Genomic DNA, 139,052 nt, shown 5'->3' on the forward strand with positions numbered 1-139,052 from the left:
CCTGTTTCCCTTCAACCTGGACAGCAGAATGTGTTGTGATTTTTTTTTTTTTTTTTTGCCAGTCTGAATAGGTGAGAAATGGTACCTATCTCAGCATTATTTTCAGTTGCCTTTCTTTAATTGTGTCCTTGAGCATTTTTTCCCCATATGTTTGAGGACCATTTTTATATCTTTTCTGGTAAACTCATGCCTTTACTCTTATTTTATTACTGGGTTTTTTGGTTTTGTTTTCAGTTTTTAAGAGTTACTTATATATTAGGGATATCTGCCCTTTGTGGTATTATGTTGAGGCTATTTTCTTTCAGTTTGTCAGTTATCTGTGGACTTTATGTGTCATGCAAAGTTTTAAAATTTTCATGTGTGTGTATTAGTTGTTTAGTCATGTCTGACTCTTTGTGACCCCATAGGCTGTAGCCCGCCAGGCTCTTCTGTCCATGGAATTCTCCAGGCAAGACTACTGGAGTGGGTAGCCATTCCCTTCTCCAGGGAATTTTCCCAACCCAGAGCTTGAACTCAGGTCTCCTGCACTGCAGGCATATTCTTTACTGTCTGAGCCACCAGGGATAAATTTTCACATGGTCAAATTTATTGGTCTTTTCTTTACATCCTCTGGGTTTTGAGTCATAGTTAGAAAGCCTTACCCAATATCAGAGTTAAAGAGGAAGTCCCCCATGTTTTCTTCTGGTCTTTGTGTTGTTTTAGCTTTTACACTTAGAGCCCTACTTCATGTCGTTTATTCTTTTGCTGGGTGTGACATATGGATTTAATTTTATCTTTTTCCAAATGGCTATCCAATTGTCCCCAGTACCATTTATAACAAAGTCCATTTTTAGAATGTATCAAAGATGGCATCTCAAATCACTGGAGTAAAGATGTATTTGTGACTGTTTCTAAATTTCTGGTCTATTGCAATTTGTCTATTCATGTACCAGTGGCACCCATTTCTAATGACAGAAGCTTTCAGTTTTTTAATCTCTGCTAAAGCTATTTCCTCCTCATAGTTTTTCTTTTCCAGTGTTTTCCTACCTGTTCTTTCAAGTTTATCTTTCCAGATGGACTTTTCAACTCATATATCTTCATAAAACAGCTTGCTGGTATTTTTATTTGGATTGTATTGAATTTTCAAATTAAGTTAGGGAGAACTGACATCTTTGTAATGTTGACTTATCCTCTCCAAGAATAGGAGATGTCTTTCCATTTGTTCTTAGCGTCTTTCAAGAAGGTTTTAAATTTTTCCTCATGTATTTTTATGCATTTCTCGTTAAATTTGTTCCTAAGCGTTTAATATTTAATTGTGAAAAGGCTTTTCTCCACCTTTCTGACCTCTGTTTATTGTTTGTATATATAGCATATTCAAAAACAGAGACATTACTTTGCCGACTAAGGTCCGTCTAGTCAAGGCTATGGTTTTTCCTGTGGTCACGTATGGGTGTGAGACTTGGACTGTAAAGAAGGCTGAGTGCCGAAGAATTGATCCTTTTGAACTGTGGTGTTGGAGAAGACTCTTGAGAGTCCCTTGGACTGCAAGGAGATCCAACCAGTCTATTCTGAAGGAGATCAGCCCTGGGATTTCTTTGGAAGGAATGATGCTAAAGCTGAAACTCCAGTACTTTGGCCACCTCATGTGAAGAGTTGACTCATTGGAAAAGACTTTGATGCTGGGAGGGATTGGGGACAGGAGGAGAAGGGTACGACAGAGGATGAGATGGCTGGATGGCATCACTGAGTCGATGGATGTGAATCTGAGTGAAGTCCGGGAGTTGGTGATGGACAGGGAGGCCTGGCGTGCTGTGATTCATGGGGTCACAAAGAGTCGGACACGACTGAGCAACTGAACTGAACTGAACTGAACTGATAAAGGCCATTGAGTTTTGTATTTTAATTTTGTATCCTGCTATTTCGGTGAACTCTCTTACTATTTGAATTAGTTTTATCATTGGTTCTCTGGGTTTGTTTGTTTGTTTGTTTCCAGGTATAACATTATGTGATCTGCAAATAGATATATATATATTTTTTCTTCTTTACTCGGTCTCAGGGCTTAAACTGATTTATTTGTCTAGTTGTATTGGCTAATATCTCTGGCCCAATGTAGAATAGTGGTGTAGACAGTCTCTTTTTGCCCTGTTCCTGATCTTCCAGTGTTTCTTGGTTAAATAAGATGTTGGCTTTAGGGCTACCTTTTACCATGTTGAGAACATATCCCTCACTTCCAATTTCTCCGAGAGATTTTATTATGAATTGGTGTTGAATTTTGTTAAAGACTGTCTTGGCATCTATAGAAAAATATCATTGGACGTCCCTGGTGGCCCAGTGGTTAAGACTGCATGCTTCCACTGCAGGGGGCATGGATTTGATCCCTGGTTGGAGAGTTAAGATCCCACATGCCATAGGGCAACTAAGCCTGCACGCCACAACTACAGAGCACGCCCCCTCCCCCCAAAGTCATTATTTTCCCCTTAGGTTCATTAGTATGGTGCGTGCTTGTTATGGGTTGAATTGTGTCCACCCCCCAAAGAAGTTGAAGTCTAACTCCTAGTGCCTCATAATGAAATTTGAAAATAAGGTCTTTTCAGAGGGGTCATTAGGTAGACCCTAATCCAACATGACTGGTGTCCTTATAAATGGGAACTTTGGACATGAGATAGATACACAGGGAGAACACATATGAACACAAAGGTGTAGATCACGGTGTTGTTATAAGCCAAGGAATGTCAAAGATTGCCAGCAAACCACCTGAAGCTAAGGAGAAAGGCGCAAGGCAGATTCTCCCTCACAACCCTCAGAAGGACCCAGCCCTGATGACACACTGCTCTTGGACTTCTAGCCTCCAGATCTGTGAGACAATAAATTTCTGTGTTTAAGCTGCCCAGTTTGTGGTGGTTTGTTACGGCAGTCCTAGCAAACATATGCTATTAATGTATTTCCTAATGTTAAACCAACTTCATATTCCTGGAAACAAAACAATCCCACTTGGTTTTGGTTGGCTCCTAATAATATCCAGGATACTAACAAAATGTAAGTAGTGTTTCAGAGTAGCATGGAATTGAGAGCAAGTCAGAGTTCACGTCTGTCCTTCATATCCCTGTTTTCCATGGTGTCTGCTCTCCCCGCGAGTTCAACATGGCTCTCCCATTTCCTGAGCTCTCAGGAAAATACTGTTAGTTCTGTGTGTCCTGAAAAGTTCTGTGTGTCCAGCTCCACTCCTCTCCCTTGAGATCTCATCTCCTTGGCTAGCTGGGCGTGGGGGAACTGGTTAATGAGGTTATCTGAGTACTCCACCCTAAGACACCAAGCTCTGTATTGAGCCATTCCCCTTGCCAGCAGGTTTCCTTTGAAAGTAAAAACGTTAGTTGTTCAGTCGTCTCTGACTCTTTGCAACCCAGTGGGTGGTAGCCCACCAGGCTCCTCTGTCCATGGAATTCTCCAGGCAAGAATACTTGAGTGGCTAGCCATTCCCTTCTCCAAGGGATCTTCCTGACCCGGGGATTGAACCTGGATCTCCCACATTGCAGGCAGATTCTTTACCATCTGAGCCACCAGGGAAGCGCATGGGATCTTTAAAAGAAATTCCTGTTTATAAGAATTTCACTTGGGGGACTTCCCTGGTGGTCCAGTGGCTAAAATTTCACCCTCCCAATGCAGGTGGCTGGGGTTCAACCCCTGGTCAGGGACTAGATCCCTCACACCGCAACTAAAAAACCACACTTGCTGCAATGAAGGTCGAAGATCCAGCATGCCGCAGATAAGACCCGGCACAGCTAAATAAATATTACCATGAAAGAAAAATTTCACTTGGGAAACTCTGTTACATACAGGAGTAGTGAAGATAGGGGTCTGCTGTCCTGCAGTACAAAAGCTTCTCTCCAGGGCTCTGGTGGGGAGGAGGCTATGAAGTCCTGCAGAACTAGGAGGAGGGAACGAGCTCAGCTCTTGGTGACAGACACTCTCTCAAGAGAAGTGGAAAGGGCTGCCTTGTGAGGGAGTGAGGTGCCCATTTACAGGAGGATGTAGCAGAGGTAGAGCAGTCAGTCAAAGAGCCATCAGAGGTGAAGAGGAGGGCAGAGAGAGGAGGAGGGGAAGGGCACAAGAGTGGAGTCAGACAGGGTATATAGGATCCCAGGTCTGCCATTTCCTAATTGTGTGACTGGGGCATCTCCCTGAGGCTCAGTTCTGTCATCTGTAAAATGGGGCTAATGAGAGCTCCTGCCAAGGGTGGTTGTGAGAATTAAATGGGAAAAGCACCTACACTGCAGGCCCCGTGATGGCACCACTTGGTGAATCAGTTTATAACAACCAACCAGCAGAGGCCTGGAGCCAGAGCATCATCAGAGCCCATCATCATCCTCCCACTTTTTTGGGGAGACCAGGCTCTTCCTGGCTTGTCTGGAAACCTCTCTCCCAACCCCCAACAAGAGCAAGGCCAATGCCTCTCCCACTCCACCAGACTGGGTGCCCTGGACAGGTCACTGTCTCTCTCTAGGTCTCTTTCCTCATCTGCTAGAGAAGGTGGGAGCTGCCAGAGATGGGCTCTGGGGTGGGTCCTTCCAGTTCTAACATCCTAGGATGGCTGGGCTTCTGAGTAGCCATGTGTACACGTCTCTGCTCCTGGGGACCTAGTGTCTTCACAAAACGAGGGGTTTGGGCTAGATGAAAATAGTATCAGCTAAGCCCGGCTGAACACTAACTCTCAGCGAGGGCCCACTCTAGGAGCTTTATGTGACTCAGTCCATTTAATCTCTACAACAACCCCGTGAGGTGGTGCTACTATCATCATTTTATAGGTGAGGTGACTGGGGCACAGAGAGTGTGGGTCACTTGCCCAAGATCACACAGCTAACATGAACCCAGGCGGTGAGTCCAGAACACATTCTTGCAACCACCACGAAACTTTGTATTTCAGAGTGTTGTGGCTCTAACACTCTGAAATACATAAGGGAGGGCTAAGCATCCTGCGAACTCTACCCTTGTGAGGGCTGAAGCAGCCACATTTTCTCAGCCAGGACCCCAGCTTCACTTATGAACATGTGGGAGTTGCCCAGCCGAGAGTCAGTGCTGCTCAACACCCTACATGAGGGGCCCACCGCTTACCTATACCTGATCATCACTCACTTCTGCTAGAAGCCCATTTTATAGACAGAAAAATGAGGTTCTGAAAGGATGGTGGACTTGTTTGGATCACACAGCCAGTAACTGGCAGTGTGAGGACCCGAGCCCAGAGCTCCCTGGCTTCACCAAGCAGTACTGTCTTTCCTAGAACAAGCCTCAGCCTCACCTGCCTGCAGACTCCACCACTAACCCCAGAGAGGCAGCATGAGTTTAGGCCCCTGGAAGAGACACAAGTGGTCAGGTGGGGATGCTGAAGATGGGGGTAGGGCTTTGTGGTGGAGACATGGCATTAGGGCCAAGCCTGATACCAAGATGTGCCATGTACAGAGGCAAGGAAGCGCCTTTCAGACTGTGCAGGTCCCCATTAGACAAGGTCTGAGTGTAGGGAAGCTGGGAGCCCTTGAGAAGAGCACTGGGAACCCTTGGGAGGGGCACTGAGGACCTGGGGAGGCTGCATCCCAGGGCAGGGGCAGCGGAGTGGGATCTGCCTGGGACAGTCAGGCAAGGGCATAATCCTGGAACACTGTTCTGTAGCAGTGGGTCATGGCTACATATTTGCAAGGCTCTGTAAAGGAATGGAGCTACACCTGGGAGTGGGGGGATGTCTGGGAGGCCTGGGACAGAGGCTACGAAGAGGCTGGGTTAGTCAGAGTGACTTAGAGGTAGATGACATTACCCAAGACTGGGAACACTGGGCTTCCCAGGTGGTGCTAGTGGTAAAGAACCCACCTGCCAATGCAGGTAGATGTGAGAGATGCAGGTCTTATCCCTGGGTCGGGGAGATCCCCTGGAGAAGGACATGGCAACCCATTCCAGTATTCTTGCCTGGAGACTCCCAAGGACAGAGGAGCCTGGTGGGCTACAGTCCATAGAGTCGCATAGAGTCCTATACTACTGAAACGACTTAGTGTGCAGGGGAACACAGGAGGGAGAGACGGTGGGTCTGAACTTCTCCATCTTCGAGGTGGGCTGACCTAGGCCTCCGATGAGCATAATAAACACGTCTGTCCTGCCATCCCAGAGCGCCTACTGTGTGCCAGGACTGGTCACTCACAAACCTTCTCTATCTTATTTGAGAAATATGTCCCTCCTTCTGTCCTCCCATCATTGCACAAGTAAATAAATACTCGATATGGGTCTGGAAGTTTCCAGCTTTCCCCATTTGACAAGGGCCCTCTTTGTACCCCCAGGGGTCTGGGTCTGGCTCCTCCATCCCGAATTTTGGGGATGGATATGGACATGAAAAGGGGCTTTCCTGATGGCTCCCACCGGGAAAAAAATCTGCCTGCAATGCAGGAGACCCAGGTTGGTTACCTGGGTCTGGAAGATCCCCTGGAGGAGGAAATGGCAACCAACTCCAGCAGTCTTGCCTGGAGAAAAACGTGGACAGAGGAGCCTGGCCGGCTACAGTCCATGAGGTAGAAAGAGGTGGGACACGACTGAGTGACTAACACACACACAAACACGGACATGGAGATGGGGAAGAGATGGGTGCTCGCCTCTTTGTGTCCTTCTTTTCCCAGCCCCCTGCTTCAGTACCAGCCTCGGCTCCCTGGGGGACTCCTGGAGATGTAGGGAGGAAGGGACGGGAGAACACGGGCCCGATAGAGCGGTCAGGGGCCGGGCTGAGCCGCGCGGGCCCCCAAATCCTCTCCTACTTTGCAGCGGGAACTCTGCAGCCACCTCACGCCCGGGTCGCCTCGGTGCTCAGCAGCAGTTCGCATGCGCATCAATCCTGTCCCTCCAGCGTCGCTGGAAGCCACGCCCCCGTCCCCAGCTGGGCGGAGGCCGCGGGGCGGGGCGGGCCGCCCGGGGAGTCCTAGGCTCGAGCCCCCGCCCCAGGCCAGCCTCAGCCGGCGGGCCCAAGCCGGAGGCCACTAAGTCGGGGGAGGTCCAGCCTCTGTTCCGGTGCCGGCGCCGAGCACTGCATCCCCGAATCGCTGGACCCGCGGCGGCGCGGCAGGTAGACGCTGCGCAGAGGGAGGCGTGTGCGAGCGCGCGGGTGTTCATGTGTGTTTGGGAGTGTGTGTGTGCGGGTGCATTGCGGGGCAGCGCGAGCCCTGTGAGCACGAATCGGTGGGTGTGGGGGTGCACACCCCGCCGCCGGGGAGGAAAGAGGTGAGCGCTGGCTTTGAGGCGCCGGAGCTCTCCCCACCCCCACCCGCGGCGAGGGGCGTCTTCCCACGGCACCTGGGTGTTCCGGAGCTGTTTTCCTAGTTCATACCGGCTAGGGGGTTAGTTCCCGGGGCTTGAGTGGCTGTTCCCCTCCTCTTTCTCAGAATTCCCCTTTCCTGCGCCTTCCCAGACCTCCACTCTTTCAATTCGACCACCCCTCCGGGGTGCCTCCCCATCCCCCGTCCCTGGAGGCTTGGGAAAAGGGGCAAGGCCAAAGCCGGTTCCCTTCCTGACCCTCTTGTCAGGTTGAATAGGGGCCTTTTCCCTGGGCTGCAGGGCTTGGGTGTATGTGTGAGGGGCCGGGGAGGCAGGCAGAACTGGGGGAGAATGGGTCTTGCGCTTCTCGGGTCATGCCTCCCTCCTTCAGGGTTGGGAGTCGGAGGAGACCCACCAGGGTTCCAGAGGTGAAGCAGGATGGATGATTAACAGGTGCCAAGTTCTCTCCAGGCTTCATTTCCTGTGGTGGGAGTCAACCCAGACCCCACAGGGTTGAGGAGAGTGGGGCTCAGAGGGTGGAGGATACTCTTGCTCTCAGGACTGCTAAACCAGAATTTTGTACCTGAGTTGGCCTGGCTCTCAAATCAGAATCCTTTCCCTGCACCCGCAGCTAGAGAGAAGTGCCAGGGCAATTATTTTTAGGATTCTGGGGAGGGAGAAATCTGGGCAGACTTCCTGGAAGAGGGAATATGAGAGTGGGGCTCAGCCTTACCCATACTTGTGTGAGGACTCCTGAGGGAACTATTGTTCTGCTGCAAGGATTGAGACCCTCCTACCCAGGGTCTTTGGGCCTGGCCTTTGCTGCGGTCTGGAGTCCCTGGGTGGGGGTGGGGAGGCTTGGCTGCTTTCCCTGCTGAGGGCGGGGCATGGTGGACCCAGCTGTTGCTGCTTCAGGCCAGAGCTGGAAGCCAGGACATCGAGGTGCTTAGGCGGGGTCATTACCCTGAGGAACCTCTCTTCTGACTGATGAGGCGGATGGGTCAAACCCGGAAGCCCCTGCACAGAGTTACACCCAGTGCTGGGAGCCAGCCCCTGCCCAGGAGCTGGGCAAGGTTTTACTGTGAAGGATACATCAGTGCTGGGTGCTGAAGGATGAAAAGTTCACCAAGCAGAAAAGAAAGGGCAGGGCACTGCAGGCCTGGGGATAGATGAGTGAAGGCCTGGAAGCATGCAGCTGCGTGTGGTCCAAGGGTAGGGGCAAGAATGACAGCGAAGCGTGGCGTGCTGCAGTGGATGGGGTCCCAAAGAGTCGGACATGAGTTAGGGACTGAGTAATGACAAAAAAGGGCATTAGATCATCAGATGTGTGGCTCTGTGGTGGGTGAGTTGCTCTGGAGGCCAGTGAGCAGAGGGCCAGAGCAAGGATAAGCCCCCTTCTCTTTCCCCTTGCCTCTCCCCTTCCCAGCTCCCCACCTAGGCTTGGCTTGGCACCCAGGGAGGGGATCTGATAGGGCTTCCCATGGGAGAGGGGTGGAGCATGGGGAAGGGTGTCTGGGGAAGCCCTTTCTGAGTTGGGGCCACCACTAGGGTGGAGCAGGTTTGGAGAAGTTGATGAGGTGTGAGAGGCCTGTGGGTTTTGAGGGGTGTTGGGGGGTGACGTCCAGAACACTGATCCCAGACCAGTGCTGTCTCTGGCTGCTTCTGCCCTTGACTTCCCTGCAGGCTCCTGGGACAGCCCCGAAGCCCTGGTCCCTGAATGGGAGGCCTTCTTGGAGCCCCCAGTGGGTACTGCAAAACCTGCCTCCATGACCTCTCCTACCTGCAGGGTCTGACACTGTGTCAATATTCCTCGGGGTCAAGACTGGCTCTGCACATGACTTTGAGGCAGGGAACTTCCCCTGTGAGTCTGTTTTTTCATGAGTGAAATGGGGCTAAATGCTGCCTAAACAGGGATTCAGGGGTTGATGAAGTTAATTTGTATCACTGAAAGTGCATTACAAAGTACATGGTGTTTAGTCGTCATTATAACTAATAATAACTAACCGCATCACTTAGTCCTTTCTTCCCTGGGGCAGGAACAGCCCAGAGGAAGGAGAGGCCGACTCTGGGAGAAGGGTGAAAGGAAAGAGGAAGCCCCTCTTGGCTTCTGTGTTTGGAAACTGTGGCCCTCTCACCCCACTCCCGTGGGTGGGCTCGCTCTCCGGGGCCAGGCAGGTGGGAGATCTGTCTGCTGCTGTTCTTCTTGTCTCACCCCGGCCTTCCTCTGCCCTCCCGTGTACTCTAGTGTTCTGAGTGCCTTTAAAAACCCCTCCACTCCACTCCTCTAGCCCCTCCAGAGACCTCTTCTGCCCCTTCATACCTTCCCTTTCTACTCAAAACATTCCTTGACTGGCAATAGCCTCCCCGATACCCCCCGGGCCTTATCTTCAGGGGCCCCCACTCTGCAGCATCTCCTCCTCCCTGGGTTGATGGTGATGCCCTGGGATTGCCTCACTTGCTTTGGCCTCAGCCCTTGCTTTTCCCTGCTCGCTAACGGCAAAATGGGCCAAGTCCCTTTGGGGTTCTAATCCAGGATGTTTGAGGAAGCCAGCCTTCAGGCTTGGATGTAGGAAATTGCGCAATGTGAGCGTTTGCTTGCCTGTAATGGCTTGAGTTCCTGCTCCCTGTTCTAATTGCTCAGGGATGTGTTTCCAGGGGCTCTGGCTTTCCCGAGGCTGTGGGTGTGAGAGAGGGTGCCACTGGCTGAGGCATGGTGGCCTGTGGGTGTGGACTGTGGTTTTTTGCCACAGTGGTAGCTGTGGTCAGCTCTGGGACAAGGGGGCTGGTGGCCAGAGCAGACCAAGCCCATCCATTGGTACCCAGCTGGCCAGCACTGTCAGGGTGTGCCCCGATGACCTCAGGACCTTGCAGCCCAGGGGACAAAAGGCAGACCGTCTGCTGGCCTGATCAGCCAGCCCCAGCCTCAGAGCCCACTGCTGGGTACTTCTGCCAACAGGGTGAAGTGGTGGCAATCAACTGGTTTGTTACTAATAATAGTAACTAAGACACTGAAGTTTGGGGTGAATTTATTTTCAGTGGGAGCAGTTCAAGGAGCAACAGCTTCATCCTCACTCAGTTCCTCCAGCAGGAGAGAGGTATGAGGCTGCATACCTACAGGAGCTGTATTCATCGTATTCATTGCCTGTAACTGCTGTGATAAATTAACACAAGTTTAGTGGCTTAAATGGAGTAGGAAATGGCAACCCACTCCAGTGGGTTGCCTGGAAAACCCCATGGACAGAGGAGCCTGGTGGCTGACAGTCCATGGGGTCGCAAGGAGTTGGACATGACTGAGACACACACACATACACACAGTGGCTTAAAACAACACAGATTTATTCTCTTACTGTTTTGGAGGTGAAAGGTCTGAAAAGTCTTAGGGGCTAAAGTCAAGGTGTCAGGCTAGTTCCTTCTGGAGGCCCCAGGGCCACCTCTGTTCCTTGTGGCTGTCCGTGTTCCTCTTGACCCCGTCACCACATCTCTCTACTTCCCTAGTCCCATTGGCTTTTCCTCTTTTGGAGTCAAATCTCCTTCTGCCCTCTTCTTAAGGACACCTGTGATTACATTTAGGATCTCCCCAGATAATCCAGGGTAATCTCTCCATCTCAAGTTCTTTAATCACATCTGCAAAATCTTTTCTGCCATAGAAGGTAACATTTGCAGGTTCCAGGGATTATGGAGTCGGTATTTGGTCGTTCATCCTGCCACAGGAGCCATCTGCAGTGTCTTTGCAGGTCCCCTTCTCAGAGATCCCCCTCCTGGGCACCCACAGCCACTGGGCTCCCCCTGGGGGTCACCCTCAGCATCTGTCACCCCCTCAGCCTAGAGGCTTCGGCTGGCAGAGCCTGGGCTGCAGCCCCTCTGGGGCAGTGTGCTGGTGTGTCCCCAGGGGTTGCCCCAGTGACCAGGCCCCATCCCGGGATCCTTAACATATCAGCAGGTTAAGCCTTCCAGCATGATTGCTTGTGTGCTGAGTCGCTGCACTCGTGTCTGACTCTGTGCGACCCTATGGACTGTAGTCCCCCAAGCTCCTTGGTCCATGGGATTCTCCAGGCAGGAGCACTGGAGTGGGTTGCCATGCCCTCCTCCAGGGAATCTTCCTGACCCAGGGATCAAGCCCGTGTCTCTTAAGTCTCCTGCATCGGCAGACAGGTTCTTTACCGCTGGCATCCCCTGGGAAGCCCCTTCCAGGGTGGAGTGTATCTCAGACATTCATTCGCTAACCCTAGTGTTGTGAGGGTCACTTGACCCCCATCATCACCAGGAGGGCCAGTCTGGGAGCTCATTTTGCGGATGAGTGCGGCTGGGGCTAAGTCCTGCTTATAGGAGAGAGGTGTGAGGGGACCCGGAGCCGGAGCAGGTTGGGCCGGGGAGCAGGAGATTGTGTGTTACAGATGAACGAGAGCCCTGAGGCACAAGGAAGGGGACCGTTGTGCCCCTCTTGGGCTTCTGTCTCCCCATCTGAGGATGAGCATGCGGACGGGACATTCTGAGGCTCTGATTATCCCTTTGGGCACAGGGAGGAGGAGGCGCTGGCATTGGGTTCAAGGCTGCCTTGGGCGAGAATGTGAGATGGGGCAGAGCAGAACGTGGAGCCCAGAGGTGCCGGCAACAGGTTCCTCGCCCCGGAAGGAGATGAGTTTGTCATCTGGGAGGTGGGGAGCCTCCTGGTGCCTCCAAGGAAGGACTCGCAGCCAGCCTCCCAGAGAGTGCCTGGCTGTGTGCTATGGCCCTGCCCAGTGGTGGGTCTCCGTTTGGTCTCTCCAGCCAAGGCCGTGCTCTGGGGGCCGTTTCTGAAGCCCGGTCTCCCTGCCTGCCTCCTGGCCTCCTTTCCGTCCAGCCGTCTTGTAAATTGCTTCCTGGCGCCCTCCCTGGTCTTTCAGGGCCCCCACGACCCTGCTGTGGCAGTGTGGCCTGCAAGCCCCTTCTTTCTTCTTTCCCTCACGCCCTGTCCTCCAGCCTTGCCTAAAGGTTTGTCTCCTCCCAGAAGGTTCCATCTTCCTCCACACCTTCCACTTCTGTCTGGAAAGATTGCAGCCCACCCTTGGAACTCCTGCTTTGCTGCTCCCTCCTTCCTGAGGCTTTCTAGCCCCATCTGAATGAACCACTGTCCTCTTAGAGAGCTCTCTCCCCCTGGTGCTGGGGTCACTGTCCGCCACCAGGCTGACTTCCCAGACTGAGCCTTGTCTGACTCCTCCCTGCCGCCTTGGCTAGAGCAGAGCAGATGTGTGAAGGGTGAATGGGGCCAAGCAGATGTGTGAAGGGTGAATGGGGGCACGCAGCTGACTGGGACTCCCTGGGGCTGATGAGTGGGTCACTGTCTTTGCTTGAGGGAGGAGGTGCTGGGCCAGGCAAAGCAGAGCTCTGGTGTGAGACGGGCCCCTGACTGTCCTGAATGCATTTCTTCTGTCTTGGAGCCCTTGGAGCTCATCTGTGTGATGAGAAGAGTAGAGCTCATTTCTGAGGGTGTGAAAGAGCTTGACTTAGGAATTGAGCCTCAGTTTCCCAGTCTGAGAAATGGGCACCATCCCCACCAGGTTTCCAGCTTTGAGCTTTGGAGGCAGGTGGTGCCAGGGGCTGAGACTGCCTATGCAGGAAGCAGGAAAAGAGACTGCTCTGGTTACAGACAACATAGCTCATTGGAGAAAAGCAAGAAGCATCCCCTCTCCCCCATTCAACAGTGAGAGCCTGCAGGCCAGCGAGGGCAGGGCTGGCCTGAGGTCACACAGTGCTGGAGAGCTGAGGCAGCTTCAGTGACCTGATCAAGCCTCATTATTGTCAGGTTGCTACCCTCGTGTGGAATGAGCAGCACCTGTGACCTACAGCCCCAGGGGTCTCCCGACCCCACCTCCTCTCTCCAGTAGAAGAGAGAAGGAAGGGCAGCAGCACAGGTGCTCAGCTGCCCCCAGCCCCCCTCCCCAGCATCTTCTCACCAGGATGTGGTGGTGACCTGGGTTTCAGACCCAGTGACTTTCAGCACCCAAACCAGCGGCTTGCCCTGCCAGAGGCTAAACCTTGGCCCACCTGCTGCCCGGGAAGGTTTCCAGCTCGTCCTGGCCCTGCCCACGCCCGGCAGATCCGGCTGGATCTAACCTACTTGCCGAGGCTTCCCAGCCCCGTCTGCACAACACCCGGGTCTCGGTGGGACTGCCCAGGGTCAGAGGCCCAGGGGCTCAGCCAGAGCCACACAGCGAGCCGGCCCCGAGGCTGACTTTCCCTCCAGACGTGCTGCAGAAGCCGCCAGTGCCCCAGGACCACTTCCCCCAGGACCAGCGCGAGAGGCTCTGCGCCCCCAGCATGCCTGGCCCTGCCCTCCAGGCCCTCTCATCCCTTAGCACAGGGCATTTGGTTCCTTTATGTATTAGAAAGATCACTGCTGTTGGGTGGAGACTGGATTAGACAGAGACACGATAAGGGGAGGGCAGTGGAGAAGAAAGACAGGATTTCCCAGCCCCAGTGCCGCCTGCTCAGCTAGCCTTGGCTGGAGTGACTCATGGAACCTGGCCCCCCCACCTCCGGCTCTGCGGCCGAGCCGGCTCACCCTCCTCCTGGGCTCTCCCCGCTGCCCTGCCATTGTTCCTCGGCCCGTGGTGAAGGGAGGGAGGCGATCCTGGAGGCCAAGTTCAATCACAGTAGGACGGAGGGATGTTGTTGATGGTGGCTTGTGGGGCAGAAAGGAAACAGGAGTGGCTGTCGGATAAATGGGCGTGAACAGTTGATAAAACCCAATCCATGCGAAGAGCCAGGCAGTCACCAGGCTCTGGGGCTCCTGGCCCCCTCCCTGGCCTCTGGCCTTCCCCACCCTGGCTCCCAAGAGTCTCTCCCTGGCTCGCATTACTGCTTCAGCACCTGATGCTCGCTATCTCCCCTCCACGGCCCCTTGGCTTTCCCAGTGAAGGCTCATGTCCTGCAGAGCCGGTCCTGCTAGTTTTCCCCACTCTGAGGATCTGCTTCCGCACCCCCCCAACCCCGCCCCCGCCCCCCTCCCCTCTTCTGGCTGTTACCTGGGGCTCTTCTGCCCTCCCTCTACCTGGAGTGCATCCTGCCCCTCTCCCCTGCCCATCCCTGCCTAGCCTTCCAGCCCAGAGACACCACTATCCTTCCCTCCCCTATTGCATGACTTCTGGGTACCCTGACCACAGTGTTTCCTGCTTAGTCTTGGTCTACGTCTGTCCCCTGTGCCCCTCCTCCTGGGGACTGGAGTATCTGGGGGATCTGATCCCCTCCTGTGAGCTCAGGAGGATAAAGCGTCTGCCTGCAGTGCAGGAGACCCAGGTTCGATCCCTGGGTTGGGAAGATCCCCTGGAGAAGGAAATGGCAACCCACTCCAGTACTCTTGCCTGGAAAATCCCATGGACAGAGGAGCCTGGCAGGCTACAGTCCACAGGGTTGCAAAGAGTTGGACACGACTGAGCAACTTCACTTTACTTGTGAGCTCAGGACCAGCCCAGCAGGATGCCAGTGAAGATGAGAACATTCATTGACTGTTCTCAGAATTGTAAGATGCAGCTCTTTGGCCCTTCCCTGGTCATATGGCAAAGGGGCCGGGGCTCTGTGTCCTGGAGGGGGATGTGGTGGGAGGTTGAGGAAGGGTGGGTGTGCTTAGCCTGTTGGGCATCCTTGGCTCCTTCAGCTGGCCCTGGATCACTCCTGTTCTGCTGAGCCACGCTGCAGCATGGGCACCCACAGAGGGGTGTGGGGATGGGGGCCCAGAGGAGGGACCCCCCCCCATCCCAGCGAGCCCTCTTGCAGTCTCCCTTTCGCTCCCACAACTGGCTGGTGCCCAAGGACGAGTGGGTCTGCCTCCCACCCAGCTCTGGAACGTGTCTGCTCTCATTCACACATGAGCACACAAGCTCTCTGACCTGCTTTCTGGTTTTTCTGCCCCGGTCTCGTTCTTCCCCAGTGCCTTCTCCGTGTGGCAGCAGGTGGATCTCAAGTCCCTCCCCTGCTCAGCACCCTTCCCAGCTCTCCATCAGCTCTGGATGAAGCCCGATCCCCTTCTAGGACCTCTGGCTGGGATCCTGGGCAGCCTCGCCTGTGGTCTCCTCCCACACCCCCACTGCCGCTCTGCCTCAGCTTAGTGCCTGCCCTCGGGGGCCCAGAGCAGCTCCTGAGCATGGTGCCTGGCTGGCTGGTGCTCCCTTCTCAGAAAGGGAGCTTTGGAGTTGTGTGTCCAGTGGGGTGTGGGGCTGCCACCTCCACCTTCTGGGTCCTCTCTTAGGGTTGAGCACTGCAAGGGTCAAAGCCACAAGTGACCTGTGAGACGGAGAAGAAGGCTCACAGGAGGTCACATCCTGTGCATGAAAAGGCCAGAGGCCAGGACTCTGACCCAGCCTGGGCTCTTTCCCTTCTCCATACCCCCTGGGTCATCTTGGGTGCCAGGCAGGACCCTACACAAATGTAATGTCCAGTCTGTCAGGCTGGGCTGCGAGGGACCCAGAATTGGTGAGATCTGGGTCACTAGATTCAGTGAGCCCTTCTTCCCAGGGTATTGCACTGACTTTTTCTGTTTATGATTTTTATTAAATCACAACTGATCTACAGAATGATGCATAAGTCATAGACATACAGCTCTGTGACTCTTCCACGTGGCCACCACCCAGATCAAGGAGCAGTGTTACTGGAATCCCAGAAGCCCCCTCTTGCCCCTTCCAGTCACTACCCCTAAAGGCAGCCGCCATCCTGCCTTATACTCACCATAGGTGACTTAGGGCTACTTTCCAATTTTCCATCAGTGGAATCACAGCATTGCTTAATAATTTGCCCATTTTCACTGTGTGTTATATATTCCATTAAGCACCACGTTCATCCTTTCTTCTGGTGATAGGCATTTGAGTTTCTAATTTTCAGCTATAAGAAATACTTCTGCGCTAAACATTCTTGTATTTCTTTTTTGTTGTTGTTGGTGAGTATGTGCATGTGTTTCTGTTCAGTGTATACTTATGAGTAGAATTACTGAGTGATTAAGTATGCATTTGTTCAGCCTTAATTAATATGGTCAAACGGTTTTGCAAAGTGGTTTTACCAGTTGATACTCTGACCAGCAATGTGGAAGAGCTGGACTTGGGAGAGAAGTGTATGTGTGTGTATATGTCCCTTCCTGCAGCCGTTCTGGTCAGGGTATAATGGTATCTCACTGTGCTTTTTAATTTGTATTTCCTTGATGATTAGTGAAGTTGAGCACTTTCCTTTTTGTCTATTCACCGTGTGGATATGCTTTTTCTAATGTTTTCTTCAAAAAGCTTTGTTGTTTCACCTTTCAGTCAGATTTGCAGTCTGTGTAAAATTGCTTTTGTGTATGGTGTGAGGTTGGGGTCACAATGAAGCTTTACCCACAAGGATAGCTAGTCTACTGAGCACCATGAGTTGAAAAGATCATCCTTTCACTAAGGCCCTGTAATGTCACCTTTTGTCAAAATAATAGGAACTTTCTAGTCTGTTCCCTTGGTCTGTTTGTCTACCCTGTGCCAGCCTGTGTCAGTTGCTAGAGCTTTTGAAAGGTCTTGTTAACCGTGACTGTGGGTCCTCCAGCTTGTTCTTCTCCAAATGGCCTTGGCCCTCCGAGTGCTGGCTCTGTTATCCCACCTCTCAGAGGAAGCCCCACGGCCCAGAGAGGTAGTGTGACTTTCCCCTGCCACACAGCTCTGGAATGCAGTCTCCAGGCGTGGTGTAATTCTTCTGAGGTTCCCACCTACACCAACGGGAACTTAGATTTCTTGAAATCAATTTCCTTCTTCCTTGATACTCTTTAAAGGAAACTGTGTGTTTACTGTGAATGGAAAGTCAGTATTATTCTCCATAAATACAAGGTAACTGGAAGGATCTTAAAAAATAAAACAACAGAAAAATCCATTCAGTTCCAGCCTGGTGCTGTTGCTCTGAGCCTGGGCCTGGCTCCTCTTTTGTTAAGTAAATGAGCAAGGGCTGTGAGGGAATCAAGATTCCCTGGACCAAACTGAGTTCTCCTTGCAGGGAATGACTTTCTTACTGACAGTTATTGCCACATGGGTTTCCCTGGTGGCTCAGATGGTGAAGAATGTGCCTGCAATGCAGGAGACTGGGTTCGATCCCTGGGTTGGGAAGATTCCCCTGGAGGAGGGAATGGCAACCCACTCCAGGGAATACTTGCCTGGAGAATCCCCATGGATAGAGGAGCCTGGCGGGCTGCAGTCCATGGGGTCTCAAAGAGTCAGACACAGTTGAGTGACTAAGCACAGCACAAAGCATTTTAGAGCGCCCCCTAAAATGATCCCAGTGCTAAGCCAGAGCGTGCTTGGGGAAAGGCTGGAGGCTTGGGGTCCAGCTGATGGGCTGTAGGTTTTGTACATGCTTCTTGATGTCCTCATCTAAAAAATGAGACTAAAACTCTCTCCTGTTTCCCCCCTGGCTGCAGTGGCTGAGTTGTCCAGGGAAGGCTCAGTGGTATCGGGTCCCCGCCCCCAGGTGGCTCTGTGTGGTCTGCTGCAAGATGAGCCCTTACTCTGCCCATGTACCGCTGGCCTGTCCCCACCACCTCCAGCAGGCCCAGGGACAGCAGATCTGGCCAGCCCTCCCGGAAGGTAGTACACACTGTTTCCAAGGTGAAGCTAGACAGAGCTCCTGTAGGGCAGATGCCACCCCAAAAACTGGAACCAGGAAGGACTGATAGTAGCAGCTCAGAGGGGTTAGCAGCTTGCCCAAGGATACACAGAGCTAAGTTGTGCAGCTGGGATTCAAACTCAGGAGCGGCTGTCAGATAAATGACCTACTGGAAGACTGTGTTCTCTGAGCTCCCTGCCAGGTGGTCCCGTGCCCTTGTTCTGACCCAGGTCAGCGCCCCTGGTCTCCGTCCACAGGACTCCACTGTGCCAGGCTGCATCTGAGTTGCCTGGTACTTCTCTGCCTCTGAGACTTCGCTTGAGCAGTTCCCTCTGCCTGGAGTGGCCTTTCTCTCCCGAAGCACAGCTGACTTCTGGGCCCAGGTCTTGTGAAGGCCTCTTTGTGTCCCTCTTGCTGGAACCTCTGAAATGACGCATATTCTGTTCTGCCTGTGTCTGTGGGCTGCACTAGACCATGACATTCCGTGGGGACAGGAACCCTGAACTGTTGTGACCTTCCTGTCTGGGGAGGCACATTGTAGAAGAGCCACAGACAGCCGTGCTGACACCCCTGGGGGCACAGCACACAATGGACAGAAAGCGATGTTCCTGTTTCATGTGGCCCTGTCTCATTTGATCCTCCCAGAGGCCTTGTGCGTTATCTCTTCCTCCCAGACAAGGGCCATGAAGACCAGAGAGGCGACATGGCTTGTCCAGCTTTCACAGCTTAGGGGGACCAGCCGAGAGCACCAGGGCTTTAGCCATATCTTCCCCGGACAGTCAGGAGCAGGAGGGGAGAGAGAGAGAGAGAGAGATAGAGGCCCCATCTAGTGAACCTTGGCCTTCAGGAGACCTAGAGCTGGTGCGGCTCTGATGTGGCAAGCTGATCTCCCTTGGGAGTCCTGGCCCCTCTTTGAACCCGTTTTTCCATCTGCGAAGGAATTCGTCCTACATCACCTGTGTTGGTGCATTCAGCCCAAATTCACTGAACCTGCTCCCTAAGGTTGGACGTTAGGGACACAGAGAGGAGCTGGACGTGGGCTGTGTCCTGGAGGGCTGCAGGCTGGGAGGCAGATAAGTCATGTGCAGATGGGGTAGGCAGCAGGTGCTGTCGGGGGTCCCAGGACTGTGGAGGTGGAAGGAGTGACAGTGTCAGCCATGTGGGAGGCACTTGGGCCAAGTCTTGACAGGCAACCAGGAGCTCTCCAGGTGTGCCCGTGTGGATGGGACAGGGTGTCCAACGGCCCTGAGTGGTCTGCGAGGAGCTTGCGGGAGCTCAGGCTCCAGGTGGAGAACTGGGAGGGGCAGGGCTCTGGGAGGTGGGCAGGGGCAGAGGGAAGAGGGCAGGCTAGCGGGCAGCTAGGAGGCTCAGGCTGTCCGGGTAGTGCCTCCAACACAGTGTAATAGTGCAGAAGACAGGACGTGCCCCCGGCTCAGACCCAGAGAGCAGAGGCTGGGGTTTGGAAGCTCGTTTTCCTTGTGGTTGGTTTATCTGTGCCATCAGTGGTTACGCCTGGAACTACAGGGAGGAAGCAAAGCTCAGAGGCTTGGGGTGTTGACCCAGTGGATGGAGTCGGAGGTGACCTTGGGGCAGGTGAAGGGTGCAGGAGGGCAGTCAGCCGGAAGTGTGGCCTGTGCGGAGGCCAGGGCTAGAGAGGCTGGCCTAAGGAGGCCAGGGTCAGCCTGGCGGGCAGGGGTGAGGCTGGAGAGATGGCTGAACTGGGTCAGACCCTCTGCCAGCCAGGCCTGGCCCCTGATCTTCTGGCCCTGGGCCCGGCCGAGCTTTCCCCCTCTCGGCCTGCACCTCCCTTCTATCCTCAGGAACAAACCTTCCCAGCGTGTTGGCCGCTGCGAGGCCTGGAGGGCGGCCAGAACCCTCACTCTCCACTGCCTGGCTGTGTGACCTTGGCCAGCTCGCTCCTCCTCCCTGGGTTCCCTGGGCTCTGAACACTGGAATTGCTGGAGCTGATTTCTGGGCTCCTCCTGCTTTCAGCTTCTTTGATCTAATTCTTGCAGCTTAAATTGCTTCCTGAGCAGGTCCTACCGGAAACTGGGATGCTAATGGCGCTCCTGGTGGCTGTGTGCCAAAGCCCAGGGGCTGGCTCTCCAGGCTCACGTCTCTTTCCTGCAGGCCTCTGACGCTGGGAGGGTGGGTGAGAAGGGGCAGGGTAGAAGGATGGCCAGAGAGGGTGAGAGGTTGGCCTGAGGTCACACAGCAGTGGGACAAGCAGGCCAAGTATGATGTATGGGCAGAAGATGAAGTGGCTGCGGGTCCAGAGCAGAGGACGAGCCAGCCCTCGACCCTCGGGAGGCAGGGACCGTCAGCCCTCCTCTCCCTGCCCACCAGTGTTCCGCCCTCACTGCCCAGTCTCACCTCCTTCCTTTCCTGTCTCTCCTCTCCATTGAATCCCCTCATCTTTCCCTTCCCGCGGGCCTGGCTAGGCCAGAGTGTGTGTGGGGTGAGCCCTGCCCGGCCCGGCACTCACGCCCTTTCTCCTGCACTTTGGGGTCACCAGGCCAAGGTGGAGGCTCCAAAGTCAGAGGATATGGGTTCAAGTCCAGACCCTGCTGTGGAACTTGAGCATGTCGCCTCCCTGCACTGAGCCTCAGTTCTCTTTTCTGAAAGATGGCAACAGTGAAAGGCCTATCCAGCAGATCTTAAACGTAGACCTCTAGCCAGGTGCTTTGCACAGGGCAGGTGCCAGAGACATGAGGGTCTTTCCTGAGAATGAGAGGGGGCTTGTCTCCTTCTTCCTCTTCTCTCTGGCCTGCTGATCAGTCTCCTCAGCCTTTGGTGAATTATACTGGCATCTTCCAGTTACTGAGGCAATATTGTTCCTAATATGGAGGTGAGAAAATGGGGAAGCAGAGAGGCTGAGTGACTTGTTCAAGGCCTCACAGTGGGCGAAGGGTACAGCTGGGACTGACACCCACATCAGTCGTGCTCTCGAACTCATGCCCTAGAAGCCAGCCTGCCTTGCCTCGGTTTCCCTCAGCTATGCTGGGAAGTCGGGGCCTGTGTCTTTGGGGAGTGGGGCTTATGGTGCTGCCCTGAGCAGGCTGCATGGTAAGTAGGTTCCGGGGGCCGTGGAGCTGCCAGATGGGGTCTGAGCTACGTGGGTGGAGATGGGGTTGTCCGTCTAGGCGCCTGGCTGTCTCAGCATCTGTCAGGGCACTTGCTGCTGCTCCCTCCCCTCCCGGAGCCCTTTCCTGGCCACGTCAGTCCAGTCTGTGTCTCCTGCGTTGGGTCAGCACACGGCTGCAAGGTTAGGGTGCTGGACTGCGGGCGCTGAAGGGAGGATCCTCGTGGTGCAGTGCCCTCTGCGTTGGGGCTGCACGTGGACTCAAGCCCAGACTCTGCTGTGGGATTTGGCCCTCATAAGAAATGGACCCTCTGGTCCTCATCTAGGGGGGCCTAGGTGAAGGGTCTAAGCTGAACACAGGGATATCAGGGTCATTAGCCAGAGGAGGTGAGCATGGTATAGCCCTGGGCTTGGTGTAGCCTTTAGGGAACCCCCTGAGGGGGGCTTCCATGGTGGCTCAGACAGTAAAGAATCCGCCTGCAATGCAGGAGACCCAAGTCCAATCCCTGGGTCGGGAAGATCCCCTGGAGGGAGGCCATGGCAACCCACTCCAGTATTCTTGTCTGGAGAATTCCATGGACAGAGGAGACTGGCAGACTACAGTCCATGGTGTTGCAAAGAGTCAGACACGACTGACTTCACACTTTCTTTGAGGGGGAGGGGAGGTCAGAGAGGGAGGATGGGTCAGGACCAGTGCTAGACACCCTTGAATTCCAGGAAAGGAGACTAACTGTTCAGATGTGTGAGATGCTACAGGGTCTGGTAGGCTGTGTGGGAGAATCTGGCTTTGGAATTGGAAGGTCACAAGGTGAGATTGAGGGTCGTCAGGGGAGGTAAGGTCACCAGGATTAAGGAGAGCGCTCCCTGCGGGACTGGAAACCTTGATTCCCGAAGTGCGGTTAAGAAGGCAGAGAGCCCTGGAGGGAGGAGGCTAGTGACTGATTGACGGCTGGCGGGGTCTCCAGGGCCGAGGGTTTTCCACACAGGACAGAGATGATCTCGTGACTCTGGGGGCTTCCCTGTGGCTCAGACGTGTTAAGTAGTTAGAATAGGGAAGAGGAGTCCAGAATAGTGGTGGCTAAAAGAGAAAAGCCCGCGAAAATAGAACAAAGAACAAAGGACGGTCGGACCTCAGGTAGAACAACACTTCTGGCTAACCCAATTTACATAGGGCAGGCCCGGGGGCGGGGGAAAAACAAATAAAAAGAGGAGCCAGAGGGCTGGGACTCTTCTCTTCCATCTTTGGGTCGATGTGCCCTCACGCCTCCAGGATGGATTTTCCTGTTATTATCTAAATAAAATAGAGCTGTAACATGGAGCTGTAACACTGATTTGTCTAAGAGATATAACACGGTCCGTTCGAGACCCGAGAGCTATGACACGGCCTGTCCAAGACCCGAGAGCTGTGACACGCCTAGGGCTTTAATGTCCGTCACCCCAGATCTTTGTAGTGAAGAGACAGAACCGAGGGGTATACACTCGCCCGACAGACGTAAAGAATCTGCCTGTCAATACAGGAGACCCGTGTTCGATCCCTGGGTCAGGAAGACCTCCTAGAGAAGGAAATGGTAACCTACTCCAGTATTCTTGCCTGGAGAATTGCATGGACAGAGGACCCTGGCAGGCTACAGTTCATGGGGTTGCAGAGTCAGACACAACTGAGCGACTAACAACACTTCCTGAGGGTGTGACACCAGCCAGGGGGCTGCTGGATCACCGCTCGGCTGACTCTGCGGGGGATCTAGAAAGGCTGGTGGAACAAAGAAAGGGAGGACATGGGTGCGTCCAGGCAGCCCTGATCTCCATTGTGTTTGCACTGTTGCCCTGTGGGCCTGGCGTCACCGCTGAGCATCTCAAATAAGGAAATTCAGGCTCTGAGCCTCAACTGTGGCTCGTCCGATGCGGATGAAGATGCCCACTTTCCAGGGTGGTGGGGAGGGAGTACTCGGGAACCGCCTCCTTCAGGGTCCTGTGGGCCTCAAGTTCTCAGGAAGTGATGATCTGATCTTCTGTCCTTCCAGGTGCCCGGAAGCTGCCCTCTGCTGCCTCGTCTCAGCCCTGCCTCCCGGGGCAGCATTCGCCATGTTCTCCTGCGTGAAGCCCTACGAGGACCAGAATTACTCGGCCCTGAAACGGGCCTGTCTGCGTAGGAAGGTGCTCTTTGAGGACCCCAACTTCCCCGCCACTGACGACTCGCTCTACTATAAGGGCAGCCCAGGGCCCACCGTTAGGTGGAAGCGGCCCAAGGTCAGTGTCTGGTCGGTTGGAGCTGAGACAGGCAGGCCTAGACCCACCTAGTCTGCAAGGGACAGTGGATGGCTGGGAGGGGTCACTCCGAGGCCCCAGGTGACAGAGCAAGTGGAGGGGCTGACGCAGGGCCTTCCTGCTGTCAGATTGCATCTGGATAGGGAGCCAGGAGTTGTTCCATTGCTCAGTCATGTCCAACTCTTTGCAACCCCATGGACTGCAGCATGCCAGGCTGCCCTGTCCTTCACTATCTCCTGGTTTGCTCAAACTCATGTCCATTGAGTCAGTGATGCCATCCAACCATCTCATCCTCTGTTGCCCTCCTCTCCTCCTGCCTTCAATTTTTCCCAGCATTAGGATCTTTTCCAGTGAGTTGACTCTTTGTATCAGGTAGCCAAAGTATTAGAGCTTCAGCTTCAGCATTAGTCCTTCTAATGAATATTCAGGGTTGATTTCCTTTAGTATTGATTGGTTTGATCTCCTTGCTGTCCAAAGGATTCTCAAGAGTCTTCTCTAGCACTACAGTTCGAAAGCATTGATTCTTTGGTGCTCAGCCTTCTTTATGGTCTGACTCTCACATCCAGGCACGACTACTGGAAAAACCATAGCTTTGACTATAAGGATTTTTGTCAGTAAAGTGATGGCTCTGCTTTTTAGTATGCTACCTAGGTTTGTCACAGCTTTCCTTCCAAGGAGCAAGTGTCTTTTAATTTAAGGGATCCAGAAGAATGGCCCTCAATTCTGTAGCCACCACTGCCCAGCCAGGACCTCACCCCCTCCCTGGAACTCCGCTTCCTTATGAGGGAGGTGGGGCCCTCTGTTCTGCCACCCAGGGTTGTTTTGGGGATAAAAATGAGGTGATGTGAATGTGACGTTTTCCTAGTACAATTAGAGTGACATTCAAGTAGAAGAAATTTACTTCGCTGATTATTGTCAGTGATTTTTGTAGTGATTTTGAAATAGTTACTTGCTGTACATGGAAAGCATTTTATTATGATGATTAATTAGTAATAATAGTAGTAGTAAAAAATAAAAGTACTGCATAGACTTGTTGTGAACATTTAAAGAGATGATGCATGAAAGTCTGGCACGGGGCCTGGCACCCATAAGACAGCTGTCATCATTACTGTTGGAATCTGTGAATTATGGAGCATCTGGCTGGCGGCTCCCTCTGTCTTGGCCTGGGTCGCTGAGACTGGAATGTGTTGAACAGAAGTGTCTGGCCTCATGGCATGATCTCATCCTCTTTAACCATGATTCCTGAGTGTGAGAGTGGGTGTCCCAGGGGCCTGGGTGGCGACCGAGCAGCTGCTGAAGGCCACTGCCTCAGGTCCCGTCCCTGTGCTGCACCACAAGCACCCTCCCTTCAGCTCTCGCAGCCGTGCTGGTGACACAGAATTGTTCACACCAGAGGGGCTCAGTGCCGGAGACAGTGATGGACCTGGGTGCCTGGAGCCAGGGAGACCCCCCTGTCCAGTACTCAGAGGTACTCACAGGAGGCATCACAGAGCTGAAGGGTGAGAGGGTATGGTGTGAGAAAGACCTGAGCTTGAAGTCCTCAGGCTTATTTGGGAGTAAGGGGAGAGGAGGTCTGGGGCCCTGGGCTTGATGGAGCTGAGCCAGGCCAGCTGTGCTCTGAGGCAGCGGGAATCACAGGCCAGATTCTCAACAGCGTTTTCACGGCAGATTTGCACTTTACGAAGTTCCCTCCAGCCCCCTGGACGTTTGGGGAAAGTGAAATTTAGTTTTTAATGTTCCTCTCATAGGCTAGGCTCTCAAGTCTCTTCCAAGGCAGAAAATCCTGTATTCTTGGACTAGGATACTTACGAGGTAGGGAAGCTGAGTCCAAGAAGGGTGGGCACCTGCTTCGATCACTCAGGGAGCTGGGAGCAGAGCCAGCCGGGGACCCAGCAGTCCTGCTTCCCCTGGCCCACCTGCCCAGTTCCAGAGAGAGCCTCCCTAGTGCCCCAGGGACTTCCACACCATGAGCTGCACTGCCTTGAAGTTCTCTGAGCTCCCAGCCGCCTCCTGGCTGGCCTGGGACTCCTGTCCTTGGCGCACCCCCAACCCCCATGCCTCCTCCCTCCTCTTTGTTTGGTGGGTGGGAAGGAGGCTGGCCTCACAAGGCCTTTGTGAGGCTTTCGGTGGAGGGGAGACACTGGAGCCCTCTGCCCTCCTCTGACATCACTCCCTCGCGGCCCGCCTGCTGGCCCTCTCCTGCCCTCTGGCCATCACCCAGGCATTTTAGATCCCGTGGCTCTGGAAGGAAGCTGCTGAGGCACGGCCAGGCTGGTTGGGCTTGATTCAGTAAGAAGAGGAAACGCCAGGCTGCCTGGGCTCAGCAGCCTCTTGCTGTGTGACCCTGGAGGAGTCACTTGCCTTCTCTGGGCTCTCTGCCTGCCAGTTCAGGAGTCCTGCCTTGCACACTCTCCTGCACTGCCCTCCTCACCGGGCGTGGTGCCCGGTCCTCCACAGACATGCAAAGAGGAGGAACAGAGCTGCCCTGCCTGTCGAGGGCTGGATGTGGAGGCGGGTGACAGGCAGCGTGTGGCGGTTGGTATTGAGAAGGAGGTGACAGAGTGGGGGCCAGGGGCAGTTGTTGGGGGGTCAGTTCTGGTTTGGAAGGCAGCTCAGGGCCAGGCACTGCTGAGTGGTGTGCAATGAGGGGGTGAGACGGTGTGGACCCGGGTGTGAGGGATGGGCGTGTGTACGCAGCCCTGCTCCACACACAGGACGAAGGACATGGGGTTGGTGCAGCCAGAAGCCGTGCCCTTGTCCCGGGTGGGTGTGGTGGGGCCAGCCCGGTGGGGTGACCATTAACTCGCAGCTGTTTGGCCCTGGGCCAGTGAGATGGAACTTTGGCCCAAAGACGCCACATTTCTGTGCAGTTCCACTTCCTGGGTCCTGTGACCTGACTGTTTACAAATAGAGCAAAAACCCAACTTTCTGGAAGGCTCGGGGGAAGCCGTTTTCACTCCCGTCACACTGCCAGCTCCTTCTCTTGATGTGAGTCTGGTATCCTTAGTCTGGTATTGTGGCCTTTCTGCTCTTGGGGGATCTCCTTAGTCAGCCGCCCTGCCTGCCAGCCTCCCTCTTCTTTCCCCCAAAATGGAATGAGGAAGCTGGCCGTGGAGCCAGATGGCCTCAGGCCTACCCTCCAGGAGGTGTGACCTTGAACGAGTCACTTTCCTCCCGGGCCCTCAGCTTCCTGCTCTGTGAATGGGGAGGAGTTCTTCCTTCCCCTGGTGTCTGGAGGTTGAGAGTCTTGAGGTACTTGTGCTATTAGACACACCAGAGGCAGATGACAGACTTCCTGCCCTCGACCACTGCTCCAGCGAGCCTGGTGCTGGGGACCCAGAGTCGGTCCTGCTCGGAAGCCCCACCTCTTGTGGGCTCCCTGGTCCGCTTCAGTTCCACCCAAGGCACCTGCCTCAGCCCACACCTCCTCCTCCTCCCAGCTCCAGTGTTTCTTGGTTCTTTACCATTCAATAAACATTTGCTGGGCACCTCCCTCAGGGACCTAAGCGGGGAGATAAGAGGAGATAAGAGACTGGAGGAGAAGGCCTGTGACTCGGGGAATCCCAAGGGGATGGGTAGATGGAGGGGGGCTTCCTCTTTTCTCAGGCCCAAGGCCTTAGTACGGCCGCTTCTCCTCCCTGTGGGGTAGACCCTGCCATGTCCCCTTGAGCTCTGTCTTCCCCAGTTTCTGGGGATAAGAGATAAGGACCCTAATCTCAGGTCCTTTGGAATCAAGAAAGGGACAACTCCGGGTCCCACAAACAGACGTCAGTTTTGGAACCTCCCAGATTCTCGCATGGTGGCCTGGTGGTCTCCAGCCCTGTGTCTGGGGCTCAGACTCACACCAGCACCTGGAGGAGACCCTGCTCCCCGGCTGTGCTGAGCAGTAGGCTCCTTTATGACGTGAGATGAGCAGTTTGTGCTGAGTCCAGCCACCGGGGCCTCTGCCCTGCCTGGGAACGACCCCTCCTGGGTGCTTGTGGAGTGGCCTTTGAAGAGGGGATTGCTGGGGAGGCAGGTCTGTGGCAGAGGCAACAGGGCACAAGCTGTAACCTCTGCCCTGCTTTCCATCCCAGGCAGAAGTCCCACTTTCTTCCTGGGCCTCAGTTTCCCCAGTTGCCTAGTTGATTCCGGTTATGATCTTAGATTCCGAAAGGGAGGTGACCGGGGTGAAGGTGGATGGATGAGGAGAAGGGGTGAGGGCAGAGGGGCTGAAGGTGCCCCGGACCTGCTGACTAGCTGCCCCGCTCTTTCTACACCAGGCCTGGAAACCTGAAGTTCAGGTTCAGGGAGGAGGTGGTTGTGGGCTGTGACCTGTGGCCTGTGGAGGTGGTCTAATAGGCTGGGAGGGACCGAGAGGTGAGAGGTGGCCACAGGAGCAGGGGGCCGGGCCTCAGAGAGAGGTCCATTGACCACAGAGGAGCGGTCATCCCAGCCCTAGGGGTGGCCTGGCCCAGAACCTGCCAAGCCGTCTCCTGACACTGGCGGTGGGCAGAGCCAGACCTGGACCCTGCCCTGGAGCTCGCAGGCTGGTGGGGAGACTCCCAAGGTGAACCTCAGTGTGGGCAGCGATGGGAGGGAGCACAGGTGGCTGATGTTGTCAGAAGCGGCATCTGTCTCCAGGCTGTGGCTAGATCCTGTCTTGGGGGAATTAGGAGTTTCCATTCCTTTCCCCTCTGGAGCCTCCCTGCCCTCAGTCCCCTCCATGCTTGCTCTGCCGGCGTCACCACCTCCAGGCAGTCTCCTCTGATCTCTCCCCGTGTTCCTGCTGTCACTGCTGGGCTCATGTGGAGGGTTACCCTCAGACTTCTCCTCCAGGGCCCTGCTTGTGGGCTGGGGATATTCTGACTGGCTCTGTGCTCTGTCCCTACCTGATGGCCCAGGACAGGTCGGAGGACAGACGTGGGTCTTGAGAAGTCAGGCCTCATAATTACAAGGGTGAGAGTCTGCGCTGCCCCTGACCCCTTGGGCTTATTGCCATATAGCAAGGCCCCCACGCTGGGCTGAGGACAGGTGCAGGGGGATGGGGAAGGGACAGTGGCTTTGTCACTCACAAGCCCTGGTCCAGATGGAGGCTCCGGAGCTAACTGTCTGGACTGGAGTCCCAGTTCACCTCTTCCTCCATGGCCTTTCACAAATGACTTAATCTCTCTGTGCCTTGGTTTCCTCATCTGTAAATTGGAGATACCTATCTCACAGGATTGTTCTGCACAGCTAGGCACACAACCGGTGCCCAGTCATTGCAGGCTGTTTCTGATTGTTCCGTTCAGGGTGTCCCACGGTGGCCCCGGGTGCCTCCAACCTCTAGTAGTTTCTCTGTCTTAAGCTGGCAGACCCATGCCTCTCCTGGTAACAGGAACATACCCTAGACCATCTCCTCCTCTCTGCTCCCTCCCTGACTGGAGGGTTTGCCCCCAGTCTGCGCTCCTTCACAGGGCAGGGCTGAGACTGGAGCCAGGACTCCTGACCCCCCAAGCTCAGTTTCTCCCAGGGGCCAGAGCCCTGTTCTGGGGCAGGAGGGCCAGGCAGGGATGGCTGGACCTGCCCACAGGCTGCCTTGGCGGTGCGGCTTAGTGAGGAGAGCTCTGTCCCAAGGGCTGGGCTCTGTCTCATCGGTCCATTTGCCCTGTGACCCTGCACGTCACCACCCGCTGCCTGACCTTGGCATCCTCGTCTGTGGAATGGGTGGTCCAGTCTCTGGGCAGGGCCCAGCAGGGGGAGGGGTGCCTTGGAGATCACTTCCTGGGATGCCAGGCAGCAGCTGTCTCTTCCCATGGTGGGGGTATGACTGGGTCCTCCAGGTTATGAAGCCTCCCTCCACACTTGTCCTGCTGACCCCAGGGAGGCAGATGCTGAGTCATGGCTTCCTCTGGCTAGGCTCAGCAAGCCGGGCTGGGCCTGGGAGATAAGATAAGGAGGGCTTCTGGAGAGCTCACTGTGTTTCCAGCCTCAGTGGGTTTCCATGACCTGGGGCAGTGTTACTCAGATCTGTTGCACCCCCCAGTCCACGGTCTGTACTCTGGGGGAGCTGCCTTGCAGCTTGGCCCTGGGTCACCCTGAAATCCCACCTGGAGTGCTCATGCTCTCAGTCCGGCCCTGCCAAACTCTTGATTTTCCCAGGCAGAGGTGGCAACAGGAGTCCTGAACACCTTAGTAGAGCTGATAGCTCTTTGCCCCGTGTTCCCCCGCCTCAGCCCACTCCAGTATTCTTGCCTGGAGAATTTCAAGGACAGAGGTGCATGGTGGGCTACAGTCCATGGGGTCACAGAGTTGGACACGACTGAGTGACTAACACTTTCACTTTCCGCCTGCCTCTGTGACCTGTGGAGTCCTTAAAAAGCCCTGCAAGCATAATAGTCTGCCTCCTTTGCACAGGGCAGGAAATGGAGGCTCAGAGAGGTTGAGCCACTGGCCCAAAGTTGCACAGCAGGAATTTGAAGTCTGTCTTCCTGACTCTGCTACCCTCTGCTGGCTGTTTGCGGTAGGACCTCAGTAGCTCTGTGGACACTGAACTGGTTTAGGAGCAGCCGCTGAAGTGGAAGCAGGCTTGTGCTGTGTGGCTGTAACATGTTGTCCAACCTCTCTGGGCCTCAGTTTCCTCATCTGTAAAATGAGCACAGTGCCCACCTCTCAGGACCATGCATGGTGAGGATAGATCATGGTGCCAGCAGGAAGGAAGGCATGCCCCAGTGTTTACCTCCCCGCTGCCTATTGTCACACCTCCCCTCCCCGCCTTGGAGAGTGAGCTGTAGAGTGAAGAAGCTGATGGGTGAGGAGGAGGGGTTTGGGGAGGCACTCTGGGGGTATCTGCTTAGTTCTGCTTGGCATCTGCTTGCTGTGTGCCCTTGAAAGTCACTGCCTCTCTCTGAATCTCCATTCCTTATCCATAAAATGGAATAGCAAGGCCACATTTATAGGAGATATCTAGAAGAGTCAAATTCATAGAGTCAGAAAGTACATTGGTAGATGCCCCAGGGGCCAGGTGGGGTGTTGGGGAGGGGGGGTGGGGAGTTAAGTGTTTAATGAGGCTAGAGTGAAAAATCTGGGAGATGGATGATAGTGAAAGTTGCCCAGCAGTGTGAATGTACTTAATGCCTCTGAACCATACAGTTAAATACTGTTAAAATGCTGTGTTTTATATTATGTGACTTTTATCACAATAAAAAAAAGAAAACATAAAAGAGAAATAAAATGAAAACAAAACCAGGGCTGCACTGCTTGGATGGGGTGAAGGTCAGATGAGACAGTCCGAGGATGCGCCCAGATGGGCTCTGGCACGGTCGTCTGTCTGCCCGCTTCTCCCCGCCCTTTGCACTCACCATGTGTCATTTTGGTATGTTTCTGCCCCATACCTTGCCCCACCTGGTGATCGGGGCCCCTGAAAGCTGGCAGGGATGGGCCCGCAGGGCCACTGGTGCTGGCGGATGATGGACACTGAGTCCTCGCTGGTCAGGGAAGACCACAGGGGGCAGGAGGAAGGTGGTGGCCCTGGTCCAGCCCCCCGAAGTCCTTCCACAGCATTTGCTCATCATCCAGACTCTGGCAGAGGAACAGAGCCAGAGGAAGCTGGGTTTGGAGAGACTTGACACAGGGCCCCAGTTGTCCAGGGCAGGCGGATCTCCCATGCAGACAGTGAGGTCTCCTCTCGGCTTCCCCGCAGGACATCTGCGAGGACCCTCGCCTCTTTGTGGACGGCATCAGCTCCCACGACCTGCACCAGGGCCAGGTGGGCAACTGCTGGTTTGTGGCAGCCTGCTCATCCCTCGCTTCCCGCGAGTCACTGTGGCAAAAGGTGAGGCCTGGGTAGGGTGGGGGTGCTGGGGAGACTTAATCAGCCTGGCGCCCTCACCACCAGATGGGGGAGGTGGGGCCTGAATGAGTAGCTGAGGCTTGATGACAGCTTGGGCGGGGGTGGGGTGATGCCGGGGCTCCCCAGTATTGGCTGAACCTCAGAATTGCCTTCCCCTCCCCTGCCACTCGGGTGGGTGCTGGGAATCTATAGCTCCCAATTCTGACACATCCCCTTGTGACTCGTGGGGGGCCCACGGTGTCACCTGTGAAATGTGGGAGCTGCCTGGATCGGGCCGTGTGGAGCCACCACTACCTGGGGCTCAGGAGACCCCTGTCAGGATCCGCTCTGTACCTTGGCCAGTCCTTGTCCTTCTCGGGGCCTCACTCTTCTCACTTGTTCAGCGGGAGTGATGCAGACCATCCCGTGTTGTGTTTCATGGTTCCAAGCAGCCAGTGTTCTGAACCAGGATGATCGGGTTTTCTGGGGCAAAGAATGGGCTCGAGGTCCCAACACTTCGCCCTCTTGTGGATGCATCTGGTGGTGCAGCTCTTAAATCCAACAGAGTTCCCTCCTGGGGAGGTGGGGAGGCTGGGAAGCTGGAGTTGTGATTGCTAAACAATCATTGACAGGGACTGCCTCCTGGGTTCCCACCCCAGCAAATACAAGTCATTGCCCCTTTCTCATTCCTATCCTTCCTGCTTTTTCTGTAGAGCAGGGCTTAAGAGCACCGGGCACCTGAGTCTTCTGGGCTCAGGGGGGAGTCCCAGCCTCGCCATTTCTTAGCTTTATAATTAGCCTCAGATTACTCATCCAAAAAGCCGAGGTATCAGAGTAGCTCCCTCTCGGGCAGCTGTGAGGGTAGACGGAGGCACTGCCCTTAGAGGGCCTTGCACAGTGCGGTGCTGGGGGAGTGGCGCCTGCGGGAGCCAGTGCTGTGATAATTCAGTCCCATCCTGGGTGCGAGCAGGGTGCAAGGAGCCGGTGTTGGTTCTTGTCGCAAACGTCCCTCAGCCTCTAGAGGGCGCCGTGCCCTCGCCCCAGGCTGGGACTGTCGTAGATGACCTGTTACGTGTTCTGAACAGGGGTGTGACCTCTCACAGCCACCCTGAGCGGGCATGCCTGGGACCTGGCCCCAGTGGTCCTGTGGGATACGGGGAGCTTTTTGCCCTAGGGCCCTCGGCAGAGGCCACTGCTGAACCCGTTGACGTGGGCGGTCAAGGGGCATCTGAGCTGGGAGGGCCTCCGAGAGCCTCATGGCCCAGAGAGGGTGGGGGCCCGGTGCTGTTCTCCAGGGGGAGAGTTGCCCTCCCCCTCCAGGCTCCAGCCCCCTGCTCTGAACCCAGAGCAAGGTGTGCAGCCTCCAAGCCAGGGAGGGCTCAGTCTGGGGCTGGTGGTGGCACTTGGGAGCCTGTGGGGCTGGCCCCATGCCTCCCCTCTGCCCTGTAGTTGCCTGTTTATCTTTGATCTCCCCTCTTGAGGTGAGCTCCCCAGGGGCAGAGCTGGTCTAACTTATATCTTCTCTCTGAGCCCAGCAGGAGCCTGGCATGGAGAGAGCTCAAGAAAGTTTTGAGAACCCAGTCCTTCCCCAAACTGTTGGACCTCATGACTGGCAAGCAGCCCCACAGCGGGCCTTGCTGTCTCAGGCTTCCTGGGGGCTTTCAGTGGGGCCAGAGCCTGGCCCTTTGTGTCCTTCCTGGGGAATGGGGCGTCTGGTTATTTGTAGAGAGAAGCCCCAGCTCGCTATGGGCCTGCCCTGGGCCTGGCCGCTGGTGAAGCTCCCCACCTAGGAAGTGGAAAAGGGGGCCCTGGACCTGCAGACAAGAGGCCTGTCACTGATGCTCTGTGACCGCGGCAGGCCTGTGTTTAGCTCTGGGCTGCAGGTTCTTCCTGCAGGGTGTTTTAGGGCACCCACCTGACTGGTCTGGAGGCTTCGGGGGTGGAATCTCCAGGAGCTTGGGTCCCCGGGAGGTTGGGGCAGGGCGGGCTGCGCCGGACTAATTGCGCTCTGCCTTCTGGTGCTGCTGTGGTGAGAGCCCCTGGGCCCTGGCAGGAGGCACGAGGCCCCAGGGAGCTCATTACTGTTTGCCTCCCGCCCTGTCCCTGCTGACTGGGCCCTGTCTGTTGCCACCCTACACTTGCTGGGCCTGTTGCCCTGCAGGGCCTCCCCTGACCCACCCTGTTTTCTTCATGGAATGGGGCGGGGTGCACCCTTGCTCCCCCTCCTGCCTCACACTCTGGGGGTGCTGAGCCTCAGACACGGGCACATCACGCCCTTGACACACATGCCCCCTTCTCCAGGGAGCCACCCCTTTACCTCGAGTATTGGACAGAGCCTGGGGCCAGCAGGCACAGGAGTTGAACCGGCCAAACCTGGGTGTGCTTCTGGTTGGGTTTCTTGCGAGTTGTGTGACCTGGGGCAGGTCACATTGCTGTGCATGACCTCTGTGTAAAGCTGACCTTTCCAGCCCCCAGGGTGGTGGCGGGCTTAAAGGAACTCATGGGCTGGGAGTGGGGGTAAGTCCATGGCATTTAGTGGCAACCTGTGTGCATTAAATGCCCACCCCATCCGGTGGCCCTCCTCTGGGTTCCCACCTGTTTCTCTGTTCTGCTGGACACTTCTTGACAACAGTACCCCCACCCCATGGGATCCTCAGTGGGGGTATTATTGCCTCCACAACATGACTGTGTGTTCCCGAGGGCAGGGCAGTGGACTTCAGGTGATCAGGTTTTGTGGACCAGAAGTCAGGATGTGAGAGTGGGGTGGGGCATTTGCCATTAGCCTGGCCTGGCCCACGCCAGGTGAGTTCACCTCCTCAGGAGCCTGGCTTGGGCACGGGGGCAGGTTTGATCCCTGCGCTGAGCCATAGGGTGCCTGGGAGGAGTCAGGTGCCCCCCCGGCTGGAGTTAGAGCAGGAGGAGAAACTCAGTGGGGTGCCTGGGTGTCTGAGAGTGAGTGGTGGGAGCTGGGCATCCTGGGCCAGGGCCTGGGGGATGCGCCTGGTGGCAGGCCGAGCAGTCTTTTGTGCTGTGCAATGGCACCCCGCTCCAGTACTCTTGCCTGGAAAATCCCACGGATGGAGGAGCCTGGTGGGCTGCAGTCCATGGGATCGCTAAGGGTCAGACACGACTGAGTGACTTCACTTTCACTTTTCACTTTCATGCATTGGAGAAGGAAATGGCAACCCACTCCAGTGTTCTTGCCTGGAGAATCCCAGGGACAGGGGAGCCTGGTGGGCTGCCGTCTGTGGGGTCGCACGGAGTCAGACACGACTGAAGCGACTTAGCAGCAGGTCACTTCAGTTGTGTCCGACTCTGTGCGAACCCATGGACTGTAGCCCGACAGGCTCATCTGTCCATGGGATTCTCCAGGCACGCATACTGGAGTGGGTTGCCATGCCCTCTTCCAGGGTGTCTTCCTAACCCAGAGATGGAACCTGCGTCTCTTACGGCTCCTGCATCAGCAGGCGGGTTCTTTACCACTAGTGCCACCTGGGAAGCCCGAGCAGTCTTTTGGTTCCATTTAAAAATGTTTCCCCTCCCACACCTGCACTGCTATCTGAGCAATCCCTGCCCTTTAGAATATGGCAGTTCATTCACCACGTGGAAATTGAGCTCCAGCTCTGCCTGTGCCATTGTGGATACCAGGGACAGGTAACAGTTTGCCAGCAAATTTGGAAAATTCAGCAGTGACCACAGGACTGGAAGAAGTCAATTTTCACTCCAGTCCCAAAGAAGGGCAATGCCAAAGAATGTTCAAACTACCGCAGAGTTGCATGCATTTCACATGCTAGCAAAGTAATGCTCAAAATTCTCCAAGCTAGGCCTCAACAGTATGTGGACTGAGAACTTCCAGATGTTCAGGCTGGATTTATAAAAGGGAGAGGAACCAGAGATCAAATTACTAACATCCATTGGATCATAGAAAAAGCAAGAGAATTCCAGAAAAACATCTGTTTATGCTTCATTGACTATGCTAAAGCTTTTGACTGTGTGGATCACAACAAACTGTGGAAACTTCTTCAAGAGATGGGAGTACCAGACCACCTTACCTGACTCCTGAGAAATCTGTATGCAGGTCAAAAAGCAACAGTTGGAACCAGACATGGAACAATGGACTGGTTCAAAATTGGGAAAAGAATACGGCAAAGCTGTATATTGTCACCCTGCTTATTTAACATCTATGCAGAGTACATCATGAGAAATGCCAGGCTGGATGAAGCACAAGCTGGAATCAAGATTGCTGAGACAAATATCAAGAATCTTAGATATGCAGATGACACTACCGTTATGGCAGAAAGTGAAGAACTAAAGAGCCTCTTGATAAAAGTGAAAGAGGAGTGAAAAAGCTGATTTAAAAACTCAGCGTTCAAAAATGAAGATCTAGTCTCATCACTTCATGGCAAACAGATGGGGAAACAATGGAAACAGTGAGAGATTTTATTTTCTTGGGCTCCAAAATCACTGCAAATTGTGACTGCAAATTTCATGACTGCAGCCATGAAATTAAAAGACACTTGCTCCTTGGAAGAAAAGCTATGACCAACCTAGACAGCATATTAAAAAGCAGAGACATTGCTTTGCCAACAAAGATCCATCTAGTCAAAGCTATGGTTTCTCCAGTAGTCATGTGAGAGTTGGACCATAAAAAAGGCTAAGCGCTGAAGAATTGATGCTTTTGAACTGTGGTGTTGGAGAAGACTGTTGAGAGTCCTTTGGACTTAAAGAGAGTCAATCCTAAAGGAAATCAATCCTGAATATTCATTGGAGGGACTGATGCTGAGGCTGAAGGTCCAATACTTTGGCCACCAGATGCGAAGAGCCGACTCACTGGAAAAGACCCTGATGCTGGGAAAGATTGAAGGCAGGAGGAGAAGGGGACGACAGAGGGTGAGATGGTTGGATGGCATCACTGACTCAATGGACATGAGTTTGAGCAAGTTTCGGGAGATGGTGAGGGACAAGCAGGTCTGGCATGCTGCAGTCCATGGGGTTGCAAAGAGTTGGACATGACTGAGTGACTAAACAACAAAATGCTTGTGGTCCACTAGGGGCCTCCCCGGTGGCTCAGTGGTGAAGAATCTGCCTGTGATTCAGGAGACCTAGGCCCAATCCCTGGGTCGGGAAGGTCCCCTGGAAGAGGGCATGGCAACCCAGTCCAGTATTCTTGCTTGGAGAATCCCACGGACAGAGGAGCCTGGCGGACTTACAGTCTGTGGTGTCGCAGTGAGTCCGACACCACTAAAGCGACTGAACACACACATGGTCCACTAGACCCTTGACTGTTCTCAGTTATCACACTTGGCCTGTGCTTCTTTCCTCTCTGTGTGTGGGAGATGTCATGGCAGCTTTCCTTCTCCGTCACTTCACCCCCAACTACACTCACATACTCCATTTCTTCCGTTTGCCCACATATAATAGCTGAGCTCCTGGTTCCCCCTCAGGTACTGAGTATATAAACATTTCTCAGATTCTTCCACGGCCTTAAGTCTCCTGGGGTAGGCTCCATATAGGTGTAATAAGTGGTGGGATTTTAGTAGAGGAGATTCCTGGGCATGCGGCTGCCATGCGGTACAGGGCTGAGGCAGGGCCAGCAGGCAGGAATCATCTGGGTTAGTGATTCTCCCATCCAAGTACTAACCAGGCCCGACTCTGCTTAGCTTCTGAGATCAGATGAGCTTGGGTGCATTCAGGGTGGTATGGCTGTAGACTGGGTCAGTGATTCTCAGAACACAGTTCCTGGACTAGCAGCATCAGCGTCACCTGGGGTGAAATGCATATTCTCAGGCCTCATGAGAGAGAGATTACATCTGAAACTCTGGGGTGGGGCCCAGCAAACTGTGTTTTAAGTCCTGCAGGTGACTGTGATGTTCCCTAGACTTTGAGGACATGCATCTAGGTGAGAGACGGTGCCTGGGCTGGGGAGGAGAGCTTTCAGGGTAACCGACAGGCCTTGGCAGTGGGTATGGAGGGGTAAAGGTGAGGCCGTGTTGAGGAGGGCTCCGAGATTTGGCTTAGTGAAGTGAAAAGTGTGAAAGTGTTAGTCACTCAGTCGTGTCTACTCTTTGTGATCCCACGGGCTGTAGCCCCTCAGGCTCCTCCGTCCATGGAATTCTAAAGGCAAGGATACTGGAATGGGTTGTCAAATCTCAAATTGGTGCGCCCCTCTGGTACATGTCGCCCCCCCCCCCCGCCAACTCCTACCAGGGGTTCTTCAGCCTCTCCCCACCGTGAGCACTCGTCCCCCACCTCTGGTCCTCTTACTGCCTGTAAGCAATGCTCCCTCTTCACAACAAGTCAGCTCCCGGCCCATCCGTGGTAGCCGGGGCGGTTGCCACAGCAATTGACATCAGCAGTTGGTCCCCACGGAGCCTGCCGCTGTCCTGCCTGCCTGCAGCGCCTCCGTTACCACTTCTGCGACGAGCAGAGGAGATGGCATTGGGGATCCCGCCCTCCTAGGCACCCCGTTTTGAAGACTGGGTGGGGCAGGGAAGAGCCAGTGGTAAAGGGGGCGGGGCAAGGGGAGGGTCAGTAGGGAGGCAGGGCCCCTCTTCGGTGGCCTCTTGCCTCCGTGGTGAGCCCCAAGTCCACTCGGCTCCCAGACGGCGGAGGTGGCAGCAGCAGCAGTAGCAGCAGCAGTAAGTGGGCCATGGCGGAGGACGAGCCGAAGCCTTTGCAGCTCAGCATGCCCTTAGTCCTGGACCGGGACCTGACCAAGCAGATGCGGCTGCGCATGGAGAGCCTGAAGCAGCGCGGGCAGAAGCGCCAGGATGGCGAGAAGCTGCTGCGGCCAGCCGAGTCCGTGTACCGCGTTGACTTCATTCAGCAGCACAGGCTGCAGTTTGAGCGCTGGGAGGTCGTGCTGGACCAGCCGGGCAAGGTCATCATCACGGGTACCTCCCAGAACTGGACGCCCGACCTCACCAACCTCATGACGCGGCAGCTGCTCGACCCCGCGGCTATCTTCTGGCGCAAGGAGGACTCGGAGGCCATGGACTGGAATGAGGCCGACGCCCTGGAGTTCGGGGAGCGCCTGTCCGACCTGGCCAAGATCCGCAGGGTCATGTACTTCCTCATCACCTTCAGCGAGGGCCTCGAGCCCGCCAACCTCAAGGCTTCCGTGGTCTTTAACCAGCTCTGATGACAGCTGCTGGTTGCCACCCCCTCCCCTTGCCCACTTGCCTGCCCCTCCCCCACCCCAGGTGTGTTTGGAGACATTATCTTCTAGCTGCTGGTCTGTACTTGGCTTGGCCGGACCTGAGCCTGCGTCCTTCCTCCTCTCCTTTCCCTGGTGCTGACGCTCCCCGCTCACAGGAGGAAGATGCAAACTCTTTGTAGTCTAGAAGCTGAGCTGGCTGCCACTGCTTCTGCCCTAGACCGTGGTGTTCTGGTCGGAGCCAGTGTGGGAAGATGAGAGGCCATGGGAGATTCGCTTCTCTCTGCTCCATCTCTGGGAGAGACTGAGAGAGAGACCAAGATACAGACAGCAACAGGCAGAGAGACTCATCTAAAGAACCAGCCATCCGGCTTCCTCCAGAGACAGGGAGGCAGAGACGACAGAGCAGCCTCCTTGGAGAGTCTGGCAAACAGACATTTGCTGCCCTCTTGGCCACAAAGCCTTTCCCTGGAGTCCGTGTCCGGAGCTGAACACCCAGCCCGAGAGCCCAGGAAGGTGCTTCTCTGAGTACCTTGTGTGGTCTCATGACACCTTACTCTTAACACATCTGGCCAGGGTGCTGTTGGGGCTGATTTGGGCATGGGGAGTGACTGGCATGCTGGGGGCTGTGCAGACCAACTCTTGTTCTGAGAACGACTTCAGGAGGGGAGAAGTGAAGGGGAAGTCTGTCTATCCATACGTATACATGTATATCAAGAGGGATCATGCTGCATTCATTTGGATGTATTCTGTACCTGCCCTGTGAACAAGTATAATCACCCAGCTGGTTGCCTGGGGGCCTTTAGCAGGAGCTTGATGAGGGTGACCCTGGGGATGAGGTGCTTCTGAGCTGGGAGACTTGGAGGTTCATGCAGTGAAGTGGGGAGCAGTATAGTAAGCAGATAGCCCTCTGCCTGGGGGAGGCAGGGAAGCTGGCTAGAAGGGACCCGGAGTCCTAGAGCTGGAGGCAGTAGCATCTCTGGGGCCTGCTGGGATGTCAGGCTCTTCCTGGGTCACTGTTGGGAGACGGTGAGTGTGTCGTCCCGGAGCTGCATCTTTGGTGGAGTCGAAGGGTGGGGATGGACATGGCCTGGGAGAGCAGTTGTGACAGCTGACAGTCAGAAATGGGCTGGGGGTGGCAGTGTGGTGTGACGGTGAAACACTGGCAGCAGAGGTTGCTGGGGGCAACCCACTCACCAGAGAGGGAAACTGAGGCACAGTTGCCAGCAGATTCAGTTCCAGCCCTCAGGCCTCACTCCCCTTCACACTACACAGGCCCAGAGTTCTGGCATCAGCCAAGGGAGCCTCAGGAACTGCCTCCAGGCCGGCCCCCCCTCACTTTTTTTTTGGTCAGGGATGTGCCTGGGATAGTTTGCTTGAGAAGCAGAGCTGTCGAGGGGTTGGAGGGCCCTGGGAACAGAGGCAGCGAGAGATGGAGAGTGAGAGCCAACCCCAGTGATCGGCGCTGCTGGAAGGGCTGGCCCCCCTTCAGAGGCAGGTAAATGGAAGCAGCTGGAGTAGGATTCTTCACTGGGAGGTTTGACTGTGATGTGAGCAGTGGTCCGTCCCAACTCAAAGCTCAGGGGTCTATTCCGGGACATGCTAGGATTCCTGCTTGCTCTCTGCTAACTCCGAGACAGCCTGGAGGCCAGACCCCGGCAGATGGCCCAGCCCTTCTGTCTTTGCTTGACCTCTGCCTGCAGCTCTGGGGACCCTCTTGGTGCCGCCTGCTTGTACCCCCACCCCTTACCACGTCTGCCCCCTTCAGGCATGAGTCCTCTGCCGTGGCCACTATGCGTCCCCAATAAAGCCTGTGTGCCCCGCCTCGTGGTGTGCATTCTCTTGTCAGGAGCCACCCTCTCCCTGGGTCCTCTCCACACCTGCCCTCTCCTCCCACCGCCGCTTTCAGGGATGAGTCCCCGAGCAGGCAGGTGACTGGCCCAAGATCACATGTCAGGATGGAGTTTGAAACCAGGTGCCCTGACACCCAGCCAGGAACCAACACCCCTGACCGTTTTTTCTCCAGTGGTTCCCAGACCAGCCTCCATGTGAGGTCTCAGGGAGGCAGAGGGTGCCGAGAGGGGATGGGGGCAACTCACCAAGTCAGGCTCCACCTTGAGTCTCCCTCCCTTGAAGGGTGGCTGGGCAGGGGGCAGACGGGACAGGAGAGTGGCTCAGGGGTAGGTAGGGTCAGGCCTGTGCCCAGGTTTCATCTGGCCTCGGTCACTAATTTGCTGCCTCTCCCCCAGCCTCAGACTTGCTACAGGAAACAGCCTGCTTCCGTGAAGCCCTTGTATTCCTGCCCCGCTGACCGGATAAGGCCCATGTCACCGTGTTGCTTTAGTGCCCCAACTGAGCCCGAGTCTCACTCTGAGTGTTTGGATGGTGACAACAGAAGCCCAGGGAGGAAGCTGCCTGCCCAAAGTCACAGCGGACGTGGGAGGCGGGGAGGGTGTATATGCGAACCAAGCTCTGGATCTGTGGACCTTTGACCCCATGACCCTGGCCCCGTGGAATTGGCAGGGGCGATGCCCCCATCTCACCGGAGGGCTCAGGCCCCGGGTGAGGCTAGTTTCTCTCCAGAGACAAGGTCAGGCCTCGCTTCAGAGGCCACTCTTCGGGTTTTGCTTCAGAACAACCCCCAGTGAGGTCTCGCAGCCCCGTCTTCCCTCACCCCTGCCCAGAGCAGCCGCTGGCTGCCCTAATTCTCTTCCCCAAGCCCAAGGTCCGTCCACTCCTGAAGATGCTTCTGGGAGGTGTGTGTGTGTAGGGGAACCGAGAGAGGAAACCAACCGTCCCGCTCGCCAAGGGCAGCAGTAAAGGCCTGGGTCTGTTCCTGAGACTGGGCTGGGAGGAAGGCAGGGACTGTGAAGTGAGGACGCGCTTTCCGTGGGACCCGTGAGAAAGCCCCAGCAGACCTGCCCTTTCCCGAGCTCGTGCCTCCCGCTGAGCCAGGGTGAGGTGGTGTGAAGGGCTCTGCCTGGCCCGGCCACCAGCCACCACCTCTGCGACCCCAGGAGGCCTTTTTGAGTCTGTTTTCTCATCTGCCGTTCTGTGGCAGCTTATAATGGTACCTTCCGTGTAGGGTCGTCGTGAAGAAGAAATGAGTTAGTGAAGTGCTGAGCTTCCTGAGTGGCACACGGGCTTCCTCTCTGGGTCTGCTCGTTGTAAATACTTTCTCAGTCACTGTAGACACGGGGTCCTCACTTTTCACAGTGATTCTGAGAGGAGAGTGAGAGGAACATTTACTGAGGAAGAGCGCATGGTGCAGAGAGGTGACGTGCATTGCCTGAGGCAGCACAGTAGCCAGTGCTTCTGGCGGAAGCACAGTGAGGTGGCGGCTTGGGCAGGGTGGTCTTGGTGGAGGGGAGTCTCTTCACATCACCGGGCTCAGAAGGGCCCAGTGGAGGGGACCTCCCACCCTCACAGTCTAGCCTGGGAGCCCTGCGGGAGGGGCTGCCCCCGGCTCTCTCAGTATCTGGCTGGGCAGTCTTGTGAACAGGGATCCCCAGCGCCCCCTGCTGGTGTGTCCACGCCCTGCTATCTGGGTGCTGAGCCACAGGGCTCTCCTCCCAAGGGGGTAGGGGTGGGGGTTACCCATCTTCCTGGCCTCTTCTTGTCATGGCATCTGAAACTCAGGAGTTTGAGAGTCTTGAAATCAGAAGCTGAGAATTGAGAAACTTCAAATGCTCAGAAGAACTAGGGACTCTTTCGTTTTGAAGAGTCGAAGAGGCCTGTGGCTCACCTCACCCAAGTTGGGTAATGAATGCAGGAAAGAAACCCCACTGCAGTCCTGTGACCCACAGCCCCACCGTGGCTGGGGTCTCAGGCAGAGATCGGTGGGATGCTCCCTCTCTGCCACTTGAGCAGATGCACACATGCACGCACACACACTTGCACAGAAGCACACTGATGCACATACTGACTTTCACATACACATGCGTGCTTCTGTGTACACACACATGGGCATTCACTCACTGGCCCAGAGTCCAGCAGGATTTGAACCCAGCCACTTGGGTCTGGGTGGGAGTCCCTCAGGAAAAGCCCCAGTAAGGAAAGGGGTAGGAGTCCAGGTGCCAGGGCACCAAGGGGCACTGGGGCACACCCATCAGTGAGGCTTTGAAGTTTCTGGGTGATTCTGCAGTGGGTGGCTGAATGGGTGTGCATGCAGTCGCTCCAGTAGTTTCTGACTCTTTGCAATCCTATGGACTGTAGCCCCGCTAGGCTCCTCCATCCACGGGATTCTCCAGACAAAAGTCCTGGAGTGGGTTGCCGTGCCCTCCTCCAGGGGATCTTTCCGACCCAGGGGTCGAACCCATGTCTCTTATGTCTCTTGGATTGGCAGGAGGATTATTTACCACTAGGGCCACCTATGTGTGAGGTTGCTTGCAATCCCACTGAGCTCTTGCCTCACTGCCTCATCAGCCCAAGGAGGTAGCTCAGCCCTGGCAGGCCTTGTTTTTCCCATCTGCCCAGTGGGCTGTTGTCAAGGTTTTCCTTTCTCCTCTTGGGAGGGAGGTTGACCAGGTCACCCCAAGGTTGCACACATCATGTACCCCACACACCAGCAGGGATGACCTCTCATGTGTGCACAGCCCTCCACAGTTGATGCATCTTAGTGCTCACAAATAGTCTTGGAAGGAGGGTAGGTAGATGTGGACTCCTTGGGAGATACAGAGTTAGACAGAACTAAAAGAGTGTTCCAGGGAAGAGAAAGTCAGGGGCTTGTAAAGGCAAAAGCCGTAAGATTGTTAAAGGAAGTATTTGTTCTCAAGGGCTAGACTGTCACGAGTTGTTTTAGGGTAAAAGATCCAATAAGTATCTTGAGTTTCTGGAACACTGGGCAGACGTTCTGGATGGCTGCGTTAAAACAAGAAGTGGTCAAAGTTCAGATTCCATATGGGCAGAGGCAGGCATAAGTCACACTTGCTCAGTGGCCTCCCAGCCCCATTTTAGAGAGCGTTCTTAGGAAAAGCAACTCCATTTTCATTTTTCCTTCATACCACTAGCGTGTACAAACTCCCCAGCTGGCCAAGGCCTCTCTGCGGCCAGCACTCACGGATTTTCCTCCTGGGAAGACAGCCAGCTGTGGAGTTGGGCCTAGCCATGTGGGAAGGAGCTTGGAGGAGGGGCTGCCTGAGGCTGCCCAAGGGGAAGGTGGGGTCAGTCAGGAGGCCCCTGGCAGCTGCTGGTCAGCTGCCCCCTGAGGGACAGGGTCTGGGATGTGGCCAGTAGAGGGAGCCACCTGTTCCAAGCTGAGGTGTCCTGAATCTACACCCTGGAATCTACATGCCAGGGTATAGATTCCTGTGGGGCCTGAGGGAGGCAGTGTTCAGGGGTGAAGCTGAGAGCTGCCTGCTGGGCTTTGAATGCTGGGCCAGGGACCTGGTGTCCATGGCGATGAGCTTTTCAGCTGTAGACACTCTAGAGCAGGGAGACAGCCTAGTGAGCCCTTGGGTCCATCGCCCCGTCTCAGCAGTTGCTAACTCATGGTTGATCTTTGCTTCCTCTGCAGCCCTCTCCCCTAGCGTATTGGTAGCTCAGTTGTGTCTGATTCTTTGTGACCCCGTGGCTCCTCTGACCATGGAATTCTCCAGGCAAGAATACTGGAGTGGGTTGCCATTCCCTGCTCCACGAAATCTTCCCAACCCAGATTAAACCCTGGTCTCTTGCATTGCAGGCGGATTCTTTACCGTCTGAGCCACCACGACCCTCTCTCCTGAGGCAGCATATCATTTCCTCTGTAAATATTTCTGGATGCATCTCTGAAAGATAATGACTTGTTCGAAACAAAGCAAAAACCCGTAATCATAATACTGTAACATAGCTGAAATAATTTTACAGTAATTCCTTACCACCATCAAATATCCGGCAAATATTCTGATTTCCAATTTGTGTCATAAATGGTTGCATGGATGTTTTACAGTTTGAATCAAATCCAAATAAAGGTCCATTACTTCAGTCTGGTGGTTCTCCTTCATCTTTTCATGTTTTTTCCCTTGCAATTTATTTGCTAAAGAAATCTCACTTATCCTGTGGGGCTTCCAACCATCTAGATTTTGCAGGCTTTGTTTTCAGGGTGTTGACTAATGTTTGTGCTCTGCACTTCCTGTGAGGTGGGACTTACCTCAGGGGACATGATAAGGTTCAGGCACAATGTTTTTGGCACAACTGCTTTATGAGTGAAGTTCTCTCAGGAGGTACATCATCTCTGGTTGTCTTTCTCTTCTGTGACATGGAAGCCATCCACATTCCTAAGTGGAGGTTAGAAGCCATGATTGCCTAAATCCATCATTTGTCAGTGGTTGCAAGAGAGTAGGAGGGTGATATTCTTAATTTCTTCCTCTTTTCTTAGCTGGGATTCATCACCAGATAAAGGCCTCCCTTCATCTTTATAACACTGTTGGTTAATGGTGGTTACTTTATAACACTGTTTGTATAGAAAAGTCAGGATTTTGTTTTCCCCTTCACTTTCCAGTTTCAAAAAAACCAGTTGATTCCTTGCCACCCTCCACTAGTGACTAATTATTTGTTTGTGTTAGTATCATCATGATCTCATGAATTTGAACATATTGGATGTGTTTTCACTCATCACAGTCATTGTCCTTATGGCTGCTCAGCTTGGCCCGTCTGTGGCTAGTAGGAGCTTCTTCAGATTGGTCCTGAATATTTTGATTGCCTCCTTGATTTTTTTGCATGACCAGATGTGATCAAGAACAGCAGTCCCCAATCTTTTTGGCACCAGGATCTGTTTCATGGAAGACCATTGTTCCATGGATGGGGTGGAGGGGAGATGGTTACAGGGTGATACAGGTTCATTACAGCAGGGTTCTCACTCCTGTGAGAATCTAATGCCGCCCCTGATCTGACAGGAGGCGGAGCTCAGGTGGTAATGCAAGCGGTGGGTGCTGCCGTGCTTAATCACTGAGTCGTGTCTGACTTTGCGACCCCATGGACTGCAGCCCACCAGCCTGCTCTGTCCATGGAAATTTTCTTCCAAGCAAGAATACTGGAGTAGGTTGCCATTTCATCCTCCAGGGATCTTCCCCACTCAGGGATCGAACCCGCATCTCCTGCATTGCAGGTGGATTCTTTACTGCTGAGCCATCAGGGAGGCCTTCATGAGTGGCTTGTCAATACAGATGGACACGTCTCTCGCTGGCCTGCCACTCCTGATGTGTGGCCCGGTTCTCAGTAGGCCACGGCACTGGTCCATGGTCAGGGAGTCAGAAACCCCTGGTCTAGTGGGTGTTTAGTTTGTGTGCCTGTGGCAGCTCACCTTCCTCTCACTTGGTACCCTGGCTGGCAGAGGGAGGGGCTGAGGGGTGAGAAGACTGGCCTGGGGGTCAAGGGCTGTGATGTGGGGAGGAAATTGAAGCCCACTGGGATCCCTGACATCACAGGCCCTGGAGCCTCATTAGCTGCCTCTTGAGTCACAGAGAGTTCAGAGTCAAGCCCTGGGTTTGCCTAATGATCCTCTTGTAGCCCCAGTGGTACCTCTCAGCTCCTGTGAGGGCTCCTCTTCCTACCTCCCCCAACCCCATCCCATGCAGTCCAGAGCTTTCAGAGTGGGGAGGAGTGGAGGAGGGTGCAGTGGCCAGGCCAGTGTTCCCAGCTTATGGCTCCCCATTGCTCTGGGCCCCTGCATGGACCTCATTTATGATACACTTTTCTGTCCTGAAATCAAGTGTGGGGAAGCGTGCCAGGGATCAGGACAGAGGCCAGCCTGGGAGTTTTCATTGAGAAGGGACGCAGAAGTGACTGCAAAGGGACCAGCTTGTCTCGAGTCCCTGCTGGGTTCTAGATGCTGTGTCAGGCTCCGGAGCCCTGAGTGTGAATCCTGCCTGTGTCTGTGGGTGGCCTCTGCCTGCGACTTCCTGCCCCACCTCCTCAGAAGACTGCCCCAGTGTTCTGGGCACTGTGGCCCTTGGCAGGGCTCCATTGCTGGCTGGGGCACCTCTCACTGTGCTTAGCATTTTCATTTTCTTGGTCTCGAGTGTCCCACTAGGGAGTGTTTCTCTTTGCCAACATCCCTGTTGATGGTAAGAGGCCTGTAAACAAAAGCATCCTTAACGAGGGTGGCGGTTGGGAATAGATTTTGGCCTCCATCTCTGTGTTCAGGCTGGTCTGTGTCTTGGGGTTTACAGCCTCCTGGTACATCTTGAGTTTCTCAGCCCCGATGCCTGCGTTCCCGCCCCCATACCTGGGAGTGATTTTCTTCTAGAAGGAACTTCTTATTGTCTTGATGGGGTTTGGCTCTTCTGCGTCCTGTGTCCAGAAGGGCCAGCAGATCCCTTGACTCGGCAGGGTGAGGTTTTTCCCTGCCTTCCACTTCCTGCTGCCCCAGGTTGCCTCTGTCTGCGTCTGCTTAGGAGGGGTCAGCTCTCAGGACAGCTGCTCAGAAGCTGCTGCTGGCCCTCCAGGGTTGGCCCCACCTCTATCTTTTCTCCATGGCCCACCATGTACTCCGTCTCAGCCTCAGCACTTGCCTGCATGCCTGCCTTTCCTTCCAGACTGGGGGCCTGCCAAGGGCAGGGACCATGTCTGAATCACCTGGGTCCTTGGTGCCAGCATGCCTCTGGGTGCAGAGTGGTGCACGCTGATACAGAGCTCAGTATTTGGAAACAGACAGACCTGGGTTGAATCCTGGCTTCAAACCCAGGTCTGCCTGCCTCCAAAGAATGTGTGTATTTTCTAGTTATGTGACCCCAGACAAGTTGCTTCCCCTCTCTGAGCCTTGATTTTCTCATCTGTAAAGTAAGGATGGTTATAATAGTAATCTGTTCATGGGGTGGTTGTGTGAATTAAACTGAGATACTCCATGGTGGTCAGAGACTTGGTAAACTCCATGGATTATTTATGGAGTTCTAAGATGCTACATAAATAATATTATTAAGAGTCCCAGTGAGCGCCTTTGGACTTAGACATTCAGTTACCGCGTTTATTGGGCTTCCCTTGTGGCTCAGCTGGTAAAGAATCTGCCTGCAGTGCACGAGACCTGGGTTCGGTCCCTGAGTTGGGAAGATGCCCTGGAGAAGGGAAAGGCTACCCACTCCAGTATTCTGGCCTGGAGAATTCCATGGCCTGTATAGTCCATGCGGTCGCAAAGAGTCGGACACGACTGAGCGACTTTCACTTCACCACGTTTATTAAGGACCCTCTCTGGGCCAGGTGCTGGGTGGATAGCAGTGACCAAGATTGACGTGTCTCTGCCTGACTAAGATAGGTGACATTCCAGTGACAGTATCAGCGCCAAACACAACATCGCACACTTGTGTAATTATAACTGGGGAAAGTGTCTCCGAGGAGAAGTGCCAGGGGCCATGAGATGGATAGACAGGTGTGCTGGCCTAGTCTGAAGAGTCAAGGAGGGCTTCCTGGAGGAGGAGGGTAGGCCCTAAAGGACCAGCGAGAGTCAGCTGGAGGAAGAGCAGGTGCAGAGTTTCTAAGCAAAGCCTGGAGCAGGGCACAGCGGGTGGGGACTGGGGTGGATGAGGGCAGAGAAATGAGCCTGGGGAGGTGGGGTAGGGACAGAGCACATGAAGGGTTTGGACCTTATTTTCCAGGGAAGTGACCTGATCAGACAGCTCTCTCTGCTGCTGTGCGGTGCAGGGGTGGGTGTGGCTACTGATGCTGTTACCCTGCCCTGGAGTGAGGATATGGAGGACTGGGTCAGGGCGGTGCCAAGGGATGGAGAGCAGGAGATGGATTTTCAAAGAATGTGGGTGCTCAGGTTGGATGGAGAAAGGGAAAGAGGGGAGGCCAGTGTGACTGCCGGCTTCTGGCTTGGGCAGGACGCGAGGAGGGTGTTTCTGGTGGTACCACTGACCAGGCAGGACTGAGATGAATGTGCTGTATTTCTGAGGGGAGGATGCAGATGGGAGGGAGGGGGAAGCTCATAGAATCTTAGTATGACAGGGCCTCAGGGAGCCTCCAGCCCCTGCAAGGGTAGGGACACAGAAGCCTGGAGATAAGAAGGACTCACATTGGTTCATGGCAGCCACGGGGAGTGAACCCAGTATTCCTTTCCATTTGATTCCCACTTCTTCAGGAAGCTGGCTGTGACCCTCACTGTGTCCCCATCATGCCTCTCTCCTGATCCAGGTCATCCCAGACTGGAAGGAGCAGGAGTGGGACCCCGAGAAGCCCAATGCCTACGCGGGCATCTTCCACTTCCACTTCTGGCGCTTCGGGGAGTGGGTGGATGTGGTCATCGACGACCGGCTGCCCACGGTCAACAACCAGCTCATCTACTGCCACTCCAGCTCCCGCAATGAGTTCTGGTGTGCCCTGGTGGAGAAGGCCTATGCCAAGTAGGTGCCAGTTGGGGTGGGTGAGCGGCCAGGCTGGGGTGGCGCTGTTCTTGGGCTCTGGGGGTCTTCATCTCGCTGCAGCCACACACAGAGGTGAGGGGCAGGTGCAGACACAGCAAGTTCAGAGCCCGGGACCCAGAGCACAGCCAGCTGAACCTTCGCCAGGTGCTGGGGAGGCCTGGAATGAAGGGCCCCTGGGCACCTCGTGTTAGGTCCTTATATAGTTACTTGCTTCTGCCTGGGAAGATGGAGGCCCAGGCAGGTATCCTGCAGGTAGTGGGGGGCAGAGCCAGCAGCTCCATTTCGGTCGATGGTTCTTTTCCAAAGATCCGAGTTGCCAAGCCCTCCTTGGAGGCCTTGTTGGGGCTGTGCTGTCTCCAAGCCAGGCTGGTCGAGGAGGTTGGGCCAAACCCCTGCTCCCTGGGCCTCCCCTTCCTCCACCCATCGGCCTGTCTGCCAGACTGTCCAGCCATTCGAGCTTTGCTGACCCCTCCTTCTGCTCTGTGCCAGGCCCTGTGTTGCCAGCATGGGCTTGAGCAAAGGTTTGCTGAGCTGTGGTGCAGGCCCCAGGTGCAGGCCTGGGGCAGGATGGGCAGCAGGGTCAGAGACCAGTTGCTGGCTCTGGAAGGAACCTCTCCCTGGTTCCTCCTTCCAGACGCATTTGTCCCTCTCCTGGGACAGTGTGTGTGTGTGTAAATGTAAAGGGAAAAAACAAAAACTCCATCATCAGAAACAAACCCATTAAGGAAGCTTCCATTTTTAATCTTAAGAAAGCAAACCCGCCCCCTGGTGGTCACTTGGTCACCAGGTTCTTAGGTGCAAGCTCCTCTTCTCCCATTCTGGGAGACCCACTCAGTGACTCGGTAGGCTTGCTCTTTTTTTTTTTTTTTAAAAATAAAAGTTTTATTATTTTTAAAAAAGATTTTATTATTTTAAAAAATTGTCCAAAATAGAATATTTATCATTTTGACCATGTATAAATGTACAGTTCAGTGGTGTCAGTTAGTCACAATGCTTTCTACCCATCATCACTGTCTGTAGCCAGGATAGATGGTGATGGTTTTTCACCATCCTCAACATAAGCTCTGTTACCCACTAAACAATAACTCCCTTTTTATCCCTTCTCCCAACCATGGGAACCTCCATTCTGCTTTTTTTTCTCAATGAATTTTCCTATTCCAGGTAGCTCATATAAGTGGAATACTTGTCCTCCTGTGTCTGTCTTATTTCAATTAGCATAATGTCTTCTGGGTCCATCTGTGTTGTAGCATATATCTAAATTCTGTTCCTCTTTATGGCTGAGCAGTATTCTGTTGTATGTGTGTGCTACGTTTTGTTTATCTGTTTGCCTGTTGATAGACACTTGGGTTGTCTCCACATGCTTAGTATTATGAATAGTGTTGCTATGAACACTGGTGTGCAAATATCTGTTCAAGTGTTTGCTTTCAGGTCTATGTAATATATATTGGGTTGGCCAAAAAGCTCATTTGGGTTTTTTCCGTAAGATGTTATGGAAAAACCTGAATGATCTTTTTGGCCAATCCAGTATCTAGACATGAATTCCTGAATCATATTGTAGTTCTGTGTTTACATTAAAAAAAATTTTTTGCAGAGTATTTTAATTTATTTGTTCATTAATTTTTGTTGTGCCATGCAGCATGCAGGCTCTTAGTTCCCTGACCAGGGGTTGAACCCATGCCCCCCGCATTGGGAGCATGGAGTCTTACCCACTGGACCACCAGGAAAGTCCTTGTGTTTACACTTTTGAGTAACCACCAACTTGTTTTCCACAGAGGGCTGCACAATTTATGCTTGCTTGTTTTCTTTTTAAAGTTTGTTTACTTTTTAAATTATAAAATGAATATGTATCTGTTACAGCAAATCCAGAAAATATAGAAAGCCATGCAGAGGATAATAAAACTCTCCCATATTCCTACATGGTTTCCTAGGCTGCTGCCCTCCCCTTCCCAGTTCTGGGCCATCTGGATTAATAAATGAGGCAGCTCCTCTGCTCGGGACAGCATGACATTGTCCCCTCAAGGCCCGCCCACTCTGCATTTCTCCATTTCCTCCCTTTGCTCTCCCCACACCCTCCTCCACCACTGGCAGCTCTTCTAACATCTTTGATGCCTCTTTGGTTTGTTGGTTACTTTGCAAAACCTATGCTGGTGTTCTGTGGGTATATGAAAGGACCTTTTGTTATATATCCCACTTTGCTTCTCATATTCACATTCAGTATTTTGCCTTTAAGACCTTGACCCTAAAGGAGCCACAGCTGTGTCTCTAGCATCTGACATGTTGCCCATGTGGTATTGTGCTCAGTTGCTCAGTCATGTCCAAATCTTTGCAACCCCATGGACAGTAGCTCGCCAGGCTCCTCTGTCCATTCTCCAGGCAAAGATACCAGAGTGAGTTGCCATTTCCTACTCCAGGAGATCTTCTTGACTCCAGGGATAGAACTTGCATCTTGTACGTCTCCTGCATTGGCAGACAGATTCTTTCCACTGCGCCACCTGGAGTAGATGCTTAATCTTTTTGAAATGAATTATTGTATATGTTTTAGACATAATTGGAATCCGACTGTATTGCTTTTTCGAATGTTACAAGAAAGCACTAGCATTTCCCTGCAGTAAGAAGTCCTTTAGCGTTTTGCTCAATGGCTGCTTAATGTTCCACAGTTGAGATGCAGTATTAGCTTTTAAAATCAATTCCCTGTTGTTAGACATTTAGATGATTTCCAGTTTTACATTGTTATTAATAACGTTAGTCATCCAGAAATATGTCAAAAGACATATGAACTTTTAACAATTTTGAAAAGAATTGCTGGATTTCTAGACAGCTAGTTTTTGAAGATGAGGCTGTGAAGGCAAAGGGGAATTTGAGTGACAAAATGGTGTGGTTCATGGGATGGATTTTGGTCTCGGGAGCCAGAGACCTGAGTTTTAGTATTGGCTCTGTTGTGTGACCTGCTGTGTGACCTTAGTGGTTCTCTTGACCTCTCTGAGTCTCAGAAATCTCCCCTATAAGGCTGGGAAATGTGAGCTAGGAGTTCTTTCCACATTGCTTTCAGGCTGGCAGGCTGTTACCAGGCCCTGGATGGAGGCAACACGGCGGATGCGTTGGTGGACTTCACAGGTGGGGTTTCTGAGCCCATTGACTTGACTGAGGGTGACTTTGCCAATGACGAGGCCAAGAGGAATCAGCTCTTTGAGCGTGTGCTGAAAGTGCACAGCCGGGGAGGCCTCATCAGCGCCTCCATCAAGGTGAGCACACAGAAACAAGCCCCAGAGGATACCCCCACAACCCTTCATCGACCTGATTGGGGTGGGGGGTGACTATGGCTTCCCAGGCAGAGCCCCTACCCAGGCTGGCTCATAAATCAGACCCTCGGCCTCATGGGAGGAGGGGAGCAGTTAGAGGGTGCAGTCCCTCCCCAGGGCTGGACAGCACAAGCCTCAGGCCCCCTCCCCTAAGGCCTTGTCCACACTGTTCAACCAGCACCCCCATTCTGGCCCTCTCATATTGGAGTGATGGGTGTCTGTACATTCGAGAGTCCCTCAGCCAAGCTTTGAAACAATCAAGCCATGAGGTGGCTGGAAGAGGAGAGGGAGCCCTTTCTGCCTGCTGGCACAGGCCTGGGAGCTGCAAGAGGATCGTCTTATTTCACTGACTGCTCGTATTTTGGGTGGGAAAGCGGGGACTCAAGCAGAATTTGAACCCATGTTTGGCTGACCAAGTGGTGTATTGATAAAACGACTATCTGGAAAATTAAAAAGCCTTGATTGGCTGACTTCTGTGGTGTAAATACTCCCACCATGGTTGATGTCGAGCTAATGTTTTAACAGCCAGGTTGCAGAATTGCGTCAGTGCTAGTGGACTCCAGCACAGCTGTGGGCTGACCCCGCTGCAGGTCCCAGGCTTTGTAAAGGGTTGTGAATGCCAGGTCAGTCCCTAACCGCAGAGGAAGGAGGTCGTCGGGGCTGCCATTCCCGCCCTGTCCTGTAGGGGGCGGTGTGCCCCTGCTCCCGCTGGAGCCCGGCTGGCCCCGCCTCTGAGCTCCTGTGTCCCCCAGGCAGTGACAGCGGCAGACATGGAGGCCCGGCTGGCGTGTGGCCTGGTGAAGGGCCACGCGTACGCCATCACGGACGTGCGCAAGGTGCGCCTGGGCCACGGCCTGCTGGCCTTCTTCAAGTCGGAGAAGCTGGACATGATCCGCCTGCGCAACCCCTGGGGCGAGCGGGAGTGGAACGGGCCCTGGAGTGACACGTGAGGCCCGGGGCGGGGAGTGGGTGGGGCGGTGGGAGGGGACGCCCAGGGCAGGCCCCAGGGGGGTGGGCCGAGGGCCGGGGGCTCGGGCAAGGCCAGGGTGGGCTTCCTGGAGGAGGCGGCACCAGGGCTGGGGCCTTGAAAGGTTTGTGGGGAAGATGACATTAGGAGAAGACTGTCTTTGGAGCGGGGCGGGGGGCTGGATTCAGTGTGGGTGGAGGTCTGGAGGTGGGGAGGAGCTGATTCCTTAGGGGATGTAGAGACCCCTCTGGTGCAAGAGTGAGGAAGGCAGGAAGGGAGGCCACCGGGGGCGGGAATGGGAGTGACTGCCCTGTGCTTGGCTCATGGCCCTGGTGAGGCCAGGAGAGGAGTGGAGCCCAGACCCCACTGAAGGAGCTCCCTTCATTGAGAGTCAGCTCCTCCTTCTCCCTGAGCCTGAAGCTTGGTTCCCAGACCCCCCAGATCCTGGCAGCCCACAGTTACCTGCAAGAGTGGGCAGAGAAGGCTTCTTGGAGAGGGACTGGGCATGGCCCTGTGCCCCCGACCATCCACACTGATGGAGGCCTGTTGCTGAGCCATCCCTTATGCCTCCTGTCCCTTGCCAGGGTGGCTCTGCTGGGGTTCCTCCTCTGATCCTCTCCCCTCTTGCCTCCCTGTGCTCACATCCCAGCTCAGAGGAGTGGCAGAAGGTGAGCAAGAGTGAGCGGGAGAAGTTGGGTGTGACCGTGCAGGATGACGGCGAGTTCTGGTGAGTGTGCCCTTGCCCAGGGTAGGTGTCCAGGGTTGAGAGGGGACCCTCCTGTGTGCCAGGCAGGGAGCACTGGACAGGATGGCAGGAGTCAGGGTTCTAGCCAGTGCCTCATGGTCAACTTGTCTTGTGACCTGGGACAAGTCACGGCATCTCTGTGGGCCTGTTTCTGCCTCTGTGAAGTGAATTGGCAGAATGGACCATTTTGTCCCCATAGTTCCCCACTTCCCACCTCCAGGGGACCCTGGGCTGCTCTGGTACCCAGGCGGAGCCCTCGGCAAGTAGACCAGGGTACTAGACCAGGTACTAGTGGGCAACTGACCAGAGGACGTAGGGCACATGGCTGCCTGATGCCGAGAGCAGGTAGGAAGAGGAGAGGCCTCACAGAGGGGCTAAGACTCAGGGTGCAAAGGAGCCTTGTGGAGACCCAGCCCAGAGGCAAGAGAGCATGCTTGGGTTTGGGGAGAGTGAGTTCAGGAAGGCAAGGCAGGTGGGCTGGGAAGATCGTAACAGCCTGGCTTAGAGAGCATATTCATGATTCCTGCGTTCATTCACCGTTGCATTCTTTCATTCTACGCTTAGCCCTGGCTGTTTGCTAGGCTCAGTGTCTGTCTTCAGCAGGACACTTTATTTGGAGACTGAGCCACTTCCTGGAGGGGTACAGAGTACCCTGTGTGTGGGAGATGCTGTGAGGGCTCCAGGCAGACCCAGAGGTAGATGGCAGTGATCCTGGCACCCTAGAGAGGTCCCCTCTTGCAGGTGTCAGGAGAGCTGCTGCAGGAGGCCCCCCTAGGTCCTCTGGTCTGGGCTCCTGTGGACGAGATCCGCTTCGTCCAGTCTGGCTCAGGGGCCAGTTGAGTTAAAACAGCAGTAGAAAACCCTCATCAGGAAGGGGAAGAATTTCTCGTAAGGCCTTTCTTATATATCTTCACCCTTGATGCATATATGTGCATATTCTCATGTGTGTGCACACTTGAAGGGGGGTGGGCCCTTCCCCTCCTCCCACCCAGGCTCCTGGAGGGCTGGCAGCATCCTGGTCACTGCGGCTCACCTGGTAAGGCTTCGTACCACTAGCTGTGGACTATAATGGGTGGAAATGTGCTTTAGAAACTGTGGAGGGCTGTACCTGTCAGTCATTCGTATTAGCAATGATTGTAACAGCCCGCCTTTGCCAACTCCTTTCTGCCAGAAGTGGTACTACATGTTTTTATTGCATAGCTTAATTCCTGTGCAAACTCCGTGAAGTAGGCAGCTGCTGTTAGATTGATGCCCATTTTACAAAGCAGGAGACTGAGGCCACAGGAGACGTGAAGGGTCCCTGTGAAGCTACGTCTGCGCTTGCTGTGTGGGCCATGGTCCAGAGGGTGTGGGGCGAGTGGGTAGCTGGCGGGGAGGGGGCCCGGCCGGCTCAGCCCCTTGCCACACCCAGGATGACCTTTGAGGACTTGTGCCGCTACTTCACGGATATCATCAAGTGCCGTCTGATCAACACATCTTACCTGAGCATCCACAAGACGTGGGAGGAGGCCCGGCTGCGTGGCGCCTGGACGCGGCACGAGGACCCACTGCAGAACCGAAGCGGGGGCTGCATCAACCACAAGGACACCTTCTTCCAGAACCCGCAGGTGGGCCTCCCTGGGGACCCCTGCCCACCGCCCCTCGAGCAGCTGTGGGGCCCCCGCCAAAGTCCTGCTATGGCCTCCTGTGTGAACCTGGATACATCCCTGTTCCTCCGTGGATCTCAGCACATCTGTTTGTACAGTGGGGTTGGATGGGCATGTCTGGGTGGTCCTGTCACCCCCAACCTCATGATCTGACCTGCATATGGTCAAGACGAGGAAACAGGCCCGGAGGACTAATGAGTGTCCTGACAAGAGCTATAGGGACATTTTATTTAGAGGCTGAGCTCAGGCTCAGATCCCTTGTTTCCACACACAGTGCTGCTCCTTCCGGGGGAACTCAGCCAGGCTGACTCCCCACAGGGACCCTCCTCTGCAGCCTCCCTGTTCATGACCCTGGAACCCACCTAGTCCTCACTCCTGGTGTGCCTTCATTGAGTACCAACTGCTCAGTGAAGTCTTAAAGTCTTGAAGCTGAGCATCCATCATTTCCCCAAGTCCTCCCACCCCACATGCAGGGTTGGGCATTGTCAGCCCATCTCACAGATGAGGGACTGAGGCTCAGAGAGGTGATGTGAGTTGCCCAAGCACACACAGCTTCTGGAGCCAGCTAGCCCATCTTCTTCGGTAAGGTCTCACTACATGTCCTTCTTTCTCTGCCCCACCCACAGTACATCTTTGATGTCAAAAAGCCAGAAGATGAAGTGCTGATTTGCATCCAGCAGCGGCCAAAACAGTCCACCCGCCGGGATGGCAAGGGTGAAAATCTGGCCATTGGCTTTGACATCTACAAGGTGAGGCCAGCTGCACCCCTGCTCTGGGCGAGTAGAGTCTGAGCTACCTGGGCCTGGGGGAGAACTTTTTGGAACACTTTGGCCTCTGACCTCACCGTGTCACCCTGGACACGTTGGCTGATGCCCTGGGTATGCTGTGACACGGGTCCTGTCTCGGTCCCCACAGATGCCCAGCCTGCCTTGCATTGGCCCCATGGGAACTTGCAGCCTGACTTCTTCCTGCCCCAGAACCACAGGCTGTCTGGACAGGAAAGGGGAGGATTGCTGGCATTTGGGGCTAGGCTCTGGGAGGCCCCACGCTGCTCCCTCCCTCAGGGCTCTGGTCCCCCTGAGTCGGAGGCCTTGCTGGGCACTGGGAGGAGGCATCCTGGGCAGAGCCAGGTGGGGTTCCCACCAGCCGCTCCCTGGCCTGGGCCTCGAGACCTTCCACATGTTGTGATGCCCCGTGTGTGATGACACTCAGCATAGACGGACAGTGTGGGCCTGCCAGACACCAAGAACCCAGTGAAACTACGTGTACCTGCTAAATCCATGGCCTGAGTTGAGGCCCTGGCCTTTGGTATGCTGGGTCGTATTATGACAGTTTGTTCATATCAGTGTGTTGGGACACTCCCTGTGTGCTAATATTGTGACTTTGATGTGGTGATGTGCTGATGTGACTGTAGCTTATGTGACTGTAGCTTATGATGCTTAGTCCAGGAATGAAATGGTCTAGCATATCCTATATAGAAGCTGGTGATGTCATTTCTGGACACATGCTGTGACCTAGACAGACAGTGCTACTTGGTTCTGTTATGATGCCAGAAACCCCACGGACATTGTCACCAGGGGGATTCCCATTGCCACTGCCTCCCACCCCAAGAGCTTCATGAGATATAATTCACAGACCCCGTGATTCACTCATTTAAAGCGTATTCACAGAGTTGTGCGGCCATCACCACAATCAACCTGCAAAAGAAACTTCATGTCCTTTAGTCGACATTGCCCAGTGTTATCCACCTGGCCCCCCCACCGGCCCCCCAGCCCTAGGCAGAGGCTGGTCTACTCCTGACTGTAGATTTGCCTATTCTGGTCATCGAGGGGGGCAGAGATGAGAGATGCAGGGTGGGATGAGAGGGGGTGCTCTTTGAGACCCAGTGCTTCTGCCCCCGGCAGGTGGAGGAGAACCGCCAGTACCGTATGCACAGCCTGCAGCACCGGGCCGCCAGCTCCATCTACATCAACTCCCGCAGCGTCTTCCTGCGCACGGAGCAGCCCGAGGGCCGCTACGTCATCATCCCCACCACCTTCGAGCCAGGCCACACTGGCGAGTTCCTGCTCCGAGTCTTCACTGACGTGCCCTCCAACTGCCGGTGTGTGGGGGCCGGCCGGGGGCCAGGGTTGGCCGGGCCCAGGGCCACTCCAGGCTGACCCACCATATGCAGCCCAGACATGTTCAGTGTTGTCCCAAGGCGTGAAGCCTGGGCCTCCAGCCTCCCTGGGCTGACATCAGCACCCATCCCTTTTGGCTTTCTCTCCTCCCTATCCCGGCCTCTCTCATCCGCCTGAAGAAACAGCTGCTCACGTGTGCACAGCTCTTCACAGTTTACAAAGAAGCTTTCACTCATGTTGTTTGCTCTTCCTGAACCCTGGGTGGGAGGTCTGACCCCTCCATTTTACAGATCAGAATGGAGGATTGAGGTTGGGGGTGGGCTTCTAAGGTCATGTGGCTAGTGAAAGAGTCCTGCTAGGTAGACCCTGAAACCACCCCCAAGCTTGCCTCGGTGCATCCCTGTGCGTCCCCGCACTGCCCTCCCACCTAGTAGGCAGCCCAGAGTCCCACATCCCAGGCTGGGGAGGCAGCTTGTGGAATCAGTGGACCTCGGTCCGGCCAGTCTGTGCTGTGTGGGCAAGCCCTTTTCCCCAGTGAGCCTAAGTAAGTAAGTGTTAGTCACTCAGTTATGTCTGACTCTTTGAGACCCTATGGACTGTAGCCTGCCAGGCTTCTCTGTCCATGGGATTTTTCCAGGCAAGAATATTATTAGAGTGTGTGTAGTCATTCCTTTCTCCAGGAGATCTTCCCAGTCTAGGGGTCGAATCCCAATCTCTTGTATTTGCAGCCAGATTATTTACCATCTGATTCACCAGGGAAGCCCAGTGAGCCTGATGCTTCCTAGTGTGTAAAATGGGCCTAATAGTTACCTAGCTCTCAGGGCTTTGTGAGGATTAGAAACAATACCTGCTCCATCCCAGCAGAGTGCTTGGCACTCCGTAACGCGTAGCACACTGCTTTTCCCTGGGGGAGGAGGGGAAACCCTGGGGTCAGGATGCAGCCGCAGGAAGCTGACGGGGGTTTGTTTGCCCGAGTCCAGCATTGCGTGGACTCAGCACTGCTCCTGCCCCTGCCTCGCCCTCTCGAATCCCTTGACTTTCCACCTTCCTGGTTCCTCTCCATCACCTCCCACTTCTTCTCCTCTGCTCCGCACCAGGGAGCTGCGCCTGGACGAGCCTCCCCGCACCTGCTGGAGCTCCCTGTGCGGCTATCCCCAGCAGGTGACCCAGGTACACGTCTTGGGGGCCGCAGGTCTCAAAGACTCCCCGACAGGTGAGCTTGCAGAAAGCCCCCAGCCCTCGTTCCCCAGCCACAGGCAGCCTCCATAGCTCTCCTGCTCTTACTGAATGAGAAAGCTTTCCTGACATCCACTTTGGGCCCAGCCTTGGGATGAAGCTGGGCACATTGAGCAGAGCAGGCTCTGCCACCTGCCCGCGGGCAGTCTCCAGTGTGTGGGGCAGTCAGATGTAGGATCAGGCAGCTGGGAGGGAGGGTTCAGGGAAGGCTTCCTAGAGGTAGTGGCCTTTCTACAGGTCATGGAGATGTTAAGGTATGAAACCTAGTGCTCTGGGAAGGGGGAACAGCCTTGGTAAAGGTATGGAGGCCAGAGATAACCAGTGTACCCCTTCTTATCTCTGGAAGTTAGGGAGTTGGCCAGGCTCTGGTCTCCCTTCTCCTGAAAACATGAGCCTAGGCTTCTGATTCCAGGGTCTGTCTCATCTGGGCCCTGCCCCAGCCCCTACCTTCACCCCATTGCCCACTTCCTCTTACAGGGGCTAACTCTTACGTGATCATCAAGTGTGAGGGGGACAAAGTCCGCTCGGCCGTGCAGAAGGGCACCTCGACACCCGAGTATGATGTGAAAGGCGTCTTCTACCGCAAGAAGCCCAGCCAGCCCATCACTGTGCAGGTGAGCCGTCCTGTCTGGCGTCCTTCCTGGGCTCCTGGCCTCATGTTTCCCCACTCAGAATGGCTGAGCTCAGTGTGGCAGGGACCACAGGGACCCAAGAATGCTGGGTTCTTGTTCCCGCTCTGTGCCTGACCTGGTGTGGCCTTGAGAATTCTCCTGCCTGTCCTTCCTGGAGCCCCGGAGTCCCCTCCGTGGGCTGGGTGAATGGGGTGGATAAGCTGGAGTGATTGTGGGACACAGCAGGGTCAGTCTCCCAGCCACAGTGGTCATCTCTGCCCACCTTGCCCCAAAGCCTTCGGAGTTGTTCCTTAAATTCCCCAGGTGGCAGATGGAGGGGGTGGCTGTTGCCTGAGAGCAGAGGATCAGAAAGCCGGGGTCCTGGGGCTTCCTAGTGGTCCAGTGGTAAAGAATATGCTTGCCAAAGCAGGAGACAGGTTCAATCTCTGGTCCAGGAAGATCCCACATGCTGCAGAGCAACTAAGCCTGTGTGCTGCAACTGCTGAGCCTGTGCTCTAGAGCCTGGGGGCTGAGACTTGCTGAAACCTGAGCACCCTAGAGCCTGTGTTCCTCAACAAGAGAAGGCACTGCAAAGAGAAGCCTGCACGGCATGACTAGAGAGTATTCCCCATTCGCTGCAGCTAGAGAAAATCCTGTGCAGCAATGAAGACCCAGCACAACCAAAAATAAGTAAATGACAAAATTAAAAAATAAAAAAGAAAGCCAGGGTTCTGGATGTGTGCTTCCTTACCCTCTCAGGCCAAGGTGGCCATGATTCTGAGCTCATTGACAGGAAGCCCTGTCCCCAAGACCCAGGCCAGCATCTCTCTGGGTGAGAAACCATCTGTACACAAATGCCTGGGGACCCTGGGGAAGCTACTGCACTGGGTCCCACTGGATTTAATCACAGACCCATAGATGTTGGGGTTGAAAGGACCCATAGGGGCCACTGATCCAACCCTCATACTAAAGATGGGGAAACCAGAGCAGGGGATGTATCGTTTGTCCAAGGTCACCCAAGGTCAACAGCAGAGCTAATAGTGACAGACTTTATACATGGAAGGGAGCTTTGACGGATGGGAGGAAGCCAGAGGCTCCGGAAGGGGTGCAGCCTTGCCCAGGGTCCCTGGTGAGGCAGAGGCGGTGCAGGGCTCCTTCTCCTTGGCCCATCTTGCACTGCAGGAAGGAGACTCAAGGCTCTGCCGCTGTTGCTGCGCCCGCACAGACCCATACTCCTCTCCTCAGCGATGACTCTGCATCATCCTCTGTCTCTTTCCAGATCTGGAACCACCGAGTCTTGAAAGACGAGTTCCTGGGCCAGGTGCACCTGAAAGCCAACGCGGACGACCTCCAGGCCGTGCACACCCTCCACCTCCGGGATCGCAGCAGCCGGCAGCCCAGCGACCTGCCGGGCACCGTTGCTGTGCGCGTGCTCAGCAGTGCCTCCCTCACGGCCGTCTGATACCTGCCCACCTACCTGCCCCTGCAGCTCTCATCACCTTCTGCATGTCCCCAACCTGGCCAGGGACTAGCCCGGGAGCAGGACACCGGGGTCCTTTTCCCACCTTTGCACTGACCTGCTGTGTGACCTTGGGAGGTCTCTGCCCCGCTCTGGGCCTCAGTGTCCCAAGGACCCCAAAGCATTCCCTTCTCATGGAGGAGTCTTCTTGCCTGAGATTTAAAATAGCGCCCCCTACCCCAACTGCCACCACGGCTAAGGGACTCTGTCCATTGAAAACCTTTTCCCAAGGCCCTGCTGTCCACCAACGGAGTGCCAAGATGTCACTTGTTTACACACGAACTGCCACATCCCCACAGGCCCACCCTTGTCCCACGTGTCCCCAGGGCCTGCCCCTGTGTCCCAGACTTGCTGTCTCTGTCACCTTCTAGCCACCGTGAAAGGCTGCTTGGCTCTTGGGTTCCTGCTTAGGCTGGAATTGGAGAAGTGTGCAGGTGACATCTGTCCGTTCTCCAGTCCTACCCATGCACCTGCCTGTCGTTCATTTATTCAAAGGGGATTTGCCAAATGAGTAAACAGTGTCTGTGAGACCCCAGATGGAGCCAGGCCCTCCCCATAACCCCGCGAGACCTGGCGGCCGTCCTGGGCCTCTCCTCTGCTCTCAGGTCCTCTCAGAGGCAGATGCCCAGAGGGGCTGCCATCGCCTTCTCCTAGGTTCCGTTTCCTTCCCAGCCTCTGGCTTAGGGTCCCTGGTGAGGCGGTGGTGGTGGTGTCGAGGAAGGGCGTCCTGTCCCTGCTGCCCTGATGTGGGAAGGAGTGTGTCTGGTGTAGTGGGCCAGCAGGTGGAGGGAGGCGTGGGGACTCCATGGGGGGCACACGCTCCCAGGGCACACTCTGCTGCAAGACCTGGGCTTTTCCTCGGGGCAGAGGCTCTGGGGTGGTGGTCTCCATCCTGCAGGGCTCAGGTCACCCAACACGCTTGGCAGGAGATGGTAAATCCACTTCCTGACCAGAGGCACCTCCACCAACATTCCCCCCAAAAACGCGGCTGAGGAGCCATAACTCTCTTGCTGCCCGGACCAAAATGCTCCTTTTAGTCCTCAATGTTTTATATTCTTTCCGTTTTAACTCTCAATTTTAACCAGGGGTTTTTAAAGGAAAACTGAAAGCCTGAACCCTTTTTTCTTCTTAAACCCCACTTCCTGTGATCCTCTGATTTTATTTTGATCTGCTTAGGGAGGGACGTGAGCGAGGTCATACCTTCTCAGAGGAGGTCTGGAGGTGGATGAAGAAGACAGGGGTTTGTACTGGGATGTTTTGCCAATCGGCATCAGCTGTGTTCTTAGAGTGTTAGGGCTGTGGCCAGTTTTGGGTCTTTTCTGTGTCCTTCTTGGGCTCCAGACCAGGTGATGTAAATGAAAAATTCCAGTTGATTCAAGATGGGGAGTTCCTGTGGCCTTGCTGGGAATTCCTTCAGGGAAACCTGACTTTTTGGCTCCAGATCTGGCTCTTCGGTGCAGTGTCCTGGCTGGATCTGTTGGATCCTTGACTTTGCCTCCTTACTCCGGCCCACTCTGCCCCTGTGTCCTGGTCCTGGGACAGGAGAGGGGCCAGGAACTGAAGGACAGGGAGAACAAAAGGATTCCTTTTCCTGAACCTGAGCCTAGGGTGAGGACTTTGTGTGTGACCAGGAGCAAGTTGCTTAAACCTCCTGTGCCTCAATTTTCCCCTTCTGCAAAGTGGGGCCAATAATTCTCATTTGTCAGCACTCTTCCTAACAAGTGCTGAATAAGGGCAAAACAGTACCCTTTCTCTGTGTATCTCTGTATGCGTATGCACTATACACGGTCATGTAATCACCACTTCTCAATGTCCATTGGAAAGGAAGATTCGAGAGTCGGGTAGAGAGGCGAGGGCCAGACAAGCCAGCCTGGGAATTCTGGGGCCCACACGTGGGTCTTTGCTTAGCCACGTGCACCTGGGCTATGGGGGAACCCAGGGCCAACTGGGTGATCTGCATGGGCTTCTGCCTGGGGGCTGGGCACTGTCCCCTGCCCCCTTCTCAAACAAAATTGGCTCAGCAGTCCTGCCCTTGCTTCCCACCCTTCTGGGTGGGCCAGGCTGGCTCCTGGCTGTGTGATCTGGGTCCCAGAAGGTCCTGGGGCCTGGATATGTGAAGATGGAGGTCTTTCAGGCTGGGGCTGGAGGTTGGGTGGGGAGAGCAGCTGCTCTGCTTGCTTGGTGCACCCTGCAGCTCCTGGGGGCCTCAGGTCCCCATTTGAAGATGGGTGGGGCCCCTGCTCTGTGCCACCCTGACTTGGGTGCCACCTGGGTGACTTCTGTGCCACCCTGACTCACCCCTCAGGGCCGAGCTCAGGGTCAGGTGAGTGGAGACCTGTTCTGTTCTCAGAATAAATGTTACCACGATTCCAGAGAGGCCTGCCTGTGTCTTTGTCCCTGGAATGACAGTGAAGGGGACGTTGCCTGGGCCTGGGGGACTGTCCTCTGGGCTGAGAGTCGCATGAGGTAGTAGGGGCTGAGCCTGGGCCCTGCTCTCCCTCGCTCCCCAGGGGGGACGCGGGGTTGCCACCATAGGAATCACTCAGTTGTCCCTTCACCTGGCCTTCTTCCACGCCTGTCCTGGGCACTGGGGGTGCCGGGAGACAGCCACAGTGCCTTCTGTGGGGCAGCCTACAGACTGGGGAGGGACACAGAATGAGTGGTGAGGTGGTGTGGGAGCCTGCTGGGGGCAGTTGCGAGAAGGAGGCCAAAAAGGAGATGGACTTGTGGGGGCATAGATGGGGGGTGGGCCAGAGTGGAGGCTGTTGGGGGGAAGATGCCAGCAGCTCAAGCCAGAAAGCCGGGGCTGGCAGTGAGGAGAAACTGGGTACGTTATGGAGATAGAATGGACAGGACTTTGTGACTGGGTTGAGAGAGGGCAACAAGAGAGAAATAACTGAATTCAGACCAATATTTCCCCCTAAGATGGAGAGAAGGACATGGTGAATGAGGTGCCCACCTTAGCTTAGTGCCTGGCCGCTGGTGGTTCTGAGTAGGTGTAGCTACACAGCATCTGGAGAGAAACACATGCCCGACCGCTCATCCCCTTCCTTACTGCTTCCCTCCATCCCTGCACTCTGCCTGGAGCACCATTTCCTTTCCAGGGCTCAATTTTCCCATCCGTGTGAGGCTGACACCCATTGCCCGCCCACTCTGGGACGCTTGGCAAGAGATGATTAGGGGGGTGCTACGTACCAAGAGGAACCTCCCCAGACGGTGGGTGGGAGTCCAGCAGCGGGGATGGGGTCCGGGAGCAATTCCTATCATGGGCTTCTGGTCAAACACATTCCCGCAGCCAGGGGTCTTCAGGGGTCAGGGTCGTCAGGTTGAGGGGGCCCAGCCCCCGCAGAGGCTGAGTTCCAGTGTTGCCACCCACTTGCTCCAGGCACAGGCTGGATGCTCAACCCTGCTCTCCAGGGGGCGCCATTGGGCCATTGGTTCCCCCTCCACATCGGGTGCCCTACACCATCCTGTGGGTGGCAGCCAGGTGGCGCCTTCCCTCAGGCACATCCCAGTTACAGAGAATTCAAAACAGCGCCTCCCTCCACCCCGGCCAAAGCTGCCCTGGAGAGGCCTGCTTGTCTGGGGCGGTTGCCAGGGTCCCTGCAGGCAAAGGGGCCTGAAGTGCAAGGGCCAGGTCTCAGCGGGGAGTCCTGGGTGTCACTGTCTTCCCTGACGCTAATAGCGAACACTCTTTATTCTTCCTTTTTCACTCTCCTCCCCTACTGTAAAATCACATTTTCCACTTCAATTTGCCTGAGTCGCACAGTCAGCTGGTTTGAGAAAGTTTCCTGGATGTTGAGTGACCACAGGCAACCCCATCCCTACCCGCCCCAGAAGAAGCTGTGGGTCAGTGGTGAAGTGATGAGCTTCAGGGGGACACCTCTGAGGGGAGCCCTCGGGAAGTGGCCTGAGGCAATCAATGGCAGTGTGTTGGGGGCAGGGAGGAAGGGCCAGGAGGCAGGGCTCGCTACCTCCCTCCCTGCTTGCTGGTCCTTTGCTCTCACAGCCATTTTGCAGAGAAGGAACCAGGCGTAGCAGAGAGCAGGCAAGGGCCCCAACCCAGCAAATCAGTGACCGAGTCAGGATCAGAACGAGGTTTCCTGAGAGCAGGCGGTGGTGTTACTGCAAATGATAGGAGGCAGTTGAGGTTGAGGTGAGGGGCCCCGGGCCTGGCCCCCCGCTGGTCAGCCACCCAGCCGAGAAAGGCCTCGGTGCCCCTGCCTCCCTGCGGGGCGGCCGGTCCTCCCTGCCAGGGCCCTGGGTGGCACAGCCCGCCTCCCAGGCTGATGTCACGACACCCAGACCTTCGAGGGCCCTCTGACTCCGCCTCCTGGGGGAAGGCTCCAGAGTGGGAAGGAGAGGGCAGCCGGGCTGGTCAGAGAGCTGCCCTGGGCGGGAGAGAAAGGGAGAGGCTGGGAGAGAGAGAGTCATGCTGTGAAAAACCCAGAGCAACCCCAGAGCAAGGCCCAGAGGGAGGCCGAAGAGGAGGGGGCGTGTGTCTGCAGGCTGGCTCAGTCCCCCCGCCCCAGCTTCCTGAGCCCTCCTGGCAGGGGGCAGCTGCAGTGCGGGTGCCGGGCAGCTGGGAGCCAGGTAAGGATGGGCTGCTCACTCTCCTGGGCACTGGGAGAAAGGTTTGCTAAATTTCGGGGGGAGTCAGGGGCTAGGGCCACCTGGAGCTATTGCCCCCACTTGTTCCTGGTCTGGGCCCCCTGCCATCTCTCTGACAAGAGCTGGGACGGGAAGGGTGGCTGGGAATGACATGCAGGGGGTGGGGGGAAGGAGTGGCAGAGAGAGTCCTCTGCCCTTGACTCTTTGTCTCTTTAGGCCTCTCTCAGCCACTATCTCTTTATCTCTCTCCTTGGGTAAGTAACTTAGTCTGTGCCTTAAATTTCCCATCTGTGAAATGGGAGATGAAGCCCCACCAGGCAGGGTTGTTATGCGGACCAGGTAAAATTGAGCACTAGGTATGGACAGGTAAGGGATTCCCAGGTGGTGCTAATTATAAAGAGCTTGCCTGCCAATGCAGGAGACATAAGAGATGCAGGTTCGATCCCTGGGTCAGGAAGATCCCTGGAGGAGGGCATGGCAACCCACTCCAGTACTCTTGCTCCTCCGTGGACATGTACAATCAGTTCTCTGTTACCTGTTGTCAATTAAAAAGCAATTAGGGAGGGGGGATCAGGATGGGGAACACATGTACACCCATGGCGGATTCATGTTGATGTATGGCAAAACCAATACAGTATTGTAATTAGCCTCCAATTAAAATAAATAAATTTATATTTAAAAAAAAGCAATTAACTTGAACAGGGATTAGTTTTTATTTTTAGGAAAAAAAAGTCTATTTTGTAGCTTTTTCCTTACATGTGGCCCTTAAATTCTACTCCCTTTCAACAACCGCTTTCCACCCCCTTAAAGTCATGAAGGCCCAGCACCACGGCTGGGCAGTCCTTGTTGAATTCTCTTCCCAGCCAAGCACCCAGGCCGAGTGCAGTCTCCAGAAAGACAGTGTGCCTGCGGTATCCTGGAGCCCCAGGGCAGGGGTCAGGGCTCAGGTGTCAGGCAGTGTCATGGGCAGAGGATCAAATGCCCCAGTGCCTCTGAATGGATCTTATGAAAAATTGATGCCCATCCTCTCATCCTGGGAGGCAGGTAGGGGACCAGAGGGCCCTCATGCCAGAGCCTATGGGCTGGGGTTGACATTGATCACCAGGCTCAGCCCCACATGTTCTTCCTGAGCTGGCCATGGATCTGGCCCTGGGCTGTATGAGGTAATAGCTGAGCCCCACACCCTGCCCTGGATCACTCCCCTACTTTGGAAGCAGAGGTGGGTTAGACCCTGACCAGACAGCAAATGCATTTAGTCAGGGCTGTACAGAGCGAAACATCAGAGCTCTCGGCAGCCTGGGGATGGTCAGGAAAGGCTTCCTGGAGGAGGTGCCATGAAACCTAGGTAGGAATTTGAGTTCCAGGCAGAGGGGCCAGAGTATGCAAAGGCCAAGAGTTATGAAAAGGGCTGGCATATTTCAGGAAGAGTGAGTGCTGAGGATGGCCTAAGGGCAAGGGTAGGGCAGGAAGAAAGCAGAGAGGCAAGCTTGAGAGGCACAGTCTGGGCCTTAAACGCCAAATGGAAGAGAGATTAGGCTCACCATCCTGAAGGCAGGGGCTGTCATGAGCAGGTCATGCCAGTCTGACCTTCCTCTTGGGCCAGGCTGTCCCTGCACTCCTGGGGCAGCCCTGAGCTGGGTGGTTAGGGACCAAGTCTTAGTCCTGAATTTGCCCTGCCCTGCTGTGTGACCTTTGGCAAGTCTTGGTCCCCCTCTGGGCCCCTTTGCGCATATGTCTGGGTGAACAGGGCTGCACTTGCTACTTCTCAGGAGCCCTTTGGGAATCTCTGAATAACAGCAGTGAGAGAACAGCTCAGCTGCTCTGGGTGGTGGAGCTGGTGACGGTGGCAGAGGCTCAGGTCACACAGGCTGGGCTGTGGCCAGAGGGAGAGAAGCCAGAGAGGGTTCCCCAGAGGGAGGAGGGGCTGGGGCTTTGGGAAGAGCCCAGGTGACCCCAGGCAGGCCCAGTGCTTCCAGGGCTGGCCTGCTCAGAGGCTTGCTCTGGTCTCTTCCCCTGCAGAATCGTGTCTGGTCAGGCGGGCAGCAGGAGCATTTGACCAAGGACAATGGTGATTCTTCAGCAGGTGAGTGCTTCCCCCCACCCCACTGGCCTTCATCCTTCTATGCCAGGAACAGCCCTAGAAAACTCCTATCTATGCTTCAAAACCCAGGTGTGAAACTTTTCCTGACTCTCTCAGGCCCAGTCTAGAACTTCTCCCTCTGAGATGTCTGTTGGGGCCTCCCTTTCTCATTGCACTCACAGCACTGGTCAGAAATTATTTGTATATATCTCCAAATCCCTGGGTATTCCAGGTGGTGGAACAGCATGAGTAAAGGCCCAAATGTAGGAAAACTCTCGGGGAAAGAGAAGAAGAGTTTGGCAAGTCTACTGAAGTCAGACCCGGAAGCACCTTGAGCCTGCCTGGGGAGCAGTGAGGCGGGGATGACATGGCTGGTGCTGCAGCCCCTGGGTAACATGGGGAAGAAGCAGAGGTGCTGCCCCTAGCTGAGTCCTCCGGCCCCTCTTCTTTCCCAGGGTCACAATGGCCCCTGACCTTCAGCCCTTTCCCGTGACCAGCCCGAGGCTCTAATGAGCTCCTGGTCTCCAGAGCCAGGAATGTGGGCCTTGAGCCAGGTTGGCCTGGCACTAGGCCCCCGGACTGGTGGGGGTGTGCCCTTGGGGGCTTGGCCAGTGGCCTCATGTCCTTCAGGACCATCTGGGACCAATGGGCAGCCTCATCCGGCAGCTGCGTGTTTGAGTGTGAGTATATGGATTTGTGCGTGGGAAGGTAGGACTGGGAGAGACAGACTTCTGTCCTGGGGCTGGAGGAGACCCCCTCTAGAGCCCCTGGGCCTGAGAATCTGTTCAAAGGACTGTCAGAGATGGCCCAGACCACCAAAAGAAGGGAAGGTCACTATCACTGAGTGTTGGCTGGGTGCCAGGAACTGAGCTGCAGGCGGAGATGGGTGAATGGGGACATTTGCAGACTCCAGAGGAAAGGCCTGGGTCACCCATAGCCCCCAAGGGTGTTTTCCCTCAGGAGATCTCTGTCTCGCTGGCCACCATCCCCCAACCTGCCCCCAAACCCTGGCCCACCTACCCTGAACCTGGCTCTGCCCACCCCTCACACAGAAAGCACATTCCTGTTACTTCTCTGGTCCTGAATGGGGTCCCAGCTCTGGGGAGCCAGCCAGCCATACAGCCTTGAGCTCATCTTGGGCTTTGCTATTGATAAGTCAGTGGACTTTGAGTGCGTCCTTCAGCCTTCCTGAGCCTCAGTTTCCTTATCTGTCAAAACAAGGATAAAAACCTCCTTTGCCAGCCTGACTGCTGAGAAAATGAAATGCCCCGAGGGGTTCCGTCAAAGTGCTTCTTCTTTCACCTGCCTCCCAGGTCCCCCTCCCTCCTCCTGCCGCCCCTTGCCCGTCCGGAGCACTTGTCTCCCATCTCCTGGCTGACTTCTAAGGCCTCACTGTGACCACTGCCTTTGGGACCCTGCCCTGTCCTGCCCACATTAGAGTCAGGTCATACTCCACCTTCTTCGCCTACCTTACTGGGGCCTCCTGGTGAGCCCAGAAATGGGGGACAGCCTTCATCCTGCCCCTACTGCCTCTCAGCCCTGGTACCAGCCCTCTCAAAGATGGAGCTCTGTGCTGAATGAGTGAATGATTGTGGTTACACCCTCATTTGGTTTGAAGGGCTAGGGCATAATGATAGGTAGGCCTCACAGGGATATTTAAGAACGAAATATGATAGCATTAGACAATGCTTGCTCAGTGATGGACTCAGCTCAAAAAAGAGTAACTGCCACAATGACTACTACTAAAATCATATTAATAGCATTCCTGTGTATGAGGGTTTTCCATTCTTTTCTCTCTTTCACTTTACTTGGGATAAATTTTTGAGGAGACCACAGAGAATATGATGATTCTTGACCCATATGTAGAGTGTCCCATCCTAGCCTTTGTGTAGAGCCCCCATGAGAACCAGGCACCAAAAACATCTTCATAAAGATGTGTTAAGAATCCAAATCTCTCCACTTAGGAAAAAATTTTATTCATTTGCTAAGGATTCTAATTCTTTAAGTAGCATCCACATTGGTCCTACTATGTGCTGGGTACTCTCTATACTTGATTTCATTTTATTGTCATAAGGCAGTGAGGTAAGGATCTTTGTGCCAATATCTCAGGTGAAGAAATTGAAGCCCAGACAGAGTAATTTAGACACGAGCTGGGGCAGGTCCAGATAGGATAGGGAGCCACGCTGGTGAGGGGGGCAGCACGCAGGAGAGGAGACCTTGCAAGTGGGCTGCTGTGCAGGGTACAGGGGTGTGGTGCAAGGAGCGGGCACAGGGCTCAGGGGAGGAGCTCAGACTTCCCCTGCTGGGTGGAGTGACCACTGCCTTTGGGACCCTGCCCTCATGCCCTTGTTCAGCATGAGCTCCTTCCTAGGGACCCTGTGGTAGTCTGAGCAGACCCATCATGCTGATGGCTTTGGGAGTTGCAGGGTTGTGGGGGGAGTGTCTGGAGGTTCCTAGTGTGCCAGGAGCCACTTCCTCCAGCCACAGTCTCACTCACCCATCCAGCAAAGTGGCACTCAGCCCCTTCTCTGTACCAGGCTGGGCACAAAGGATGCAGAGATAAACTGACTGCTCCTTGTCCTGGAGGAGTTTCCAGACCAAAGAGGGAGACAGCTCTGAAACATAGCAAGGGTACCTCGTAAGCAGAACTGTGATAGCAGGAGTCCTGGGGGAGGCGGGGGTAGAGTTGGGTGGAAGGGATCTTGGGGATGGGGAGGCTTCTGTGATATGGGGTGGGTCGGGGGTGGTGGTGTCAGGGAAGTCTTTGAGGCGTTGTGGTAGCCCCTCACATACAGATGGGAGACTGTGGTCTCAGGGAGAGGGAATTGCCCCAAGTTGCAAGGCTAGCTAGTACTCGTGAGAACCCAGAGGTCCGTGGTACATGTAACCTGCTTCTTTGAGGACCTCGGGGAAGGCTGCTCTGCTTAAGTAAGATATGATTTCTGGCTCGATAGTGAGGCCAGTGGAGGGACTAGATGTACTTTGCCCGGATTCATAGATCAGAGTGAAGTTTGAAGATAAATTTGTGGACTGTTAGTAACAGTTGGATTAAGTCTTTTATTAAAATATAATGTTTTTCTTTGTCTGTTGTAACAGTTTCTGATTTAAAGTCCAACTTGTCAGATATTAGTATGGTCACCCCAGCTCTTTTTTGGTTACTCTTTGCTTGGATATATTTTTCTATCCTTTCGCTTTCAACCTATTTGTGTCTTTGGATTGAAAGTGAGTTTCTTATAGATATGACAGCATTTCGTTGGATTATGTTTTATTTTTTAGCCTATTATGCCGACTGCTACCGTTTAATTAGAGAGTTAAATTCATTTCCATTTAGACTTACTTCTGTCATTTTGTTATTTTTCTATATGTCATCTCTTCCCCCCCAACTCCTCTATGATGACTTTAAAATTTTTTTTATTTTATTTTTTATTGAAGTATAGTTGACTTACAATATTGCGTTAGTTTCAGGTACACAGAAAAGTGCTTCAGTTACACATAGATACAGACATACACATATATTTTTTCAGGTTCTTTTCCCTTATAAGTTATTATAAAGTACTGAATACAATTCCCTGGGTTATACAGTAGGTCCTTGTTGGGTTATCTATTTTATATATAGGAGTACATATCTACTATATCTAATCTCAAGCTCCTATTGTGTGTTTGATTTTTTTCCCCACTCTACTGTTTTGGTTCCCTTCTCATTCATTTCTCCCTCTCTCTCTAGCAGTTACTCTGGAGTTTACAGATTTTTTTTTCTACTGGGGTTTACAATTAACACCTTACATTTAATAACAAGCTAGTGGGGGTTAACACCAACGTAGCTTCAGTAGTATATAAAAGCTCTGCTCCTATACAGTTTCAGCCCTCTCTTTTTATAGTGTTACTGTCAGAAATTATGTCTTTATATGTATGAGCCCATTAACATAGATTTGTTATTTTATGCATTTGTCTTTTAAATCACATAGGAAAAAAGCAGAGTTACAAAACAAAAATAACAATAAGGCAGGCTTTTATATTTACCTTTGTAGTTACCTTACTGGATTCTTTATTTCTTTGGATGGCTTGAGTTGCTATCTAGCGCCATTTAATTTTAGCCTGAACGATTACTTTTGGCATTTCTTATGGAGCAGGTTTACTAGCTATAAACTCCCTCAATTTTTCTTTATCTGGGAATGTCTTAGTTTCTCTTTCACTTTCTAAAAAATGATTTATCTATTTATTTAACTTGACTGTGCTGGGTCTTCACTGCAGTGTGAGGGCTTTCTCTAGCTGTGGCAATGGGGGCTACCCCTCCCTGTGGTACCTGAACTCGTTGCGGAGGCTTCTCTTGCTGCAGAGCACAGGTTCTAGGCTCTTGGGCTTCAGTGGTTGCAGCGCATCAGCTCGGTAGTTGCATCTCTGAGGCTCTAGGGCGCAGGCTCAGAACTGTGGCTCGTGGGCTTAGTTGTTCCACAGCATGTGGAATCATCCGGGACCGGGGATTGGATCAGTGACCCCTGCGCTGGCAGGTGCATTCTTATCCCCTGTAGCACCAGGGAAGTTCAAGTTTCTCTTTCACTTTTTAAGGATATTTTTGCCACACACAGAACTGTTGTTTGAAATGCCTTTTTTTTGTTTTTTTTTTTCCTTTTTGCACTTTAAGTATATCATCCTACTGTCTTCTGGTCTCCACGGTTTCTGATGAGAAATTAGCAGCTAATCATATTGAAGATCCTTTGTATATGACGAGTTATTTCTCTCTCACTGTTTTTAAGGTGCTCTTTTCGTCCTTGTCTTTTGACAGTTTGATTATAGTGTGTCTCAGTGAGGATTTTTTTTGAGCTTATACTACCTGGAATTTATTGACCTTTATAGATGTGTAGATTTTCATATCTTTCATCGAGTTTGGGGAGTCTGGGGTCATTATATCTTCAAATATTCTTTCTGCCTCTCTCTCCTGTCCTTCTGGGATTCCCACTGTGCATATGTTGATCCACTTGATGGTATCTTGTAGGTTTCTTAGTCTCTCCTCATTTTTCTTAATCCTTTTTTATTTTTCTGCTGCTCAGACTGGATAATCTCCAAGTATCTTCAGGTTTGCTGATTTTTCTTTTTCCCTTTTCAAATCTGCTGATGACAACTCTACTGAATTTTTCATATTAGTTACTTTTGAACTCCAGAATTCTATTTGGTCCCTTTTTATAATTCCTGTTTCTTTACTGATATTCTCTGCTTGGTGAGATGTTGTTCTGGTTTCCTTCAGTCCTTTGTGCATATTTAAAACTGTTGATTAAAGTCTTTGTCTATTAAGTCCAATGTCTGGGCTTCCTCAGGGAAATTTTCTATCAACTTCTTTTTTTTCCTGTAAATGGGCCATATTTTATTATTTCTTTGCAACTCTCATTTTTTGTTGTTGTTGTTGAAAACTGGACATTTTGATTATTACAATGTGATAATTCTGGAAGTCAGATTCTCCGCCTCCTCAGGGTTTGTTGTTGCTGATTGTTTGTGAACTGTTGTTTTGTTTAATGACTTTTCTGAACTATTTTTATGATGACTACATTCTCCACTGTGTGTGGTCACTGAAGTCTCTAAACCACCAGAAGCCAAAAAAAAAAAACCAAAACTAGAAAATCTTGGTCTTTACAGCTGGGCTGTGCGTGTGTGTTTGGGTGTGACTTTAACACCCTGTCCGGTCATTTACAACTCGGCCTTAGCCTTTATTCCCTGTCTGCATGGAGCCTGAAGTCAATCAGAGGTGAGAGCTTATGGTCATCTCATGCTTTCTCTGAACATTTGTCCAATCCTGGTTGTGTACGTGGTCTTCTAGACTCCCTAGTATATGTTTTTCAAAGCCCTTTTTCTCTGAAGCATCTCATTCTGTCTTTCTTCCTGGCATTTTGAGCTTTTTTTTGGAGCTATTTTTGCTCCAATTTTTTTTTTTTTTCCCCCTAGAAGGCAGTGGATAGTTCATTTGTCTTTGGATGTTTTTGACCCCTGCCACACCCCTGCCCTCCGTGTTCCTACTTGGGGAATAAAGACAAGCTTTTAGCACTGTTCCTTCAGGGAGTCCCCAGACAGTTTAAAACCACCATAATTCTTTGATGTCAAGGTCTGTTCTGCTCCCTCTGACCCCAATAACCCCCAGCAGGGATACAGGCTGCCATCCTCATGGTGGAGGTGGGAGAAGGATGAGTAGGTTGAAGTACCACGAAGTTCTTCTGCTGGGTTTCAGTCACCTTTCTCTTCCTCAAGTGTTCCAATGGTGACTGTCAACTTGGGCATATTTTCTAGAGTTCTAGTAAAGTTGACTGACAATTTTTTGCTGGTTTTTGGTGTTTCTGAAGAGTTCTTGGCAGAGTTCTCTACTCTTTGCTGACATCGCTCGCTGATGACAATTGGCATAATTATTTCCTAAGAGGTTTTTTTTTTTTTTGTTCCAGCTTGCTATGCATCTTTGGTTAGTTCCCTTTTACCCCTTCTGAACCAAAGTCTCCCCATATTTAAAATTGGGGGGAGGGGGTCAGAACTGGACCACACGGTGGTATGGTGGAGGTGAAAGTGGCACTGTGGGAATGTGTGAGGTGCAAAAGAAGTAAAGAAAAGAGGGCAGGGAAGTGTGGGGACCAGGGGGCACGTGGCTAAGTGGAGCCTTGATGGCTGGGGTGGGGTGGGAAGAGGGAGGTGGAGGTGAAGCATTCCTGGTGGAGCACTCCGCACTCCTGGGAGGCCCTGTCCTGTGTGACCAGGCAGCCAGAGACAAGGCTCAGGGAGCCATGAACCCTGGCTCTGGGAGGGAAGCTGGTGTGACACCAGAAAGGGCCCCAGCGGCGTGAGATCTGCCTCCCAGGCTTGGGATGCATGCAACTTGCAGGGAAGGGGCCTACTCCCAGGCTTCAGCTCAGGAGTGGCCTGGGTACTTCAGGGTCGAGCAGCAGGTCCAGGTCAGGGAGGGCCAGCCTCTCAGTCCTCTACTGGCTCTCTGTCAGGGAGCCTCTCTCCATCAACCATCTTATTTTACCATCTCTTCCTTCTTACCTCTGCTTCTCTGTGCTTTGCTGTCCCCTCTTTGGGAACACTCTTCCCCTTCGTGTCTGCCTGAAAAATCACAATACCACAACAACATGACTTGCTTAGTTAGTAATAACTAATACTCATACAGCGTTTGCTCTAACAGGCACTGAGTTACACAGCCTGTTTAATCCTCGCAAGCACCTCCTGAGGTATTGTTAAACTGTCATTGAACTAATGAGAAAACAAAGGCGCAGAAAGGTTGAGGACCTTGCCCAGGGTCCTACAGCATTTGAATGGCCTTGCCAGCCTCTTGGTAGCCATGCTATCCTGTCTCTCCAGGGTTAAACTGTCCCTTATCTGGTGGTACCATCCTTATCTGTGTCTGGGTCTGTCCATCCCCCAGGCTGGAAGCTTTGAGGATGGTATCCCCTAAGCCTTAGTCTGAGCCTGTGAAGGTTGGTTAAATGGACAGATGGAAGGATAGAAGTCCATTCCCCAGCCTTCCCTTTGTGTCTTAGGGTCTGGTTCCTGTTTCCATGAACTCCCCTGAGTGGGCGGGCAGGGAAGGTTAGGTGTGCTTGTTCTGGGCTTAAGTTGGGGAAGGACCCCTGAGAGCAGGGTCCCTGAGGGGGCCCAGGAAGTAGCTGGGAATCACTGCAGTCAGTCAGCCATGTGCTGGATGGCAGAGCGCTGGGTCTTCAAGGCTGGAAAGGAGGTGGGGGTAGAAGGAAGGTCAGGTTCGGAGGGGCAGCTCCAGGTTCTGTGTGAGGCATCGCCGTCTCTTTCCTTGCCATTCCCCTGCTCCCCACCCTGGTTTGCTTGTCTAGAGCAGAAGGTTGGGTCTTCCAGAATTCCAGACAATGCTGAGGGCCAAAAATAAGACCTTGAAGAGTACGTAGGAGAAAAGAGGGGGAAGATAAAGCTAAGCAGGGAGAGCGGAGAAGGCAGGTGTAGGAGAGTCACAGGGCCTGGGCATCCCACGCCTTCTGGGTGGACAGTGACCACTGTGGCTTGCAGTCCAGCATGGAGCGGAGCCTGTGTGGCGGCCGGGACACAGGAGCCGTACTTGATGCCCATTGCTGGGTGAGTCTAAGCCCTTAGAGGTGTCTAGCTGTCCTGGAGACCAGGGGCTGCCCTCCTGTAGGCCTCAGTGCCTCCTCTTTGAGCTGGAGGTCACCCACTGGGTGGCCTGGGAGGGTGGGGGAGGACCAGAGACAGACTCTTCCAGGCTTTCCCCACAGAGGCCCCTCCCCCTCCAACCTCAATACTTCTTTCCACCCTCACTCCCCAGAGGCAGTTATGGGACCAGAAAGATCTTTGATGCCGCTCACCTTTAATCTTAAAAAATTCACTAAGTGTATTGCGTTCTATTCCAAAACATCCCTACGTTTCTTTCTGTAGAAAATACACTGATTTTCTTCAAAGCTGCAGTCAAGGTGAGGTTCCAGGGGTCTCTTTTATGCCCAGCCCTGCAGCCTGGTTCCTGGGTGCCACAGGCTGAGGTCCCAGTGAGGCCAGCCCGGAATCCCCAGTGATGTCAGGGGGTTGGGGTCCAGCCAAGGGTGGGAGGGGGCAAAGCGGCCCGGGGGCCCCCCTCCCAGTTCCCGCCTGCAGCCGTCACCTAAGCCGCCGTTGCCATGGGCCCACGGCAGATGGCTGGGTTTAGGGTTCCCCGGCGCGCACGGGATTAGGTGAATTAGGGAGCCCGAGACGTGCTGCCACTGTAGCCGGCCGCCACCAGGCCCTCGGCGCCATGGAGCCCCCCGCCCACCCCGCCGACCCCGCAGACCCCAGCGACCCTGCAGAGGCGCGGACCAAGCAGCCGGGCAAGGGCAAGTGGGCGCTGGTGCGCAGCCTGAACCAGGCGCTGAAGACATACGCGGTCCTGCCGGTGAGCCCCGGGTCCGGAGGGGGGAGGACGCGCCTTTTAGAAGCCGGCGGGCTACAGGGTCGCAAAACCCCAGGGTGCACACAGACTCCTAGCGTGCACTTGGCTCCCTCGCTTCTCCTCTGAGCCGGGAGCTTCTGGAGCTGGAAAACGGGAGGTGCCCAGAAGGGGATTCCCTGCCTTTGCCCCGGTCCAGAGCAGGGAGCGCCTCCAGGTGCCCTGAGGCAGCTCGGTGGACATTTGTGGACTGACTGGTAGAAGGAAAGTGTGGCCTGCGAGTCCCCTCCTTCCCTGAAGGTTAGCAACAGAACACTTCCTTACTCACCCACTCTGCTAGTTGGACCATCTTTCCCACCTGTGAAAACAAGGCTAAGACCACCAGTGTCCCAGAGTGATTTTGAGGATAAAGGAGGGGATGCCTGCGTGCTCTGGAGAAGGCAATGGCAACCCACTCCAGTACTCTTGCCTGGGAAATCCCATGGACGGAGGAGCCTGGTGGGCTATAGTCCATGGGGTTGAGAAGAGTCTGACAGGACTGAACGACTTCACTTTCACTTTTCACTTTCATGCACTGGAGAAGGAAATGGCAACCCGCTCCAGTGTTCTTGCCTGGAGAACCCCAGGGACGGGAGCCTGGTGGGCTGCCGCCTGTGGGGTCACACAGTCGGACACGACTGACGTGACTTAGCAGCAGCAGCAGCCTGCATGCTCAGCGTCTTCAGTCGTGTCTGACTGTGCGACTCCATGGACTGTAGCCCGCCAGGCTCCTCTGTCCATGGGATTCTTCAGGCAAGAATACTGGAGTGGGTTGCCATGCCCTTCTCCAGGGGATCTTCCCCATCCAGGGATCGAACCCTCTTCTCGGTCTCCTGTATTGCACCAGGGAATTCTTTACCTGCTGAGTCACCAGGGAAGCCTCTAAGAGGGGGAAGTAGGGGGGACATGTCCTAAAACAGACTTGTTTTCATTTTACAAACAGCAACTGAACCTCAAACCCTTCCGCAGGGGAGGGAGGAGACACAGAGACTAAGGCCTTGAGGGGGAGTCAGCATTGATCTGATCCTGGGTTCATGCCTAGGGGGAAGGCAAGTGGACATCAAGGACAACTCCTCTTTGCATGGGTCCCTTATCTTTCCAAGCACTGACTCCTTCCATTTTAAGGCTGGGGAACACTAAGACCCAGAAAGACAGAAAGACTTAGTCAAAGTCACACAGCATTGATGGCAGAACTGGGGCCTGAATCCAGAACTCTTTACCATGTGTTTGTGGTGGATGTGGGCTAGGGTTGTGAAGTGCCCTTGAGGACATTTGGGCAAATCCATCTAGGAAGCCGCTGTGTGGGGGCTGGGAGCCACTCATCCGACGGTGGAGAAGCTGTTACTTTCTCCAGTTTACACAGCCACGCAGGGGCAGGAGTCTCACAAATGGAACTTTTGATTTGGGGAAAGTGTCCCAGTGGGGTTCTCCTGACAATGGGATGGTAGTGTTGTAGGAATGGGGCCAGATGCAGTCACGGGCTGCCTGGAGTCCGGTTGTGGGGAGAAGCCAGTGGGTTTAGACCTGAGCCCAATGCTCCTTTCCTCTCCTCCCGCCCCTCAAAAAAGTGTCATGTTCTTTAACATCTTCCCTCCTCCCCTCCTTCCTTCACCCATCAGCATTTCCTGACCCACCTTGTTTTGGGATCGGGCTCTGCCCTGAACTTGTTTGCAGTCTCATGAGTAACTGATCTGATGAGTGGTGGTGGCCAAATCACTTTCTCTCTCTGAGCCTCAGTTTCCTCATCTGTAAAATGGGGACCCTTACAATCCAGCTGCATTCTCATGCCCCAGGTACTTTCCATGGGACAGTGGGAACTGTCTTCTCAGAGGTTCTCAGGCCCCCGAGTCTTCTTGGAAGCTTCTTGGCTGCCGTTTTTGCTTCTTTCCTTAAGTTCAGATCAAGAGAAGAGAAAATCAAGTCATTGCACTCCTGATGACAGTCCTTGGCTAGGAGGGTTCTAAAGTGACTTCTGTTTGCTTTGGTGCCCCTAGCTGGAGTTTCCAGTTTGCATTTTGGGTCCACTAAGTGTCTCTTCCAGACCCGGGTTCAATCCCTGGGTCGGGAAGATCCCCTGGAGAAGGAAATGGCAATCCACTCCAGTACTATTGCCTGGAAAATCCCATGGACATAGGAGCCTGGTAGGCTACAGTCCATGGGGTCGCAAAGAGTCGGACACGACTGAGCGACTTCACTATCCTATCCTATAAGTGTCTCTAGGCAGGAACCCTATTAGTGCTTCCTGTTCTGCTTACAGAACTGGGCTCAGGGCGGGGCCCTAGGGTGGGGTGTTGGGAGACAGGACTGGATTTGGAGTTTGCCAGTCTTGGGCTTCATTCCTGGTTCTGCCACAAAACACCTGTGTGACCTTGGGCATGGGTCTTGACCTCTTTGAGGAGATGACGTAGAGGTGGAATCCTCTGTTGAAGCATTGTCATGAGGTTCAATGAGACGGTTACTTCCAGGGAAGCGTGTCAGTCACTACCTTGGCTGCTGCAGGGGTATTGAGTGTGCAGGGGTATTGGTACTGGTGCCTCAGCCCACCACTGCCAGCCTCCGGGAATCAGGTAGTCTCTCCTTTTCTCTCTCACACACATGAACTCTGTCATGCGCTCCCTCTTACACACTCACACCCATGCTCACACACACACTCTCTCACATTCTGGTTTGGTTCTGGGGAATCACAGATGGAAGACTCAGATCAGCCCTGCCCTCAAGGGGCTGCAGGCTAATGAGGAGTGGGCACATACAGTGATGACCCAGCCTGGTGCAGGCTGTAAGGGGCAAGCCCAGGGGCCCTGGAGTCTGGAGGAATGCCTGAGTTCTCTTCTCAGGATGAAGTTTTTAAAAATGTAAATGCATCGTGCCAACCTCTCCTGCTTCAAAATCTTCCAATAGCTTCTTGTCCTACTTAAAGTCCAACTTCCGTCCATGGCTCACGGGGCCCTATGTGCCCGCTGCCCACATCCTCCGAGTGCCCCCTCATCTAGCATCAACCTGGGGCTCCCCTTACCTGACCCTCTGCTTTCCCTTTACTGCTCTGTCCCCAGAGTCAGGAGTGAAACTGGCCCACAGCAGGCTCTCCACAAATGACTGAACTAACTTCAGGGGGCGAGGAGGAGGAGCAAAGAGGTGGGGCAGTGAGGAGGGGTTGGGAAGAGTTGCTATTTGCTCTTGGATAAATGTCCACTCAGTGGAAAGATGGGGGTGGGGGAGGTGGAGCAGGGATGTGTCTGGTGGTCCTGGGTCAGCACTTAGAGAGGGCAAGGAGTGTGGCAGGAAACATAACTTGGATTTGGGATTAAAGCAGTCGTGAGCATTAAATAGGGCAGTTTATGGGAAGCAACCATACAGCCTGGGCCAACAGTAGACACTCAGCAAACACATGAGTTCTCCTCTCCTCCCTAAGGCTCTCCAAAGTTTCTTAGTTTTTCTGGGAGAAAGCTTGGGTTTGCAGCTACCATGTTTCTAACTGTGCTGACCTCCCACGAAGGGAAGTTCATAGTGTCAGCTGGGGCTGAAAAGTAGCTGGTTCTGATGGGAAGAGGAAGCTGAAACAGTGACCAAACAGTACCAAAGTTGGCTTTGGTACTCAACAAGCCCACCCCTCCCTGAGGCATGTGGAAACTGAGCTTCAAAGAGGTCAGGGACTTGTCTGAGGTCCCAAGCAGGTCCCCAAGCCCAGTCTCATAGCCCAGAGCTGTTTCCACGGGGCCATTCCCATGGGCTGATTTCTAACTGCCGCTTGATATTTTTATTAGAATGTCCAGGTTCTTTTACCCTCTAGGGAATTTGGGAACCACCCAAAAAGAAGACTCTTATTAAGATTAGAATAAAATTCAAACTTTCACCTCCATGTGAATAAGAATCTATGAGTCCTGGTTCTTGCCCACCTCTCTTATCAGGCCTTCCTTCCTGCCTCAGGGCCTTTGCCCTTGTCATTTCCTCTGCCCAGATTTCCACTCTTGCTCTTTCCTAGCCTGTCTGCTTCTCACCCTTCGGGTTTCAGGTCAGAGGTTTCCTCCACAGAGTGACTTCCCCAGCTATTGAATCTCTGCTTGGCTGGCCTGGTCATTCTCCAGCACTGGGATCACCGTCATCACCACACTACAGCCATCCCGAGGGACTATTACTTGCTCAGTTGTTTGTTTTCTGCCTCCTTCCAACCCAAACGTACTTCCTCAGGTTTTTTCTGGCTCCTCCCAACTAGAATGTGGACTCCATGCTCCCTGCTTGGTCTCCAGCATTTAAATCCATCAGTCCCTCGTACCTAGTAGGTGCTCAGTACATGCGTGTTTGATGCCAGTGCTGAAAGGTGGTTCTTCTAAATCTGTTCGCTGACTCTGGGCTGCAGATGTGGCTTCCGTGCATGCTCACTGAGCATGTAGTGAGAACCAGGCCCTGTGCCGGATGCTGCAAGGGACACAGATGTGACGCTCTGCCCGCCCTCAAGTGACACTGTCGGGCTGTCCCCACAAGCCAGGAGACAGTGTGGCTGAGTGATGTCCATGTGTGGCACGGGGCCCAGCAGTGTCACTGCAGGGAAGTCATAGCTGTGACTGTGAGTGTTGACCTTAGAGGTGATGGAGGCTGTTTGAATGTCCAGGGGAACACCTCCTTTAGGATGGAGGGGAAGTGGTTTGGGTGCTTCGGTGTTTCTGCCTAAACCTCAAAGAGTCTACTGTACCTGTATGTGATGTAGAGTCTTGGGGAGAGGCGGGCTTTGGACAGGCCTGGGTTTGAAGCTGCTCAGCTGTGTGGTCTCAGCTGTTCTCCTCTCTGAGCCTCTGCTTATTCATCTGTACACTGGGGACAGTCATGACACTGTGTAAGTGCCCAACCGAGGACCAGGCACCAAAGCTTCCACAGGTGCTGCTTCTCTTCTCTTCTGTGGTTGATGCAAGAGCTGCTGGTGGGGGGTGGGGGGTGGGCACAGCACCACTTGGAAGGTGTTCCTGATGCCCCTCTCTGCTCACCTGGGACTCTCTCACCCACAGGGCGACTACGTCTGGATGGACCTGAGATCCGGGCAGGAGTTTGATGTGCCCATTGGCGCGGTGGTGAAGCTCTGTGATTCTGGGCAGATCCAGGTGGTGGACGATGAAGGCAATGTGAGTAGCCTGTTACCATCCCGCCCCCATGCCTTGACAGGGGCACAGGCTGGCGGTCCCTGATGCAGGGATGTAGCAGGGACTGACCTCAGGGGGTTGGAGACAGTTCCTGGTCCCCACTTCTGCCTTTCAGAGCTCCCTTCCTCCATGGAGTTTTCCTGACGGCTCCCATGAGAAGGAACCTCCCTTTTGCCCCACGATACTTGTTCTAATTTCCATAAGTACTTTGGTCCTTTCTGCCTGGTATTAGAGATGTGTGTCTGTGTGGATGTGTGCGTGTATATGGTGGGGGCAGGGAGGTGGCACTAGACTGGGTGCTCCTCAGGTTCAGGGATGCTTTGGGGTCAGAGAGACTGGATTCAAATCCCATCCTGCTCACTTGACACCCAAGCTATGCAACCTTGGCCAAATCTCTTTCCCTTCTGAACCTCAGTTTCCCTCTCTGTAAAATGGAGATAACGACAACTATCTCACAGGGTTATTGACTCAGAAAATGGGGAGGTGCTCTGAAAACAGCCAGTCTGGTTCTGTGGCGTTATAGCATCAGATGAATTCACTGTCCACCCCAGTGCTGCCCGGGAAGCAGTCTAACAGTTGAACACTTTATCTCTTGTGACTCTGAAGGAAAGGGACACTGAAAGTGTAAGTTTCAGAGGCAGTGAGAGTGGGGCCTGGGGACGGAAGGAAAGATCTAAAGTCAGGTCCTGTCTTAGAGAAGGTGGGTGGGTGGCCCGGAAGAGGGGAAGCCTGGGAACTCTGGATGTGTGTTCATGGGCATGGCACATGTGTATGTGGCGGAGGCGTGTGTAAATGTGGTGCGGAGTATAAGGCTGTGGTTTGGGAGAGATGTGAGGGACCAGGGAGATTCAGTTCACCATAATTTGGGTTGTACCCAATGCTTTGGGTGGCGCTGGGGACATAGAGAGCCTCCAAGTCTGATGGAAGTGAAAGGATGCAGTGACTTGGAGAAGAAGGCTCTGTTAGGGGTTGGGATGGGCTCTGGATCCTGGAGGCCCAGTACTGGCCATGGAAAGGTGGGGGCATCATTATTACTTAACCCTGCAGCCTCCAGAGGTACCAGCCTTGGGGTCTGCAAAGCCCTTTGACCCACGGTCTGTCTTTAAGTCCTCACAGTGTGTGTGAAAGGCAGGGAGGACAGCCTCTGTGATCTCAAGGGGAAACTGGAGTCCAGGAGTGACCCCAGGACCACTCACACTAGTGAGCTAGTGAGGGATGCTGCCGTGAGGGGCCAGGATCCAGGGCCTCCGGCCCTGTGTGTGTGTTTCCTCTCCCGACATCTCAGTGGCGACTTTGGAGCTCTGGTTCTGTTAACCACACTTTTGTCCCCTGGGCTTTAGAAGCAGAGTGCCTGCAGTGTCATCCCAGAGGCTCCAGTTCCAGGGCCCTCTAGGAAGCCCCTGTGAGGCGGCAGGTGCAGAAGGGGGGCCCGGGTTTGCCTGGCAGCACAGATAGGTCCAGGAACCAGCCTGGACCCCCCAGGGCGGGGCCCAGGGACTCTGCCTGCAGGCTTGAGTTTCACCTGGGTCGTGTTGCATGTCAGATGGTGTCCCGTAACTGTGTCATCAGGTCCCAGAGATCCACCCCCACTCGCCCCGACAGAGGCTCTGAGAATGGGGGCTGCAGAGTGGGGAGGAATGTGACTGGCTGGCTGGGAACAGGATGGGGCCTGCGTTTGCTTCAGTGGCGCTGGGCCCCGGGGGTGGGGGGGTGCGGTTTCTGGCCTCTTCTTTCACCACCTTTTCCCACCCCCATTCTCTCCCTAATCCATCTCCATGCTGTCATCTTTGACCTGTCTGTCTGCCACAGAATCCCCCAACCTGAGGCCAGGTGAGTCACATCTGGTTCCCTGGAGCACACGAAGCTCTCCCTAGAGAATTTTTTCTATGAAGATGTGCTGAATGAGTGAGAGGCCATGGTTCCCATCTTCACTGAAGTGCTAATACTCTGCTTTTGTCCAGGCCATTCTTATTGCCGGACATACCCCTTCTTCCCCTCCTCTGCAGAGCACATGGTCCCTGTCTCTCTGAATTCATTGCCAGGTCAGCTCTTTCCCTAATGTGTCCCCAGGCCTCTCTGTTTCTCACTGGTATGCCTTCAGGGCCAGGCCTCAGTTTCTGTCCTGGTTACACTTTGGTCTGTGTGGTAGGTGTCTGTGGACATTGACCTGAAGGGTGCTGACCTCAGCTGGGAGACTCTCCATGCAGGAAAGGAGTGGGGAGAGGCTCAGCTCTGCCGTTTAACTGAGCAGAGCACTTTACCTCTCTAGTGTACAGCCTCACTGTAAAACAGGTCCAGTAATTCCACGATGCAATGTTAAGAGGAACAAATGAGAATATACATCTCTTTTGCAACAAAAACTAGAAGGCGTTAGAGTGATAATACCCAGGACTGGTTGATCAGTTACCAGGTACTAGGGCTTTTTAGACCTGGCAGGAGTGAAACAAAAGTTGACCACTGTCATATCTATTAACCCTCCCAACATCCCTAAGAAACGGGGATTGTTATTCTCATCCCCATTTCATAGATGAGGTCATAGAGGTTCAGGGAGCAAACTGACATGCAGAGGGCTACGGGTCTTGAGGAGGCTGAGCTACCTCTTAACTCTGGGCTGAAGTGTCCTGCGGAGGAATTATGGAAACAGAGGCTGGGGTTGAGTGGGGAAGGCAGACAACCTGCCTGGCAACCTCTCCCCTCTGGCCCATGCTAGGGCCTAGGACCAAGTAGGGAAAGGGAATTTTCCAATTGGATCAACTTTTATCAAGAAATGGGGTGGAAGAGAGGAATGTTCCACCCGGGATTGGAAAGTCTAGGAGGGTTCTCTGATCTCACCCTCCAGCCCATTCACGTCAGGGCTGTGTGAGGGCCTGACCTGGAATGCAATGCCCCTGGCCCAGGAAGTGCCTTGAAATGCCAGGGAAACTGGAGTCATTGGCAGTGGCTAGCCTGTCCCTGAGCTCTCTGAGGGCCTTGGTCCTCTGATCCTGTTTTCTCATGTGAAGTAAGGGAGCTGGAAGAGGGGACTTGTGGGGTCTCTCCAGGACTAGGACTTGGCTTTTAATTCAGACTTGGTTCCTAGCAGTCAGAAGTCAGCCATCTGTTCATCAGGGATTCTCTGCCCTGTCTTTGTGTCTGGCCCCTGTTTGAAGCACTGTGAACCAGGTTATAGCAAACATGGAACCTAACCACCCAGGCTTGGGGAAAATTGAGGGGTCAGGGCCAGAACCGTGTTCACACAATGGTAACCCAGTGTGACCACTGCCTTGCAGTGGGAAACCCGGGGTGTGTGGGGGCCTAGAGGAGGCCCTGACCCAGCCGTGGGAACCCTGACTCCTGCCTGGTCCTCAGGCTCCTATGGTTCTGGCATTTGGGAATAGGGAGAGGGAGCCAGAGGTCTTTGGAGGTTTGACTCAGGTTATAGCCATACCACAGAGCACAGGAGCGATTCCCATTTCTCTGAGAGGTGAGGATTGTGAGTAGAGGGTGCTGGAGACCTCCGAGGGGAGGTGAGGATTCCAACAGTCAGAGGAAACCAGGGCTTTGCAAGCTCTATGAACAAGCCGAGGCGATTGCCCAGATGTGCAACCATCTGCCACCCCGTGGCAGCAGGCAGATGGTGCAGTAGTATTGCACTAACTGAGTAGCTCTTTGTACTACTGTTTACTGGGGTTTGGATCTGAAATCAAGTCTAACTCCAATTATTACACTTTTCACTGCATCCTATAAACTGACTGGAGAGACTAATCCCTTTTATGACGGCCACAAGGTAGGGCCAAAGTCCCAGCCATATCCACCTCTAAGGTCTGCAAAGAATTCCCTAAGAGGAGGAAGAGCGCTCCATGGAGGTTAACAGTGGGTGGTATCACTTTTACTCTTTTACTCGTGGGAATCAACCTGTTAGAACCGATAGTGTTTGGCCGCAGGTGAGGACAAGGCCCTTATGGGGTCGCAGAGATCCGGGGTTCCCGTCCCTCCCGGGACCCTTCCCTGGCAGAGTGCAGCCTGTGTCCCAGGAGGACGAGCTGACGTTAGCCACTGTGCATCTCCGCAGGAACACTGGATCTCCCCGCAGAACGCCACACACATCAAGCCCATGCACCCCACGTCGGTCCACGGCGTGGAGGACATGATCCGCTTGGGGGACCTCAATGAAGCCGGCATCCTGCGCAACCTGCTCATTAGATACCGAGACCATCTCATCTACGTGAGTCTTGCCCGACCAGCCAGCCGCCCCGCCTACCTTCGGTCCCTCCACTTGTAGCCCTGCCCCGCCCCGCCTCCACAGCTGGCCTACTGGGATCAGGGAGTCAGCCCCTGCCCACAGCCGCTCTGTCTGTGGCTTATCTTCTCTTTTGGTCTGGATGGCAACCCCCTCCAGTGTTCTCCCCTGGGGAATCCCATGGACAGAGGAGCCTGGCAGGCTACAGTTCATGGGGTCACGAAGAGTCTGACACGACTGAGCGACTAACACTTTCTTGGGTGGTCTGTGATTGCAGAATGGGAATTTTTTCCCACAGGTTCCTGTGCCTCTGTAGGGAGACTGCTGAAACTGCTGGGAGACCAGACCAGGCAGGGGAGGGCAACAGGCTTGGTGCTTTGCCCAGGGATGGGCTTTCCCTGGGTTTGTGGTGGGGTCAGGACCTGCCATGGGTCTTCCAAGGTCAAGAGGAAGATGGGTTGGAAGTCTGTATCCTCAGGAAGGGGATGGAGGATGAAACTCGCTCCTGAATCCCCCAAAACCCTGATAATAGAACCTGTCATACACACATGCCACACTTTCGCACCTTGAAACTCATGAGGACAAATAAAGAGCATCTCACTCAGCCAGGACTGAGTTGATCCCAAGAGGTGAGCTTAGAGACCATCAGGACAAGATGGTCCCATCGAGATCATTAGTCTAGAGATCCTCACACTTTTTGGCCTCAGGAACCCATTATGCTCTTAAATGTTATTGAGGGCCTCAAAGAGCTTTTGTTTATGTATGTTGTATCTATTGATATTTACCATATTACAAATTATAACCAGGGCATTTAAGATTATTAATTCATTAAAAAATAACCACAAAAATCCATTACAGAATATCATAGCATATTTTTAAGAAAATACATTTGTCAGTATAAAAAAAATAATGAGAAGAGTGGCACTGCTTTACAGTTTTTCAAATTCAAATATCTTTAGTATCTGACTTAATATTATGGGGGGCCAAAAAGTTTTGTTTGCTTCTGTAACATCTTACGTATAACTCAAGTGAATTTTTTTGCCAATTCAATTAGAAGACAACCTGATTTTCTGCCACACATCCATACTGATGTGATATTGTTTTGGCTGAAGTGTATGAAGAAAATCTGGCCTCACAGATATGCTGGTGGAAAAAACAAGGCGTTATGGACTTCCTGAAAGGATCCTGGGGATCCTCAGGGATCTCAGCCTTTTCTGAGAATGGCTGATCTGGCCCCTTAGTCCCATTTTACAGAGATGGAAACTGAGGCTTCACAAGGCTGAGTTGTAGAGCTGTGCGCTGGGGTCACTGCATGTCTCTGGCCTGAGCAGCTCAGGGGCAAAGGAAGCCATGGATGTACAACAAAGAAAGAGCTGGAGGGAACTCCCTGAGGCAGGTCCCCAGGCCGGTCATGCTCAGGGGAGGTGGGGTGATAAGTGCAGAGCTGGTCACACAGGGTCTGTGAAAGTGAGGCCTCACTCCCAGTTCCCTTCCTGAATGCCAGGAGAGATGGCATTCAGGAAGGAGCATTGCATGATCAGAAGACCCGAGGCAGGACCGTGCCAGGCGAGTGAGTTGTCAGGACGGTGAGTGGGAGACAGGGCCAGGAGAGTCTGGGAGCCTGAGGAAGCACAGCAAGGAGTTCTCAGGGCCCCCAAAGCCCTGGCACTGTGGCACCTCAGCTGCTGGGGAGGCCCCCTCCCCACTCTGGGTCCTTCTGCAGCCGTGGGTTCTCAAGCTGTGCTCTGGCCCTGGATATGTGTCGATTGTGTAGGCAGACACAGCAGCTTTCTCAGGGAGCCCTTAGGTAGTGACAAAGCCCCTTTTACTCCTTCCCTCATCCAGAGGGCAGGACATGATGACACCTCTAGACATGAGCAGCATCACCCAGACAGTGGGGTGGGGCTAGGACTTGAGCCCAGGCCAGAGAAACCCCACGGGACCACTGGGGTCAACACCCCAGTTCTTGGCAGTTCCCTGCCCCCTCCTCTCCTTGGATAGCAGGTGGACACAGGAGAGGCCTGGGGCTCTCTGTGGCCACTCGCCCAGGCCTGGGTGGAGGGTGATGCTTGGGTCTGGAGGTGAGCAGGAGCCTGTCCCCCTGCCTGCCCAGGGAGGCCGCTGCAGAGCTCGTGTCCTGACGCAGTCTCCTGTCGAGGGGAACTTCACAGGAAGGAGCTGAGTGGGGGCTGTCTCCACCAGGGACCCTGCAGACCATGTCTAAGGATAACTCTGAGGCATGTAGTTGGTTATTTTGCACACAGTTTAGTGATTTTGCCAGCAACTGGTTTCTCATATGTGAGGGAGTCGGTTGGTTGATTCAAAGAACAAAGGCAAAAACAGGATCCAAAAGGGAGAAGAGAGGAAAAAATTTTAGACAGTCTGGCGTAAGTAAATCTTTTTTTTTTGGCTGCGCCATACAGCATGTGAGATCTTAATTCCGCCACTGGGGGCTGAACCTGCACTCCCTGCGTTGGGAGCACAGAGTCTTAACCACTGGAGTGCCCAAAAGTTCAGGAAGTTCAGTTCACTGCCCAGATCAGTGAATCTGGTTTGTTAAGTTCTCAGAGTAGACTAATTAGCTGGCTTCCTTGGTGGCTCAGATGGTAGAGAATGTGTCTGCAATGCAGGAGACCCAGGTTGGATCCCTGGGTTAGGAAGATCCCTTGGAGAAGGGAATGGCAACCCACTCCAGTGTTCTTGCATGGAGAATTACATGGACAGAGGAACCTGGTGGGCTACAGTTCATGGGGTCACAGAGAGCTGGACATGACTGAGCAACTAATATTCTTCTGTGTGTGATTAGCAGGCAGTCAGGAGAGAAATCAGCCTGAATGTTATAGCCTTACCTGGGTTGACTATGGGATCAAATAAAAGAATTCCAGAGATTTATGGATTCTCCAGAAAACCATGAGGTCTGTGCCATTTGCCTCATTAGAAGTTTTGCTAGTAACCATTCTGACTGATTTTAGGGTGAGGGATAGGAAGTGGTGGGGAGGGCATGGGGATGGAGCCCAGAAGAGGTGTCTAAGCTCTCTTTCCCATTCAGAGACTCACGGTCAGAAATCCAACCACAGCACCTGGAAGGTCCCCAGCTTGCGTAGTCTGTGGACCTAAGATTCAGGGTGTCTGTTGGTGCAGGGTCCTGTGCTCCAGAACTGCAGGGCTCAAGGAGGTTTCCTTGACTTGCTGACTCTATGCTTCTGTGACTGAGTGGATGAAGTAGGATTAGACCAGGGGTTTGAAGAAGCAGCTGGGCTATTGTCCCACCCAGAAACCTTACCTGTCCCTAACCATGGCAACCCTGGTCACTTCATGGCTTAGGTTACCCTGGGTACAGCCCTACACACCTGGGGTATCCTCAGATTACCATGGCCACTCATAGCCTTGGGCCTGGAGGATGCTCTGTCCCTGACTGTCTGCCCAGGGCTTGTCTGCTCCAGCTGGTCTGCCCCCAGGAGCCTGAGGGACAGCAGCCCAGGGCCATAAGTTAGCCCCAGGCACCCTAAGTGAGGCAGAGCTCTCAGAGGACCTGTAGCAACCTCTCAACTGAAGGAGAAAATTTTGAGCAGACACCATTGAGACAGACATTCAAGTCTAAGGTCCTTTCACAATATCCTGAGAATGTGAACTGGAATCCCTTTGACCAAGATGCAGTGGGAATGGTTAGTATTGTTAATTTCAAGTGTGAGATAATTTGCAGAGTAATTTACAGTAGGATTGTGAGTTCAGACTATGGTAGCATTGGTTCCACCAAGTATCAGTAACTTCTGAAGAAGGGGTTATATGCATGCTGTTCATGATTCTGCATTTGATCACTATATCAAATACTCAGAATATATCAGATATACCAAAAGACACAGTGTGCTTCTGTTGAGTCAGACAAGTACTTAGTATTGGGTTAGTAAACTCTTTTGTGAGATTGAGATATTGGTTGCTTATAGCATTGATACTATATGATGAGTGAGGTTTAGAGCAGTTTTCTCTTAATCTCTACTGTATATGTCTGAGTAATATGGCAGAAATGAATCTTTTTGTTTTAGTGTAATTTTAGCGCCCAGGTGGTAGTAGTGATAAAGAACCCGCCTGCCAATGCAGGAGACCTAAGAGACGTGGGTTCGATGTCTGGGTTGGGAAGATCCACTGGAGGAGGAAATGGCAACCCACTCCAGTGTTCTGGCCTGGAAAATCGCATGGACAGGGGAGCTTGGCGGACTACAGTCTACAGGGATGCAAAGAGTCAGACACGACTGAAGCAACTTAGCACACAGATAGGGCAGCATTTTTAATCTCTAGAAGAATACTACCATGAATAACGTTTATTGAGTCTTCAACTTATGCTGCTGTGGCTGCTAAGTCACTTCAGTCGTGTCTGACTCTGTGCGACCCCATAGATGTCAGCCCACCAGGCTCCCCCATCCCTGGGATTCTCCAGGCAAGAACACTGGGGTGGGTTGCCATTTCCTTCTCCAATGCATGAAAGTGAAAAGTGACAGTAAAGTCGCTCAGTCGTGTCTGACTCTTAGCAACCCCATGGACCACAGCCTACCAGACTCCTCCATCCATGGGATTTTCCAGGCAAGAGTACTGGAGTGGGGTGCCATTGCCTTTTCTGTCAACTTATGCTAGGCACTGTTATAAGTATTTTACATGAATTAACTGATTTAATCCTCATAGTACCCCTTATGTGGGCTACCCTGGTGGCTCAGTGGTAAAGAACCCACCTGCCAATGCAGGAGATATAAGTTCGATTCCTGGGTTGGAAAGATCCCCTGGAGAAGGAAATGGCAACCCACTTCAGTGTTTTTGCATGGGAAATCCCATGGACAGAGGAGCCTGGTAGGCTACAGTCCATGGGGTCGCGATGAGTCAGACATGACTTAGTGACTAAAGAGCAAGCAGCAACCTCTCATTGGGTGGTCCCAGAGGCTAGGGGTCATTGCTGGGTCTTTTAGGTTTCAGGTGGCAGGGCTGATGCTGAGCAGGGACTGGAGCTCCCGTCTGGGAGCTGGGAGACCTGGATCCAGGCTTTGGCAGGTGGCCTTTGGAGAATCCCTCCCCATTTCTGGTCTCTGTCACCCCTTTGGTGCAATGGGCTGGGTAGCTCTGTGACATTGGTATAGTATGTGAATCTTGGTCTCCATGGCCTGCTAAGCAGAAGGCCCCAGGGATAGCAGGCCCAGGGGTTTCCCAGAGGAGGAGGTGGCTTCCTACCATATCTCCTAGGGTGTGTCTCTGACCCAAGGGAGGCTCCTTGATCTCCACCTGGAACTTGGGGCCCCCAGGGACCTGTGTGCTATGTCCTTGACTCAGGAATAATCCTTATCTCTTCCCTACCCCAGCCCATGGTCCTACAGGGTGGGCTTTATCACTGGAGACTTAACAAAATGCCAGTGTTGGGGAATGGACATTAACCCTCTGTTTACCATGAACCCTTGGAGAGACAGGGCCAGAGGGGCTCAGAGAGCAGTGCCCTAAGAGGGTGGACATGTGCTGAGGTGCAGAGAGAGGCCTGAGTCTCGTTGTCAGCAGCAGCCAAGCCCCTCACTTCTTCTGCCTCCCCTACCACCAGCCCCACAGTCTTGCAGGTGAATCCTTGGGCTTTGGTTGAGTCCAGGTGGGGAGGTGAGAGCTGGGGCTCTGGTGCCAGGGTCCCTCCATTATCCCACTCCCCACTTATCTGCTGTGTGACCTTGGCAAGTCCCGCCCCTTCTGGGAGGTTCAGTTCTCCCATCTGAGAAGGAGCGTCATAACTATGCCTCACAGGGGCCGTCTGACCCAGATTCCCAGTGGTGGACAGATTGTAGGGGGCATGGTGGAAGCTGGGAGTCCAGAGGGGAGGTGCCTGGCCAGGAACATGGCCACGTCCACGGAGAGAAGTGGGTTGTTAGGAAGGAGGGGAGACTCCCCCAGCACCCTCCCTGGTGAAGGGCACTGGTGGCACTGTTGGCCGAGCTGGGAGGCAGAGCAGGAGCAGGGTTGGAGGGGAGAGTGGGCTGTGGTCTGGGCAGGCTGGTGGACATCAAGTGGGGATGTCCGGGAAGCCGAGGGCTGAGGGGCCTAGTGCTCGGGAGGGCGCTCTGGGCTGTGGGCGGAGGAGAGGGCCACGGACGGGTGATGGAGAGAAACGGTCCAGGCCCAGCCCCGGGAAGGCTCCTCGCGGTGGCTCAGCTCACCCTTGCTCTCTCTGGCGTTGCCCCCCTGTGCTTGGTCACCGAGCCTCTCCTCAGGGCCACCTCGGTCTGGCTCTGATTCCCCCGTTGACCGGTTCATTGGGTTTGAAATAGTGCGTCTGCCTCCAGCCTCTGTAACTGCTGTTTATCCTCCCCAGCTGTCAGGGTGACCTTTCCCTAGCAATCTTCCCAAATGTCCTGTCCTTTCACGCCTCTGTGCTTGATTCCCACTGAGAGCCCTCTGCCCTCCTGTACCCTCTCCATCTTGTGTGCCTGGGCTGAGTTCCCTTGGCCCCAGGCTCTCCCTCCCTGGCAGTCGGGTGTGGTTGTCAGCCTTCCCTTGTGCCTCAGGGAAGGGTTCTTGAATGATAGCATACAGGCCTCAGATCACATGGCAATCAAGGGCCAAGTGGTTGAGAGCCATGCCTGCCGTTAAGGAAATACTCCAAGGAAGGTGCTTGTGGACAGCCAACTCTGCACCAGGCACCTGTCCAAAGGTTGTGCCCTTTGGTCTTTACAGCAGCCTTGGGAGGTGGGTGTTAACCATACCCCTTTTACAGATGAATAGACAGATTTAGAGAAGTAGAGATTTGCCACAGGGATTTTTTTTTTAAGTTAGATTTTTAAAAATATAAATTTGTTTATTTTAATTGGAAGCTAATTACTTTACAATATTATAGTGGTTTTGCTCTACATTGACATGAATCCGCCACGGTGTACACGTGTTCCCCATCCTGAACCCCCCCCGCCCACCTCCCTCCCCATCCCATCTCTGTGTCATCCTAGTGCACCAGCCCCAAGCACCCTGTCTCATGTACCGAACCTGGACTGGGAATTCGTTTCATATATGATAATATACATGTTTCAACGCCATTCTCCCAAACCATCCCACCCTTGCTCTCTCCCACAGAGTCCAAAAGACTGCTCTATACATCTGTGTCTCTTTTGCTGTCTCATATATAGAGTTATCGTTACCATCTTTTTAAATTCACAGGGATGTTTCTTGTGGCTGTCTCTCCCACCTGAGGGCCATAATCTAGCTGATTCCCACTGCTTGGCTGGGCTGAGCTGTGGGGGACAGTGGCCGAGGCCCCCGGGACTAGAGGTTGACAGGTCCTGCTCTGGGGAGTCAGCCCAATGGACTCACCTGGGCTGTGCTCGGTGTTGCTGGTGGAGCAGATCCTTATCACCCCATTCCCACTGACGAGTTCTCTTTTGTCCCTACTTTCCAACCTCAGACCAACTGTGGAGGGCGGGTGAGTAGCACAGAGCAGGTTCCCGCTCTCCGGTGGGGTTGGCCTGACAGCTCCCTCCAGCCTCCTTCCCCATCCCGCCCCATCTCTGCTGCTCAGGCTCTGGCACACGGTCAGGCGGTCGGCCTGGTGAGGCTCAGCTGCTTCTGGCATGGGCTACTCAGAGGAAGAGCCAGGATGGGGAGAGGAGGGTCCTCTGGGGCTCAGAAGGGCGGTGTCTGGTAGGACAGAAGCCTGGGTCTGGGGCACTCAGGCCAGGGCCGCTTTGCATGGCGCAGCTGGCCCTGTGGTGGGCACTGGCCTGGTATGAGGTGCTGGCAGCAGCGCTTTCCCTGCATGGCCACCTAGGGGCTGAGGCTGCCAGGATGTGGCTGTGGCTCTGGTGTGATGCCTGTGGCCCCAGGTGGGAGGGGATGGATGGGGCTGATCCCTCCCCTGTGTACTCACAGCTTTCTTCAGCCCATCTGGGCTCAGATGTCAATAGATCCATCACCAATGATGGGCTGGGTGTGACCTTTTACAATTGGAGTGGGGAGTGGTGGGGGGTGGAGAAGGAGAAGTAACCCTTGAGAGCCTCACTGTGACCTGGAGGCAGGAGGACCAGGCCTTGTTGTCCCCTGTGTGGCAGGGTCTGGGTCCGCAGCAGGAAATTTTGCACCCAGGTGCACTAACCAAGGAGCTCAAGGAGAAAAACCCCCGGAAGGCTCTCTGAGGTGTGTCTGGCCCCTGTGCCCACACCACCCAGGGTGGCTGGGGTGCTATGTTCCCCAGAGTGCAGGGGCAGTGCAGAGACCCTTCTCACCTACCCATCTCCTCCACTCTGGAAAGGTCCAGTTTGTGAATTTCACTCCCATAGTTTGAGGTGCAGGGTTTGGAGGCAAAGGTGGGAGTCAGCCTTTGAGGATTACCTGCAGGGTGTTATGAATTTTAAAGTCCACTATCTTCTTTAATCTTCATAGATAGTTATATTATACCCATTTTACAGATAAAGATAAGGAAATCGAGGCTTCGAGACCCTCCTTCCCTCCTCCGCCCCCCACTTCCTCCTTTTATCAAATGTTTCTAAGCACCTACTCTGAGCCAGCCCAATGCTAACCTGAAGCCCGCTGCCTACACACCCCCCACTGCCCACCTCATAGGGAGGTAGGATTCCAGCACCAAAGCCAGTGCTCTGACTTCCAGAGGGACAGAGTAGGGCAGAGCCTGAGAGCTTTCTAGACTCAGAGCCCCCCTCCATAGGAAGGGATGAGCTCTCTGTTTCTTGTTGCCCACAGACCTACACGGGCTCCATCCTGGTGGCTGTGAACCCCTACCAGCTGCTCTCCATCTACTCGTCAGAACACATCCGCCAGTATACCAACAAGAAGATTGGGGAGATGCCCCCCCACATCTTTGCCATTGCTGACAATTGCTACTTCAATATGAAGCGCAACAGCCGTGACCAGTGCTGCATCATCAGGTGGGCACCCAGCACCAGCATGGAGCTCCAGGCTTAGCCCCTAGAACTCCTGCTCTAGGCTCCTGCTAATGCCTCATAATATAGAGAATCACCTCCCCTTTCCCAGGCCTTATATCTCTATTAATGTCACCAGAGCTCATGTTAGCTTTCGATGCCAGCCTTACTGCTGGCTTCTGTTAAGTTATGGTCAGTTGCAATCTCAGGCTCCCATTCTCTCTTGGGCAGAGGATAAAAGGACAAAGCATTGACATGCTTAATTGACAGAGCATTGACAAAGTTAATGCCATGCTGTGTGGCAGTATGAATGGAGGGGAAGGAAAGTTAACTGAGCTCCTTTTACCTTCCCCAGGTTTGAAAAGTCCTTGAAAATGAAGTGTTTGTCACTTAGTCATGTCTGACTCTTTGCAACTCCGTGGACTGTAGCCCACCAGGCTCCTCTGTCCATGGAATTCTCCAGGCAAGAATACTGGAGTGGGTCACCATGCCCTCCTCCTGGGGATCTTCCCAACCCAGGGATTGAACCCAGGTCTCCTGCAATGCAGGCAGATTCTTTACCATCTGAACTACCAGGGAAGCCCCAAAAGGTCCTTAGTTTCAGTCCATTTTACTGATGAGGAGCTGATTGGAGTGGGACAGCAGCTGTAACAGGTCCCGCCTCTGCCTGTGTCTCCTCTGCAGTGGGGAGTCGGGGGCAGGGAAGACAGAGAGCACGAAGCTGATCCTGCAGTTCCTGGCGGCCATCAGCGGGCAGCACTCGTGGATTGAGCAGCAGGTGCTGGAAGCAACTCCCATCTTGGAAGGTAAGACTGGGGCACTCAGGGAGGAACAGGATGGCTGTGGGGCGGTGGGGGCGGAGTTGACCATGACTGTGACCCATGACCTGTGACCCTCTCCTACCCTTGCAGCGTTTGGGAATGCTAAGACCATCCGCAATGACAACTCAAGCCGCTTCGGGAAGTACATTGACATCCACTTCAACAAGCGGGGCGCCATTGAAGGTGCCAGGATCGAGCAGTACCTGCTGGAGAAGTCACGAGTCTGTCGCCAGGTGGGCCTGAGCCCCTGCACAGGAGCCCCTGACCCGGGGTGCGGAGTGTGGGGTGCACTTTGCATAGACTTGCTTGTCCTGTGTTCCTGCTTGCTTGCCTCAGGGCCTGGGATCCCATCAGGAAACCCATCCATGGGGACTTTTTCATGAGACCCTTGTTAAAACAGTGAACTGTTTATAGTCTGATTGTCTGCTGCCCGATGGCCCTGTCCTGCCCTCCCCTCCTCCAACACCTTGTGCCCACGTTTTCAGGCCCCGGATGAAAGGAATTACCACGTGTTCTACTGCATGCTGGAGGGCATGAATGGGGAGCAGAAGAAGAAGCTGGGCCTGGGCCAGGCCATGGACTATAACTACTTGGCCATGGTGAGGCCCGGCGGGCACCCGGGGAGGGGGACACCTGTCCCAGCCCTCCCCAGCTCCAGGCCTGGTGGGTGGGAACTTCGCTGTGGGCTCTCTTTCATCCTCTGATGGGCACCAGCCTACCATAAAGCATGTTCCCTATGTGGGCACATACTTGCTCCCCGACCCATCTAGATGAATTCTCGCCACAGATACTAGTAATAATGCTTCAGTTGTGTCTGACTCGTTGTGACCCCATGGACTGTAGCCCGCCAGGCTCCTCTGTCCATGGGGTTCTTTGAGCAAGAATACTGAAGTGGGTTGGCATGCCCTCCTCTAGGGGATCTTCCTGGCCCAGGGATCGAACCTGCGTCTCTTATACCTCTTACCTTGGCAGCAGGTCCTTTACCACTAGCGTCTCCTGGGAAGCCTGCCACAGACACACACATTCCTAAATGTGTAGGTGTCCCAGACCCAGGGACACATAGACACGCATGTGCCCACTACACATGTGCTGTGGTACTTTAGTCTTTGAGGTCGTGGAGACTGTGACCTCTGCCAGGGCCCCCCCAGGATTGTGGAGCACAGGCTGCTGTTGCTTCAGCCTTGGGTGCTAGCTGGTTGCTGGGTCCTGGTGCCAGCCTCTTGCTAGGGTCTGGCCACCAAGGATAAGGGGGCAAGAGGCCTTTGCTGCCACTCAGTGCTAGTGAGGGGCCATGCACATAGCAGGCTGGCCTGGGTGGGGGGCACTGGCTTCCTTTGCCCTGGGAGGAGCCCATGCCTGGTTGTCTAGACCCAAGCTTGGCCAGCCGCGTGGACACAAATATGGGCTATAGCACATGAGGGCTATGGGACAACAGAGGTGTGTGTGTGTGTTGCAGGTGTGACAGGGCTTCCTGCACACTTCCTTTAGCTGGCTGGCACACTTGGACACACACACACACGTCTCATAGGCACACATAGTGGGGCAGACCCCTTGACACCCTGCCTGTCGACAGTCACCACCCCACCTTCCACCCCAGGCTGCACCTGGTGAGGGGTTCAAGTCCCTGAGAGTGTGTGTCCACAGGGGGCAAGGGGCATGGTAAGACCCCGGTGCTGTGACTGCAGGGCAGGGTGGCAGTGGCAGGCCTGGCTTCAGTGACCTGGCTCCTCTCACTCTTGGGAAGAAGGGGTATCCAGGTTTCCCTGATGCAGGAATGTGTTCTTAAGAAGCCCAGCCAGGAGCTTTCTAGATTTTCTGGAGGAGTCCTAGGTGAGGTCAGTGCCCAGAAACCCAGGCTGGCCCAGCCCAGGCACTGCCTCTCTGGGGTAACTTATGGTCTCTGTGACACCCTCCTGCTTCCCGCTTTCCAACTTCCTCCCACCAGGGTAACTGTGTAACCTGTGAGGGCCGCGAGGACAGCCAGGAATATGCCAACATCCGCTCGGCCATGAAGGTGCTCATGTTCACTGACACAGAGAACTGGGAGATCTCGAAGCTTCTAGCTGCCATCCTGCACCTGGGCAACCTGCAGTATGAGGGTGAGGGACCCAGTGGCCATCTCTAGTGAGGAGGGAAGACTAGCGAAGGAAAGGCGTCCTCTCGTCCAGCACTCCCAGGGCACTGACAGTGTGCCGGGCTGGGAGGTGGTGCCAGGCTATGGCAGGTGCCAGCTCCACTCTGCTCTTGCTCTGGTGTCCAGCATGGTTCCTGGACCGAGCAAGAGCCCTAGGAAAGTTTGCTCAGTGAATGAATGAATGATCCCAGATCTAAGGCGCTCACAGTCTAATGAGTCTTGAAAGACAGAGACATGGAGGACAGGTGCGCTGAGCAGAAACAAGAGCTGTGCAAAGGTCCTGAGGCCTGACAGAGTAGGGCACATCTGGGGAAGGGCAGAGCCCAGAGCAAGGCCAAGTTCACCAGGCCTGTGTCAGGAGTCCCTGCTTACTCTGGGCGTCTGGAGTGGGGGTCACAGGAGGTGGGGCGGCCATGATTGCCAGGGTCTGCTTACTTGGATGTCAGGCAGGGGGCCAGATTCTGGGCATTCCTGCTTCCTGCCCTCATGGAGACAACATGCCCGTGGCTCATGGAGACAACATTCGTCAGACAGCTATTGGCCCAGAAAAGCATTTAATCATGGTGCTGGTGCCCTCTGTAGACAGGGCAGTCCCCCTGAGCATAGGCAGAGCCACCCCGTTGCCCTAGGCTGTCCCCCACCCCCACCTCCCTTGCCTGACGCTGTGCCTGGTGCTGCTGACAGACCGCACGTTTGAAAACCTGGATGCCTGCGAGGTCCTCTTCTCACCATCCCTGGCCACGGCCGCGTCCTTGCTGGAGGTCAGTGAGGGCCTGCTGTCCCCATCTGCTGTTCTTTCTCTCAGAGGGACGGTGTTGACTTCTGGCTCAGGGAGCTGGGGCCCTCTGCTTGGAGAATCCTGGGAGTTCAGCACTGAGAACCAACCAGCTGTGTGCAGGATCTGTGCTGGCACTGGGCCCCAGAGGAGGAGTGGAGACCTAGTACAGCTGGCCCTGGAGAGGGTGGGGGTCTGGGGGCCCTGAGCGGGTCAGTCAGTCGTTTAGTAAATATATACTAGCCTCTGCCTTGAGTTGGAAAACTGGGATGAATAAAGTCAGAGTCTGAGCCAGTGGAGCCAGCCCTGGAGGGACCGGTGACATCCTGGGGGTGGGAAGGGGCTGGAGGAGAGAGGCATTTGACGACTGGGGAGGATTGGGCTGTGGGCTGCGGGGAAGGGCTTTCCCAGTGGAGGGAGCAGGCTGGGCCAGGCCTGACTGGAAAGCCGGAGGGGTTCTAGGTGTGGCTGAGGGAGGGGCGGGCTGGCAGGGGGCTGCGTGAGCGCCTGGATGTCGCCTCACCAGGTGAACCCCCCAGACCTGATGAACTGCCTGACCAGCCGCACCCTCATCACTCGCGGGGAGACAGTGTCCACTCCACTCAGCAGGGAGCAGGCGCTGGACGTGCGAGACGCCTTCGTCAAGGTGGAGTGGCTGCCTGCTCTCCTCGCCCCGTGAGAGGCTGGGTTGTTGATGGGCAGGAGCTGAGGAGCCCACAGAGCTGGAGGGATGTCAGCCTTGACCCCACTCTGCCCTTGGGTCCGGCTCCAGCCACTGGCTCTCTGGGGCCTGAACAAGAGTGTGCCTTCCCCCTGAGCCCGATTCGTCCATCCCACAAGGGGCTGGGACTTGTGTTCTTCAAGGGCCTGAACAGCTCTGGTGACTTGAGGCCTTCCACCCCTGGCCTGCTTCACGCTGAATCATATTTGCTGGCCATTCAGTCTGCTGTGCGATTCCCAGCCCTGTGGATACCCTCTCTGGTCTCTCCTTCTAAAGAAGACCCCACAGAGGGAATGGGCCAGGTGGGGAGGCCCCCCAGTCCTGCCATTTTGTCATCCTGTGCCAGGCCCTGTGCTGGGCTCTGGGACCCTGGAGACAGTCAGAGTTGCAGGGGAGACAGATGGTTGGAGGGGTGGGAGCCCAAACTTCCAGGGGAGGGAAGGGGAGGTTTCTTGGTGGAGCTGATATCTCCATAGAGCTTTGAAAAACAAGCAGACATTATTCAGGCAGGAGAGGGTGCTCCAGGCAGAGGGAACAGCTGGAATAAAGACGTGGGGGTTTCCTGCAGCAGGAAGGGGCTGGAGTGAGGCCTCTGAGGCCCAGGGAAGGTCTCTGTCCGGCCCGGTCTCCCTGGGAAGCTATGGCTCATGCAGCTGCCTCTCCCTTCAGGGCATCTACGGGCGGCTCTTCGTGTGGATTGTGGACAAGATCAATGCAGCCATTTATAAGCCCCCTTCCCAGGAAGTGAAGAACTCTCGCCGGTCCATCGGTCTCCTGGACATTTTTGGGTTCGAGAACTTTGCAGTGAACAGGTGCCACATGGGGCTGTGTCTTATGGGAATTTTCTTCTAAAGTGTGGACTTACAGATCACATCTCTCCCTTTAAACTACATTTAGCTAGTCCCAAGCACACTCTTCCAGGCTGTTGAAAAATGTGACTCCAGACATCCTGGGGGCCCTTCCCCTTCCTCCCCATCCCCTCCAGTCCCTGGGCCAGCTGAGGCCAGCGTGGTGGTGGGGCAAAGGCTCCTACCCATTGTGACACTCTATTCCCCATTGCCCATTGGTCCATTTCCAAGCTGCAAGATGCCTCAAAGCTAGTGAGGGTGAGACTGAGCAATGTTTGAGATGGGGGTCTTGGCCATGCTTGATGTCCTACCCCTCTTGGGGGGCCATGTGAGGTGCAGATGGATGGAGCAGGCCCAGGAGAATGCTAGGGCTACAGGCAGCTGCCCTTGCCCCACTTTTTAGCTATGTTACCTGTGGTGAGTCACTTCAATTCCTATGTTGAGGTGTCTCAAAGCCCTCTCCTTACCCAGAACACACGAAGTGTCAGTCACCTGGGAGAACACTGAGTTGGTGGCTCAGAGATGTCACCCTCAAGGCCTTGCTTGCCAGATCTCATGAGCCCCCTTCCCATATCTGCTGATGCTTTGAATCTTTGAGGCCCACCTCCCCAGTGCCTTGGTTCTTCCTCTCCTGGGTGCTCTGCCAGGGGTGTGGTGCCCATTGGCCAGCCCTCAGGGCCTGGTCATCCATCCTTAACTCTCCCCTGACTCACTCAGTGACCTTGGGTGAGTGCTGTGCCCTTGCTGGGCCTCCATGCCCTCTTCTGTTATGGAAGAGGTTGGAGACTGAAAATCCCAGGGGCACACTGAACATCAGGCTGGGGTCACCCCTGAGTGGCAAGGCAGGGCTGAACACCCCTCCTGCTCCCCTGCTGCCCCCCTGTCCCCTGCCCCCTCCCTGCAGCTTTGAGCAGCTCTGCATCAACTTTGCCAATGAGCACCTGCAGCAGTTCTTCGTGAGGCATGTGTTCAAGCTGGAGCAGGAGGAGTATGACCTGGAGAGCATTGACTGGCTGCACATCGAGTTCACAGACAACCAGGACGCCCTGGACATGATCGCCAACAAACCCATGAACATCATCTCCCTCATCGATGAGGAGAGCAAGTTCCCCAAGGTGGGCCTGGGGCAGGGCAGGGCAGACGAGACTCCTTCACCCCATACGGTGAAGATCCAAGTATGCCACTGGCACAGAATAGGTGCTCCAGGCACAGAATATGTCTTGCAGTCAGGGAGGGGCTACTTGCATGATTTTAATCTTGGGAAAAAGATTTTCTATACTGGGATGTACTTTCAAGGTTTTGTAATTCCAATTTACCCACTTCACAGATGGGGAAACGGAGGCCCAGAGAGCTCCTGTGTTGGGATATAAATAAAGGGAGGGAGGCTCTTGGGAAAGACAGAAGAGGGGTGAAAAGACAGAGGGCAGGAGAGGCAATAGGGCCTGGTGGAGAGTGGGGCGGGGAGGAGAGGGAGAGCTTGATGGGTGCTCCTCGGTTCCCACAGGGCACGGACACCACCATGTTGCATAAGCTCAACTCCCAGCACAAGCTCAACTCGAACTACATTCCCCCCAAGAACAATCACGAGACCCAGTTTGGGATCAACCACTTTGCAGGCATCGTTTACTATGAGAGTCAAGGTATAGGAGGGCCCCCTGGGGCTGGCTGTCTCTCTTTGCCGGTGTTCCCTCCCTTCCTTCCCCTTCTCCAGCCCAGGGCAGACACACCAGAGTGCTGAAATACAAAGAGGGAAGGGATGTTAAAAAACGTTGGGTTCAGTGCTTTTTTTTTTAGAGTTTATAAAATTTTGGTAAAATATATATAATATAAAATTAACAATTTTAACAATTTTTAGGTTTATAATTCAGTAGCATTAACTACATTCACGATATTGTGCAATTGTCACCACTCTCCAGAATCTATCCCTCACCCCAAACAGGGGCTCTGTATGCACAGAACAGTAACTCTGCATCCTCCCCTCACCCCCTAGTCCCTGATAATCTCTACTCTACTCTCTGCCTCTATGTAGCTAACTATTCAAGTACCTCATATAAGCGAAACATACAGTATTCATCCTTTTGTGTCTGGCTTATTTCACTTAGCATAATGCCCTCAAGGTTCATCCATGTTGTAGCATGTGTCAGAATTGGTCCTTTTTATGACAATAATATTCTGTTGCATATACACACACACACACACAGAGCACCGTTTATTTATCCATTCATCTGTTGATGGACAGTTGGATTGTTTCCGCCTTTTGGCTGCTATGGATAGTGCTGCTGTGAACATGGCGTTGCTGTTCTGTCGCCAAGGTGTGTCCAACTCTTTGCGACCCCGTGGACTGCAGCACGCCAGGCTTCACCGGCCTCCACTATCTCCCAGAGTTTGCTCAGATTCATATCCATTGAGTCAGTGATGCCATCCAACCATCTCATCCTCTGCTGCCCTCTTCTTTTGCCTTCAATCTTCCTCTGCATCAGAGTTTTTTCCAGTGAGTCGACTCTTCGCATCAGGTGGCCAAAGTATTGGTGATTCAGCTTCAACGTCAGTCCTTCCAGTGAATATTCAGGGTTGATCTCCTTGCAGTCCAAGTGATCATGGGTGACAGTATCTTCTTTACCCCTGGTTTCAGTTCTTTGTATGGGCTCAACACTCTTTTGCACATAAGGGGAAACTGAGGCTAAGAAGGAGCAGTTAACTGTTTGTAGATCCCACAGCCTGTTGGGTGCAAAGCCAGTTCTAGAACCAGCACAGTTAGCCACCAAAAGTCTTTGAGCAACAAGACCGAGTTTGGTCTTTGAAGGACTTGCATCTTCTTTTCTCCTGGGAGATATAATTGGGCTCCTTTTAAATCTAAAAGTGAGGAAGAAGGTCAGAACATAGTTGTTTTTCCCTTTGGAATTCTTACATGGTCTGTCAAAAGCCCGCAGACTGCCCTTGCCAATTCCACCCCTCCCACCCTGGTGCAAAGAGCTGACCTTGAGTGGGCATCAGCTGTGGGATGTGTCTGTCCTACTGCCCTCAGTCCTGAAGGGTCCCTCCCACAGCCAAAGTCAGTGAAATTCTCAACAAGCAAAGAGCTTGTTGAATTGGTCCAGAAGGCAGAGAGTGAGCCATGCAGTAGTTACGGGATCAGAGGGCCGTCAGCCTTCCTTAAAATAGCAGGTGTGAGATCTGACCCTCCTGTTAGAAAGTAGGAAGCCAACGTTAAGTTTGAAGGCCTGTTGGGTAAGCAAATGGATCTGTTGTTTAGAGTAAGAGAGGGTGTTTTCAGTTCAGGTCAAGTAACATTCATTGGCCAGGCTTCATACTTCATACTGTTGCTGGGGATATGAAAATGAGAATTGAGTGAACTCCATTCACTTATAAAATTATAGAATATTATTAGATCTGGAGGGAACAGAAGACTCATCTGCTTTTATGGATTTGGAAACTGAGGCCCCGAGAGGGAAATGACTTGCCTAAGGTCACTAATCATTTCTGAGTTACTTTTAACAATTCTGTCAGCATTTTCTGTTCATAGAACACTGTTTTAGTTCAGCATTTTATTTAAAACATGAGTGGTTTAGGTGATCCAAAAAGAGGCAAGAGTTCATGAGTACCTCATGCTCATTCAAAAGATAAGGAACAGAAGGGCCAGAAGTGGACTCTCTAGGGCCCCATAGTGAGTCTGTCATAGAGCTTTAATTTGCTGTTGTTCAGTCACTAAGTCACATCCAACTCTTTGCGACCGCATGGACTGCAGCACGCCAGCCTCCCCTGTCCTCTACTGTTTCCTGGAGTTTGCTCAGATTCATGTCTATTGAGTCAGTGATGCTATCTAACCATCTCATCCTCTGCCACCACCTTCTCCTGCCTTCAATCTTTCCCAGCATCAAGGTCTCTTCCAATGAGTCTGCTCTTCACATCAGGTGGCCAAAGTATTGGAGCTTTAGCGTTAGTCCTTTCAATGAATATTCAGGGTTGATTTTCCCTAGAATTGACTGATTTGATCTCCTTGTAGTCCAGAGGACTCTAAAGAGTCTTCTCCAGCACCATAATTCAAAAGCATCAATTCTTTGGTGCTCAGCCTTCTTTGTGCTTTAATTAGGGCCCTACAATTTCATCCTAGCTTCAGAGCCCCACTTCCGGTACTGGGTGCCTCCTCCAGCTCGCCCGTCCCCAGATGTCAGGTGGGCAGCCCCACACTGGGTCTCTGTGCTGTCCACCAGCCAGGGCAGTCTGAGTCCTGGGGGAAAGGGTGCAGCTTCTCTGCAGGGCTCCTCCTCCTCAGGCACCCCATCTTCTGCCCCACCCTATCAAGGACCCCATTAACCAGCTCCTAAATCCTCAGACCTGGGAATGGCAGCCCTCTTTGGAGTCTGTGTGGTGCAGGGAGCCTCCCTGGACTGTTGCCTGGGCTCCTAGACTCAGGTCTTAACTCTGCCCCCAGTTTGCTGTGGGTGTTAGACAGTTTGCTTAGCTTCTCTGCACATTGATTTTTTTTCCTTCTCTGGGTTGGGGAAGATAATCTCCATCTGTCCCACATATACACAGGAAGTTGTGGGCATTACAGCTGTGAGGGCAATATCCAAAATCAAGGTACGTTTACTTCCATTCCTTTACTATTAGCTGGTACCAGACGAACTCGCATTCTCTCCTAGGGGACCCACTTAAGGAAAGTTTTTGACACCTTTGTTACCAATCTGGGTCCTTGGACTCTTTAATCCATAGAAATTGATAAGAAGCCAGGCAAGAAGTTCAGGCAAGGCTTTACTGAGGTTTGTGCTGCAGCATGAGGGAGCGAGGGAGCTCGAACAAGAAACACGTGCCCTTGCTGGCTCCCTGAGTGGGGCAGACTGGTTCCTTAAATGAGGTGAGGGTGGGGGCGGATCGGTGAGGTGGGTCGGGCTGGAGGGGTGGCTGGCGTGGCCTGCTCACGCTCTTGGTGCTGTGTGCAGGGCCCCAAGGCAATGTCCTGCTTTTGCTCCCAGCAGAAGCAGAAATGGTAGTTGGCTTGTAGCCTTTTGGTATCTTCCTGTTCATAACTGCCCAAGCTGTACTTGCGCTGCAGTTGTTTTTAGTCTCATAGCTTCTTTGCTTCTGTTGCTCAGGGAGAGGTTTGTCAGATGCAAGCACCCCAGTAAAGGATCCCACGCCCAGAGCCCCAGCCTATCTCATCTTTGTTCAAAAGACTAAAGCTAGCATTTCAGGCGCTGGGGTGGTTCAGTGGAAAAGGTAGCCCCACTCCCTCCAAGGGACTGAGACATCCTCCCTTCTCTTTGCCCAAGCCTGGAAGAGGGGGGCAGCGTGTGGCTGGAGAGACTGAGTTCTAGCTCTGGCTCTGCCCCTTGCTTTCTCTGTGACCTTGGGCGAGCCGCTGTCCTCTCTCGGCCCCAGAGTCCCCCACTGTAAAGCGGATGTGGTTGAACTAGGGGGATTTTGAGGGTCTTTGTGGACGAGGCATGGTGGCTTTGGGAAGGGGGTGAGTCTTGTTGCGGGGAGGCCCCTGGAGTTACAGTGTGTGACCGCTCTGTGGTGCTGCCCAGGCTTCCTGGAGAAGAACCGGGACACCCTGCATGGAGACATCATCCAGCTGGTGCACTCCTCCAGGAACAAGTTCATCAAGCAGATCTTCCAGGCTGACGTCGCCATGGTAACGTGGGGGTGTGGCTTTCATTGGGCAGGCAGGGCCCCCAGAAGCCGGGCCTGTGTCTAGGCATCCCCTTGTCTAGTGGCTTCAGCTGAGCTCCTCTGGCCACACAGTGGGGGCAGTGCTTTGCTGTGGTTCCAGGCTGGGGGGCCTCCAAGATGCTCCTATCTGGTCCTCTTGTACTAATTAGGGGGTGCAGGTGGTGTGTAAGGCCCAGAGAAGGATCACATGAGATGTTGCAGAGCAGAGCCTGATCAGGACTCAGTTTTGGGGTCCCCTTTCCGACCCTCTAGCCACTAATGGAGTGTGGGTGAAGGGGGAATGTCCACCCTTGAGGATGTGGATGGGTGTGGGGGTGTTGAGAGAAACGGGCACAAACGCTTATTTTCACCAGCCCTGGACCCCACACGGTGGGTGGAGAATTTCCCACCCTTGGTGTTTCCTTTGTCCCTGGAATGGTAGTCTGGTGGACTACCTGCTGGATTGTATGCCCTTTTGTTCTGTAATTTCCTCCTGTCCCATGGCCTCCTGGAGAGCGCAGGAGGGACTCGCCGGAGGGCAGAGCCGTGGCTCCCCCCGTGCCTGTCCAGCTGCCTGTGTTGCCCACCGCCCTCCTAGAAGCCCCGCTGCCCCAAGGTTCGTCCCCTCTCCCTGGTGGGTTTTGCCCTCTTGTTTTCTGACCCACCACGTTCTCCTTGCCCCCACCCCATCTCGCCGCCACCATGTGCTCTGGTTCCTGTTGTAGTTTCTCTGTGGTTATTCATCGGGCACTCTCCGCCACTCAGCAGCTTCTGTGAAGGTAAAAGACTCCAGTCGGGGATGGAGGATGGCGTGAGAGGCCTCAGCGGCCCTTGGGACTGGGCTGTGTCCTTGGCTCCCGCGGCACTGAGGCTTGGGGAAAGGGCCGTTGTTGTTGTTTGGTTTTCATTTATTTTTGTGGAGTGTGTGTTTTTGTGGAGTGGTTTGTGGAGTGGTTTGATCTTTGTTTATTGAGTTGTGTGGACTGCAGGCATCTCAGTTTCTTAAATGAGGAAACTGAGTCCTAGAGAAAGAGATGAGACTTGCCCAGTGACCCAGGGCCCGGGCTGGGACCCAAAACCTTGTCTACCAAGTTCTCTGCCCCCTTGAGTCTCTGGAGGTATCAAGGCCTGCTCTTCCCATCAGGCCCTGCGAAGGGGTTCTACGTCCGAGACTCAGTTAGAGCCTCTGATTAACCTTGTGAAGCAGGAGGGGCAGGTGTTGGTTTCTGCATTTTGCAGGTGGGGACTGAAGCTCAGAGGTGGTGTGTGGTTCACTCCAAGTCACAGCATCTGAGGGAGCTGGGACTGGATGCCACCTCCTGCCCTGGTCCTCCGTAGTGTTCTGACAACCAGCTCCAGGGTGTGTGTAACTCCCAAGGTGCTTTGGGCTCCAGAGATGCGGGGTGACCTTAGCAGCAGCATAGCTCTGACCTCTTCTCTACCTTTGATTTCCTCTCTGCTTAGCTCTGACATCCTCTCACTTTCAGTCTTAATGCTGAATCCCCCTTTCTTCCTCCGTGTCTGGCATCCTCCTCCTGTCTTGTGCCTGGCAGAGTCCTGGCACAATTCACAAAGCCACAGCTGCAGAGCAGGGCCCTTGGCGTGTCATGTCTGGACAGAGATTCTCTGCCATGGGTTGGCTCCAGGCCAACACCTTCAGGTAGTCCCCATCCTGAAGCCCACACACTGCAGGTCGCAGAGTTAGTGAGATAGGAATGACTCTGGGTTATCTCCTCAATCTTTCCTCTTGTAGACCCAGCTGCCCTGCCAAGCTCATGCATTCCTGGGCAGTCTTCAAAGGCCATTGAACCCACTTGTCCTCCTACCTCTCTTTCCAAGCCCCTGGAGGCTGTGGGGACCTCCCTGTGAAGTTTCCTGTTCTGAGTCTCCTTCCCCTGGACTCTGGGAACCTACTTGTAGAGGAACCATGGAGAGGTTCCAGCATGAGACTGGGGTGGGGGTGGGGGTGGGCAGCATCCAGAAATGCCCACCCCCAAGGGAGTTTTTGGAGCACAGGATTAGAACATGGCAGGGATCAATTTGATAACAATCACTTTTGCTCCTCTGGGCCAGCCTGTGAGCTACACACATATATTTCTCATCTCATTTATTCCCTGTAACTCCCTCATGAGTGGTTACTATTGTCCCTGCTTTACAGAGAGGCCAAGGTTCTTGTTTGAGGTCACACAGCTGGTGACACACAGGGATTTGATCCAGGTTTGGTGGCTCAGATGGTAAAGAATCCACCTGCCAATGTGGGAGATGTGGGTTTGATCCCTGGGTCAGGAAGATCTCCTGGAGGAGGAAATGGCAACCCACTCTAGTATTCTTGCCTGGGAAACCCCATGGACAGAGGATCCTGGCAGGCTACTGTCTATGGGATCGCAAAGAGCTGGACACAACTGAGCAACTGACACTTTCACTTTTCTATCTCGGGGAGGGGCCAGGATTTGGCCAAGGTCATGGACAAGTGAAGGCTAAAGTGAGGTTTTCGAGTTCCTGCTCCTTTTCACTGTACCGTGCTGTCTGTGAGAGTGTTGTCTTAAGAAAATGCTTTGTTTCTGTTGGAAAAATGATAGCTCTGTTAAAAGCACAAGGAGATTGGCTTGGTAAAGTGTGGATGCTGAGTCAAATTTTACTGGATGACGGTATACTGGTTGCCGTGTTCTCCTTAGGGTGGAAGTCCACATCCTTTCAGTGATAAAACCTATGTCCTGTGCAGGTCCCCAGTGCCTGAATTCTGCCTTTTGACCCTTGTGTCTGGCTCTTGGGGTGCCCTGGGAAGCCCCACCCCAATCATTACTGCTGAAGGGGAGCAGTAAGCCAAAAGCATGGGGTTTCTTCCAGGGCATGGAACCCCTAACCCCCAATCAAGGCACATGTCCCCATGGAGCTGAGTCCACAGGAGGCTTGTTCACTCTTCATGCAGGAGGCATCTCCTGCCACTGACCTCCCAGCTCCAATCGCATTACATTCAGGTACCTGCCCCTCACATCCCCTCCATGGAATCATTTAACACAGACCTTTGGCTTTCTCACTTCTGCCTTTACCCCATCCCTATATATCTGCAAACAAATGTTGGAGAAGATGACCTTTCCCTTCAATGAAATAAAACCAAATCAGAGACCAGGTGGCCAAGAAAGTAAGAGCAGAGCCTGGGTTCATAGCCCCCACCTACTCCTTCCTTCCTTCCATCAGAAATACCTATTGAGTGCCCATCAATATGCCAGATATTGTCCTGTGTTCTGGGGACACAGTAGTGAACAAAACTGAAATCCTCTGTCGTCATGGGACTTACCCTCTAGCAGAAGGGGGATGTAGTTAATAAGCAAATAAGTGAATTATCATAAGTCAGATGGTGATATATGAGATGGGAAAAATGGAGGGAGGCGAGCCAGTGGTGCAGTTTTGCAGTTGTGAAGAGCGATCAGGAAAGGCCTTACGGAGAGGTTGGTGAGGAAGCCGACCACGTGCATTCTGGAGGAAAAGCAGCGCAGGGAGGGAACAGCAACTGCAAAGCCCCAAGGTGCTTTATAAGCCCCCAACCTGCCTGGTGCATCGTAGGAAGAGCAGGGAGGCAGGAATGACTGGAAGACGGGGAGTGAGGTAGTGGAGGGACTGGAGATAACTGGGACCCGATCCTGTGGGACAGTGCTGGATCTTACAAAGGACCTTGGTATTCATGCTGAATGAACTGGGGAGCCATTGAGGGTTTTGAGTCAGTTGGGAGAAGGGAGACATGACTGGATTGGTGTTTGAAAAGCCTCATTCAGGCTGCTATGTTGATAGCGGGGTAGAGGTCAGTGTTGGGGTCAGAAACAGGGAGACCAGTTTGGAGCTTATTGTAACAGCAGGAGAGCCATGCAGGCAGCCTGGATCAGGCTGATGGTGGAGGAAGTGGTTAAGGGCATCAGATTCTGGACCCGTTTTGGAGGTAAAGTCAATAAGGTTTCCTGCATGTTGGATATGAGAAAGGAGGCGTTGGGGATGGCCCCTAGACCTGTGGCCTGAGCAGCTGGACAGTTTCTAGGAGCCCTTGAATGTGAGCAACCAGTTCAGCACCACTTCAGTTCAGCAAATTGTTGCTGACTGTTGCTGTGTCAGGCCCTGGGGCACGGTAGTAAGCGAGGCAAACCCGCCTGTCCTCTCGGGGGCTCATAGCTCAGTGGGAAAGACAGAGAGGAGTGGTTCCAGCGTGCTGACCACACCTGTGTGTGTGTGTGTTGTCTGTGCGTGTTGTACGTGTGCCCATGCTTTGTGGGTTGTGGGTAAGTGTCGTGTGTATGTGTGTATGTGTGAGTGTGTGTCTGTGTTGTGTAGAATGGTGTGTGTGCTGTGTGTGGTGTTTATCTGTGGTGTGTGTGTGTCTGTATGTACTGTCTCTGTGTGCGTGTGTGTGTGATGTGTACGTATATGTGTGTACATTTGTGTGTTACGTGTCTGGGTATATGCACTGTGTGTGCTATGTGTCTGTTGTGTTTGCGCTCCGTGTGCACACACACGTGATGCGGCAAGGCCTCTAATGTAGGCTGGGTGCAGCCCCACCTGGACAGCTTCCCCCCCACTTGTGGGGGTCACCTGGTGCTGCTGCTGGGTTAGGTGCCAGGGCAGATGTGGGGTCGCAGACTTGACATTCACCCAACCCCCGTGCAAAATAGTCTCCAGCTTCTCTTGGGAGAATCCTAATCCTAGATAACACTATAGTGGAAAACAGCAAATTTCAGAATAACAAGGATTTGCTACCTCTTGACAAGTTTCATTTCAGTCCCGGGGCATCTGGTCTCACTCTAGCATGGGTTAAGTTCCTCTCCCTCACCCAGCACACCTCACACATTGATGTCTGCATCCCCACTGTTTGGTGCTGCAGGATATCAAATACAATAACTCATTTAAAGGAGAAAACCTTAAAATCACAATCAAATTCACTTATTAAAAAATTCTCATCCAAAAGAAACTGCCAGGAAAACAGTAACGTCAAGATGCTTTGGAATCGAATCTGGCCTCTACGTCCAGTTTCTGGGTCTGAGATGTTCTGCTGTTTGTCTGCTGTCTGCTTGTTGCTCAGGTTCTCCCCTAGGACCCCACCTCATCTCACAGTGTTCTGAGAGGGGGACCCCTACAGGGCAGGAAGTGCAGGGGGTCACGGGCCAGTTCCTGAAGATAGCGGCTGGTGGAGCACGGGGCCCTTTGGCCTTGGTGCTGGACGGCGGCCAAAGGCCAGCTGTGCGCCTTCTTAGGAGGCTTATGTGTGTCTGCCCCGCCCGCCTGCTGCTGACCTGTTAATCCAACAGGCAGGGCAGAGGGTGCGGGCAGCGCCCCTGCCTTGCTCGGTGGCTGTTGACGCATGGGCTTCCTAAGAGCTAATGGTGGAAAATCAGGATATCCCCAAGTACAACTGCTTCCCCCTCATGCTGAAGATCAGTCCAGGAGCTGGGTTTCTGTGTAAGATATTATCCCGGAGCAGCAGTGTCTACACAGACCAAGGCCTGAGCAGGGGTGCAGTGCTGTGGGCAGGCTGTGACCTGGCATCAGCTCGATACATGGCACTATCCCATCTCGGAAACTGAGGCCCAGTGCTGCTTAGTGACCTGCCTAGAATCACAGGGCTCAGAGGTGGTGAGCTAGGGTTTGAAGTTAGGTCTGTCTCACCTGCCTCTAGAGGTGACCCCATTGTCCAGAGATCTGGCCACTCATTTATACGGCAAAGGGAGGACAGAGACTAGAGAGGGGCTGCCTGTGTCTTGCCCGGAGTCATTCAGCGCCCAGAGTGGGGCCCCACGGCTCCTCCCTCTCTGTTCAGTGCTCCTGGACTCAGAATCAGGGAGGCTTCCCAGATGGGGGAGTATTTGGGGGGTCTAAGTTTCAGCCCAGACCAGGTGGTCATAGGAAAACCTACATGTCCAGCCAGCCTGCTTCCCTGGGAGGCTCTCTCTCAGGCCCTGACTGCTGACCTCCTCTCCTGCTTCCCTTCTGGAGGGCTGGAGGGGCGAGGGTCAGCCCCTCCCATCTCTGTGGTCCATCCCCCCAGGGCGCCGAGACCAGGAAGCGCTCGCCCACACTCAGCAGCCAGTTTAAGCGGTCGCTGGAGCTGCTGATGCGGACGCTGGGTGCCTGCCAGCCCTTCTTCGTGCGCTGCATCAAGCCCAATGAGTTCAAGAAGCCCATGGTGAGAAGCCCTGGCAGGGATGTGGGGTGGGGGTAGACAGCTGGGAACAGACTGAGGGATGGGAGGGGCCAGGCCAAGGGAGCAAGGTCGACTGGGCTGTGGGAGACTTTGTCCCCTGATGGGAATGGCAGGGCCCCTGAGGGGCTTACAGAACAAAGTTCCTCTTTACCAGAGACAGCCCAGTTCCCTGAAAAGAGTCTGGACTCTTGTTCAGTTCAGTCGCTCAGTCGTGTCCGACTCTTTGCAACCCCATGAATCGCAGTATGCCTGGCCTCCCTGTCCATCACCAACTCCCGGAGTTCAGTCAGACTCACGTCCATCAGTCGGTGATGCCATCCAGCCATCTCATCCTTGGTCGTCCCCTTCTCCTCCTGCCCCCAATCCCTCCCAGCATCAGAGTCTTTTCCACTGAGTCAACTCTTCACATGAGGTGAAACGCAGATTCAAATCCTGACTCCACCACCTTCCCGCAGGATGACTGAGGAGGAGTCACTTCTTTCTCTCATACCTCAGATACCTCTCAGATGGAAATAGGACTGCTTGTACCCACCTTCTGGGAGTATTCTGTTCAATGATGCATGCAAACTGCCTGGCGCCTAGGAAGGAACTCAGTAAATGGTTCTTGCTGTGGTCCCAACTTTGAAAGTCCTCTCTCCTTTGCTTCTGCCAATGATTACCTCCTCCTGGAAGCCTTCCGGAATTCCTCTGACTAGTTGGGAATATTTTCATTTCTGACTTTTCTGAATAACATCTGTTGAGCCCTTTCTGTGTGCCCAGAACAGAACCGATTAGATTGTCTCTGCACAGTGTCATTCAACTTTCTCAACAGCCAGTGAGGGAGGGACCTTTATGGCCCAGTATTTGAGATTTGGTGGGCTTCCCTGGTGGTTCAGACAGTAAAGAATCCACCTGCAATGTGGGAGACCTGGGTTTGATCTGGGTTGGGAAGATCCCCTAAAGGAGGGCATAGCAACCCACTCCAGTATGCTTGCCTGGAGAATCCCCATGGACCGAGGAGCCTGGTGGGCTACAGTCCATGGGGTTGCAAAGAGTTGGACACGACTGAGCGACTAAGCACACATTTGAGATGTGGGACGGGAAGCTCGAGGAGGTTGGGGACTACAGGTTCAGAGCCAGGAGCCTGGACTGCCCCTTACTAGGAGCGCTCTCCTTCCACAGCTCTGGGAGGTGTTGTTTACCACTAGACACTTCCCAGAGATAGGAGGGGAGGCCCAGGGGAAGTTGGGGTCTGCGGAGGGACGGAAGGCGGGAGGCCAGCACTGGGCCAGGGAAAGTGCCTGTATGGAGAGGAAACAGGTGGCGGAAGTCAGCTTTCCGCCTGCTGGCCCTATCCCCTGTCCCCTGCCTGGAAACATTGCCCAGAGTGGGCTGGCCAGTCCCTCTAGGGCTCAGGATCCGGTCTTCAGGGGTGTGAGAATCAGGGGGCTCCAGTGAGCTGCCCTCTAAGGTAGGAGGTCCAGGGGATCGAGGCCAGGGCCCTACAGTTGGGCACCATCTCTCCTGCTCTCAGATTCCTCTCGAAACTTCTTGGGGCCCAGACGTCAGCATCTCTGTCCTGGACCTGGCTACAAGACCTCCTCCCTGAGTCTTCTGCCTCCCAACCCCTCGCTCCCATTCCCCTCCCCACTGCAGGGAGAGACGTGGGTCTCGAACACAAATCTGACCCAGTCACATCCCCCAACGTGGCTGGAGAGGCCTTTCCCAGCCTCTCCACCAACCCAGCAGCCATCACAAAAATGACTGTGCCTCTGCACGTGCTTGCTGCTCCAGCACTCTCTCCTGTCATGGTTGTTGTTCAGGTGCTCAGCTGTGTCTGACTCTTTGTGACCCTGGACTGCAGCATGCCAGGCTTCCCTGCCTTTCACCATCTCCTGGAGATTGCTCAAATTCATGTCCGTTGAGTCAGTGATGTCATCCAACCATCTTGTACTCTGTTGTCCCCTTCTCCTCCTGCCTTCAGTCTTTCCCAACATCAGGGTCTTTTCCAGTGAGTTGGCTCTTTGCATCAGGTGGCCAAAGTATTGGAGCTTCAGCTTCAGCACCAGTCCTTCCAGTGTATATTCAGGGTTGATTTCCTTTAGGACGGACTGGTTTGATCTCCTTGCTGTCCAAGGGACTCTCAAGAGTTTTATCCAGCACCACAGTTCAAAAGCATCAATTCTTTGGTGCTCAACCTTCTTTATGGTTCAACTCTCACACCTGTACATGACTTTTGGAAAAACCATAGCTTCAACTACATGGATGTTTGTCAGCGCTTAGAACAAAGCTAATCTTCTCTTCCACGAAGCCCCTCAAGATGTCCCAGTTAAGCTGTCTCTCCTCTGTGCTTTCAATGCACTCAGCTCATCCCGAGTGAGGGTCTCATTCTGTGCTGCTCGGTGGGTTTGGACTGCAGATCCGGGTCTGGTCCTGCCTTTGCTCCTCATGCGCTGTGTGACCTTGGCCTCTCGGGGCTTCTGTCTGGGGCCGGGAAAACACAGAGCAGGGCTGGTCTAGCGGGAGCCTTCAGCACTGATGCCCTTGGCTCCTTGCCCGACAGCTGTTCGACCGGCATCTGTGTGTGCGCCAGCTGCGGTACTCGGGCATGATGGAGACCATCCGCATCCGCCGAGCCGGCTACCCCATCCGCTACAGCTTCGTGGAGTTTGTGGAGCGGTACCGAGTGCTGCTGCCTGGCGTGAAGCCAGCCTACAAGCAGGTACACAGGCTGGGGGCAGAGGCGGTGGGAGGGAGGGTACCAGCCCTGGGCTCGGCAAAAGTCCCAGTTTTCTTACTGGAACACTGTGCTGGGCACAGCATCAGCTTGGCCACCTCAGGTGTGGCTGAGAAAACTGGGGTCGGGCAGTGGAGGGCATCTGAGAGCTTCCATTGCCATGCTCGCCTGGCGTGGACTTCACGTGTATGCTGAGTGGGCCCTGGCTGTAGGCGAGGGTTTTACAGTCATCAGACGGAGCTAAGGAGAAGAGTGAAGGTCAGAGAAGGCGGGGCCCGGCTGGAGCCACACAGAGTCAGGGGCAGCGCTGCAGCTCTGTCCCCCAGCCTTCGGAGGGATACCAGATGGCCTGTCCCACTGGTGGGACCACCCAAGCTCTTGTGCACCCTCCCCCCCGCCCTCCCCCCTGCCCAGGACGACCTTCGGGGGACATGTCAGCGCATGGCTGAAGCTGTGCTGGGCACCCATGACGACTGGCAGATTGGCAAAACCAAGATTTTTCTGAAGGTGAGCATGGCCTTAGACTCTGTCTGCTTTGGGGGAGCTGTGGACTCCCTGGGGTGCGGGGCGGGGACAGGTCTTGGGGTCCCTATAGAGGAGTTGCAGCGCAGAATGGGGTCAGTGCTGGGCCTCTGTGCTCCTCCAGCCCTGAGCAGGTGTGGGGTCTGGCCTCCTGGATGGTGGAGGGGCAGTTGGTATTTGAGGGCATCTCTGACCCCTAGCCTGGGGGTGGGGTCATGAGGAACCAAAGGCCAGGGGTGGCCTCACCAGGGAAGCCTGGATTTAGTCTGGACCCTGTAGTGGTCTGCCCTGGGAATTTGGGCAGCTCACTGACTGGCCTTTTCTTGGGCCTCATTTTCCCATCTGTACAGTTGGATGTGCTTGTTGTGGGGTACTCTTGAGTGTATCTTTGGTCCTTTCCTGTGGTTTCCTGCCAGGCATGGTTCATGCTGGGCTGTGGTTGGCTGTGTGTCACCCACCTTGCTCTCTAGTGTCCCTGGACCTGTCCCTGTGCCCCCTGAACTGGCACCTAGGGCTCTCTGTCTCCCATCAGAGCCTGGGCAGGACTCTGGGGGCTGGCAGCTGGGAAGGGGCAGGTCTGGGAGCAGGAAGCTGGGCCGGGAGAGCTTGCTGGAGATGGCGGAGGTGGGACAGCTACAGCAGGGACAGAGTGAACCCTGGCTTCCCCATTTCCATTTCTGCTGTTCTAGATTTCCGGCTGTCCCGGGTGATGGGTCAGAGCTCCTTCCTCTGGCACAGGGTGGGGCCCAGGCAGCCCAGGACAGCCGGGGAGAGGGAAGGGGGAGCCAGCCCTCAGCTGGAGAGAGTCCTGAGGTCTAGTCTGATGCCTCTGTGGCTGAGGGGCCTGGGCCAGTGTTTTCATCTCCCTGAACGCTCGTTTCCTGCCTCTGCATCTCACAAGTGCTGTCTGGAAAGCATTGTTCTGTGTGCTAGGCCCCAGTGGAAGTGGATGCTTCTTGTCCATCATCTCATTTAGTCATCATAGCAGCACATGAGGTAGAATTATTATGCCCGTTTCAGAGGTGCAGCATGTAGAAGCAAGGTGCTCCAGGTCAGGCACTGCCCTGGAGCAGAGATCAGGGCTTCCAGCCTGTAGTCCTGATGCTCAGCTCACGTGATTAAGGGAGGGAAAGCTTATAGCATGATGACATCTAGTGCCAGAGATGTCTGAGGACTGTCACCGTCCCCGTCCTCCACATCCTCACCTCTCTGGGCTCTTCACAAGTAGGCAGTGGTTTCCAGACCCTAAATCTACTTCTCATTCATTCACTCACTCATTCAGAAAGCCTTGGCTGAGCCCCCATCCATGCCAGGCCCTGTCCCCAAGTGATGTGACCTGGATATCTTGATAGGTGTGATTATCTGATGGATTATCGGATATTCTGAGTCTGAATCCCTTTCCAGACTCAGCCTCCCTGAGGCAGGGCCCAGGTTTGCCTAGTTACTGCAGCCCCACCCAGCACCAAGCACAGGGTGGGCAGCTGGAGATATTTGATTCATGCATTGAATGAACCATGATGTTTTGTCCAACCGGAGTGAGGGTTGGGGGCTTGGGGATGAGAAGGAGAGAGTTGGAGAAGAGGGTAAGGCCTGATGGTGGAGAGCCCAGGTTTCAGGGAAGAAGACCTGAGTTGACTCTGGGAAGCATGGGGTATTACTGTAAGATCCCTTCTTGAGGGGGCATCAGAGAGGCTGTGATAGAGGCCGGGAGACTGTTTCTAAGATCCAGGAGAGAAATGATGGTGGCCTGGCCCAGGTCAGTGGCTGGTATGACAGAAACACCTGGAACAGCCAGGTCTCAGAGTAGAGATGGCCACTGGGATGGAGTCAGTGTGTGTGCATGTTGGGCACCCCCTGCTCCATGTGTCCCACCCAGGCCTCTGGGAACCAGCCATGACAGTACCTGTCTGTACTTGGGGTTGAGGGAGGCTGCCCCATGGTGCCAGAGCAGAGCTGGAAGCCGTTAGGGCCTAGCTGAGCCCTAGGTGAAGGAAGAGGGGCCCAGCTGGGGCAGCCTCTGCTCTGGGACTGGAGGGGTTGGTGGGGGCTCTGCTCAGGAGGCTCTGCCCTCCAGGACCACCATGACATGCTGCTGGAGGTGGAGCGGGACAAGGCCATCACCGACAGAGTCATCCTCCTCCAGAAAGTCATCCGGGGCTTCAAAGACAGGTTTGTGTCTGGATGGGCTCTTCCTGCCTCTGCCGACGTGTGTGTGCATGCATGAACCTGTGTGCATGTGCTTGGCTCACTGCGGTTCCTCCTGTGTGGACACTGGGAATAAACACCCATGTGCATACACAGAAACATGCACACGTGCAAAGCATACACACAGGATCACGTGAACATGGATGAACACTAAGACACACGGACCCATCTATATTTTGCATGCCCAGTAATACATGCCTGCACACATGGGCTTGTGAGACACACATGTGGATGCTATGAGGTTTGTAAATTGCACAGTGTGTCCCATATTCCATGTAAAATACATGTAAATTACAAAGTGTGTCCTGTATCCCGTGTGAGGGGCATGTGTACAGTTGTGTCACCTCCCAGTTGGGCGGGGCTGACTCCGGAGTGTGATTCAGGCTCTACAAAAACCACACTTCCTGCCCCTTTTTTTAGTTCATCTGGCCACTCCCCTTCTCTTCCCATCCACCCACCTGTCCGGCCATCCTTGGTCCACCCATTCACCTGTTTGTCCGTCCTTTCCCATGGCTGTGCCCTCGTTTGTTTGAGCATCCAGGCATTGGCTCATGGACTCACCCACACTGAGGTAGCCATCCTTCACTCCTCCTCTTATTTCTATCTTCAGGAGACACCTGCTGTTTGATATGTGACCTCTTGTCCTCCTTGAGGTCAAAGATGGCTGTCAGCCTGTAGCAGCGGCCTAGTGTGCGCAGGGGAACAGCATGGTGCTCAGTCAGAAGACCAGGGCTCTAGTCCTAACCACACTGAGTCTCAGTTTCCTCACATGTAAAATGAGGGAGTTAGACAATCAGTAATAAATGATGTTTACAGTGTTCCGGGACATCCCCAGTGGCTCAGATGGTAAAGCGTCTGCCTACAGTGAGGGAGACCTGGGTTCAATCCCTGGGTCGGGAAGATCTGGAGAAGAAAATGGCAACCCACTCCAGTATTCTTGCCTGGAAAATCCCAGGGATGGAGGAGCCTTGTAGGCTACAGTCCAGGGGGTCACAAAGAGTCGGATATGACTGAGCAACTTCACTTTGACTTTCACAGTGTTCCAAGTGTTTAATCCTTATCTTATTTACTATTTGTTGTTTAGTCACTAAGTCGTGTCCAGCTCTTTGTGACCCCATGGACTGTAGCCCACCAGACTCCTCTGTCCTTGGGATTTTCCAGGCACAAATAGTGGAGTGGGTTGCCATTTCTTCTTCCAGGGGGTCTTCCTGATCCAGGGATTGAACCCGGGTCTCCTACGTGGCAGGCAGATTCTTGACCATCTGAGCCACCAGGGAAATCCTACATTTATTCATGAATAACCTTCTGAATGCCTACCTTATTGAGTTTATGTATCAAGTCTGGGGCAGGCAGGACAGGTATTATTCTGTCCATTTTACAGATGAGGAAACTGAGGCACAAAGAGGGTATATGCCTTTGCCTAAGGTCGTGGAGCCAAGGAGACACAGAGCTGGGACTCAGCCCTGCTTTCCTGATTCCAAACCCCACCCAGCCCCCTATAGACAGCCTTCTGCATCATGCTGCTGTTTCAGGTCCAACTTCCTGAAGCTGAAGAATGCCGCCACACTGATCCAGAGGCACTGGCGGGGCCACAACTGCAGGAGGAACTATGGGCTGGTGAGCCTCCTGAGGAGCTGCTTGGTGACCCGCGAGGCCTTTGAACCCGGTTCCATTGTCATAGCAACAGGACTTACCTGTTTGCGGGGCCTGGCTGGCCTCCCGCCCCCACCCCCGCCAGCCACTACCGTTCCTCCAGCCCAAAGTCCAAATCTGCTTCTTGTGGTTCTCCCCTGCTGGTCAGCAATGTTTCTGCTTTTCCTCTGGAATGTCCTGGTGGGTTGCGAGGCTCAGGTTATTGAACAGCTAACAGGGGGCCAGAAATGGGTGTGTCGGGAAGGCACTGGACTGCAGCGTGGACTTGGGGCTGGAGAGGCAGGCAGGAAGGAGGCGGGCTCCTGGTGTGAGGATGGTGTCCCTTGAGGGGAGACCCACCTCGGGGGAAGCCAAGCCCACTCCCTGGGGAACTTTGGTCTGAGTGGAACCAGCTGTGCCTTCAGGGCTCATGGGTTGGCGAGTGGAGCCAGGGCAGTGACCTCCATGGGCAGGGCTGGTCTGGCATCAGGGCCGTGGTTCTGAGCTGGCGGCTGTCCTTGCAGATGCGGCTGGGCTTCCTGCGGCTGCAGGCCCTGCACCGCTCCCGGAAGCTGCACCAGCAGTACTGCCTGGCCCGCCGGCGCATCATCGGGTTCCAGGCCCGCTGCCGGGCCTACCTGGTACGCAAGGCCTTCCGCCACCGCCTCTGGGCCGTGATCACCGTGCAGGCCTACGCCCGGGGCATGATCGCGCGCAGGCTGCACCGGCGCCTCAGGGCCGAGGTGAGGGGCCCAGTCCACAAGAACCCCTGGCGCTAGGTCCTCTGAGGGGTGCCGCTCCACCTCAGGCACACAAATCATCCCGCATGTGGCCTGAGCCTGTTGGGGGAGACAGCGGGGGGGTGGGGTGATGAAGGGCTCTCCCTCTGAAGGATGCACAAGACTGGACCCTCATTTCCCTCCTCCCACCCCGGGGTAGGGCAGGGGCCCAGTCCCTCTTGTGACTCTTTGGGAGGCCAAGGTGAACCTGCTTTGGCTTTGGGATCAAAGGTGCTCACCTGCTGTGGGACCTGGAGGGTTTCTCACATGCCTTAGTTTCCCTCTGCCAAATTATTTGGCAAAGTCATCCCCAGTCCTGGAACTCAAAGGGGGTGGGGTGGGGTCAAGCTGGCAGGGAGCACTGTGACAGCCACACACAGGGGGCATGGTGCCCATCCTGCTGCCCGCCTCCCCCAGTACCTGCGGCGCCTGGAGGCTGAGAAAATGCGGCTGGCGGAGGAGGAGAAGCTCCGGAAGGAGATGAGTGCCAAGAAGGCCAAGGAGGAGGCCGAACGCAAACATCAGGTGAGCTGGGGATGAGTCGGCTCCTTGCACTTCCATTCACTGGTTCAGTGGCTCTCAGCCAAACCGTCTGCTCATCCTCTGTCCACGTGACCTTCCTTCATCTGCGCGCTGGGTGCCTGTTCTGTGCCAGGTTAGAAGATTGTGGGTCCGGGCCCTCAGCTGGGAGATTTTGTTGTTCAGTCTCCAAGTCATGTCTGACTCTTCACGATCCCATGGACTGCAGCATGCCAGGCTTCCCTGTCCCTCACCATCTCTTGCAATTTGGCCAAGTTCATGTCCATTGAATTGATGATACCATCCAACCATCTCATCCTCTGTTGCCTTCTTCTCCTGCCTTCAGTCTTTCCCATCCTCAGGGTCTTTTCCAATGAATCAGCTGTTCCTATCAGGTATCAGTACTGGGACTTCAGCTTTGGCATCAGTCCTTCCTATGAATATTCAGGGTTGATTTCCTTTAGGATTAACTGGTTTGATCAACTTGCAGTCCAAGGAAGGGTCTTCTACAGCACCACATCAATTTGTTGGCACTCTGCCTTCTTTATTGTCCAGCTCTCACATCTGTACATGACTACTGAAAAGACTATAGCCTTGACTCTACGGACCTTAGTTGGAAAAGTGATGTCTTTGCTTTTTAACACACTGTCTAGGTTTGTCATAGCTTTCTTGCCAAGAAGCAATCGTCTTCTAATTTCATAGCTGCAGTCACCATCTGCAGTGATTTTACAGCCCAAGAAGAGGAAATCTGTCACTGTCTCCACCTTTTCCCCTTCTATTTGCCATGAAGTAATCGGACCAGATGCCATGCAATTCGTTTTTTTAATATTGAGTTTTAAGCTGACTTTTTAAACTCTCTTCCTTCACCCTCATCAAGAGGCTCTAGTTCCTCTTTACTTTCTGCCATTAGAGTGGTATCATCCATATATCTGAGGTTGTTGACATTTCTCCTGGCAATCTTGATTCCAGCTTCTAACTTATCTAGCTTTGCTTTTTGCGTGATGTGCTCTGTGTATAAATAAACAGGGTGACAATAAACTGCTTTGCCATACTCCTTTCTCAATCCTGAACCAGTCAGTTATTCTATACAGGGTTCTAACTCTTGCTTCTTGACCTGTATACAGGTTTTTCAGGAGACAGGTAAGATAGTCTGGTATTCCCATCTCTTCAAGAGTTTTCCACAGTTTGTTATGATCCACACAGTCAATGGCTTTAGTGTAGTCAATGATCTGGAATTCCCTTGCTTTCTCTATGATCCAGCAAATGTTGGCAATTTGATCTCTGGTTCCTCTGCCTTTTCCAAATCCAGCTTGAACATCTGGACATTCTCGGTTCACATAATGCTGAAGCCTAGCTTGGAGGATTTTGAACATAACCTCACCAGCATGGGAGATGAGTGAAATTGTCTGGGGGTTTGAACATTATTTAGCACTGCCCTTCTTGGGAACTGGGGTGAGGATTGACCTTTTCCAGTCCTGTGGCCACTGCTGAGTTTTCCAAATTTGCTGGCATATTGAGTGCAGCATTTTAAACAGCATCATCTTTTAGGATTTTAAATAGGTCTGCTGGAATTCCATCACTTCCACTAGCTTTATTGGCAGCAGTGCTTCCTAAGGCACTGCTTCCCCACCTGACTTCACACTCCAGGATATCTGGCTCTGAGTGAGAGACAATACCATCGTGGTTATCTGGGTCGTTAAGATCTTTTCTGTACAGTTCTTCTGTGTATTCTTTCCACCTCTTCTTGATCTCTTCTGTTTCTACTGGGTCTGTACCATTTCTGTCCTTTATTGTGCCAATCTTGGATGAAATTTTCCTTTGCTATTTCCAATTTTCTTGGAGATATCTTTAGTCTTACCCTTTCTGTTGTTGCCTCTGTTTCTTTGCATTGTCCATTGCAGAAAGCCTTCTTTTATCTCCTTGCTGGTCTCTGGAGCTCTGCATGTAGCTGGGTGTACCTTTCCCTTGGTTGGGAAGATCCCCTGGAGAAGGAAATGGCAATCCACTCCAGTACTATTGCCTGGAAAATCCCATGGACAGAGGAGCCTGGTGGGCTGCAGTCCATGGGGTCGCTAGGAGTCGGACACTACTGAGTGACTTCACTTCACTTCACCTTTCCCTTTCTCCCTTGCTTTTTGCTTCTCTTCTTTCCTCAGCTATTTGTAAGCCTCCTTAGACAACCACTTTGCCTTCTTGCATTTCTTTTTCTCTGGAGTGATTTTGTTTATTGCCTCCTGTACAGTATTACAGACCTCTGTCCATAGTTCTTTAAGCACTTTATTTACTAGATCTAATCCCTTGAATCTATTCATCACCTCCACTGTATACTCATAGGGGATTTGATTTAAGTCATACCTGACTGGCCTACTGGTATTCCCCACTTTCTTTAGTTTAAGAAAGAAAGTTAAGGTCCTCATTTTGCTATGAGGAGCTGATGATCTGAGCCACAGTCAGCTCCAGATATTGTTTTGCTGACTGTATAAGAGTTTCTCCATCTTCAGCTACAAAGAATATAATCAATCTGATTTCGGCATTGATATTTGGTGATATCCATGTGTAAAGTCGTCTCCTGTATTGTTGAAAGAGGGTGTTTGCTATGACTAGTGCCTTCTCCTGGAAGAATTCTGTAAGCCTTTGCCCTGCTTCATTTTTGTACTCCAAGGCCAAACTTGCCTGTTATCACAGTATCTGTTGACTTCTACTTTTGCATTCCAAGCACCTATCATGAATAGGACATCATTTCTTGGTGTTAGTTCTAGAAGATCGTCTAGATCTTCATAGAATTGATCAATTTCAGCTTCTTTGGCATTGGTGTTTGGAGTATAGACTTGGATTACTGTGATGGCAAATGGTTTGCCTTGGAAACAAACTGAGATAATTCTGTCATTTTTAAGGTTGCACCCAAGTACTGCGTTTTGGACTCTTGTTAATTATGAAGGCTACTCCATTTCTTCTATGGGATTCTTGCTCACTGTATAGATACAATGGTCATCTGAATTAAATTCACCCATTCCCATCCATTTGAGTTCACTGATTCCTAAGATGTTGATGTTTACTCTTGCCATCTCTTGCTTGACCATGTCCAATTTACCAATTTATGGACCTGTCATTCCAGGTGCCTGTGCAGTATTGCTCTTTACATAGCATTGGACTTTACTTTCGTTACCAGACACACCCAGGGCTGAGCATCATCTCTGCGTTGGCCCAGCTGCTTCCACTCTTTCTGGAGCTATTAGTAGTTGTCCTCTGTTCTTCCCCAGGAACATATTGGACCTTCTGACCTGGGAGGCTCATCTTTCGGTGTCATATCTTTTTGCTTTTTCATACGGTTCATGAGGTTCTCACAGCTAGTATACTGGAGTGGTTTGCCATTCCCTCCTCTATCATGTTTTGTCAGAACTCTTTGCTTTGACCTGTCTGTCTTGGGTGGCTCATAGCTTCATTGAGTTACACAAGCCCCTTTGCCACGACAAGGCTATGATCTATGAAGTGCCTGTTCTGGGCTGGGTCAGAAGGCTGTGGGTCTAGGCCCTCAGCTGGGAGATAACTGGATAAAAAGTTGCAGAGTCATATCCCTGACCAGGGATTGAACTTGGATCCTCAACAGGGAAAACACTGAGTCCTAACCATTGCACTGGAGGGAATTCCCACATACATGCTTGATTTTGAAGACTTGGTTGAGAAAAAAAAAGGGAATATAAAATAGCTGAGATATTTTAAATATTAATTACATGCAGAGATAATACTGTTACCGAAAGGTATGTGTCGGGGGGTCTGGTTGCTTGCCGCTCAAAAGCCAATAAGCAGGCCAGATTAGTGGAAAGGAAAGTTTGCTTTATTTCAGATGCTGGCAGCTGCAGGGGAGGGTGGCAGACATCTGTCCAAACAAGCAGGGGGTGAGAGCTTTTATAGACAGAGTTGGGGGGAGGTTACATGCAGAAACAGCACAGTCATCTCTAACAGTCATCTTCAACTGGTCATCAGTGGTCTGACCAGCATCATCTGGGTTGTTTTAGGTACAGTTAATCTTCAGTTCTGGGGTGCACTTGTTCCGATTTCTTTGCGGTCAGTTCTCGGAATTGTGGAGGCTCATGTCCGGGGTGCAGTCTGGTCATTATGTAGTTAAGTTCTCCACTTGGTGTTCTGGTATCTATAAGACAGCTCACAGGATACAGCTCAGAATACTATCTATAGCCCTTGAGAAAGAAAGGTCCTTGACTGTGCTTCAAGACGACACTGTTGTTACTAATCTCCTTAGACTGTTTTCCTTTGTTTCAGCATTTCTCATTTCTCTGATTAAACTTATTCTTTGACTAAAGTTTTCCACGGGTGAAAGGTATGGTAGAGGTGGGGCAGGGATCAGAGAGTCCTGCTCTGTTTCAGTACTTTGGAAATATTGGGTTAAATGAAGTACATTATTAAAATTGATCTATTTTTTAAAAGAACTATTTTAAATGTAGCCACTGTATATGTTGTCATTTAGTTGCCAAGTTGTGTCTGACTCTTTGCGACCCAGGGTGGATTGCATTATATTTATATTGTACAGCACTGGTCTGAAGCCTCTGCCCAGTGGCTCTGAGATTTCTGGGTTGGTGTGGTCCCTTTTGGCTGGGGAAGCCTGAGTGGGCTTCCTGGAGGAGGTGGTCCCAGCTGAACCCTGAGGGCTGGTGGCATTTCTGTCTGGACTTGGTGTGGCATCTGTCTTCACTGGGCTGTGAGAACTGACTGTGTGTGGCCCCGGGTGGCGAGGCCGGAGGCTCAGTCTTTCACAGCCGTCAGGAGGGCCTCGTGGGTTTGGGACTCAGGCCTGGTTCCTGCAGGGGCTCCCGTGGGCTCCCCACAGGGGGCTTGCTCTCTGACACTGCATCACCCCTGCCTCACAGGAGCGCCTGGCCCAGCTGGCCCGCGAGGATGCAGAGCGGGAGCTGAAGGAGAAGGAGGAGGCTCGGAGGAAGAAGGAACTCCTGGAGCAGATGGAGAGGGCCCGCCATGAGCCCATCAATCACTCGGACATGGTGGACAAGATGTTTGGCTTCCTGGGGCCTTCGGGCGGCCTGCCAGGCCAGGAGGGCCAGGCGCCTAGCGGCTTCGAGGTACCAGGCTGGGGGAGGAGCTGGGACAGGCCCTAGTGTGGTGGCTTTCCTTCCCCTTGTGCCACTTTGCATTAAAGTCCACCTGGTCCCCTCTGAGCGGAAGGCAGCAGTGAAGATCTGGGACAGGAACCGCAGGTCCCAGGCCCTGTCCAGCCACCAGCCTGCAATGTGACCTTGGGCCAGCCACTGTCCCCCTCCGAGGCCATTCGCAAACTTTTATTCGTTTGTGTGTTGAGGACCTACCATGCGCTGGGCTCTGTCTTGGGAATAAACTGGATGGACAGACCTGTACATTCCTGGAGGAAGAGCTGGCCCCTCAGGGACTGGCTGGGGGCCCCTAGCTCCGCCCCAGGTCTGCCCCCATGGCAGGGAACCCGTCTCCTCCCTCCAGGACCTGGAGCGTGGGCGGAGGGAGATGGTGGAAGAGGACCTGGACGCAGCGTTGCCCCTGCCCGATGAGGACGAGGAAGATCTCTCCGACTATAAATTCGCCAAGTTCGCTGCCACTTATTTCCAGGGCACGACCACGCACACCTACACCCGGCGGCCACTCAAGCAGCCACTGCTGTACCACGACGACGAGGGTGATCAGCTGGTGAGGGCTGGGACCATCTGTGCAGGCAGCATGGGTGTGGAGGGGCAGGGGCCCTGGTGTGCAGGGACCAGGGCTGACGTCACCCGGCACCCAGCCTGGGGCAGGTCACAGGGCAAGGCCTGGAGAACAGCAAGAGGCACTCAGCTCGGTGGTCCTCCTCTGGTTGAGGGGGGGTTGGGGTTCTCTAGCCTCTCTGTGGGTCATTTTGATGGCTTTGGTAACATCCTGTGCTCGGGCTTTCTGAGTGGCATGGCTCTGCCTCCCAGGCGGCCCTGGCAGTCTGGATCACCATCCTCCGGTTCATGGGGGACCTCCCAGAGCCCAGGTACCACACGGCCATGAGTGACGGCAGCGAGAAGATTCCCGTGATGACCAAGATTTATGAGACCCTGGGCAAGAAGACCTACAAGAGGGAGCTGCAGGCCCTGCAGGGTGAGGGTGAGGTGAGTCCCGGTGGCCACTGTCCCACCCAGGCCATCCCCAGCCTTAAGGTCTTCAGCAGAAGGACATACAAAAGTTTGCCTCTGCCTCCCCGCCCCGACCCTTGCCCTGCTCTGTCTACTCCTGAGAATGAATGTGTGAGCGCTGTATAGACTGTAGAGTGCTGACCACTGGTGAGGCCATGTGGCAGGGGCAGATCTTGAAATAGGCTTTGCAGTCAGAGACAGCTTCCATTTGGACTTGTTAGGGGATGGTTTGTGGGTTATTGTACTTCTCAGAGTCTGTTTGCCCATCTGCCACTTGACTGATGGTGGGTTGGAGGGGCAAGGTAAGGTATACGTTGTAAATGTTAGTGTGGGCTTGAGCTAATTCTGGCTACACTGTCAACTGCTCTTGTCATTATTGATGGCCCAGTCACTTGACCTTGACCCTTGTTTGTCCTGCAGGCCCAGCTCCCTGATGGGCAAAAGAAGAGCAGTGTGAGGCACAAGCTGGTGCACTTGACCTTGAAAAAGAAGTCCAAACTGACAGAGGAGGTGAGAGCAGACCCTGCACAGCCTTGGTGGCCTAGACTGGTCTTGGGACCCACAAGGACAGGAATGGAGTCTGCCTGTCCTCAGGGGACCAGGGTGGCTGGCAGGACAGTGTTAGGTGTGATCAGGCAGATGGGATGCAAGGAAGAGGGCGCTATGCTCAGTCTGGGGCCAGTCAGGGGTCTTCCCGGAAGAGGGGTCATAGGAGCTGAGGAGGGCTGGAGAGGCCCTCCCCAGATGGTGGGAAGGAAGACCTTTCTTGCCAGGGCATGGACTCACTGCCTCTGATCCAGGGACTTTTTAACTGATGAAAACATTTCTGTGGGTTAAGAGTATCCTTGGGGAATTAACACTATTAGTTTGAATTGATTCATTTATGTTTTGTGTTTTCTGAACACCGTCCTGGCCCCTTGCTCCCGGACTGTCCAGGCTGTGAGGGCCGACAGACACGAAGGCATTCATGGTACAGAGGGACTGGCTTCTCCAAGCCTCTGCTTTTGTGCGCACTGGTCCCTCTGCTTAAAATTTTGCCTTCCTCTTCTGTGCTTTGGGGTCACCTCCTCCAGGAAGTCTTCCCCAAGACAGGCTCAGGTTGCTCCTCTGGGACTTCCTGAGCCTGCCTTGCCTTTGTCTTCCTCTTGTTCTCCATCAGACCCTCCGGTCTGGTCTGATAGCTTCGTAGCCCCAGATTTGAATCCCAGCTCTGCTTGATAGCCAAGGTACCCAGAGAAGAAAAACGCCTGCTAGTGGGTTCCTAGGATGATGGCTTGAGATGCTGACTGTGGGTGCTCAGCAGACACGAGGCCCTCTGGAGCCCTTCCTGTCTGCAGGGGCATGATCCCACCACTCACCATTTCACCTGCTCCATGTCTCTGGGCACAGGGTGGGGCTGGCGCTGTGGGCTGTGTGGAACCTGAGAAGAGAAGTCCATTTGAAAGAACCCAGGCCTGAGTCTGTTTGCATGGGGTCAGGGTGCTCATGATGGGTGATGGTGGTGCTTGGAAGGCGGGTAGACTGGCTGTTGGAGTGGTGTGCAGCCCATCTTAGAGAGCTAGGGATCCCATCAGGGGTCAGAGGAACAGCCTCTACCCTGCCTGGGGGGACCCTCCCTGCAGGGAGTCCTGTCAGGGAGATTGCAGAGGAGCCTTGTCCTCAGAAGGAGGTGGCACCAGGCCAGCGCCCCCCGGCTGTGTGGGCCAGGCATCGACCCAGCGTCTATCCTGCACGGGGCCAGTGGTATGACAGTACTCCCAGAGTTCTGCTTTCCCGGGGAGTGGGCAGACTCAGGCAAGCGGGAGAGCCCTGCTCGAGCCTCCGCCCTCCCTGTGTCACAGGTGACCAAGAGGCTGCACGATGGGGAGTCCACGGTGCAGGGCAACAGCATGCTGGAGGACCGTCCCACCTCCAACCTGGAGAAGCTGCACTTCATCATTGGCAACGGCATCCTGCGGCCAGCACTCCGGTCAGCGCCTGAGGGCCGGGGCTCAGGGAGGGGGCAGCTGGCAGGGGGAGCCATCCTGCTCTTCCAGCCCCACAAGGCTTTGGGTGGCAGAATTGTGGCTCTGTCACTTTCAGTTCAGTTCAGTCACTCAGTCATGTCCTACTCTTTGCGACCTCATAAACCGCAGCACACCAGACCTCCCTCCCGGAGTCCACCCAAACCCATGTCCATCGTGTCGGTGATGCCATCCAACCATCTCATCCTCTGTCATCCCCTTCTCCTCCTGCCCTCAATCTTTTCCAGCATCAGGGTCTTTTCAAATGAGTCAGCTCTCTTCATCAGGTGGCCAAAGTATTGGAGTTTCAGCTTCAGCATCAGTCCCTCCAATGAACAGCCAGGATTAATCTCCTTTAGGATGGACTGGTTGGATATCCTTGCAGTCCAATTTAGCAACTGATTAAGCCAAGCAGGCCTGGGTTTAACTCTGCTGGTAGCTGGTTGTGTAGTCTTGGTAGAGTGATTTTATCTTTGCAAGCTTCAGTTTCCTCCTCTGTTAAGATGGAATAATAATAGTACCTACCTTGTAGGCTTGTGGGCAGATAAAACTATGGAAAGTGTGACCTCCATAATGGGCACTCAGTAGATGGTAGCTGTTGGCTATTAGCATTATCTGATGTGTAACCCATCCCTGCCGGCACCTTCAGTGCACCCCGCCCAGGCCTGTGGTCAGGGTTACTGTGGTCGGAAGGCATCCAGCACATGCCCCCTTCCCTACCCAGGCCCAGGAGAGGCCTTTGCTTGGGTCCCTGGGGTGTTGCGGAGGAGCTGGGATGGTCTGTGACTTTTCAGGAGCAATTAAGGAATCAACTCAGCTGCATCAGTGGCTTGAAAACACGGTTTCTCTGAGAACTCCATCTGCACAAGATGTCTGGTTAGGAGAGCAGACCATGAACTCATGTGTGTTGGCTGGGAGAACAGCAGGATGGGGTGGCTGGGGAGGTCAAGTATCATTTTACCAATAGGAAACAGGAGGTCCAGAGAAGGGAAGAGGTTTGCCCAGGGGTCACTGGCCTCTCTTTCATTGCTCCTTGAGGCCATTTACTACCTTGCTCACCAGAGATGTAGCACTTGGGGCTGTCAGCCCCTGGGGAGAAAAGGTAATTGCCCAAGGTATGTTTAAGGGTCAAGAATTTACCTTCTAATTAATCTCATTATCAGACCTTAAGTGGTGCTTCTAAATAACACAGTGCCAGGAGCCCTGGACTGAGTCAGAAGCCTAGGTGTCGACTCCCTGAGGGTCCACGACTAATCCCTCCCTTCTCTCGACCTCCATATCCCTGCTCAGAAAGTGAACAGGGTCAGGGCTTCCAGCTACTGGTCTGTGACAAGATAGGGAAAATAAGGATGTTTCTAAATTTGATTTATTTAAAACACAGTTCTTTGTTCTGAGGTTTTTCCCTTCCTACTTTTTGGATATTAAATTACCTTTGTTTTATAGAATGATTGTGATATAGATAGTGGGCAGGTGCTGTGTATTTGGTGTGTTTTAAATGTCCTTATTTGTCATTATAAGTTGGTGACAATTAAGTTATAAGCTATTCAACCTAGTAAGTTAGCAACTTCCAGAATTTATTTTGAAGTTGTATTGGTCTGTGAGCTCTCAAAATTGGGGAGCCACTGAATTAGAAACCTGCCCTTCTAAGAGAGAAGAACAGCAGTGAGTGCCCCCTGGTGGTTACTGCACCATGGTGGGGCCAGCCTTTGGCCTTGAATGGACAGGCAGCATCTTAAGGCTGTAGCTAGGCTGGCATCTTTGGGGGTTTACTGTGCTGGGCATCGTGCCAGGGGCTGTATAAGCCTTGGCTCGTTTTTCTTCACAACAATCTTATAAGCAGGGTGCTATCCCTTCCCTTTAAAATGAAAACAACACAAAACAAAAAACTACCTTCACTGTTTTATCTGATTACAAAAGTAATGTGTGCATGCTCACTCGCTCAGTCATGTCCGACTCTTTGCGACCCCATGGACTGCCAGTCCACCAGGCTCCTCTGCCCATGGAATTTTCCAGGCAAGAATATTGGAGTGGGTTGCCATTTCCTCCTTCAGGGGATCTTCCTGACCCAGGGATCAAAAGTAATACATGGCCACTTAGATATTCAAACATAAGGAAACATATCAAGAGAACATCAAAGTCCCTACTCATTTCCTCCCCCAGAGAAACTCCCCAGATGTTTTCCCCATTTCCTGCTCTGGGTTTCCATTAGTGGAAGTTGTACCTGCTGCTGGGACTATGGGTGGGGCTCAGAGGTGAACTCACCTGCCCAGGCCACGCAGCTTGGTGAGGGGTAAGGGGGGGATGGAGCCTGTGCTTCCCATCAGAGTGGTCACTACTGACCATAGCCCCGTGCCCAGAGCAGGGTGTGCACCACCCTGTGGATCGGGGGCCCTGAACTCTGGATTGGAGTCAGGTATGAACGTGCTTCACGTCCGATGAGCCTGTCTCCTCCAAAGCCAGACCCTCCGCAGAGCCCTGGGCTCAGCCTTCCCTACCTGGTCCCACTGACCACCCTTCTCCTGGGTCATCCCTGGCAAGTGGGAGAGTAGGCATCTCACCTGCTGCTGGGATGGAGGGTGGGCTTTCCCTCTGAGACAGTCTGTCTCCCTTCCTTGTATCCCACTCTGCTTAGGGATGAGATCTACTGCCAGATTAGCAAGCAGCTCACTCACAACCCCTCCAAGAGCAGCTATGCCCGGGGCTGGATCCTCGTGTCTCTCTGTGTGGGCTGCTTCGCCCCCTCTGAGAAGTTCGTTAAGGTAGGAGAGGCTTTTGGCCTCCAGGGATGGGAAGGGAACTGGGCTCGGTCTCTGGTGTCAAGGAGCAGAGCACGGAGAAGCACCTCAGAGGGCAGAGGGGCTTGGCAGTGAGGTCCTGCCCAGGTCATCTCCTCCCAGACCTCCCGGCCTCTGCGGGGCCCATCTTCCTGGCCCTTCTCCTAGAAACCCACCACTTCACTTCTGTCTCCCCTGGCCCCTCTTGATTTATGCAGACGCTGACATATGTTTGACAGCAGTATCTCCTGGACCTTCCACCTTCAGAAGTGCTTCCACCTTCTGAAGCACTTCAGTTCATCTCAGGCTCTTTTGTGACCCTGGGTGACAGGCTCTGGGTGCTGGGGACACAGAGGCAGAGCAGCTGACAGCTGGATCAGCCCAGCTGGTCAGCACTATGAGGAGTGGAGGGGTCAGGGAGGTGGACCCTGGAGGAAGAGGAGCAGTTAAGCTGGGTGCAGGGCAGGGGTGGTGTGTGGGGTGAGGCCAGAGGCATGGCTAAGACTAGAAAGGCCTGGATTGTCGCAGCCTTTTTGCCAGCATGAGGCACGTGGACTTGATCTAGAGGGCAGTGGGGAGCCCTGGGAAGCTGAGGAGGGGCGAGGATGGAGGTGTCCCCAGAAGCAGGTTGTGGGTGGAGGAACCAGAGGCAGGAGACCTGGAAAAGTTGCTCTGATGGCCCAGGTGTTACTGACCTGGGTCTATGAACCTTTTAATCAATAGAAGTTGATAAAAGGCCAGATGTGAAATTCAGGCAAGGCTTTACTGAGGCTGGTGCTGCGGTACAAGGGAGCAAGAACAAGAAATGGGTGCTGCTGCTTGCTCCCTGGCTCCTTAAATGAGGTGAGGGTGGGGATGGGTTGGTGGGTCAGATCAGAGGTTGTCTGCCCACCCCCTTGGTGGTGGTGCTGTGTGCAGGGCTCATGGAAAAGTCTCTGTCTCTGCTCCCAGCAGCTCAGAAATGGCAGTTGGTTTGTGGCCTTTTTGTATCTTATTATTCATGATTGCTCCCACTGCACCTGTGCAGTTATTTTCAGTCCCTTTTGGTTTCTTTTTATTTTGTTGCTCAAGGAAATATTTGTCTAGGTGCAAGCACTCTGGCAAAGGGTCCCAGGTCCCAGCCTATCAGCCTGTCTCACAGGTGGGGAGGCTGAGGGAGGCTGGAGTGGGGTCCCCTGAGCTGGTCCTCTGTCCGTAGTACCTGCGGAACTTCATCCATGGGGGACCCCCTGGCTACGCCCCGTACTGTGAGGAGCGACTCAGGAGGACCTTTGTCAACGGGACACGGACACAGCCGCCCAGTTGGCTGGAGCTGCAGGTGTGGCCCCCGGGAGTGTGTGCTTGTGTGTGTGCGCGCTTGTGTCACCATACACTCCAGTGCCCTGGAAACATTCCCTGCTTTGGGATTCTGTGGTCTTTCAAGCACGCACCCTCAAGTTCTGGAGTCTTAAGCCCCTGGAACAGGAAGGCCCCCAGTGGGCAATGACTCCATCTGCTGGCTTTATAGTCAACGTGACTTGGCGGGTGTTTCTCTGTGTCTCAATGGCTTCATCTGCAGCACGGTGATGCAAATGTCACTTCACAGGGTCTTGTGATGGTTACATGACAGGAAGACAGGCGTCCCTGGCACTTGGCAAAGCCTGACCTCCCGGCCAGACCTCATGCCCCAGCTCGGGGACCCTGCAGGTCCTCTCAGGGTTGGGAGCACAGCAGGGCTTCCTGGGCACCTGTGACCAGGGACAGGCAATGTGCTGTGGGACGTTAGGTCTGAGCGCTCCATCTCCAGAGGGAGCTGGGAGCCCAGAGGGAGTGAGATGTTCTGAAGTGAAAGGATTCCCACAGACTCTCCTGGGTCACTTTCAGGCCACCAAGTCCAAGAAGCCCATCATGTTGCCTGTGACGTTCATGGATGGGACCACCAAGACGCTGCTGACGGACTCGGCGACCACGGCCAAGGAGCTCTGCAACGCGCTGGCCGACAAGATCTCGCTCAAGGACCGCTTCGGGTTCTCCCTCTACATTGCCCTGTTTGATAAGGTGAGGCCAGCCCGGAAGCCCCTCCTCCTGGCATTGCCAGGGCCACCCACCAGCTCCCACCCCAGTGCCACCACCTACTGGCTCGGGCGCCCTTGCACGGTTACTGACTTTCCAGGGCCTCAGTTACCTCCTCTGTAAATCAGTGGGAACCCTGGCCCTGCCCCAGCTCCTTAGGGTCATGGAGGGATCCTAAGCACCTAAAGAGAAACCCAACCACACAACGGAGATTGAAGCTCAGGGCTCGCTGCACACATATGTGCCCAGGTGGATCCAACCCTCTGCTGATGACAGAGAAAGAGCATGGTGGAGAGAGCCACTGGCTCTGAGATCCAGTTTTCCTGTTTGCAAATAGACTTATGATTCCTTATCAGGAATGGTAGTTTCTTTGCACTTGTTTCAGACCACCTAGACCTAGAGTGTGTGCCTCCCGGGGCACATATGGGCCTGGAGCCTTCTCTGCTGAGCCCGGCCTTGTTGTTGGTTCATTGCTAAATCATGACTGACTCTGTGTGACCCCGTGGAGTGTGACCTACCAGGCTTCTCTGTCCATGGGATTTGCCAAGGCAAGAATACTAGAGTGGGTTGCATTTCCTTTTCTGAGGAATCTGCCATTTCCTTCTCAAGGGGATCTTTCTGACCCAGGGATTGAACCTGCATCTCTTGTGTCTCCTGCATTGTCAAATGGATCCTTTACCAGTGAGCTACCGGAGAAGCTGAGCTGGGTCTGGATGTGGGTAACTTTTGCCTGCACACCCAGGATCACCATAGGCTGCAGAGCTGCCCCCACCCCCCAATCCTAGCAGGTCCAATGATGGCAACGTGTTTTCTGATGCCATTTCTCTCACCAACAGACACCTTCTGCATCTTCAGTGACCATGTGCCCATCAGAGTTTCACAAAAAGCTTCCAGTGGCACCCCACTCCAGTACTGTTGTCTGGAAAATTCCATGGACGGAGGAGCCTGGCAGGCTGCAGTCCATGGGGTCGCTAAGAGTCGGACACGACTGAGCGACTTCACTTTCACTTTTCACTTTCATGCATTGGAGAAGGAAATGGCAACCCACTCCAGTCTTCTTGCCTGGAGAATCCCAGGGATGGGGGAGCCTGGCGGGCTGCCGTCTATGGGGTCGCACGGAGTCGGACACGACTGAAGCAGCAGCAGGAAATAGGAATCCCTTGGTTGCTGTGCCAGCTCAGCGCCCGTGGTGGGATCCAGGGGTTCCCCTCTGCTGGTCTGCCTCCTGGGTGACCTGGGCAGACCCCTCCTTGCCCTGAGCCTTGGTTTTCCATCTGAACCAGAACAGCTGGCGCAGTTGACAGCTCCTTGCAGTCCTTCCCTGCCTGCTCACCCTTCCACTGGGTGACCTCTAACCCTCTGCCCACAGGTGTCCTCCCTGGGCAGTGGCAGCGACCACGTCATGGACGCTATCTCCCAGTGTGAACAGTACGCCAAGGAGCAGGGCGCCCAGGAGCGCAACGCCCCATGGAGGCTCTTCTTCCGCAAGGAGGTCTTCACGCCCTGGCACAACCCCTCGGAAGACAATGTGGCCACCAACCTCATCTACCAGCAGGTGGTGCGAGGGGTCAAGTTTGGGGAGTACAGGTGTGAGAAGGTGAGAGCTAATTTTCTGGCTGAGGTTGCTTGGTTCTTAGTTGCCTGTTTGCTGAATTTGGCTGAGTGTTGCTATCCCTGACTCACCATCAGTGAATGGGAAGGCTAGCCACATGGAGGCAGGGTGTCATCTAGGCTCCTCTTAGATTTAACACCAACCCCCTAGGCTGGGAAAGATTGAAGGCAGGAGGAGAAGGGGGCGACAGAGGATGAGATGGTTAGGTGGACATGAGATGGTTCAATGGACATGAGTTTGAGCAAGCTCCAAGAGATAGTGACAGGCAGGGAAGCCTGGCAGGCTACAGTCCACAGGGTCAGACATGACTGAAGTGACTGAGCATGGCACAGCGGAGCGAGGGCTTTGAAGAATAGCCTGAATCCTGCCTGTGGGAGGTGTTCCTGCCCTGCTGTAGTGACTGCATGGCACAGAGTACATGCTTCACAACTTGCTGTATTGTTCTTTTTTTAAAAAATCTCTATCAAATTATTTTATTTACTTATTTGATTTACAATGTTGTGTTAGATTCAGGTTTACAGCAAAGTGATTTAGTTATACGTGAACACATATTCATTCTTCTTTGGATTCTTTTCCCATATAGCTTATTAGAGAGTATTGATAGAATTCCCTGTGCTATATAGTAGATCCTTATTGATTATCTATTTTATTAATACACGTAGTAGTGTATATATGTTAATCCCAACCTCCAAATTTATCCCATATTCTTTTCCTCTTTGGTAACCTGAAATTTGTTTTTGAAGTCAGCGTGTCTTTTTCTGTTTTGTAAATAAGTTCATTTGTATAATTTTTCTTAGATTCCACATATAAGAGATATCATATGCTATGTGTCTTTCGTTGACTTACTGTACTTAGTATGATAATCTCTGGGCCCATCCATGTTGCTGCAAATGACATTATTTCATTCTTTTTAATGGTTGAATAATATTCTATTGTGGGGCTTTCCAGATGGCTCAGTGGTAAAGAATCCTCCTGCCAAGCAGGAGACGTGTGTTCAGTCCCTGGTTTAGGAAGATCCCCTGAAGAAAGAAATGGCAATCCACTCCAGTATTCTTGCCTGGGAAATCCCATGGACAGAGGATCCTGGTGGGCTATAGTCCATGGGGTTGCAAGAGTCGGACACAACTTAGCAACTAAACAATATTCTTTTGTGTATATATATATATGCATGACATATTCTTGGGCTTCCCTGGTGGCTCAGATGGTAAAGAATCTGCCTGCAGGGTGGGAGACCTGAGTTCGATCCCTGGGTTGGGAAGATCCCCTGGAGAAGGGAATGGCTACCCATTCCAGTATTCTTGCCTGAAGAATTCCATGGACAGAGGAGCCTGACTGGCTACAGTCCATGGGGTTGTAGAGAGTCAGACATGACTGAGCAACTAACACTTTCACGACATATTCTTTATCCATTTCTCTGTCGATGGACATTTAGGTTGCTTCCATGTCTTGGCTATTATAAACAGCGCTGCAGTGAACACTGGGGCACGTATATCTTTTCAAAGTATGATTTTCTCTGGATATATGCCCAGGAGTGAGAATGTTAGATCACATGGTAGTTCTATTTTTAGTTTTTAAAAGACCTGTCATATTGTTTCCATAGTGTGCTGTGCTTAGTTGTTCAGTAGCCATGCCAAATTTACATTCCCATCAGCAGAGTAGGAGGGTTCCCTTCTCTCCATATCCTTGCCAGCATTTATTATTTGTAGACTTTTTGAATATGGCCTTTCTGATTGGGTGTGGGGTAATACTTCATTGTAGTTTTGATTTGTGTTTCTCTGATATAATTAGTGATACTGACCATCTTTCATGTGCTTTTTGACCATCTGTATGTCTTTGGAGAAATGTCTGTTTAGATCGTCTGCCCATTTTTTGATTAGGTTGTTTGTTTGCTACTGAGTTGCGTGAGTTGTTTGTACATATTAGAGATTAATTCCTTGTTAGTTGCATTGTTTGCAAATATTTTCTCCCATTCTCTGTTATCTTTTTGTTTTGTTGGTGATTTCCTTTGCTGTGCAAAAGCATTTGAGTTTCCTACATGTTTCTTTTTGTTTTTATTTTCACTACTCTAGGAGATGGATTGGAAAAGATATTGCTGCAATTTATGGCACAGAATGTTCTGCCTATCTTTTCCTCCAAGAGTTTTATAGTATCCAGGCTTACATTTAGGTCTTTAATCCATTTTGAACTTATATTTGTGTATGGTATTAGAGAATGTTCTAATTTCATTCTTTTACATGGAGCTGTCCAGCTTTCCCAACACCGTTTATTGAAGAGACTGTCTTTTCTCCATTGTGTAGTTTTGCCTCCTTTGTCATACATTAGTTGACCATAGGTGCCTGGGTCTATTTCTGGACTTTCTATCATGTTCCATTAATCTGTATTTCTACTTGTGTGCCAGTACCATACTGTTTTGACTGTAGCTTTGTAGTAAATAGTCTGAAGTCAGAGAGCCTGATTCCTCCAGCTCCGTTTTCTTTTTTCTCAAGATTGCTTTGGCTATTCGGGTTCTTTTGTGTCTCTATACAGATTTTAAAGGTTTTTATTTTAGTTCTGTGAAAAATGCCATTGGTGATTTGAGAGGGATTGCATTGAATCCATAGATTGCCTTGGACAGTATAGACATTTTGATAATATTGATTCTTCTAATCTAAGAACATGGTATATCTTTCCATCTATTTTTGTCACCTTCGGTTTCTTTTATCAACATCTTACAGTTTTCAGAGTACAGGGTTTTTGCTTCCTTACGTAGGTCTATTGCTAGGTATTTTATTGTTTTTGATGTGATGGTAAATGGGATTGTGTCCTTAATATCTCTTTCTGATTTTTGTTGTTAGTGTATAGAAATGCAAGATATTTCTGCATATTAATTTTGTAGACTGAAACTTTACCAAGTTCATTCATGAGCTCTAGTAGTTTTCTGGTAGCATCTTTAGGATTTTCCGTGTACAGTAGGTCCCCTACATTTGAACGAGTTTTGTTCTGAGAGTGCATCCATGAGTCTAATTTGTTTATGTCTGACAGTTTAACACAATCAGCTATATAGTACTGTACTATAATAGTCTTACAGTACTTTTCACACAAATAATACATAAAAGACAACAAAATAAAACATTTCTAATCTTGCATGTGGTACCTTCAAAGTACAGTACAACAGCTGGCATATAGAGGCTGGCATTGAGTAAACAGGCAAGAAGGTTATTGCCTGAAGGAGGGAGAGGAGGTGGGAGATGGTAGAACTTAAGGATCACCAGCACTAGGAGATGGAGGGCAAGCTGCAATCTCACTCATGTCTGACACTGACGGCACAGGTTCTGGCTCCTTGCTGGATTCAATTCTGTCTACCCTCTTGAAAAAATGATCCCGTGATGTCTGGGTAGAAGCTCTATTTTTCTCATCATCATGACACAGTGGCCCTGGATGGCATTCTAAACAGCAGCTGCAAGCTTCATGCACTGTTCTGTGCTTAGGTTCTGTGCCTCAAAACTGATAATGCCTCCTCAGATCCAGAAGATCTTGCCATTCCCTGTGTCGTGAATCTGTTTGGTTACCTCTTCCTCTTGTCTCTCTTTGTCCTTTGTCTGGGCCTCCAGTTCCATCGGTCTTCATTAGTAAACTCCTTGTGTTGCATAGCAAGGAGTTCAGTGAAGTCATCCTCTTGCAGATCTAGCTTGAAATAAAGATAGTGTACTACTGTACGCTATACAGTACTGTGCAGTAAAGTACACAAAAGCACAACCACTTGGAGAGGGTGCACACACGTGAAAATGTAAGCCAGATACATGAACTGACTTATGTGCCTGGACGTGCAAACACGTTTACACCTTTGAAAGTTCACAACTGGAAGGTTTGTATGTAGGGGACTTACTGTGTAGTATCATACCATATGCAAACAGTGACTATTTTACTTCTTTTTCAATTTGGATTCCTTTTATTTCTGTTTCTTCTCTGATTGACATGGCTACAAGTTCCAAAACTACCTTGAATAAAAGGGGCAAGAGTGGATATCCTTCTCTTGTTTTTGGTCTTAAAGGAAATACTTTCAGTTTTTCACCATGGTGAAGGATGTTAGATGTGGTTTTGTCATATATGGACTTTGTTATGTTGAGTTAGTTTCTCTCTATGCCCACTTTCTGGAGAGTTTCTATCACATATGGCTGTTGAATTCTGTCAAAAGCTTTTCCTGCTTGTACGAGGTTGACCATATTGTTTTTATTCTTCAGTTTTCTGCATGTATTAGGTTGATCATATTGATTTGCCAATATTGAAGAATTTTTGCATCCCTGGGATAAATCTCACTTGATCATGGTGCATGATCCTTTTACTGTAGTGTTGAATTTGGTTTGCTTGTATTTTGTTGAGCGTTTTTGGGTCTGTGTTCATCAGTGATTTTCTTTTTCTTGGTGATATCTTTGTCTGGTTTTGGTATCAGGGTGATGGTGGCCTCATAGAATGAGTTTGGGAGTGTTGTTTCCTCTGCAATTTTTTGAAACAGTTTCAGAAATATAG

The 139,052-nt window shown here is 53.3% G+C and overlaps 3 protein-coding genes across 4 annotated transcripts in view; all 3 read left to right on the forward strand.

Annotated features, from left to right (window-relative positions):
* The first annotated feature begins 6,922 nt into the window (after window positions 1–6,922).
* Window positions 6,923–62,981, forward strand: CAPN5 (calpain 5). Of its 2 annotated transcripts, none has more exons than XM_040258891.1 (13): window positions 6,923–7,224; window positions 22,942–23,167; window positions 30,846–30,977; window positions 48,235–48,443; window positions 51,514–51,706; window positions 52,516–52,709; window positions 53,380–53,457; window positions 54,887–55,082; window positions 55,748–55,870; window positions 57,026–57,222; window positions 58,339–58,454; window positions 58,955–59,091; window positions 60,368–62,981. In XM_040258891.1, exons 1-13 carry the CDS (start codon window positions 7,115–7,117, stop codon window positions 60,548–60,550), a joined length of 2,094 nt encoding a protein of 697 aa, XP_040114825.1. In that variant the 5' UTR covers window positions 6,923–7,114; the 3' UTR covers window positions 60,551–62,981. The 2 variants fall into 2 exon arrangements, with proteins under 2 accessions (XP_040114825.1, XP_040114826.1); XM_040258892.1 differs by having other exon boundaries at window positions 6,958–7,069.
* Window positions 37,624–38,115, forward strand: LOC120876818 (olfactory marker protein). Its single transcript, XM_040258910.1, has one exon. It carries the CDS (start codon window positions 37,624–37,626, stop codon window positions 38,113–38,115), a length of 492 nt encoding a protein of 163 aa, XP_040114844.1.
* A 4,242-nt stretch (window positions 62,982–67,223) lies between the features above and the next one.
* The window catches only part of MYO7A (myosin VIIA), a 100,501-nt gene continuing 28,672 nt past the window's right edge, over window positions 67,224–139,052 (forward strand). Inside the window, exons 1-30 of the mRNA XM_040258913.1 lie at window positions 67,224–67,301; window positions 81,213–81,326; window positions 85,396–85,548; window positions 94,264–94,448; window positions 95,127–95,248; window positions 95,354–95,496; window positions 95,749–95,862; window positions 97,209–97,362; window positions 98,082–98,158; window positions 98,699–98,818; window positions 99,563–99,705; window positions 100,646–100,856; window positions 101,246–101,381; window positions 105,270–105,376; window positions 111,422–111,559; window positions 114,120–114,278; window positions 114,708–114,800; window positions 116,890–116,984; window positions 118,553–118,637; window positions 119,177–119,395; window positions 119,849–119,956; window positions 124,834–125,043; window positions 125,435–125,638; window positions 125,905–126,081; window positions 126,526–126,615; window positions 127,947–128,074; window positions 130,741–130,867; window positions 132,081–132,200; window positions 132,746–132,919; window positions 134,304–134,531. Of these exons, the coding sequence (XP_040114847.1) occupies window positions 67,284–67,301; window positions 81,213–81,326; window positions 85,396–85,548; window positions 94,264–94,448; window positions 95,127–95,248; window positions 95,354–95,496; window positions 95,749–95,862; window positions 97,209–97,362; window positions 98,082–98,158; window positions 98,699–98,818; window positions 99,563–99,705; window positions 100,646–100,856; window positions 101,246–101,381; window positions 105,270–105,376; window positions 111,422–111,559; window positions 114,120–114,278; window positions 114,708–114,800; window positions 116,890–116,984; window positions 118,553–118,637; window positions 119,177–119,395; window positions 119,849–119,956; window positions 124,834–125,043; window positions 125,435–125,638; window positions 125,905–126,081; window positions 126,526–126,615; window positions 127,947–128,074; window positions 130,741–130,867; window positions 132,081–132,200; window positions 132,746–132,919; window positions 134,304–134,531 (4,152 nt within the window). The 5' untranslated portion in view covers window positions 67,224–67,283. The remainder of the gene's footprint in view (window positions 67,302–81,212; window positions 81,327–85,395; window positions 85,549–94,263; window positions 94,449–95,126; window positions 95,249–95,353; window positions 95,497–95,748; window positions 95,863–97,208; window positions 97,363–98,081; window positions 98,159–98,698; window positions 98,819–99,562; window positions 99,706–100,645; window positions 100,857–101,245; window positions 101,382–105,269; window positions 105,377–111,421; window positions 111,560–114,119; window positions 114,279–114,707; window positions 114,801–116,889; window positions 116,985–118,552; window positions 118,638–119,176; window positions 119,396–119,848; window positions 119,957–124,833; window positions 125,044–125,434; window positions 125,639–125,904; window positions 126,082–126,525; window positions 126,616–127,946; window positions 128,075–130,740; window positions 130,868–132,080; window positions 132,201–132,745; window positions 132,920–134,303; window positions 134,532–139,052) is intronic.

The sequence above is a fragment of the Oryx dammah genome, unplaced genomic scaffold, assembly GCF_014754425.2.
Source record: "Oryx dammah isolate SB20612 unplaced genomic scaffold, SCBI_Odam_1.1 HiC_scaffold_17, whole genome shotgun sequence".
NCBI lineage: Eukaryota > Metazoa > Chordata > Mammalia > Artiodactyla > Bovidae > Oryx > Oryx dammah.

Bases quoted from the DNA above. Each gene is read 5' to 3' on its own strand.
- CAPN5 (XM_040258891.1), top strand. From the start codon at position 7,115: ATGTGTGTTTGGGAGTGTGTGTGTGCGGGTGCATTGCGGGGCAGCGCG. The intron at 53,458-54,886 runs GTGAGTGTGCCC...TGCCACACCCAG, and splicing joins CAGGATGACGGCGAGTTCTG to GATGACCTTTGAGGACTTGT. The intron at 55,083-55,747 runs GTGGGCCTCCCT...CCCCACCCACAG, and splicing joins CCTTCTTCCAGAACCCGCAG to TACATCTTTGATGTCAAAAA.
- LOC120876818 (XM_040258910.1), top strand. From the start codon at position 37,624: ATGGCGGAGGACGAGCCGAAGCCTTTGCAGCTCAGCATGCCCTTAGTC.